The 143,869-nt window shown below is 48.2% G+C and overlaps 3 protein-coding genes across 4 annotated transcripts; 2 read left to right on the top strand and 1 right to left on the bottom strand.

The window, feature by feature from the left end:
- The first annotated feature begins 8,944 nt into the window (after positions 1–8,944).
- LOC147115897 (putative E3 ubiquitin-protein ligase RNF144A-A) lies at positions 8,945–18,289 on the top strand. The gene is made up of 4 exons (XM_085990546.1): positions 8,945–9,243; positions 9,782–9,879; positions 10,005–10,178; positions 16,870–18,289. Exons 1-4 carry the CDS (start codon positions 9,162–9,164, stop codon positions 17,497–17,499), a joined length of 984 nt encoding a protein of 327 aa, XP_085846672.1. The 5' UTR covers positions 8,945–9,161; the 3' UTR covers positions 17,500–18,289.
- Positions 18,290–58,026: 39,737 nt separating this feature from the next.
- Positions 58,027–110,032, bottom strand: LOC147115896 (uncharacterized). Its single transcript, XM_085990545.1, is given in 20 exon segments — positions 58,027–59,756; positions 59,759–60,382; positions 62,029–62,295; positions 63,942–64,208; positions 65,855–66,121; positions 67,768–68,034; positions 71,263–71,318; positions 76,174–76,238; positions 76,565–76,696; positions 78,759–78,854; positions 89,998–90,129; positions 90,939–90,980; positions 93,356–93,490; positions 95,991–96,086; positions 97,681–97,812; positions 101,555–101,643; positions 106,776–106,918; positions 107,097–107,193; positions 109,690–109,790; positions 109,870–110,032. Coding segments are annotated over 19 exon segments (3,450 nt in total). The 5' UTR covers positions 109,733–109,790; positions 109,870–110,032; the 3' UTR covers positions 58,027–59,256.
- Positions 110,033–119,998: 9,966 nt separating this feature from the next.
- On the top strand, positions 119,999–132,356 carry LOC147115895 (E3 ubiquitin-protein ligase ari-1.1-like). Of its 2 annotated transcripts, XM_085990544.1 has the most exons (5): positions 119,999–120,139; positions 122,346–122,443; positions 122,662–122,835; positions 124,770–124,976; positions 130,688–132,356. In XM_085990544.1, the coding sequence occupies exons 1-5, from the start codon at positions 120,067–120,069 to the stop codon at positions 130,757–130,759; spliced, it is 624 nt and encodes a 207-aa protein (XP_085846670.1). In that variant the 5' UTR covers positions 119,999–120,066; the 3' UTR covers positions 130,760–132,356. The 2 variants fall into 2 exon arrangements, with proteins under 2 accessions (XP_085846670.1, XP_085846669.1); XM_085990543.1 differs by lacking the exon at positions 130,688–132,356 and having other exon boundaries at positions 120,000–120,139; positions 124,770–125,529.
- The last annotated feature ends 11,513 nt before the right edge of the window (positions 132,357–143,869 follow it).

Genomic DNA, 143,869 nt, shown 5'->3' with positions numbered 1-143,869 from the left:
CTGGTCATGTCCGGGCAGGGGATGGCGAACGGGAAACGGGAGTACTCATCAATAATATTGAGGAAATACACATTGCGGTCGGAGGAGGGGAGAGGCCCTTTAAAATCAACGCTCAGGCGCTCGAAGGGGCGAGTGGCTTTTATCAGGTGGGCCCTGTCTGGTCTATAAAAGTGCGGTTTGCACTCAGCGCAGACTTGGCAGTTCCTGGTCATGGTTCTGACCTCCTCAATAGAGTAAGGCAGGTTGCGGGCCTTGATGAAGTGGAAGAACCTGGTGACCCCCGGGTGGCAGAGGTCATTGTGGAGGGCCCGCAGTCTATCGATCTGCGCGCTGGCGCAGGTGCCACGCGATAGCGCATCCGGGGGTTCATTGAGCTTCCCGGGCCGGTACAAGATCTCGTAATTGTAGGTGGAAAGTTCGATTCTCCACCTCAAGATCTTGTCATTTTTGATTTTGCCCCTCTGCTTGTTGTTAAACATGAAAGCAACTGAACGTTGGTCAGTGAGCAGGGTAAATCGTTTTCCGGCCAGGTAGTGCCTCCAATGACACACAGCCTCCACAATCGCCTGGGCCTCCTTCTCAACAGCGGAGTGTCTGGTCTCTGGGCCTTGGAGGGTTCGTGAAAAGAAGGCCACGGGTCTCCCCGCCTGATTGAGGGTAGCGGCCAGGGCAAAGTCGGACGCGTCGCTTTCCACCTGGAAGGGGATGGATTCGTCCACTGCGTGCATGGTGGCTTTGGCGATGTCTTCCTTGATACGGTGGAAGGCTAAGCGGGCCTCTGCCGTCAAGGGAAAAGAGGTGGACTTGATCAGCGGATGGGCCTTGTCCGCATAGTAGGGGACCCACTGGGCATAATAGGAGAAAAACCCTAGGCACCTCTTCAGGGCCTTGAGGCAGTGGGGGGAGTGGGAGTTCCATAAGGGGACGCATCCGGTCGGGGTCGGGGCCGATGACCCCGTGTTCCACAACACAGCCAAGGATGGCGAGGCGGTTTGTGCGGAATATGCACTTCTCCTTGTTATATGTCAGGTTCAGGAGTTGGGCGGTGCGGAGGAATTTTTCGAGGTTTGCATCATGGTCCTGCAAGTCACGGCCGCAGATGGTCACATTGTCCAGATATGGGAAAGTGGCCTGCAACGCATTTTGATCTACCATCCGGTCCATCTCCCTTTGGAAGACGGAGACCCCGTTGGTGACGCCAAAGGGAACCCTAAGGAAGTGGTAGAGGCGGCCGTTTGCCTCAAAGGCAGTATACTGGCGGTCCTCAGGGCGGATAGGGAGCTGGTGGTACGCTGATTTCAGGTCAATGGTCGAGAAGACGCGGTACTGCGCGATCTGGTTGACCATATCAGCTATGCGGGGGAGTGGGTAGGCGTCCAGCAGGGTGTAGCGATTTATTGTCTGGCTGTAGTCGATGACCAGGCACTGCTTCTCGCCGGTCTTAACGACCACAACCTGGGCTCGCCAGGGGCTGGTGCTGCCCTCAATAATCCCTTCCTTCAGGAGCCGCTCCACTTCGGTTTTAATGAAAACCCTGTCCCCGGCACTGTATCGCCTGCTCTTTGTGGCGATGGGCTTACAGTTGGGGGTGAGGTTAGCAAACAGTGGGCGGGGGGGTGACTCTGAGTGTGGAGAGGTTGCATCTGGTGCGCGGCGGGCAATTTGGAAGCTGCTGGCTGCGGACTGTGAGTGGGGGTAGGGGTCCACCGTACGCCATCGTAACGCTTTTAAAGTGGCACTGAAAATCTAACCCCAGCAGGACGGCAGCACAGAGGTCGGGCAGGACCAGAAGTTTAAAATGATCGTACACGGTCCCGTCTACTACGAGTGTCACTACGCAGTAGCCGCCGATGTCCGCCGACTGGGACTCGGAGGCCATAGAAATCCGTTGGTGCGCAGGCAGGACTGGGAGAGAGCAACACCGCACCGTGTCAGGGTGGATGAAGCTCTCCGTGCTCCCAGAGTCAAAAAGGCAGATTGTATCGTGGCCATTTACCTTAATGTCCATTGTGGAACTGGCCAGCTGGTGCGGTCTCGCTTGGTCCAGTGTAACGGATGCCAGCGTAGGGTTCGGTGTGTCGCTGCGGGTATCAGATGAGGCGGTGTTGGGGGCCTGCTGCGTTCCGGCTGTCGTCCAAGATGGCGGCGTCCATGATCCCCATGTGGCTGGAGGCGTCCAAAATGGCTGCTGTACCGGTGGTTCGCACATGGCCGGGGAGGCCCAAGATGGCGGCCCGCATGGCCCACACGCGGCGCTGCTGGGATTCGGGGTGGCTTTGGCCCTGCAGACGTTAGCGTAGTGTCCCTTCTTCCCGCAGCCCGAGCAGATCGCGTTTTTCGCCGGGCAGCGTGCTCTGGGGTGTTTTGCCTGGCCACAGAAGTAGCATTTCTGGCCTTGGGGCACTGCTGTCTGGCCTTGGGACACTGCTGCGGTAGTTGGGCCGTTGCTGGGGTGTGGCTGGGGTGGCACAGCGCTATGAGGCGGTCCTACCGTGTCCCAGGCTGTCGTTCCCCGCCGCGTCCACGGTGCAGAGGAGTAGGCATCCATGCCCCGGTAGGCTGCATCCAATGATAGTGCGAGTTCAGAGGCCTTGTTGAGGTCGAGGTCACTCTGCTCCAACAGTCGCTGTCGGGTGTAATTGGATCTGTGGCCTGCTACAAAAGCGTCCCGGATCAGTTCCTCTGTGTACACGGCGGCCTTTACATCCTTACAACCACAGGCCCGGCCAAGCACAGACAGTGCCTGAAGGTATTCCACGGTCGATTCCCCAGGTTGTTGTTTACGACTCCCCAGAAGGTGCCTGGCGTACACTTCGTTCACTGGGCGCGTGTACTGGTCCTTGAGGAGCTTGATAGCGTCCGCGTACGAGGTCGCGTCTTGGATGACCGAGTACACTCGGTGGTTCACTTTGGAGGTCAGGACATCCAGTTTGTCCTCGTCCGATTTGATTGCTGCGGAGGCGGTCAGGAATTTTTCGAAACACTTAAGCCAGTGAGTAAACTTGGTGGCTGAGTCCGCCTCCCGATGATCTAAGTCCAGGCATGCTGGTGTGAGGATCTTCTCCATTATAAAAATTTTGTTAATAAAATTGATGCGCTATCAATTACTCATAAAAGACTGAGAGTTAAGAGAGTAACTAAAGGCTTTTATTAACAAAAGAATGAAGGTCTGCCTCGAGTGGTCGACCGGTCCAGAAATACAAAGGGGCTGGGGAGCAGTCACCTTTATACTAGGACTTGTGGGAGGAGTCAGCCGAGGCATGTCCAGGCACGTACACAGTGGGATACCTCTACTTATGCATTCCACCCCATGGAAAGTCTCTTCCACTTGGTCTTTCATTTATGCTCACAACTTGGAGAAACTGCACATATGGAGGTATTTAGTTGAAAGCAGCCCAAAGCATATGAAGGGAAATTCAGCACCAAGGGAATCAAGTACTGAAACACTTCTAGTTGGTTCAGTAATACAGAAGGGACAATAAATGATCTAGTTTCTCCCGTCATCTTTTGAAGAGGTTGATTCATGCATGGGAGTGCTGTTTCAATGTGCAGCATCATTATAGTACCTCATCCAAGTGGCTATGCTTAATGTGCAAAGTCTAGGCAAAGAGTGCCAGCAGATTGTTCAAATATGTGGAACATCACAGCTGAGACCAATTCTGTCATCACCAAAAATCCATGGGCCTAGAAATTCAGTATAGCCACTTTTGGGGCGATAAAGTCGGGCGGCCGCTAAAGTTTGCGCCCGGCGCAAAGTTGCGCCACCTTTGCCGATATTCAGTTGCATCGCCCCAAGAGGTTGCTGCTGCGCTAAAGCAGGCGATGCACGACTATCATTAGGCGCTAAGCCGGCGATCCGGGGCGCTAACACCGAGGACGGGCGCAGCGCAGGTGCGGCGAGTTGCTCAATGAAGGCAGTCACGCTGGCGCCGGTCAGCTCTTAAAGGGGAAGGGTCGACTTGTTTGGCTGCCATGCCCTGCACACTGCAGCCCTGAAGCAAGGCCTGACCATTGCTGGTTCATCAGTTCTACGCCCTCAACCATGGGGAAGCCCGCTATTCTTCCAAATCCCATTGCACGCTCTTGCTGCTTGTCCAGGGTCATGGGGATGGAGATGTACTGACGTCTCCTTCTGAAAAGGGCATTGTTCACCTGGCGGATGCAGCAATGTACCGCGAACTGGGAGATGTTGGCAATGTCCCCCGTAGCGGATTGGAAGGAGCCAGTGGCATCGAAGTTGAGAGCCACCGTCACCTTCACTGCCACTGACAGAGACGTCCTGCTCCTCAGCTGTGGCTGCAGATCTCTGTGAAGCAGGTGGCAGATCTGAGCGATCACCTCCCTTCTGAATCGCAGCCTCTGAACACACTGCTTCTCAGACATGTTCAGATATGAGAACTGCTGGCGGTATACCCTGGGTGGGTAAGGCCTCCTGTGCCAACGCCTGTTGGCCCTTCTCCGTCTGGCCATGACTGGCACTCTCTCATGGCATCTCTGATCCCTTTGAATGCAATGCAGAAAGCCAACGTTTCCGCCCATTGCAGCCCCCATTATAAGTGGTGACTCAAGGCTATGGCACTGAAAGTGAAGTCCAAGTGCAAAGTTCTGGCCTGAAGCCACAAGTACCGGTGCAAGCGCTGAGTCAAAGCAGAAAGGTCTCTGCCTTTGTCTCTCTCCAAATATCCGTCTCTCACACAGAAGGATTGGCACAAAATGGCTGCCACTTATACTGCAGGAGGAGTCCCCTTTAAATAGCGCTACCCGCACCCCGCAGCGACTGGGAACCGTTCCCCTCTACCAGTCGCTGGGGGCGCCAGGCGCAAAGAAGGGCGTCGCGACTGAATTTCCGGTTTGGGGCGCACAAAGGGCGTTGCACGAGGAAATGACGTCAGGATCTGCGCGCGCAGCTGAGCGCGCGCAAAGACTTTGCGCCGCCGCTAAATCGTGAGTGAAGTTGGGGAGAGGCGCAGACCGTGCTGCGCCCGGCCGCTAGCCGCCTAGCGCCCGACATCTACTCCTCCTAAGGCGCTACCGGCTGGCGCAACCAACTGAATTTCTAGGCCATACAGTTTTACTTTCCAGCAAGGTTTACTGGAAATTGAACAGAAAGGATAACTACCGCCCCACCTGCGTCTTTTAGCGCTCCAGGAAGGCTCCACTTCTTTCCTGGAGCGCTAAACCCAATTTTGTGAAAGCTGGGACTCATTAGTGCCTGGTGCTGAGTTTCCCAGCTTTCAAAAGTTACCGCCCCCAAATGGGGCGATAAAGAATTTCTCCCCCATAGTATTCGGCCCTTCTGGCATACTTCTACTGAAGTTATTCAATGGAAATTGGATGAGTTCTATAGCAGACAGGTGGTCCACTCTGGTGATTTACCGCACAAGTGGTGAAGATGAAAATTTTCCCTATTGCATGGGGTGAAGAAGTGAAGACATTGACAGAAATTCTCTGGCCGTGTTGGAACAGGTAGGAGCAGAACGATGCAAATACAGTCCTACAGAGCTGGACAACAGAGGAGAGACATTAGAGGATGGGCATAGCTGATTGTATGGAATGCCACAGAGCAGTCAAGGAGAACAAGGATGCATAATAGAGTCATAGAGTCATAGAGTTATACAGCACAGAAAGAGGCCCTTCGGCCCATCGTGTCTGCGCCGACCATCAATCCCTGTCCAGTCTAATCCCATTTTCCAGCATTTGGTCCATAGCCTTGTATGCAAAGGCATTTCAAGTGACAGTCTCTGTCACAGGTGGGGCAGACGGTGGTTGAAGGGGCGGATGGGTGGGGTGCTTGGGTTGACGTGCGCTCCTTGCGCTGCCTGCGCTTGGCTTCCGCTTGCTCCCGGCGAAGAGAGTCAAGGTGTTCGGTGCCTTCCCGGATGCTTCTCCTCCACTTTGTGCGGTCTTGGGCCAGGGATTCCCAGGTGTCGGTGGGGATGTTACACTTTTTCAAGGAGGCTTTGAGGGTGTCCTTGAAGCGTTTCCTCTGCCCACCTGGGGCTCTCTTGCCGTGCCGGAGCTCCGAGTAGAGCGCTTGTTTTGGGAGTCTCGTATCGGGCATGCGGACAATGTGACCCGTCCATCGGAGCTGATTGAGCGTGGTCAGAGCTTCGATGCTGGGGATGTTGGCCTGAGCAAAAACACTGACGTTGGTGCGCCTATCCTGCCAAAGGATTTGCAGGATCTTGTGGAGGCAGCATTGGTGGTACCTCTCCAGTGCTTTGAGGTGCCTGCTGTACATGGTCCATGTCTCTGAGGCATACAGCAGGGCAGGTATCACTGCTGCCCTGTAGACCATGAGCTTAGTGCCGGGTTTGTGGTCCTGGTCTTCAAACACTCTCTTCCTCAGGCGACCAAAGGCTGCACTGGCACACTGAAGGCGGTGTTGGACTTTGTCGTCGACGTCTGCCCTTGTTGACAGTAGGGTCCCGAGGTATGGAAAGTGGTCCACGTTGTCCAAGGCCTTGTCGTGGATTTTGATAATCGGGGGGCAGCACTGTGTGGCGGGGGCAGGTTGGTAGAGGACTTTTGTCTTACGCATGTTTAGTGTAAGGCCCATGCTCTCGTATGCTTCGGTGAAGGTGTTTACGATGGTTTGATTTCTTGATTTGATTTCAATTTTATTTGCCATATGTAACTAGTACAATGGAATGCCTACTCCCCGATCGCTCCCACAATAAGCTGTGTGAGCTCACAGAGACACGTCGCTATTCTCCAGTGCCATGTTTGGAGTTTGACCTCCGAGTGAGCGCAGACGCAAGCATCGTCTGCATACTGTAATCCAACAAAAAACTCGCGACCTAAAGAACAGATGGTGGGTGGAGAAAGCGCAGGAGATCCAGCAGCTAGCTGACAACCACGATGTGCGTGGATTCTTTAGCGCAGGCAAGACCATCTACGGCCCAAGCACCCAAGGCCCTTCCCCACTGCGGGCCAAGAACGGAGAGGTACTCATCAAGGACAGGGAAGCAGTCAGTGCCCGCTAGAAGGAGCACTTCGAAGATCTCCTTAACCACGACTCTATCTTCGACACAAGTGTCCTCAACTCCATCCCACAGCATGCTACCCGCCACCATCTCAGCACAACCCCAGCCCGGCATGAGGTTGAAAAGACCATCCAACAACTGAAGAACAACAAGGCCTCAGGAGCAGATGGAATCCCCGCCGAGGCACTAAAGCATGACGGAGAAGCACTACTGGCGCGAATTCATGAACTCATTTCTCTTATCTGGAAGGAGGAGAGCATGCCAGGGGATCTCAGAGACGCCGTAATTGTGACCATCTTCAAGAAAGGTGACAAGTCCGATTGCGGTAATTACAGAGGAGTTTCCCTGCTATCTGCCACAGGGAAAGTCATCGCAAGAATCCTCCTCAATCGCCTTCTCCCAGTGGCCGAAGAGCTCCTCCCAGAGTCGCAATGCGGATTCCGCCCACTAAGGGGCATAATGGACATGATCTTCACCGCACGTCAATTACAAGAGAAATGCAGGGAACAGCACCAACCACTGTACATGGCCTTCTTTGATCTCACAAAGGCTTTCGACACTGTCAACCGTGAGGGATTATGGAGTGTCCTCCTCAAATTCGGCTGCCCTCAAAAGTTTGTCACTATCCTCCGCCTGCTTCACGACGACATGCAAGCCGTGATCCTGACCAACGGTTCCACCACAGACCCAATTCACGTACGAACCGGGGTCAAGCAAGGCTGTGTCATCGCACCAACGCTCTTCTCAATCTTCCTTGCTGCAATGCTCCATCTCACCCTCAGTAAGCTCCCCGCTGGAGTGGAGCTAATTTACAGAACAAACGGGAAACTGTTCAACCTCCGTCACCTTCAGTCCAGATCCAAGGTCGTCAAAAAGGATATAGAGGCACTGGTGAGGGTGCAGAGAAAAATGACAAGTATGATACTAGAAATGCGAGGGTATACATGTCAGGAAAGGATGAACAGGCTGGGTCTCTTTTCTCTTAAAAAAAGAAGGCAGCGTGGTGACCTAATAGAGATCTTTAAAATTATGAAAGGTTTTGATAGAGTAGATACAGAGAGAATGTTTCCACTTGTGGGGACGAGCAAAACCAGAGGTCATCAATATAAGATATTCACCAAGAAATCCAATAGGGAATTCAGAAGAAACTTCTTTACCCAAAGAGTGGTGAGAATGTGGAACTCGCTACCTCAGGGAGTGGTTGAAGCGAATAGTATAGACATATTTAAGGGGATGCTGGATAAGCATATGAAGGAAAAGGCAATAGAGGGTTATGCTGATAGATTTAGATGAGGAAAGACGGGAGGAGGCTCGTGTGGAGCATAAATGCCGGCACGGACTGGTTGGGCCAAATGGCCTGTTTCTATGCCGTATATCCTATGTAATCCTATGGTTGCAGTCACCGATTGTGTCATTTGTGACTTTGACTAGGGTGGTTTTGGTACTGTGGAAGCCAGATTGAATTCACTCTGGGAATTTTTTGTAGAGGTGGGTATAGAGTTGGGAAGTCACTGGGAGAGGTGGGCAGAGTTGGGAAGCCACTGGGAGAGGTGGGCACAGAGTTGGGAAGCCACTGGGAGAGGTGGGCACAGAGTTGGGAAGCCACTGGGAGAGGTGGGCACAGAGTTGGGAAGCCACTGGGAGAGGTGGGCACAGAGTTGGGAAGCCACTGGGAGAGGTGGGCACAGAGTTGGGAAGCCACTGGGAAAGGTGGGTATAGAGTTGGGAAGCCACTGGGAGAGGTGGGCACAGAGCTGGGAAGCCACTGGGAGAGGTGGGCACAGAGTTGGGAAGCCACTGGGAGAGGTGGGCACAGAGTTGGGAAGCCACAACACCTTCAGTGGCAAAAAATTTCCTCCGTTGGATATTTGTAAATTTGAGTATAAATAACACACTTGAAACGCAAATAGGGGAGGGATTTCCCGGAACAGCCAACAGTTTCTGGAATCATTGTGGCCAGAAGGAAATGAAAATGAAACGCTGCTAGCTCTTCACAGCTATATCTGATGTAGCAAACATCCACTGGCTTGATGCGATTGGTCGGTGGGAGGGCCTTTATTTCTATTGGTTTTGCTCAATCTAAATTCGGATGTTTTGGTTTGCAGAAACCCCCTGTTCCGAACAGTCGGCGGAGTTCTTTGGGCACATTTGTAGGGACTGAGGCAGTGGAGGAGGATGACGGAACGTATTCCGGTAAAGCGCTACGATCCCAAAGACAGCACTTTGAAATTTGTAAAGAGAAAGGACGAGATCACAGGTAAAATACCAATCACTTCACACGGCAACTTGAAAATAAAGACAGGGACGTTTACTTGTAGCGCTCTGTTTCTCCAGTCAAGTTTTGGATGGCGAATTCTAATAATCATTCGCACGCCGTTTAGATGCGATAGTTACCTTTTCCATAACAAAGTGACGAATTTGCAACTTTCTCACTGAAGGATTAACAATTAAATTTTAGGGGTACTGATACATTTTAAAGGAACATTTCCTTCATATAAAATGCTCGGATACTTTATTTTGGAAAGATAAAGAGAGACGGAGCACTTTCAAAATGGCGATAACACTTGCAAGTTACAACAGTCGAGTCAGTAATTCTGTTATGTGTAAACAATGGAAGAAAATTGAATTGTCAAGCACTTTTTCATTGGAAGTACTGCTCCTTTAATCGTCATCATTTGCAACTTCCCCATTTAGGCCAAGTTTCTCTGAACCATTCCAGCATGTTTTTTATCAGATCGTTTTAAAACCGTAGACATTTTTTTTGTCATAATTCAAATGAAAAATGTCCATTTCAGGAGATGATGACCCAGATGTTCTGAGAGTGGAAATGTCCTGTGGACATGCTGTGGACCCCAATTCACTCACTGGATGGTGTCGGAGCCTAATCGACCAGGTCAGTGTCTCTGGCAATCTATTTGTACACCTTTCTGTTTTAATTTATTTGTCGCTTGATCAGTTTTTTAAAAGTGATTGCTAAAAGTGATATTTTTACAATATAATTTTCAAATCCTATTCTAGGGTCATTTCACATTCCACTGCCCTGCTGTAAAGGAAGGCACTGAGGAGAGGTGTAACAAGCAGTGGTCCTACGTGGAGGTTCGCAGACATGCGCTGCTGTCTAATGAGGAGCAGCAGTATTTTGAAGAGAAGGTTGCCACACTCGCTGCTGCAAAGTACTGTGAATACAAATGGGTAATCCAGCCATTTATAGTTAGTAATTAATAGGGGTCATTACAGGAATTGAGAAAGCTCTGAAGGTTGGAATGGAGTGAGGGTATAGAAGAGTAAGGCGATCAGCACTGTTCATTCAGGCAGGATAGCAGGAGTGTTTGCCTTTAAGAATCACTTTTTAAAAGAGGAAATTAAAACATAAACTGGGCGTCTGTCATGACATTTTCCATAGTGAGAAAGAGTGAACAGGCTGGGGCTCTTTTCTCTAGAAAAGAGAAGACTGAGTGGTGACCTGATCGAAGTTTTTAAAATTATGAAGGAGTTTGATAGGGTAGATGTAGAGAAGATGTTTACGCTGCCATCTACAAATGCAATATCCTTAGTGTTGTTGCCACAAAACTTTGGCTACTAATTTGATTCTTATTATGGACAGTGGCTTTCTGGTACAATCTCTGCATTTATGCTTACTGGGGGGTAGGGGGGGTCTATGTTCTATTGTCCATGGGGAAGGTGTGTGTGCGGGGGGTGGGGGATGCAATTTGTATTTGTGCTCTCAGCGTTGATACACCTGCTCAGTGGGGAGATTTGCTTAAGGTTTCAATCATGCTTTCAAATATTCCTCTAGGCTGGGCGGAAGGAATCAGCTGTACTTCAGGTACAGCACATAAGCACATTGGCCGTTGAATCAAGGAGACTGAGAGGAATTATCAGTCTTTCCTCACAACCCAGACCTTTGACACCGGGGGTCAGCCTCCTGGTTTTACTTTGCTTTGGCTTCAACAGTTGAATGGTTTTCATGTATCTCGGTGACCAGAACTGGATGCAGTACTCAAGGTGTGGTCTGATCAGAGCACTATACAATTTGATCAGGACTTCCTCTGACTTATAGGCCAGAATTTTCCCAGTCCCGAGCGTGCAGGTTTGGGGGCATGTCCGCAGTAAAAATCACCCAAACCACCGTCATCCCGCTGAATTCCGCAGTTAACTGGGGCGCGTTTCCCAGCGTGCCGTGGACCTGCTCTGTAGAGGCGGGTGACCTCATTGAAGTACTTAAATGCTGGTGAGAGATCCTTTAGAGGCTTTGTAACAGCAGCTTTTGGCTTTAACTTGTTGCTCACGGGATTCACGCATCTCGGGAACCTTGCCATTGAAAGGGAAGCAGAAGCTCAGTGGCCATTGTGCGAGTCCATTAATTGAGAGCTGGGAAAAACACATAACTAGTCCCACATTACACCTGATTACTTGGCTAATGGAAAGGCTCTTGCTGACTCCATTTTGTGCAGAGATTTAGCAGTCAGCAGTTTGCAGGTCAGTTCTGCAACCTCGGAAGTCACTCTCACCACATTGCTAGTCACTATCACAACATTGAGGGATTGGACCTCTGATCTCCATTTTACCTGCCATCTATTACATCAGCATGGGTGCCGCTTATGCTGTCTCACCTTGGACCTCAGAATCGGACCAAGATGAGCCCCAGCACCAACAACACCAGCCACAGCAGCAACCACAACAGCAGCCTTCTCCTCAATTACCTCATAGAATCATAGAAAGTTACAGCACGGAAGGAGGCCATTTCAGCCCATCATGTCCGCGCCGGCCAACAAAGAGCTATCCAGCCTAATCCCACTTCTCAGCTCTTGGTCCGTAGCCCTGCAGGTTAGAGCATCCCAAGTGCACATCCAAGTACTTTTTAAATGTGGTTAGGATTCCTGCCTCTACCACCCTTTCAGGCAGTGCGTTCCAGACCCCCACAACCCTCTGGGTGAAGACATTTCCCCTCAAATCCCCTCTAAACCTTCCCCCAATTACTTTAAATCTGTGCCCCTGGTTTTTGACCCCTTTGCTAAGGGAAATAGGTCCTTTCCATCCACTTTATCTATGCTCCTCATAATTTTATGCACCTCAATAAGGTCTCCCCTCAGCCTCCTCTGTTCCAAGGAAAACTGACCCAGCCTATCCAGTCTTTCCTCATAGCTAAGATTCTCTACTCCTGGCAACATCCTTGTAAATCTCCTCTGTACCCTCTCTAGTGTAATCACATTTTTCCTGTAATGTGGTGACGCAGTACTCTAGCTGAGGCCTAACTAGTGTTTTACACAGTTGAAGCATAACCCCCCCTGCTCTTGTATTCTATGCCACGGCTAATAAAGGCAAGCACAGGAGAGAGGGGGTCAGCACAGGGGTGCACCATGCCGGAGGCAATACCACCAACACAGTATACAGGCAGAGGATGAGCTTCTGGACATGGCTGAACAGCAGTGGCTCAGGCTATCGTGCCAGGTCGTCATAGACATTTGTAGCTTCCTGTAACAAGACCTACTGCCCAGAGGACCTGGTGGACATGCCTTACCACTGGCTGTCAAAGTCACCACCACCCTCAACTTCCATGCCTCAGGCTCTTTCCAGGGATCTGCAGTAGACATTTGTAGGATCTCGTTGTCGGCCTCTCACAGATGTATCACCCAGGTGACCGATGCCATGTTTCACAAGTCAGACAGTTATGTCAGATTTTCCACTGATGAAGCCAGTGTTACTGAGATTTGTCACTCTGGGTGGCTTCCCACAGGTGCAGGGCATCATCCACCTCACACATATGGCCATCAGGCACACCCACATTACCCAGGAGTGTTTGTGAACTGCAAGGGCTTCCGCTCCTTCAGTGTGCAGCTCATCTGCAACCATAAAAAGATCATCGTGCATGTGTGCGCCTGATTCCCTGGTAGCTAACATGACTCTCTTCAGCTCTTCACACCTCCATACAGACTTACCGGCTGGCTGCTTGGAGACAAGAGGCATTCACTGAAGACGTGGCTGATGACACATTTGAGGAGGCCAAGTACTGAGACCCAGGAGTATTATAATGAGACCCATCAGATGTGTCATAGAGCAAGCAATAGGCATGCTGAAGATGCGCTTCAGATGCCTTGACAGATCTGGAGGAGCCCTTCAGTACGCACCAGCCAAGGTCTCCAGAATCATCGTTGTTTGTTGCGCACTGCACAACATAGTGCAGCAGCGAGGATTGGAGCTGCAGGAGGAGCATGGCGCAGAGCGCACAGCCTCTTCAGAGGAAGAGGAGGAGGAACCTGAAGTGCAGATGGCACCAGCAGCAGCACATATTGCTGCCCAGGAGGCCTACTCTTGCACATCTAGGATTGTGTCTTTTTTCTTTTCTGAGTGCTTCTACAAGGTGTACTCCCTGTGGCTTCAGCACAGGTAGAGGCAGGCTGCTCACTTCCCTGCCGCAACTGCTTAGACACTTTTGGTGGGCGTCCTCTGGATTTTGGAGCCTGTGACGGCCTCGCCAAAGACTCCTCCTCCTGTGACTGTGCCGGGGCAAACTCAGCCATTGGGATGTGAGGAAGTCTGTGGGGCTCTGACTGAGTGGGAGGCAATGGGGAAAAGTGTGAGTGCTTTGAGAAGAGGCACAACTTCCATGTCCCCTCTCACCATCATCCCTCTCATTGGCCACCCACACATCCCTGCTAGCTGGAGAGCACCTTGCTGCACATCAGTGGGGCAATGAACACCTAAGTCTACGTTTATATCCCTCCTCGAGATGAAGTGATTGAGTGTCTGCAATCTGTTGTTCACAGCAAGCATGTTCTCGTGTGACTGGTGCATTTGATGCTCCATGCAGGTGCCATCCTTTCCATGGAACAGCACATCATCCCCATCGCCTGCGAGATGGTGGTGCACATATTGGAGATGAACTCCTTCATTCTCTGCACACTTGCAGACATCATGGCTGAAAAAGCTGCCAGAGCCTTCTGCAATTGTTGCTTCACCTCCAAGTTTACCTTCTTTCTCGATGGCCCCCAAGGCTCAGCATCTGCATGCAGCTCAGCAGAGCTTGGAGCGTCCTGCGTCCTCCGGCGAGGAGTCTCCACTGCTGTCTCTGTCAACACCATCTGCTCTTGCTCACTTGTGATGTGAGAGACACCAGGTGACAAAACTACACTATCTCTGACAGGACCCACCGAGGTGTGCGTATCTGCACTGGTGCTGGGTGAGCTTGCGTCTGCTGACGGTCCAACCAAGGCTGGAACTTCCTCTGAGGAGTTGTCTTCCTCCTCCGGCAAATACAGTAGCAGGGGTGGGGGGCGGGGTGGGGGCACTTGATGGACCTGTGGGAGAGTAAAGAGATGAATTAGAAGTGTTATATTAAGAATGGCTAACGTTACCATTTTGCACATGATGGCTCTTCACCGACTGCTGACATCAGTCATCATATGAGTGACTGCTGTATGCTATGTGGCTGTATGAGATGTAATTCTGTCACCAGGTTGCTGGGGTGTCCCCCTCTCTCCGTCTCCCACCGCCAGCAGCCATCCAGAGATCTCCAAGACCACCTCCTCTGCTGGAGTCAATTGAGTGAAGACTGGAGGGCCACCTCCGCTTCTCTCCCTCTCCCTATTGTTGTGGGATTTCATCTGCAAGGAGGGAAAGCAGAGAACTTTGAGTGAGAGTGATGGAATAAGTGTAAGGAATGGATGGGCTACATCTGTAGAGGTTGACTATGAGGGAGTGGCGTGACATTGCCAAATGGCCTCCTTCTGTGTTGTTACTTGCTATGATTGCATTAGGATGAGGGGAGGGTCAGTGGTGGTTAGTCAGATGGGGATGTGAGTAGGTACATAGACAGAGAGGGATGGGTGGATCTGCAAGGTAGGTTGGTGTGAGGAGTGATGTGCAGGAGTAGGCTTGAGAAGGCAGAGTGATGGGGTTGTGGTGACAGGCACATCAGGATGTAGGTGAGTGTGGCATTGTACTCACCTTTCCTGACCTCATGAGATCATTGAATCTTTTCTGGCACTGGATCCACGTCCTCCTGACCACATCCCTGCTACTGGCCACCTCTGTGATCTCCAGCCATGCCATTTTTGTGTCTTTGGGTGGTCTTTTGCATCTAACACCAGGGAAGAGGACCTCCCTGCATGCTCTTACTGCCTGCATCAGAATGTTGAGGGAGGCATCGCTGAATCTCTGCCTTGTCTCCATGACACACAGTTTTATCAGTTTTATCACGCTACTCAGACCTCTGGATACCAACTTATTCACTCCTACATCAACCTTCAAATGAGATGTGTGCAAGGCTGCTTTAATTATCCGCACTGGAAACGATTCAACAGTGACATCATCCGACCCACTCCATTTAATTGGGCTGGGAAATGCGCATGACTGGTTGAATTGGGGCCATTAAGTAAAAGTCGCACTGCAGAACACTCTGTTCACATCTTCGGGTTCCTAACCCGCTAAGTGGCCCGCACACACACGACCTGACTCCAGGGTAAAGATGCTGGCCGTACTCTTCTGTTTCATTATGTAGTTTAACATTCTATTTTCATTGTTGACTGCTGCCTGGCATTGATTGGACATGTTGAGCTCCCATGCTAGTCTACTAAGACTCCTAGCAAATATGTTCCTGCCCCCACCGCCCAAGTTCCTGACCTACTCCCCTCCCCCCCACCGCCCAAGTACCTGACCTTCTCACCCACGCCCCCCCGCCCAAGTTCCTGACCTCCCCCTAAGTTTCTGACTGGGAAGTGAGTGGAGTCAAAGGAGAAGTTGTTCAACGTGAGAACACGTTCAGCCAGGTGGAGGAGGGTGGTGGTGCATGGGGACTGGTTGGGCCTCTGTTCAAGGAAGAAGCGGAGTGCCTTCAGGCCGTCCTGGTGGGGGTAGAGGTGTAGAGGGATTGGACGTCCATAGTCAAAAGGAGACGTTGGGGCGAGGAAACTGGAAACTGCTAAAGTGGCGGAGGGTGTCGGAAGAATTGCGGATATCGATGGGAAGAGACTGGACAAGAGGAGAAAACATACCCGCCACACCCCTTCCCTTTCCCACGGCACCTTCCCGTGCAAGTGCAGGAGATGCAACACCAGCCCTTTTACCTTCTCCCTTCCCACTGTCCAGGGCCCCAAACACTTCTTCCAGGTGAAACAGTGATTGACTTGTACTTCTTGCAATTTAGTATACTGTATTTGCTGCTCGCGATGCGGCCTCTTGTGGAACACCTCCGTTCAGTCCGTAAGCATGACCCCGAGCTTTCGGTTGCCTGTCACTTTAATTCTCCACTCCACTCCCACTCTGATCTCTCTGTCCTTGGTCTCTTACACTGTTCCAACGAAGCTCAACGTAAGCTCGAGGAACATCACCTCATCTTTCGATTAGGCACTTTACAGCCTTCTGGACTCAACATTGAGTTCAACAATTTCAGATCATAACCTCTGCCCCTATTTTTTTCTCACATGGCAGCTGTTGATGATTCTGCCATTCCCATTTACACCTCATCAAGAGTCACCTTTTGTTTCTTAACTTGCCCCATTACCATCTCCTATTGCCTTGCACCATTATCCCTTTTGTGTTTTAATCTCTCCTGCCTTCCATCCTATCACAGACCTTTCCTTTTGTTCTTTCCTCCCCTCCCCCTTTCCCTGCCCCTGCACTTACTTAAAAACCTGTTACATCTCTACATTTTTCCAGTTCTGACGAAGGACCATTGACCTGAAACGTTAACTCTGTTTCTGTCTCCGCAGATGCTACCTGACCTCATGAGTATTTCCAGCATTTCTTGTTTTTATTTCAGATTACCAGCATCCGCAGTATTTTGCTTTTGTATACGATTGCAAACGTGTATTCAATACTAAAAAGGTTAGCACCAGCATATCTTTTTAAAGTTTTCATTTCATTATTCTGTTTTTTATTTAAGTGTCCTGGATGTAAAAGTTGTGTAGAGCGAAAAGACCTGACAGACCTGTCGGTGAGATGTTCAATCTGTACGGCCGAGAAAGGAAAGTGTTATAACTTCTGCTGGCAATGTCTGAAGGAGTGGAAGGGCCGAGTACCACGCTCTGATCGATGTGACAATGAAGGTTGCACCAACCTCCAGCTGGAAACCCTGAAAAACTGTGGCACAAAAGTTATATCCTACAGCAACATTCCGGACTGTCCCAAAATCCGTGCTTGTCCTACATGTGGGGTGCTCATAGAGCATAAAGATATGTGCAAATATGTCATATGCTCCAGATGCCATGTAGAATTTTGCTTTGTTTGCCTTCAAACTGAAGACATTTGCAGCAAATCATCTAACTACAACGCTGCCTGTGCTAAACCTATGGCTCCAAGGCAAACAAGTATTCCAGTGTGGAATCGCACTCCAAATTCCACTCCAAATCCTACTCCAAATTCCACTCCAAATCCTACTCCAAATTCCACTTCAAATCCTACTCCAAATTCCACTCCAAATCCTACTCCAAATTCCACTCCAAATCATAATTTAAATTCCACTTCAAATCCTATTCCAGATTCTGCTGGACCTTCTGGGTGTACAATTATTTAAACAAATAATCAGAGTCTAAGATTGCATGAAAAAATGAAGAGGCTAATCACATAAGTCAAACAATTTCACAATGCATGACATTTGTTTTTGCTGATCAATCTTACCCTAGTTTGCTAAGTGTTATAAGGAGCTACATTTTGATAAACTGATCATGTGATGGTTTGTTTTGTTCTGATAGTAAGAGATGTTACCAAGCAAACAAACAATTATTATAATTGGCATTTCATATTGCTAAGAAAATTATTTTATAATACTTTCATCTCTGAATTAATGTGGACTGTAGCATTTGCTCTATATAATGTCAGCATAAGTGTGTGACAAACATCGCAGTCTCACCTTTTCTTTTTTAATACTTTATTCTATATATGGATGTGGGTGAAACTTTATAGGTGTTGATTGGCACCATTACAAATGCAAGTGGGGTATATTTTCAACTGTTGCGTTGCTCTCACACAAATGCTTAATGCACTTATGCTAAATCCCTCTCCATGCTTTCTTAATGTTAAACCATTTAAAATAAGCATTTCATTTTAAAAGTGTTACGGTGTACATTATAAAAATTGAAAAAAAAATTCTGTACAAATATGCATAAATAGACTTGTCAATGCACTGTCCTATAAATAAGTGTCGAGAATATATATCATTACTATCTATTAAGCAGTGTGCAATTTTTATCTTCCTAAATTTCAAGTTATACCTGAGCTGTTAAATGTTTGTCAGTTTATTGTTTCAACTTGTATTCTATTTCTTTGTAATGTTTGGTTTCTTGAAATAAAATGTATAAAGGGAAGGAATTTGGCACATGTATGTTAAATGTTTTATATGGGAACAGCACACAGTTGACAAAAATGCCTCCTGTGATATGAAAACAGATAGACAGGAGTTACAAGCTAATTAACTAAGAATTATTTCAGGCATGTAAAACTAATCTGGAAAAAAATGAGTACACTGAAGAAATTATTGCAATTGGAATTCTATAGCTAATAGTAATTATCTTTGTAGTCTTGTAAGGAAAATTCAAATATGTAAAAGGTTTGGTTCAGTAATGTATAAACTTTGCAAACCTTGGGGGTTAAATTGGATAACCCCCAAAAACAGGTGTGGGGGGTCACGGTATGCGATTAACCTGCATCCATACCTTGCGCTGCAGGCAACACTTTAAATTTGTACTGCCTGCCCTTTTACATGATTACTGCATGCAGCCAGTGGTACCCACACTGTTAATTGGCTGCACGCATCAGCAGGGGGCTCAATATCGCGAGTGGCTAGCGCTACTTAAAGGCAGCCTGCACCTCTTAAAGGGGAGGTGCATTGTGGCTACAAGAAGCGGTGGGAGTTTTTTCAAATGTCAATCTGGGCTGTGATACTTTGAGCAATGGCTGAACATGTGAGAGTGAGCACCAAGGTTTTTTGACAATGCACTGGAGGCCTTGGTGGAAGAGGTGGAGAGAAGGAGAGACGTCCTGTATCCGCGGGGGGGGGGGGGGGGGGTGGCGGGAGTGCAGGCAGGAGGCCCTCCAGACATATGCTTAGGAGGCAGTGGGAACAAGTAGTGGTGGTGGTCAATGTCAGGAGAGTAGCAGTGTAGCTCCAAGAACATGGATGCAGTGCAGGAAGAACATTTAACAATCTGACATGAGTTGTCAAGGTGAGTGAATTAATCTTCAAACGGCACATCCTACCAACTGCACCACTAACCTCATCCACGGCTCAAGTCATTACACACCCATCCACCAACAATATCAATCTGTACTCAACCCTAAAATTCATATACATTACCTCACCCTCACACACTTAGTACAGTTGCAAGCCTCGCATCCACAGTTTACAGCTCATACACACTGGCAGCTATTCAAACATGACAGCCACATCACCCAAACATATCACAGGACACTCAATGACACATTTCCCACTTTCGTAAAGAAGAAGGTGGCACATCACAGCAGGCAGCAGAAAAGAACTGGAGGAGGACATGAGCACCTGCATGTTTTAACCCCCATAGAGGAGACATGCTGGTCATCGTGGGAAGGTGCACCACTGAGGCCGTGGCTATTGGCGGGGCTGGAGGGAGCGATGATGAGGGTATCTGCATACCAAATCCTCCTTCCCTCATCCCACTTCTCCGTCATCCCACATTCCTTTCACAAGCTGCAGGTGGTGTAAGCACACACTTATTACTTTCTTCTCTCCCCTCACCACAACTCAATCCTTGTCTCTTTTTCATTTCATTTCAAGAACTGCTAGTCAGCGGAGGAAGAGGAAGAAGACAGTGAAGATGATGAGACACCGTCACTCGATCTTACACTCATAGCCACCAGCTCAGACACTGACACTGTGCGTATTCCAGAGGCTAGGATAGAGGAGCGATCTGCATGTGGTGAGATACTGGGCACAAATGCACAGGGGTCAAGGCGGGGAAAGGATAGCGCAGGTGCCAGCTCACCGGAGGGCAAGGTTGCACACTATTTCTGCTGCAGAGGAGTCGGATGAGGACTTCGATGGACCAGGCTACAGAAGAAGGCTGATGGGTATACATAACCAAATGCTTGGTGCACTGGAAAGCCTGCGCTCAATGTCAAAGAGCATGGAGGAGTCCAGCACAAACTTGGCACAGGGCTTTGCTGTAGAAAGTATATACAGACCCTTAATTTTTAATATTTCTTGACATGCTTTGCCAGGCAAAAGGATTTTTCAAAGTGAAATAAAGTTGGTAAATGTAACAAGCAGTCTTTCACAGATAAGGCAGGAAACATGGTTGTGATTGCAGGGGGTAATGATAGACAACAGAGATAAACAAACCCTCTTAGATTATAGACATGGTGACTTTTCTGAGGTTAAAGGGGAGAAGTCAAACCTTTGAAGTTTTGAAATGCAGAAGACAATATAACTCATGAACCGAACCAAGTGGTTTTCTGCCACTTTTGTAAACTTAAGGAGAGAATGAACAATTTTGGGCTGTGATAAGGATAAGCCACACAGGATGAGTTAATGTAAACGTTTGACAGCTCAAACAGCTCAGACCAACATTAAAGGAATATTTAACTATCTCTGAAAGATTGATTTATGACAAAGGCAAGGAAAGCTGTATAAAGCACAGTGGCTAAAGAATATCAGCACTGCAGTCAGAAGGTGGCTTGACCAGTCATCTCACCTACGAGGATCAAGCTGCAGTCAGAGGGTAATTCCACATGTCTTACATTGCGCAGAGCTTGGAGCCCAACCTTTGCAACATGGAATGGGTGGTCACCACCATCAGCACACCTGTGGAACCCACCATAATCCGTCTGATGGGCAACGTCACAGCTTCCATTGCAGCACAAACAGCTTCCATCAAAGGTCTGAGTGCAGCAGTGAAAGCTCAGATTGCTGCCATCGTGGGTATGAATACCACTGTTCAAAGGGGCTTCCAGGGCATCACAGCAGTTCAACAAAATGTTCTCCAACAGATCAGTAGGATTGTTGAGGCACTGCCCTAGGAGGGTGGCCATGGCTCCATGGAGCATGAACCTGCTGTCCTCTCTCAAGCTGATAGCATTTCTGCTCCCACCACTGCCACTCCGCCAGTGCCCTTGCTATTGCCTATCATCCAGCCAGCCAAGATTGCTGCAGCCTAGGCCAAGATGATGCAGTCTAGGCCCAGAGCTGCTCGAGGTTGTCCTTGTTGCTCAGATTTCGCTAGATGTTCGAAAGATCGAACAAATAGGTTCGCAATTTTCCTTTTAGGGTTCAAATGTAAGTTTGGTCTGAACAAACACACAGGCAACAGATTTCGCGTACAAAGATTTATCTTTAATAAATGCTTAACAAACACTGTTCGCAGTTTAAAGTACAATTCCAAAATATAAGACTCACAACTTATATAGCTATTACCCTGATTTGGTCTGAGGTGATCAATCTCTGCCCAAACCTTTACGTAAGGTTTTGTCCCCAGGTTCCTGTTGTCGAGTGTTGCTCCTAAGTTTCTTGCTGCCAGATTCTCGCTCCCAGGTTGTCACTCTCTATCTGGGGTTTTCCCTCCTGGTTTACACTATCCTATAATCTGTCCCATCTCTTTGGTTACACATTTGTTCCTTTATTCCTGCGCCCTGATGATTAGTTTACCCTATTCCACATCCTGTCTCATCTCCTTGATTAGTTTACGTCTTACTTCATCCATTTTCTCTAATTGGCCCATTGTTTGTTAATTGGCGTCTGTAGTGACCTCACTCGTGTCTGACGAGGTTACCTATGGGCCCTCTGTTTCAGAACATCCCTGAACCTCTGCATTATTTACCCATTATCCCTTACACATGGTGACTCCTTCATTTTATTTCAGTTTTCTTACTTAGCTTCCATTTCCACATTCCTCCCTTTGATCATTATCATTTGACCAAATGATTTGATCACCATAAAGTTGTTTACCATCGCTGGGTTGTGTCCTTTGTCCTTTGTAAAGCCTGATACACTTCCATTGATTCCACTCGAACCTTCAGCCTTTTCTCTAGTCTTTTCATGGTTACCCAGGTGAAGCATAGGCATATGTACACCAGCGTGATCATAATTACAGTCAGGTGGGACAAGAGTCTAACCCAGGGGTGTATGTTCACATTTTCGCCCCAATTCCAAAGGTCATCCCACCAAGTATTGATTTTGATTTGTTTAATCTTTTGGTCAATGTCCTAGTTATTCATTTCCACCCTTTCATAGATTTTGTGAACAAGATCAAGCTTATGTCTAATTTCCATTATATGTTCTTCCTCTAGCTGGATGTTGATATCGATTTTTGTGAAATATTTTGTCAAGTGATTCTTCAGGTCTATTGACACATTAAGATTAACAGTTGCATGCCTCTGGATGTTGATCATTTCCTCATTTCCTATTCTCATCGGTATCAGGGGGTGCATGCAGAAGGTTGGGTTTTGGATAGGGCAGTCCTTATTCCCATAATGGTAACTAGCTTCAGTGGTGGTGAAACAATATGCTCCATCACCCATATAAGCGCTTCGAGTGATAGGTTTGTGAATCGTGTTCTCCATGATCAAGGAGCAATTTATGGCCGTATTTCCTTTAAATCCGTATTGCGCGGTGCGGGTTGGGTAAATTTTGTATGGGTATATTACTGTTCTTTCCGTAGTGGCACATTGTCCCAATGCAGTTCCCACTAGAGTGCCGTTCTGCTTCACAGCATATGGCCTCATTCCTGCCACAGCCACCCATACTCCTTTTTGTATAGTGCCTATGGTTTGGACCTCAAACAATGGGATTCCTTCCTGGTGTCCTATCATGGGGACTCCTATCACCACTCCTACAGCAGTACTTCCACGGGGGCCCGTACATTCCTCGTTGAACCATACCCTGCTGAGTTTCCGTAGTTCACAGTCACTGATAGTAGCAGGAACATTCTGCTTTATCAGACCCCGGATTTGAGTATTATTGATCCAAGTGGGTACTTCTTCACGTTTTGCCAGCATTAAGTTTTCTCTCAGCTGGTCCAGCATCCAATTGCCATATGTCATGCACAGTGTTTGTTGTTGGGTTCCGTTCGCCGCCTTTTTGGCTGTGTTAATAAGTTGATTAGTAGTCCGTGCATGTCCTTCTAAGACCTTCACCTGTTGTGTTTGGATCCCTATACTTTCCTGTCCTGCCTGTGACGCTTGTCTTTGATTATTATTCAGTTCCTCCAATAACGTTTTGACTTGCTGGGTTAAGGTTTTAACCTTGGTGTTCAAATTAGTTATATCTAGAGTATTTACAGTGGCCATTCCTGCTCCATAGACTGTCCCTGCATCATTCAGTAATCCTCTCTTCCTCCTTTTCCTAGCTGTCTTTGTTTCATTTCCCTGCTTCCCTCCTATCTCTCCCTTGAGCAACATCGAAGTCAAGTCCTGATACAATCTTTTGGTTCCCTCCGGGCATCAATCGGGCAATTGTACATCGATTATATTAGGCACTATGGCCTAGAAATTCATTGTAGCCACTTTTGGGGCGTTAAAGTCAGGCGGCCGCTAAAGTTTGCGCCCGCCGCCAAATCGAGGCCACTTCTGCGATATTCATTAGCTTCGCCCTAAGAGTTTGCTCAAGCGCTAAAACTGGTGCTGGACGCCTCTCTTTAGGTGCTAAGCCGGAGGTGCTGAGCGAGAGCGCCCAGGCCGGGCGCAGCGCAGGTGCGGCCATCTCGTGATTGACAGCAGACACCCTGGCGCCGGCCAGCTCTTAAGGGGGAAGGGTCGACTTTGTCTGCTGCCACGCCCTGGATAGTGGAGCCCTCCAGCTAGGCCTGAACACTGCTGCTGGACCCAAATAGCGTCTGAAGCCATGCAGAGGGCCCGTGAACGAGCGCAGCGCTTCTCAGAGCGTGATCTGAGTGTGCTGGTTGGTGGTGTGGAGAAGAGGCGCCATATTTTGTACCCGGACAATGGCAGGAAGGCGCCGCTCCGCGCCTACCGGAGAGCCTGGAGGCATGTCGCCAGCAAGGTGTCAGCCAACAGCGAGGTCCCCAGGACCGGTGTCCAATGCCGCAAAAAGTTTAATGACCTCACGCGGATTGTCAGGGTGAGTACCCTTTCCAGTGACCTCCTCATCCTTGCATGTACACCTCACATTATGGGCAAAGGGACCTGAAAGCCCGAATGGCCAGCCCTCATCCAGCAGCTATGGAACAGGCATGAACATCAATTGCACATTCTGCACTTAACACACTGGCCAAGCTATTCCACCATGGGAGGCAGTGCACACAAGATCAGGGTGACACACTGGCCAGGCTCTTCCACCATGGGAGGCAGTGCACACAAGATCAGGGCGACACACTGGCCAGGCTCTTCCACCATGGGAGGCAGTGTACACAAGATCAGGGCGACACACTGGCCAGGCTCTTCCACCATGGGAGGCAGTGCACACAAGATCAGGGCGACACACTGTACTTAGAGGCCGTCCTTTCTCTTGCAGGCCAAGCTGGCTAATAATCGGAAGAGCCGGACTGCGACCGGGGGAGGCCGACCCCAGATCCAGCCGCTCACCGAGCTTCAACATCGCGTGGAGCGCATCATGGGTGCCCGGGTGATTGGCCCCGTTGCATGTGGAGATGCTGACCCTGTTCTGGGCACCAATGGTAAGGACATCCACGTTTGGACCTCTCTCGTCCCACTTGTGCATCAGATCTACATCCTTTGCCACTGTCCGACCAATGCGCTGAATGCCACCACTCATGCATCCCTCGCTGACGCCCTCTCCTCACTCTAAAGCTACTCTTGTGCCTTCCTGCTTTCAGATGGTGAGGAGGAGGTCCCTGAACTTGCCAGTGACAGCCCCTCAGAGGAGGAGGAGGAGGAGGAGCAAGAGGAAGGCGGCCCATCAGGGGAACCCTCAGCCGTGGCAACCCATGCCAATGTAGGGGACACGTCTTCCCTGGAGGGGAGCGTCGCGGAAGTGTCAGAGGGGAGGGGAGCTCATGGGACCTGCGGCCTGCAGAAACGCGGGAGGGGGGTGCCAGCTCGGCGGCCTTCTCCCCAGAGGGGGGAAGGGTCGGAGGGGAGTCTAACTGCTGGGCCCAGCGGCCTCCAGCAACGCAGGAAGGGTCGGCCAGCTCGGTGGCCTTCTCCCCAGAGGGAGAGTCCGGCCTCCAGTCCGGAGATGGTCTTCGCCGAGGAGATGGAACGCCTCGAGGACTTGTCCGCGGACTCGGAGCGCCGGCACACGGAGCTCATGGGGGTAGTGGCACGGTTGCCTGAGGCCATCGAGTCCCTCTCTCGGAGTGTCACCGACGTCGGGGCCTCACAGGCCATCAGTTTGGCGGCATTCGGGGCAGAGCAGGCAGCGAGTCGTGCGGCATTCGGGGCAGCTCAGGCAGCGAGTGGGCAGCTGATCAGTGGTGCCGTGCAGTCACTGGGTGCTCTGATGAGGTCACTGAACAGGTCAACACGGGCACTCACTGCTGCCACACTCGCTGTGTCAGCCAGGCATCGCCAGGGCACCCGGCGCGCTGCAGCAGCACAGCGGTCTGTCCCTCGGCAGATTGGTGCGCATGCTGCAGTGCTGGCCCGGGCGAGTGCCAGTGTCTCAGGCGACCAGTGAGCGCCTGCCATCCGCCAGCTTGCCCCCATTCCTCCAGCCGCCACTGCCACTCCCCCAGTGGAGCTGACAGGAGCTGCTGCAGCAACTGATGCTGGCCAGCCACAGCTGCAGCATTCAACAGCCGCCCGCTCGACGGCCAGACCTCGACTAGGCCGACCCCCAAGGGCATCTGCCGTCACGACATGTGCCCCTCTGGAGCCTGCCCCCAGCCTTGCAGCAGCCAATGGCCTTACTTTGAGGAGGAGCAGCAGGGCGGGCAGGGGCCACACAAAGATGGCCAAGGCATCGACCTAGCGGGCCAAAAAGTCGAATGTGTGGCCAGTTGTGTTTGTTTTTTGAGGCCGAGATTTGGATGTTTGTTTTTTGAGGCCGAGATTTGGATGTTTCTTTTTTGAGGCCGAGAATTGGATGTTTGTTTTTTGAAGGCCGAGGATGTGATGTTTGTTTTTTACGAAGGCCGAGGATGACGGCCATTTTAGTTGCACTGTTTTGTTAATCCTCTCCAGGTTGTGGGAGCGAGTAATGTGTTTGAGTGTTTTTTGGGGGTTCCGTCTGTTTTTGGTTTTCATGTGGGAAGGGCCCTGAGTTTGTACAATAAAGCATTTTATTTATTAACATTGTCCATGTTTGATCTTTGAAGTGTTTGTTGCCTTAACCGCCTGAGGGCTTGCGGAGCGGCTGCAATCATGTTCTTTCATTGGCACAAGCCATTCCCTGACAGGGGGCCTAGAAGTGACGTTCAATAAGCCGCCGACGGGCGGCCCTTGGACCTTGTGCCTCCCTCCTGGGCTGGTACTCCTCGTCCTCCTCCTCCTCATGCTCCTCCTGCTCCTCCTCCTGAGGTGGGGGTCCAACGTGAGGTGGCAGTGCCTGAGTCCTGCGGATAGCCAGGTTGTGCAGCATGCAGCAAACGACAACGAATTGGGAGACTCGGTCCTGCGAATACTGGAGGGCTCCCCCGGAGCGATCGAGACAGCGGAACCGTTGCTTGAGGACGCCGATTGTTTGTTCTATGATGTTCCTAGTCGCTTGATGGCTCTCGTTGTATGCCTCTTCAGCAGGGGTCATGGGCGCGCGGAGCGGGGTCATGAGCCAGGTACACAAAGGATAGCCTTTGTCCCCGATAAGCCATCCTCTTGGGGGAGGCTGTGCCTGGAACATGTCAGCCACAGTTGTCTGTCGCAGGATAAAGGCATCGTGGCTGCTGCCTGGAAAGCAGGCATTGACAGCTAGGATGCGCAGCCTGTGGTCACACACCAGCTGTACGTTGAGGGAATGGTAGCCCTTCCGGTTGCGGTAATCCTCGGCATGCTCCAGAGGTGCCCGCAAAGCCACATGCGTGCAGTCAATGGCACCCTGCACCATGGGGAAGCCCGCTATTCTTGCAAATCCCACTGCACACTGCTGCTGCTTGTCCAGGGTCATGGGGAAGGAGATGAATTGATGTCTCCTTGTGAAAAGGGCTTCGGTCACCTGGCGGATGCAGCAATGCACGGCGAACTGGGAGATGTTAGCGATGTCCCCAGCAGCGGATTGGAAGGAGCCGGTGGCATAGAAGTTGAGAGCCACCGTCACCTTCACTGCCACCGACAGAGACGTCCTGCGCATCAGCTGTGGCTGCAGATCTCTCTGAAGCAGCTGGCAGGTGTCTGCAACCACCTCCCTTCTGAATCGCAGCCTCCTTACACACATCGCGGCAGACATGGTCAGATAGGAGGACTGCTGGCGGTATACCCTGGGTGGGTAAGGCCTCAGTTGGCGACGCCTGTTGCCCCCTCTGCGTCTAGCCAGGGCTGCCACTCTCTCACGGTGTCTGTAAGCCCTTCTGGCATAAGGCTGAAAGTCAGCGTTGGCACCCAATGCAGCCCCCATTATATGCTGGGAAACAATGAGCTCTCAATGAAGGCAAAGATAATTGCTAAGCTCTGGCCTGAGCCAAAAATACCTGTCCTAGTGTTGGTCCAAACCAGTAAGCTCTCCTCCTTGGTCTCTCTCCAAAAAACCGTTGCACAAGAGTGAATGCTGCAAAATGGCTGGCCTTTATAGTGCAGGGTAAGTGCCCTTTAATTAGCGCTCCCCGCGGCCCGCCTCGGCTGTGTACCGTTCCACTTCACAGTCGTTCGGGCCGCCCGGCGCACAATGGGGCGGCACGAGTGAAGTTCCGGTTCGGGGCGCACAAAGGGCGTTGCACTAGTAAATGACGTCATGATCTGCGCGCGCAGCAGGGCGCGCGCTAAGACTTTGTGCCGGCGCTAAATGTGTACTGAAGTTGGGGCGAGGCGCAGATCGCGCTGCGCCCGGGCGCTAAGCGCCTAGTGCTCGAGATCTACTCCTCCTAAGGCGCTAACGGCTGGCGCGCCCAACTGAATTTCTAGGCCTATAGGTATTAAACAATTTTGGTCATGTTTCTTAATATTACTCTTCCCTTGGGTCCCGGCTCATGTTTGGGGCAGTCCCAAACTGGAACTGGGGTACTGATTAGGTTTCTTACAGTTGAATTGATGCTACATCCCACCATAACCTGTAAGGAGGTGCTTGTCTTGCTTATGTTGCAACACAGTTGTTTATCTATCTTAGCACAATTCATCTCATACTCTGAACCAACAGGACTTGCCCCCGATAGAACCCTATGGGTACCCCCTGTGTTCTGCATAGCCATCCCTACTATAGCCTTAACATCTTTTCCCGTACAAGCAATACACACAAAGTTCAGTTGAGTTTCAGTTGCCGTCTCATAGCAGGATTTTCCTTGGCTGCTACAACTGCACTCGTTGTTGCCATTGGTAGGTGCCAGTGCTGGACCCCGCTTCCCCCTCTGACTCTTCTGGGTCTGAGGCAGGCCTATTCATGTTTGCCGGTTCAAGAGCCCCTGGCGCAGGGAGGCCGGCGGTGGCTGGGCCTTCAGTATCGTCCTCCCCCGCGATCAACATGACATGGTGCATGTGGAAGGAGCCCATTTTCCCAAAGGGTTTTAACTGATTAATATGATGCCATCGGTATTTCCCTTGTCCATCCATAATCTTATACACTGAGGCACTAGCTTTTTCCATGACACTAAAGAGTCCAGTGTATTTAGGGCTCAAAAAGGTTCCTTCCCTTTGGACCTTGGCCATCACTTGATCCCCTATCTTTAATTACCAAGGATGGGCCTTCCCATCAAAGTAGGCCTTGCTCTTTTGATGCCTATTTCCCATGTTTACTGCAGCTGTCATTTTGGCGACCTCCAAGTGTTTTACCAAATTGGACATGTATTTCTCGGAGGACAAGGAGGTTTTCTGGATTTCATTTAGGTCTAATCCCATGAAGGCTTCAACACCACTTCTCCCAGTCATTAATTCATGTGGTGAATAACCGGTAGATGCGGCTACCGTATTACGTATGGCCATTAATACATCGGGGAGTGCCCGATTCCAGGAGATGTGATTTTGTTGGACCATTTTCCTTATCATGGTTTTTAGGGTTCTGTTTATTCTCTCCACTATTCCACTGGACTCTGGATGGTATGCGACGTGGAATTTCTGTTTTACCCCAGCTAACTGCATGACCATTTGCACAACCTTTCCCATAAAGTGGGTCCCCTGATCTGAATCGATACCTTCCGGTAATCCCCATCGGGAGAACACTTCCTCCATTAGGATTTTTGCAGTGGTGGCAGCCGAATTGTTATTAGTTGGAAAGGCCTCAATCCATTTTGAGAACATGTGTACAATTACCAGGATGTATTTCTTTCCTCCCGAGCAAATGGGCAATGGACCTATGTAATCTATCTGGAGTTGAGTCCAAGGGCCCTTTCCTTGTTGAGTGTGTCCCAACTTGGCCTGGTTTTTGTACTTCCCCGGATTATTTTGCGCACAGATTAAACAATTCTTGACATACTTCTCTACATCTGGTTGTATCCCTGGCCACCAAAACACGTCCCTTATTTTGGCCACAGTCCTGTCTGTTCCCTGGTGCCCTCCCACATCATGGAATTGGTAAATCATTTCAGCCCTTTCCATCTTTGGGACGACATATTTTCCCTCTTTCAGCACCACACCTTGATGCAAAGTTAGACCTGTTCTATGGTGACTGTAGGGGGCAGGATAGGGTTTTCCCAACTGAATAGCCTTTAAGTCTGGATCTGTACCTTGACTTTCCTTTAGATCTATTACTGGTTTGGTGGATACCTTGACAGCCGAGAGAATTTCTGTTGGTATATTTGTGCTCCCTGGTAGGGGGTCCCATGGGTAGCCGTCAATGGCTCCTTGCTTTGCCGTCTCGTCAGCTAACTAGTTCCCTAGCGGAGTAGTTTTTACATGAGCTTTCACCTTTTTGATTATATACTGCCCTTGGTTCTTGGTGGCTGCGTCAAAGATAACCTTGAGGAGTGGGCCAGTTGTTAGTAGTTTTCCATCTGCCAAAGTAAAACCTCTAGCTTGCCAAATGGGCAAAAAGTCTGTCAAACTGTTGCAGGTATAACTACTGTCCAAATGGATTACCACCGGTGGAGGAAATGATTTGGGGTGCATTACTAAGTAGGCAATGGCACTTAATTCGGCTATTTGTGCTCCTTTGTGTCCTTCCAATTTTATAGGGGTCTGTTCTAGAACTCTTTTCCCATCTTCAGTCATAGTTACCACCCCAAATCCGGTACATTGTTGTCCATTAACCACAGTTGATGAACCATCCGCATAGACGTGGGTTTTGATTTTCTGGTCACCGTCCCGCTCCCTAAATTTTGTCTGAAAGGGGCCATCCAGGTCACTTGATGACAACATTTTACATTCGTGCGGGTCTCCTGGGTACACCATGTTCTGCGCTAAGTTCGTCAATTTAGGCTGATATTTAACATTGATATCCCTCCCTTGTAGGAGTAGTGTCCATCTGGCTATTCGTTGTGAACTGACCGAGCCATCTTTAAGGCTACCATTCAAAAGCATTTTAATAGGCGTGTGTGTGGTTAGGATAATCAAAGGGTTAAGTCCGATGATTGGAGAGAATTTGTGCACAGCCCAAAACACACTGAGTAAATTTTTCTACAGGGTGAGAACGCTAACTCAACAGGGGTCAGAACTCTAGAGGCGTAACCAACAGGCTGGAGCTTCCCAGAGTGTTCCTGTAATAATATCGCTGATAGGCCGGCCTCACAAGTGGCAGTCTCCAGATAAAAACTCAGAGACATGTCGGGGCTGCGTAGTGAAGGGGCTTGGGTCAAGGCTAATTTTAGCTGGTTAAAGGAATCCGTATGTTGTTGGGACTATTCCCATGCCACTCCCTTCTTTAGTAAGTTATATAAGGGTTTTGCCAGTAAAGAGTAGTCCTGAATGTAGTCCCGACAATACCCGGTGATCCCTAAAAGGGACCGGAGGGATTTTACATCTGTGGGGATAGGCAACTTGGAGGTGGACATTTTTCGCTCTTCCGTTATCACCCTTAGTCCCTCTGTGATTTGCATTCCCAGGTAATGCACTGACCGTTTCACAATCTGCGCCTTTTTAGGGTTTACCTTTACCCCAATCTTGTGGAGGGTTTTAAATAGTTCCTGTAACAGGACCTTATGTTCCTCCATGGTGTCAGTTTGGAGGAGGATATCATCTATATACTGAATGAGTGCTGAGGGCTGGGAAAATCCCTTCAGACTATTTGCCAGTATGTTTGAGAATATTGAGGGGCTGTTGTGGAAACCTTGAGGCAACCGGGTCCAAGTGTACTGCTGTCCCTTGTGAGTAAAAGCAAATTTGTACTGGTACGATAGCAAAATACTGCAGATGCTGGAAATCCGAAATAACAACAGAAAATGCTGGAAAAACTCAGCAGGCCAGGCAACATCCGTGGAGAGAAATTAGAGTCGACGTTTCGGGTGAACCCTTTTTCAAAACTGGAAAGGAAATGAAATAGATTGAAGGCAGGGCTGCGATAGAACAAAAGAAGTAAAAGAGACATTAAGAGGTATTCAAAACCAGATGAGATGGCAATAGGACAAGTGGAGACAAAAGACGGCTCAGATTAGGTGTGAAGTGTACTGGCAGGATGAGAGACAGCTGCCATGTGGGAGAGAGAAAAAAAAAGGAAAGGGGGGGAAGGTAAAACCCAAAAAAAAGGGGTGGAAAAGAAATATAAGTAAAAATGTAATAGGGGCCGAGGTTATGATCTGAAATTGTTGAACTCGATATTGAGTCCGGAAGGCTACAAAGTGCCTAATCGGAAGATGAGGTGCTGTTCCTCGAGTTTACATTGAGCTTCCGTGGAACAATGCAAGAGGCCAAGGCTGCTGAGGTCCGAGTGGGAATGGAGCGGTGAATTAAAATGACAGGCGACCGGAAGCTCGGGATCACCCTTACAGACTGAACAGAGGTGTTCCGCAAAGCGGTCACCCAATCTGCGTTTGGTCTCCCCAATGTAGAGGAGACCGCATCGTGAGCAGCGAATACAGTATACTAGATTGCAAGAAGTACAAGTAAATCGCTGTTTCACCTGGAAGGGGTGTTTGGGGCCCTGGACAGTGGGAAGGGGGGAGGTATAGGGGCAGGTGTTACATCTCCTGCGCTTGCACGGGAAGGTGCCAGGCGAAGGGGAAGGGCTGTTGGGGGTGATAGAGGAGTGGACTAGGGTGTCTCGGAGGGAGCGGTCCCTACAGAATGCTGAAAGGGGAGGGGAGGGGAAGGTGTGTTTGGTGGCGGGATCACTTTGGAGGTAGCGGAAATGGCGGAGGATGATCCGTTGAATGTGGAGGCTGGTGGGGTGAAAGGTGAGGACAAGGGGAACCCTATCGTGGTTCTGGGAGGGAGGGGCAGGGGTGAGGGCAGAAGTGCGGGAGATAGAACAGACACGGTCGAGGGCCGTGTCAACCACGGTAGAGGGGAATCCTCGGTTGAGGAAAAAGGAAGACATGTCGGAAGCACTGGTGTGGATGGTGGCATCGGTGGAGCAGATACAGCGGAGATGGAGAAACTTGGAGAATGGAATAGAGTCCTTACAGGAGGCAGGGTGGGAGGAAGTGTAGTCCAGGTAGCTGTGGGAGTCAGTGTGCTTGTAGTGAATATTGGTCGATAACCTATCCCCAGAGATGGAGATGGAGAAGTCGAGGAAGGGAAGGGAAGAGTCAGAGATGGACCATGTGAAGGTGAGGGAAGGGTGGAAATTGGAGGCAAAGTGAATGAAATTGTCTAGTTCGGGGCGAGAGCAGGAAACGGCACCGATACAGTCATCAATGTATCGGAAAAAGAGGTGAGGGAGGGGACCTGAGTAGGACTGGAACAAAGAGCGTTCCACGTATCCCACGAAAAGGCAGGCATAGCTAGGACCCATGCGGGTACCCATAGCAACACCTTTGATTTGGAGGAAATGAGTGGAGTTAAAGGAGAAGTTGTTCAATGTGAGAACAAGTTCAGCCAGGCAGAGGAGGGTGATGGTGGATGGGGACTGGTCAGGCCTCTGTTCAAGGAAGAAGCGGGGCGCCCTCAGGCCATCCTGGTGGGGGATGGAGGTGTAGAGGGATTGTACGTCCATGGTGAAAAGGAAGCGGTTGGGGCCAGGAAACTGGAAACTGTTAAAGTGGCGGAGGGCGTCTGAAGAGTCGCGGATATAGGTGGGAAGAGACTGGACAAGGGGAGAAAAAATAGAGTCGAGATAGGAAGAGATAAGTTCCGTGGGGCAAGAACAGGCTGAAACGATGGGTCTACCAGGGCAGTCCTGTTTGTGGATCTTGGGAAGGAGGTAGAAGCGGGCTGTGCGGGGTTGGGGAACTATGAGGTTGGTGGCCGCGGGGGGGAGATCTCCAGAGGAGATGAGGTCAGTGACAGTCTTGGAAACGGTGGTTTGATGTTCGGTAGTGGGGTCATGGTCCAGGTGGAGGTAGGAGGAGGTGTCGGAGAGTTGGCGTTCAGCTTCCGCTAGGTAGAGGTCAGTTCGCCAAACAACAACAGCACCACCCTTGTCAGCGGGTTTAATGACAATGTCAGGGTTGGATCTAAGAGAATGGAGTGCTGCAGGTTCAGAGGGAGGTAGGTTGGAGTGAGTGAGGGGAGCAGAGAAATGGAGACGGCCGATGTCACAGCGGCAGTTAGCGATGAAAAGATCTAGAGAGGGTAAGAGGCCAGGGGGAGGGGTCCAGGTAGAATGAGAATTCTGCAAGCGGGAGAAAGGGTCAGTTGTGCGGGGGGAAGACTCCTGGCCAGAGAAGTGGGCACGGAGACAAAGGCGGCGGAAAAAGAGCTCGACATCGTGCCGAGCTCGAAATTCATTGAGGTGGGGGCGTAAGGGGATGAAGCTCAGGCCTTTGCTGAGGACTGATCATTCGGGGTCAGAGAGTGGAAGGTCAGAGGGGATAGTGAAAACGTGGCAGGGGGTGAGATTGGGAGAAGGGGGGTCAGAGGAAAGTGAAGGGGAAGAAGGTTCCGGAGGGGCGTTGGTGTCCAAGAGTTGATGAAGCTTGCAATCCTTGACATTGGAAAGGAAGAAAAAAAGTTTTTTGTTGAAGCGTCGGATGAGTCGAAGGAAGAAATGGAACTGTGGACCCGGACAGCTTTGAGATAGAGTGCGCCGGTGTTGCTGAAGAGAGAGTCGAGAGTGTTCACGTGGCACCGCATGGCATTGATCGTGGATCTCAGGATGCGGCGAGAGCAATAGTTCGAGGAATGATGAATATCTTGGAGATATTTGTAATCCTGGGTGGATCCGAAACATGAAGGGTGGAAGTTTAGTTGGAATCCACGTGGAATAAGTCGGAACCGGAGACAGTTGCTGAGGAAAATGATGTGGCTGTGAAACCGAGTCTTGGCAGATACCTGATCAAACACGAGAAGGGAAACTGAAAGTAACTAAGATGAACAAGGTTGAAGAGCCAAACGGAGATCCCATCGAAGAGAAGAGCAGAACTTCTTCAAGGTAGGCATTCCTAGAAGAGGTGTGGCAGTGAACCAGACACTAGTACGATAGCAAAATACTGCAGATGCTGGAAATCCGAAATAACAACAGAAAATGCTGGAAAAACTCAGCAGGCCAGGCAACATCTGTGGAGAGAAATTATAATCGACGTTTCGGGTGAACCCTTTTGTTAAGGGTATGGACCAAAATCCATTACTGATGTCCAGGACAGTAAAGATTTTCGCAGTTTGGGAAAGTTTTGAAGCGGTCTCTGGGGCAGTGGCAACGGAAGGTGTAACCTTATTCAAGGCTCGGTAATCTATAGTCATTCTCCAGGATTTATCGGGTTTTTGAATGGGCCAAATGGGTGAGTTATTGGTTGAAGCAATGGGTCGGAGCATGCCTTGATTCAAGAGACTGGGAATAATACTGTCTAAGTCCTTTTCTGCCTCTACGGGAATTTTATACTGCTTCTGGAGCGGGGGATCGGGTCCCATGATTGACCAGTCCTGCCATCCGGCCACACTCGTGTTTGTGGGTGGCGAAAACATTTGAGTTTTGGGTTAAAGTATCCTGTATTTCCTGGTCGTCTGTTATGGTAGAAGGAACAAAAGTAAAAGTTTTCATGCAGCATACGTGCGCGTCATACATCCCCGTGGGTATTAACCCATCAACACAAGTTTCGCACATTCTCCAAATATATCGGTTTGCTGGGTCATAAGCCAAATTATATATTCTCATGAAGTCAATACCAATTATTGCCGATTCCCCATTGATGTGCCTTCAATAACCACAAAACTAGAAGTTATAGACTTTAACAAGTTGGCTTTTAATCACTAAGATCAGAGCTAACATCTCAACACACTGACTGGCTCGCAGGAATGAGTCAGAGAAGTCAGGGAAGAGGAAGTGAAACTATACACTGTGTGGGGGAGGGTAATATACATGAGTGCAAAACAAATACAGGGAAGACAAGCAGATTTCATTACATTCACCCCTTCTTTAGATTTAGTCCATCGGGGTGATGTTTCTTAAAAGTTGGTATAAGTGAGTCTGTCAGGAGGTTTTGCGGTTCTCAGTGATCGGCGCAAAGCCGGTTGGGGTGCCTCGAGGGGAGTGGGTTCTGGTTCCTCCGCTGTCCGGGCCTCCGCAGTGTCTTCCAGGTTATCTGCAGTGTCCTCCAGGTTAAAGTTGGGTATTGATACCTCTGGGCGTCCTGTCTCTTTTTGGTGTAGGTCTTCCTCGGGTAGTCTCTCATCGTTCTCTCCGCTCCCCGAGGGAGCGAGGTCTTTTATGGAAACAGTGTCCTCTCGCCCGTCAGAGTATTCGATATAGGCGTACTGAGGGTTTGCATGGAGGAGCTGTACCTTTTCCACAAGGGGGTCCGTTTTATGGCCTCTCACTTGCTTCCGCAATAGTACTGTCCCCGGAGACGTCAGCCACGCGGGTAGAGATATGCCCGAGGTGGATTTCCGGGGGAAAACGAACATCTTTTCGTGAGGGGTAGCGTTAGTGGCTGTACATAACAGAGACCTTATGGAGTGGAGCACATCTGGGAGGACTTCCTGCCAGCGGGAGGTCGGAAGGCCTTTTGACTTTAAGGCTAACGTGACAACCTTCCAAACAGTAGCATTCTCCCTTTCCACTTGCCCATTACCCCGGGGGTTGTAGCTAGTGGTTCTGCTAGTGGCTATCCCCTTTGAGAGCAAGAACTGGCGCAGTTCGTCACTCGTAAATGACATCCCCCTATCGCTGTGTATGTAGTTCGGCATGCCAAACATGCAGAATAGATTACAGAGACACTTGATGACCATGGCACTGGTCATGTCTGGGCAGGGAATGACGAAGGGGAAGCGGGAATATTCATCGATGATATTGAGGAAGTATACGTTACGGTCGGCAGAGGGAAGGGGTCCCTTGAAGTCCAGACTTAGGCGCTCGAATGGCCGTGTGGCTTTGATAAGGTGTGCACGGTCAGGCCTGTAGAAACGAGGCTTGCATTCCGCACAGGTGCGGCAGGCTCTGGTCATTGCCCTGACCTCCTCGATGGAGTGGGGCAGATTGCGGGACTTTATAAAATGGCATAGTTGGGTGACCCCTGGGTGACAGAGGTCGTTGTGGAGACCCTGTAATTTGTCCGTATGAATGCTGGCACACATTCCCCGCGATAGGGCGTCTGGGGGTTCATTAAGGGCTCCCGGCCTGTACATAATATCATAGTCGAACGTGGATAGTTCGATCCTCCACCTGAGTATTTTGTCATTCTTGATTTTCCCCCTTTGTTTGTTATTAAACATGAAAGCCACCGACCGCTGGTCGGTGAGCAGGGTGAAACGTTTGCCAGCTAGGTAGTGTCTCCAGTGCCGCACTGCCTCCACTATAGCCTGTGCCTCCTTCGCGACAGAAGAGTGCCTGATTTCAGGTCCTTGAAGGGTTCGGGAGAAGAAGGCCACAGGTCTCCCAGCCTGATTGAGGGTCGCAGCTAAGGCAAAGTCTGACGCATCGCTTTCGACTTGAAAGGGAATGCTTTCGTTCACTGCACACAGTGCAGCCCTTTCAATGTCCTGTTTGATACTGGTGAAAGCCTCCCCAGCTTCAGCTGATAGTGGGAAGGACGTCGATTTAATGAGGGGTTGGGCCTTATCAGAGTAATTGGGCACCCATTGGGCATAATACGAAAAAAATCCCAGGCACCTTTTTAAAGCTTTGGGATTGTGTGGCAGGGGCAGTTCCTTTAGGGGGCGTAATCGGTCAGGGTCCGGTCCAATTACCCCATCTTCCACCACACAGCCGAGGATACAGAGACGGGTTGTGTTGAAGACACATTTGTCTTCGTTGTAGGTTAGATTCAGCTTTAGGGCAGTTTTTAAAAAATCTCGCAAGATTTAGATCGTGGTCTTGCTGGTTGTGCCCGCAGATAGTGACATTGTCCAGATAGGGATAGGTAGCTTGTAGTTTATTCTCGTCAACCATGCGGTCCATCTCACGTTGGAAGACCGAGACCCCATTTGTTACCCCGAAGGGCACTCTGAGAAAATGGTAGAGGCGTCCGTTCGCCTCAAAGGCGGTGTATGGGCGGTCCTCCGTCCTAATGGGGAGCTGGTGATACGCGGATTTGAGGTCGATAGTCGAGAAGACTCAGTATTGCGCAATCTGGTTGACCATTTCTGATATGCGGGGTAAAGGGTAGGCGTCCAGCTGGGTATAAATATTAACAGTCTGGTTGTAGTCAATTACCATCCGTTTCTTTTCGCTATTTTTAACTATGACTACTTGGGCACGCCACGGACTGGTACTGCATTCAATAACGCCTTCCCGCAGGAGTCTGTCCACTTCCGCCTTGATAAAGTGTCTGTCTTCCAGACTGTACCGTCTACTTTTGGTCGCTATGGGCCTACAGTTCGGAGCGAGATTAGCGAATAAAGAGGGCGGGCTGATTTTTAAGGTTGATAGGCCACAGACTGTGAGTGGCGGCTGGGACCCGCCATATGCTAGCGTGACACTTTCGTGGTGGCACTGGAAGTCCAGGCCCAAGATTACATTAACACAGAGCTCTGGCATCACGAGGAGTTTAAAATCCTTGTAGTCCGTGCCTTTTACAGTCAGTGTTACCACACAGTAGCCCAAAATGTCCGAAGTGTGGGGCTTAGCAGCCATAGCAATTCTGCTCCGTGTAGGGGTTACCATTAATGAGTGCCACCGTACCAGGCTAGGGTGGATAAAACTCTCGGTACTCCCACAGTCAATTAAACATTTCGTTAAATTCCCGTTTACCTGTATGTCCATCATAGATTTTGTCAACGGGTGTGGCCTGGATTGATCCACCGTGATCGAAGCCACTGTTGGGCCCTGGGCGGCCGTTGAGTAGGGAAAAGATGGCGGATCCCAAGATGGCGGCCCGCACGGCACGCACGAGGCGGTGACGGAGTTGGAAATCGGATTCCCCCTGCAGACTTTGCTAAAATGACCCTTTTTCTTACATTTGAAGCATGTAGCGTCCTTCGCTGGGCATCATTGTCTGGGGTGCTTGGCCTGGCCGCAGAAGTAGCATTTCGGGCCTCGAGACATTGCCGCTGTAGTAGGACTCCTGGGTGAACTTCTGTGTGGGGACTCCGGCGGTGTAGAGCTGGTCTGAGACCTGGATGGGGAAGATGGCTGATTCCAAGATGGCGGCCCGCTCGGCGCACACGAGGCGGTGAGGGCCGCATGGCCGGAAGAATAAGAGTCAGAGTAAGAGTCAGAGTTTTTCTGGGCCACGTCCAGCGATCGCGCAGTGGCCACTGCCTTTTTTAAGTCCAGGACCTCCTTCTCCAGCAGTCTCTGCCGGATATAATTCAATTTGAGGCCCGTGATGAAGGAATCGCGGACCAATTCGTCAGAGTACACGTTGGCCGTCACGGCCTTGCAGTTACAGTCCCGGACCAAGTCCTTTAGGCCCTGTAAGAAATCGTCCATTGATTCCTCAGGTCGCTGCCTGCGTGTAGCCAGCAGATGTCTGGCGTACACTTCGTTTACTGGCCTCTGGTATTGGGCCTTCAGGATAGTGATGGACTCCGTGTAAGAGGTGGCGTCCCGGATGAACGAATAAATCCGATGATTAACGTGAGTAGTCAGTAGACTCAGTTTATCTACCTCGCTAGCGGATGAGGCCCTCACGAAGAGTTCGAAGCATTTGAGCCAGTGTCCAAATTGATTTGATGCTTCAGCAGAATGTGGATCCAAGTCCAGACGCTCTGGTTTTAGGAGTCGATCCATCCTAGTATTCTTTAGTGATTAAAATTGATGTGCCTTCAATAACCACAATACTAGAAGTTATAGACTTTAACAAGTTGGCTTTTAATCACTAAGATCAGAGCTAACATCTCAACACACTGACTGGCTCACAGGAATGAGTCAGAGAAGTCAGGGAAGAGGAAGTGAAACTATACACCGTGTGGGGGAGGGTAATATACATGAGTGCAAAACGAATACAGGGAAGACAAGCAGATTTCATACACCCTGCATCTGTGGCACCGACAGGCAGGCATGCTTAAATTTGAAACTTCCCAATTGAATCTCCAATGTAAAGCCGCTAAGGAGAATTTCTTGATTAGTTAAGTCGTTGTGCGAGAGAGGGTGCTGGTTTCCCAGTCACGTTCTGGATCTGCCTGTGCCCCATAAAAATGTGGTATCACGACCTCCTACGACACCTGAGACTATAGGCCGTCCATGATTGTCATATCCTGCCTTGCACATGACCTCCGAGGTCGGAACCAGTCATTGTTGGCCCCCGGGCTCGAGTGTCGGCTGCTCATGGAAGGGCGCCATTCGCCCGGAGCATCCCACAGCGCCGGACCGGTTACTTCTTTTTGGCGCTTGACACTCCCTTTGCCAATGTTCCATCTTTCTGCAGTTATATCAGGGTCCCCTTAGTGGTCCATATCCCCTATCTCCCTGGTTTGCTACCAGATACCTTGGAGATCCCTCAGTCCTCCATGCTGGCGGGTCATTTCTATCTGGGCCTGAGCGGAAAGCGTGGATTTTATCTTTTGGTTGGGGAGAGGATTGATTTTGATCATCCTGCAAAGCCCTGGTCATCCAGGCCTCATTATGAGTGTCGTCGGTAGGGTCGAAGAGCTTACATGCCCTTTTACCGGAATCGGAGGCATGGGAAATGAGGGACTTAAACCAGGTGGCACGAGGACCATCATCAAGATTGCTGTGGTTCAATGTTCCCATCAGGTTACAAAAAACCACCCACAAGCGTTCCGCACAAGTGCGGGGGTGTTCTTCGTCACCCTGTTTAAAGTTAGCTAGTTCCATAACGGGATCCTTGTTAACTCCTGCCACCTCCTTAATGACGATCCACATTTCGACTATGGTGCCCTGCCCTGTTTTCTGGGTTTGGGGCATGGCCCCGAATATAACGGGTGCCAAACACAAAGTCACTAGTTTCCTCAGCTCTCCCTCATTTAGTCCCTGAGTCTCAAAGGCCTGGAGAACCGCGGCCTTCCATAATTCAAAATGAATCTTGCCATCGAACTTGGGTACGCTTTTGGCAATATCATTCAATTGGGAGAGAGTAAAAGGGGGTGGCATAATTGATGGGTCCGTTGGGCACATTGACCGTCGGTCCTTCCCTGTGTCCGAACAGTGACCATAGGGTTCATGGGTAGTGGGGGTGGCGGCTCCTCTGGGGCAGCAAGCCCATCCTCTGGGGCAGTAGGACCTTTATTATTTCTATAGGGTGGCGGGGGATTGTACCATGATGGGTCAGGGGGGCCGTAGTCCCTTTCTCCTGATCGGTCCTTCTTAGTTCTGGGCCGCCTCGGCCAGACTTGAGTAGTCGATACCCTCTATCAGAGAAAGCGCATATTATGCCTCTGTGTGAGGATAATTGTGACTTTAATACTTCTATTTCTTGACGACAGTGGGTATGATCCGTTTTATCATATTTTTCCCGCTGGTGTGACTGTTGTATGACCTTGAGGGCAGATTTTAAATCCTGACACTTATCCTCTAGGGCACAGCGGCGGTCCCTTGTGGACTTGTCTAGTTGTTCCTGCATTCGGTGTAATTTTTGATTACTTGCTTTGACTGCAGTCATACTAGAGGCCATATGGAGAGTGTGCAATCTTTTATCATTACATAATTCCTCATTTTCCTTTTGCAAATTTTTAACCTGATTCCGGAGCTGGTCTCAATCAGACTGCAATTGGTTTTGGGTCTGACCCTGACTGTGTGTTAATGCTCACTCGCTCATTAGTTCAGAGTAACAGGCTGCCATCAGAAAATATTTAAATTTTTTTGTTTCATTTTTCCCTTTTTATTATTTTGCTCAAAGATGGTCTGGCCTCCTTTGAAACTTGGACCGGCGATCATCACTGCCCAGTCCTTATATTTTTCTACCATTAACTGGTTAAACTGTTCTTCCCAATCCTGGGAGGTCTCCCCTTTAGACGCGTCATGTTCCACCATAGTTACTGCTTTAAAACCTTATCTGACTCTAACAGATATTTTTTTTTATCCGACTCCAACAGATATTTCTTATCCGACTCTAACAGATATTTCTTATCCGACGCTAACAGATATTTCTTATCCGACTCTAACAGATATTGTCTGTCGCTTGTTCAGCCCCTTACTGTGGTATGTTTTGTCCAAAACAAAGTTCTAAAGTCCCATCTGGGTTCGCCAATTGTTGCTCAGATTTCGCTAGATGTTCGAAAGAATGAACAAATAGGTTCGCAATTTTCCTTTTAGGGTTCAAATGTAAGTTTGGTCTGAACAAACACACAGGCAACAGATTTCACATACAAAGATTTATCTTTAATAAATGCTTAACAAACACCGTTCGCAGTTTAAAGTACAATTCCAAAATATAAGACTCACAACTTATATTGATATTACCCTGATTTGGTCCGAGATGATCAATCTCTGCCCAAACCTCTACGTAGGGTCTTGTCCCCAGGTCCCTGTTGTCGAGTGTTGCTCCTAGGTTTCTTGCTGCCAGATTCTCGCTCCCAATTTGTCGCTCTCTATCTGGGGTTTTCCCTCCTGGTTTATACTATCCTATAATCTGCCCCATCTCTTTGGTTACACATTTGTTCCTTTTTTTTCCTGCGCCCTGATGATTAGTTTATCCTATTCCACATCCTGTCTCATCTCCTTGATTAGTTTACGTCTTACTTCATCCATTTTCTCTAATTGGCCCATTGTTTTTTAACTGGCATCTGTAGTGGCCTCACTCGTGTCTGACGAGGTTACCTATGAGCCCTCTGTTTCAGAACATCCCTGAACCTCTGCATTATTTATCCATTATCCCTTACACATGGTGATTCCTTCATTTTATTTCAGTTTTCTTACTTAGCTTCCATTTCCACAGTCCTCCAAGGCCATCTACAGTCTCCTCAATTGAAAGTCAGCAGCCTTCCCCCACCCATGCTGCTGCCACTGGGGAAGCACCTCGTAGGAGCACTAGGAGAGGCAAAGGCACATGGAAGACAGGGACTGAGGGAATGCACAAGGGTGATTAGTTTATTTTTGTATGCATTATGTCATGATTGAATTTATAAAATTAGATTAGAATGTGCCTTTTCTGGTGGTTTTTATTTTTGTGATGTCGGAAAGAGGACGATGTGATGGTCAGTAATAAAAGAAAGGTAAGAAGCGAGGTGGTGAATGGGGAGGTGTGGTTGAGGTTTCTGATATCGCTCATTATTTGATCACGTACAGCCCGGGCAGAAAGGGGCTGTATACATTGTAGCCTCCCTTTCTCTTAGTGTTCCTCCACTTCCTGTTGCACTTCCTCCTCCTCCATTTCCTCCTCGTGCTCCTGCTTCTCAGCTTCTCACCTGATAGGCGGTGACAAGGGCTGTTCCCTTGTAATGGTCAGGTTGTGCAGCATGTACAACAAATTTTGATACCCATTCAGCTGAGTACTGCAGGGCTCCTCCAGAGTGGACCTTGAGGACACTGATGGTGTGCTCTATAATGTTCCTTGTGACAGCATGGCTCTCAGTGTAGGCCTGCTGTGCACGTGTGCGTGGGTTGCAGACCGGAGTCATGAGCCATGTCATGAGTGGATAACCCTTGTCACCCAGTAGACAGCCTTTGACTTGCCGTGGTGGGTCAAATACAGGTGGCACAGAGGACTGCCACAGAATGAAGGGATCATGACTACTGCCAGGATAACAGCCATTCACTGCATGATGAGCTGCCTGTGGTCACACACCAGCTGCACATTGAGGGAGTGGAATCCCTTTTGGTTCATGAAGTGCATGCGAGGCAATGTGAGTGCAGTCAATGGTGCCCTGCACCATGGGGAAGACAGCAATCCATGCAAACCCTCATGCTCACTTCGCCTGCTTGTCTCAGGAAAGAGGGAATGAGATGAAGCTGTCTCTCTGTATATAGAGAGCATCAGTGACCTCCCTTCTGCAGCAGTGTACTGCAAACTATGAGATGTTGCTTGTATGTCCAGCAGCAGCCTGGAAAGAGCCAGACGTAAAAAAGTTAAGTCACCTTCACAGCCACAGGCAATGCAGTCCTTGCTCTACTTTGAGGTTGAAGTTGTGGCTCCAACAATTGGTAGATTTCAGTCACAACCTCTTTTTTGAAGCGAAGACGTCTCAAGCATTGGTCCTTGCTGAAGTCGAGGTAAGATATTTGCTCCCTAAAGACCCTCGGCAGATATGGCCTCCTTCTGAGTGCCCTTCTCCTCCCTTCCTCCTCCCTCTTCTAGCGGCTTGTCCTGCTCTGCATGGCCTCTCTTCATTCTCCCAGTCATGTTCAATTCCCATAGGAAGCCCTACCAGGCCACCCATGTCTGGAAGCAAGTTGTTTGAGCACAAGCTTTTAAATCAACACAAAGTATTTCAGTACCAGTCAGACCACTCCCTGTAGACTATTGAAACATTAGCCAAGTATAGGAAAGCTCCAAAAACATGTACAATTGCACCAGCAGCCAGAAGAAATAATCCAGCAACTAACCTGTAAGTAGTTCATGATCCCTTTAAATAGCACTGGTGGGGGTGTCCTTTATTTCATTTAATGCGTGTTCAGCTGTGTGAGGTTAAGACTGGTAGGCTGGAACATGGAGTCCGAAAATGGCACACTGATTGACGCCAAAATCTGCATGCTGCTGGTGGTCATTAGGTGCATGTGCAAACACCTTTACCACATTGGTGTCCGGCGCACTTCCTGTCAGAAGTGTGCAAGCGCCGCTCAGACCCCATTTCCGAGTGTTAGGATGCCGCGCAGCACCTAAAATAGTGCCGAACTTTGGCCCCAATATGTTGTGAATTTGTTACTGAGAATGTAGGATTATTATTATTAATTTGTCCCTATGTTTAGGGAAATAACCCTATTACTAGTTCTCCCCTTGCATGGATGGAACAATCACAGAAACTGGTACTAAGATTACTAAACACTTTATTCAATTACTGAGCAACAATAAGCAACAGCTCTAAATAATTTTACTTCTTCTTAAGCAGTCCCTCGGAACCGAGGATGACTTGCTTCCACATTAAAAATGAGTTCTCAGGTGACTGATGAGTCCAATGCGGGACCTACAGTCCCTGTCACAGGTGGGGCAGACGCTGGTTGAAGGGGCGGGTGGGTGGGGTGCTTGGGTTGACGTGCGCTCCTTGTGCTGCCTGCGCTTGGCTTCCACTTGCTCCCGGCGAAGAGAGTCAAGGTGTTCGGTGCCTTCCTGGATGCTTCTCCTCCATTTTGTGCGGTCTTGGGCCAGGGATTCCCAGGTGTTGGTAGGGATGTTGCACTTTTTCAAGGAGGCTTTGAGGGTGTCCTTGAAGCGTTTCCTCTGCCCACCTGGGGTTCTCTTGCCGTGCCAGAGCGCCGAGTAGAGTGCTTGTTTTGGGAGCCTCGTATCGGACATGCGGACAATGTGACCCACCCATCGGAGCTGATCGAGCGTGGTCAAAGCTTCGATGCTGGGGATGTTGGCCTGAGCAAGAACACCGACGTTGGTGCGCCTATCCTGCCAATGGATTTGCAGGATCTTGCGGAGGCAGCGTTGGTGGTACCTCTCCAGTGCTTTGAGGTCCATGTCTCTGAGGCATACAGCAGGGCAGGTATCACTGCTGCTCTGTAGATCATGAGCTTAGTGCCGGGTTTGAGGTCCTGGTCTTCAAACACTCTCTTCCTCAGGCAACCAAAGACTGTACTGGCACACTGAAGGCGGTGTTGGACTTCGTCATCGACGTCTGCCCTTGTTGACAGTAGGCTCCCAAGGTATGGAAAGTGGTCCACGTTGTCCAAGGCCTTGTCATGGATTTTGATAATCGGGGGGCAGTACTGTGTGGCGGGGGCAGGTTGGTAGAGGACCTTTGCCTTACGGATGTTTAGTGTAAGGCCCATGCTCTTGTACGCTTTGGTGAAGGTGTTGACGATGGTTTGGAGTTCGACCTCTGAGTGAGCACAGACGCAAGCGTCGTCTGCATACTATAATTCAATGTCAGAGGATGGAACAACCTTGGATCTGGACTGGAGGTGATGGAGGTTGAACAGTTTCCCATTTGTTCTAAATAATACTCACAACTGGGACCAAGGTTCAGAATGTGTATTAACCTGCTCAGTGTGATTTCCCATCATTCTCCGAGCTATGCCCAAATCCCAGAGGAAGCCCTACCAGGCCACCCATGTCTAGAAGCAACTTGTTTGAGCACAAGCTTTTAAATCAACAAAAAAGTACTTCAGCGCCAGTCAGACCACTCGCTGCAGACTATTGAAATTTTAGCTGTCTGGGTCGGACCAGGCGTGTCCAGTGAAGCGATTCTTCCTTTTCTTCTTCATGTTGCCTCTCCTCTTGATTGCTGTTTGTTCTCTTTTTGTACAGTTTTGAGGTTTTGTTTCCTGGTTTCTGACACCCATAAAAGGTGTCATTGATACTTTTTGTTGCAGTGTCCAAAGCCGCGATCTTCCCTGTTCTATGTCTGATTTCTGTTGTTTTCCTAGCAGTAGACAAAAGTTTGGTTTGTTGCTGTTACAGTGCACCGTTTTCTATTTTCTGTCTTTCAAAGCAGCAGGCAAAAGTCTGGTGTTTGTGGTTAACTTGCAGGCTGGATTTTCCATTAGCCAAACAGTCAAAAGTTCATGACACTTAAATGATCCAAAAGAATCCAGTACCCTACAAGAAGTTAATCGGAAAATTATTGTAGAAAGATTTTAAATTACACACAAGATGGAGGACAACTGTGAAGTGTGTGTGCTACAAAAAACATTTCAATGTCTTTACTGAGTACAATTAACCTAATATTTTAAATTTTAACAATTACTCATTTAGTTTTTACATGACTCATATTTAATATCTTTTATGTCATCTGATCTGTAGTATGTATTTGTTTTTGCTACAAATGCTATTTCAATTTTTGTTTTGTTAAACTATGTGTTTGACATACACAGAATCACATCACTACAATTGAGTCTCCAAATTAAACTACTGAAAAATGCAGTCGAGTTTCTGTCTGTCCAAATGGAGTGAACACTCTCTTCCCATTGGGGTCCCATCCCACTTATCTAAGTCCATAGAGCTTATGTGCAGTTGGCAAGAGCCAACTTTGATCTGTATCTGTGTTACCAATTGAGTTTTGGTATCTACATCAACTCATTAATTAATTGACAAGTAGATTTTCTCCACAACTACCAAGGTTCCCATTTGACAAACATTCCTTAACCAAAGAGTTTGTAAATGTGGGAGATCGCTCCCCTGAAGAACCAGTAACCTCTGACATTGCAGTGATCCAAATTGCTTAAAATATAAATGGCTGCCATGCCCCTTTAAGTTACTGCAGCCAGGTTAAAACTGCAGCAACACCAATTTCTCCGACTCCAGGGGCAAATTAACAAGAGGGCACAAATAATGCTAGAGCTCCAGCAACAATATTGAAGTCAGTGGAAAGTAAAATCGGGCGGGGAATAAAACAGACAATCCGATCCTGTCAGTTTCCCTCGGGATGGGTTGGGTTAAAGGGACGGCTTTGTTAAGTCTTTGTGCTTGCAGCAAGCCTGTCAGTGCAGATATTGACAGCTAACTCACTCATTATTGAAACATATGTGCATCTACAATGAAAGACTCTAACATTGAGCACGCTTTACTTCCAGCAGGGTCAGGTTAAATATTTTGATGAGAATTTCAACTGCAGTCTGCTCTGTCTGTACAAGAGCCGCCTGCAGGGGACATAATAAAACAAACTGACGCTGTATTTGTGTTCGATTTTGGTTTTAAATCTAAGTTTGATACAAATCTCAACTGGGAATTTAAATAAGTGTTAATCAGATGTAAAATATTCTAAACGTGTTCACTGTCACCAACAGAAATGGAGAATTGAAACCCTATTAGAATTGATGGAACTTAAAATCAAACAAACAACCCAAAATATGTATTAAATGAAACTTCAACAAAATAAACTGTTTCAATATTCACTTCATATGATTCAAATGAATGACAAATTTGAATAGAATATACCCGTTTTCTGTAAATTGAGGAATGCAGGCTTCATTAGATCCATCTACTCTATTCTCCTGATATCCTAGGAGTGGTATCAAATAATAATAATGTTTTCCTTCAGTTATTTGTTCAACTTTGCCATGAAGATAACTAAACTACTTGCTTCTGGAACCTTCTTTGGAAAGCTGTTCTAGTATTCACCCACTCTGTTAGCATTGTTTACTTACATGTCATCTGAATCAATCTCTTCTCATCTTGATAGGTTTCATGGTGCAATGGGATTTCATACCAGTTAACATATTTGTATGCTACAATTGCCCAGTGCAATTTCTCCCACATTACTATTGTGAGGGGTTAATGTTACAAGACAAGAATGTAAGAATTTTTAAAACCACACAAGCACCATTATCTCCAACAAGGCCTGCTCTTGTGCAGAAATCAACTCCGCCTATGCATCTTCTCACCATGTCTCTCAATCCATTCTGTCTCTAGAAATGGATTGAATTATCTCTCAAATAGACCAGTGGACAATACAGCCCCTCACATAGACCATAGCTTTTTGAGCTCTGAATCCAGCAAGGTAGCTTCATCTATTCAACAATAACACTACATACATGAACTTCAAGCTGTCTTAATCTGGTTTCATCCAGCATAGTATTTTATTAACTAATGTGCATTTTTTTTCTTTCAACAATCAGCAACTGTAATGCATATTCTGATATTACATGATATATATATATATATAAATAAATAAGTATAAAACAAACTACTGATGTATTCATTTATTTGTAGACAAGCATTTAGGCAACAAAATAAAGTTTGTACATGCATCTCAGCAGTGTCACACATACTGTCACAACTGGTACAGTCTAGAGTAAGATTATAAAAAAGGCACAGATCTACAGATTTTTTTCATCACCACATATCTAAACTTGAGTGAACTGATATGATGGTAGTTTTTCTAACATCCCCACCCTCAACTCACAGATGCCACAGTGCTCAGGAATTGTGTTTTGGTAACAGAATCCTTGGGCTAGATTTTCAGTGTAGACAGTTTTGGGGCGCTAACCTTAGCGCCCGCCCGAAGTTAGCGCCCGCCCCAAAGTAGCGCCCCGTTGCCGGAAATTCAGTGGCTTCGCCCTAAGAGAGTGTTGGAGCGCTAAAAGAGGCGTTCCACTCCTACCTTTAGGCGCTAAGCCGGCGGTCCAGAGGGATAGCGCCCAGGCGGGGCGCAGCGCGGGTGCGGTCATTTTTGCACTGACAGCAGACCCCGTGGTGCCGACCAGCTGTTAAAGGGGGAAGGGACGAATTGGTCTGCTGCCACGCCCTGCACACTGCAGCCTTGCAAAGAGGCCTCAACACTGCTGCTCAGCCCCAGGGAGTCATGGCAACACCAGAGAAGGCCCGTCAGCGTGCCCTGCGCTTCTCAGAGGGTGATCTGGACATAATGGTCACAGCTCTGGAGGTGAGGCGCAAGATCTTGTTTCCAGAGAGTGGGAGGAATCCAACCCACCATGACTACACCAAAGCCTGGAAGCAGATCGCCCAGAGGGTGACGTTCACCGGCGAGGCCCCCAGGACCCACAAACAATGTCGTAAAAAATACAACGATCTGACCAGGATTGTGAAGGTGAGTAGCCTTTCCAGTCTCCTCCTCATTCTTGCATGTACACCTGACATGATGGGCAAAGGGAGCTGAAAGTCCTATTGGCCAGCCCTCAGCCAGCAGCATTGGGACAGTCATGAGCATCAAATGGCCATTCGGCACTCTACACTTTGGCCAAGCTATTCCACCATGGGAGGCAGTGCACAGTACATCAGGGCTTCACTTTGGCCAAGCTATTCCACCATGGGAGGCAGTGCACAGTACATCAGGGCTTCACTCTGTCCAAGCTATTCCACCATGGGAGGCAGTGCACACTACATCAGGGCTTCACTCTGTCCAAGCTATTCCACCATGGGAGGCAGTGCACACTACATCAGGGCCTCACTCTGTCCAAGCTATTCCACCATGGGAGGCAGTGCACACTACATCAGGGCTTCACTGCGCACTTACAGCCCGTCCTTTCTCTTGCAGGCTAAAGTAGCGTTTAACCGCCAGGCCCGTGCCAGGGGTGGCCGCGCCAAGCTGCAGAAGCTCACTCGGCTGGAGGAGCGCGTGTGTGTGCTCATGGGAGCCCTTGTGATTGTCCCCACAGCGTGCGGTGTATCCGACCCTCCACTGCCCGGCAATGGTAAGGACCTCGCCTTTTGGCCCTCTCGCGTCGCACTGGCCCATCCGAGCTATCTCCTTTGCCACTGTCCCATCAATGCGCTGAATCCCACCTATCCTAACTCCCTCGCTGACGCCGTCTCCTCACTCTGAAGCTACTCTTGTGCATTCCTGCTTTCAGCTGGTGACGACCAGGACCCTGAAGCTGCCAGTGACAGCACCTCCGACCAGGAGGAGGAGGAGGAGCAAGCCGGACCTTCGGGGGAACAGTCACGTCCCGCAGGAGAGGAGGAAATGCTTGACACCTCCTCACTGGACGAGTGCCTGGAGGAACTGTCGCAGGGCAATGCAGCTTCTGGGACCAGTGGCGTCCAGCCACCCAGCAGCCGTGCGCGTGGCCCACGGCCTTGCCCCCAAAGGGGGGAAGGATCAGAGGGGAGTGCTGCTGCTCGGCAGACTCGCCGTCACCAACGTGGCAAGGGTCCCCTAGTTCGGCCCCCTCCTCCCCAGCGGGAGAGTCGCGACTCCAGTCCGGACACCTTCACTTCGGAGGAGGTGCGGAAGCTGGATAAGATGGCCGACGACTCGGACCGGCGACACACGGAGCTCATGAGCGCGGTGGGGCGCATGCCTGAGGCCATCGAGTCGCTGGCGACCAGTGTGCGCGAGTTCGGGGCAGCAACTGCCACGAGTGGCCGCATGCTGACTGATGCCGTCAAGACCCTGGCGGATGTGATGCGCGCGCACACCAGGACCACAGGGGCACTCACTGCTGTCACACGCGCTGTCTCAGGCAGGCATCGCCAGGGCAGCCGCCGCGCTGGACCATCCCAGCAAGCCGCCCGTCGGCTGATTGCTGCGGATCCTGCAGTGCGGGCCCGGCCGAGTGCCACCGCGCCACAGCACCAGCCAGCGCATCCCAGACGCCAGCTGGCCCACATTGCGCCATCCGTCGCCGCCATTCCCCCTCTGGGGCGTCAAGGGCAAGCGGCTGCAGCTGATGGTGGCCAGGCTCAGGTGCGCCACTCAGCAGACGGCCCCTCGAGGCCCAAACGCCGTGTAGGCCGCCCCCCAGCGGCATCTGGCGGAAGGGCATCTGAGCCTCAGGCGCCTTCCCCCAGCCTCGCAGCAGCCACTGGGCAGAGCTTGCGAAGGAGCAGCAGGCCGGGCAGGGGAGGCAAAAGGCTGGCCAAGGTCTCGCCCTCGCGGGCCACTCAGTAGAGGATGTGGGCAGCTTTCCTTTAATATGGCGGTGGCCATCTTTATTTTGCCCATGGTTGTGCTTTTGGAGGGCTTATTTTTTGCGTTAGGCCGACGTTGAGGCCCGTTTTGAAGAAAGGTGGAGTGACTCCTCCCCAGTTTGTGGGAGTGAGTCGTTTGTTGGGCTTTTTGTAGGGCCCGTTTATTGTTTTTGGGGATTCATGTGGGAAGGGCTTTTCATTTTTGTGCAATAAAAAATTATCTTTATTCATGCAGTCTCCATGGTTGTTCTTCTTAGTGTTTGTTGGCTTCGCCGGCTGAGGGCTTGCGGAGCGGCTGCATTCATCTTCCCTCATGGCCCCTGGCCATTCCCTGACAGGGGGCTTAGAAGTACCGTGTAATAAGGTGGCGTCGTGCGGCCCTTGGCCCTGGTCGCTCCCTCCTGGGAATGTACTCCTGCTCCTCCTCCTCCTCCTCATGCTCCTCCGGCTCCTCCTCCTGAGGTGCTGGTCCAACGTCAGGTGGCAGTGCCTGAGTCCTGCGGATAGCCAGGTTGTGTAGCATGCAGCAAACCACCACAAATTGGGAGACCCGGTCCGGCGAATACTGGAGAGCTCCTCCGGAGCGATCAAGGCAGCGGAACCGCTGCTTGAGGACCCCAATAGTTAGCTCGATGATGTTGCGGGTGGTTTGATGGCTCTCGTTGTAGGCCTCTTCAGCAGCGGTCCTGGGCGCGCGGAGCGGGGTCATGAGCCAGGTGCACAAAGGATAGCCTTTGTCCCCGATGAGCCATCCTCTTGGGGGAGGCTGTGCCTGGAACATGTCATGCACAGTACTCTGCCGCAGGATAAAGGCATCGTGGCTGCTGCCTGGGAAGCTGGCATTGACTGCCATGATGCGCTGCTTGTGGTCACATACCAGCTGCACATTCAGAGAATGGTAGCCCTTCCTGTTGCGATACTGCTCGCCATGCTCCAGAGGGGCCCGCAAAGCCACATGCGTACAGTCAATGGCGCCCTGCACCAAGGGGAATTCCCCGAGTCTGGCAAATCCCAATGCGCGCTGATGCTGGCTCTCGAGGGCCATGGGGAAGGAGATGAATTGGCTTCTCCTTCTGAACAGTGCTTCGGTCACGTGGCGGATGCAGCGATGCGCGCCATACTGGGAGATGTTTGCTATGTCCCCAGCAGCGTATTGGAAGGAGCCGGTGGCATAGAAGTTCAATGCCACCGTCACCTTCACTTCCACCGACAGAGACGTCCTGCACCTGAGCTTTGGCCGCAGATCTCTGCGAAGCAGGTGGCAGATCTCTGCAATCACCTCCTTTCGGAATCGGAGCCTTCTAACACATCGCGCGGCACTCATGTTTAGGTAGGAGCGCTGCTGGCGGTATAGCCTGACTGGGTAAGGCCTACGTGGCCGACGCCTGTAGCCCCCTCTGCCTCTAGCCAGGGCTGCCCCTCTCACAATGCGTCTGCGAGCCCTACGGACATGGCGCTGCAGCTGCGCGTTGGCACCCCATGCAGCCCCCATCAAATCCTGGCAAACAGTCTAATTTCCAAATGGCCACTTGCAGCGCTATGGCCTGAGTCCAAAAATACCTGGCTCTTGCTGCTTGAAACCAGTTAGCTATCCTCCTTGTTGTGTCTCCAGAAATGCGTTGCACAAGACTGTTTTCTGAAAAAAGGCTGGCCTTCATACTGGAGAGGACGTTCCCTTTAATTAGCGCCCCCCGGGGCCCGCGCTGGTTGTGTTGCGTTCCTTTTTCCAAACGCTCCGGCCGCCCGCCGCACAATGGGGCGGTCCGACTGAAGTTTGCAATCGGGGCGGCCAAAGGGCGTTGCACGAGGATGTGACGTCATTTTCTGCGCGCGCATCCGGGCGGGCGCTAAACTTTGCGCCGGCGCTAACGGGCAACTTAATTTGGGGCAGGGCGCAAACTGCGCTGCGCCCGGGCGCTACACGCATAGCGCCCGGAAATCACTTCTCTTAAGGCGCTAACTGCTGGCGCAAGCGACTGAAAATCTAGCCCCTTATGTTTTATGTCAGTGAATCTGAAAATGTTTTTTTTTTAAGATGGCTAATTTATAAATTAGTTTGAGCATACTTTTTGAGATTTTATTTAATAAAAAGAAAAAACAAATTTTGAGTTCTTGCTGGACCTTGTCACGCAGAAAGTATTTATGAAACGTTTATCTGTAGGTGAAACCAGGAAGGAATGTTCCCTTTGAAATATTTGCTCCTAGGTACAGTTGTGTATAAACATATAAAAGGGCAGCTGCTCAGGGCAGTCTGGGACCCGGAGTGTGGTTTCTGAGTTTACCATAGTCTCACTGCAGCATAATGTGGCAGTGGGATTGTCCATTGTTATAATACAACAAATTTACTGAAGTAATAGATCACATGACAGACAAAGTAAACACGCTTTACTGACAATGAGAGAAACATAATACTTAGCTACCATTTTAGAAACATTGCTTAGCATGCAAATAATATTGTTCTTCCCTCCCCAAAACCTTTTACTCAGTTGTTTACATTCTAAATTTTTATTTTTCCACCAGTTCACCCCAAATTAAATTTTTTTATCCAATAGCTGAAACTGTATAAAATGTTGAAAAACTAATGTTTTTATCCCTCCCACCCATTGCCTGGTTGTCATGTCATGTGGGTTATCATGGTACTCTAGGGAGTGTAACTTCACATCAGAAGGGTGGAAATTACAACCATATAAAATATCTTTCACACACGAAGATGAATGAAAGAAAGACTTGCATTTATATAGCACCTTTTGTGGTAAACCACTTTTATCGTTCACTATCGTTACACTATGGTTATCACTGTTATATCGTTACACTATGGTTATCACTGTTTACACTGTTGTATCACTACACGAGGTCGCCTCTTGTCACGCTGTTATACCTGGGCTGACCACTGCTGACTCCGCCCATGGCTCCACCTACTTGCCCAGGTATAAAGGTGGTCGACTGGCTGGTATTCCTCCTTGTTGGATCCGATCACCCACGAGGGTGGGCTCTGTTATTTAGCCAATAAAAACCTATAGTTACTGTCTTAACTCGTCGCTTTTCATTGGATGAATGGATAGGTATATCAATTTTATTGGCTAAATTTTGAAATGTCTTTAACGGAGCAGCCAAACGACCAGTCAGACGCCCAGCTACAACAGCCACAGCAGCCGGCCTGGCTGCGAGCCCTGCGACCGCCGTACCTGGATCTAAACCCACAGGCAGCAAACTCAGCCCTCGACTTCAAACACTGGCTGAGCTGTTTCGAATCCTACCTGGGAGAATCCGGCGTGCCTCAGAGATCCAAACTAAGAGTTCTGACCGCCCAAGTGAGCCCTAAAGTATTTGCACTCATCCAGGACCTTACTACATATGAGGCCGCCCTCAACCTGCTGAAAGAGCAGTACCGGAGCCCGGTAAATTCTATGTATGCCAGACATCTCCTAAGATGCCGCCCGCAACAGCCAGGAGAGTCTGTAGATGAATTTTTACGGGCGCTACACTCGGCAGGGACTGTGACTTTAAAGCTGTAACGGCTGTAGAAAATACTGAAGAGAATATCCGCGATGCCTTCGTGAAAGGCCTTCGGTCCGACTACTCACGGCAAAGACTGCTCGAATCAAAGGACCTCGACCTGAACACAGCTGCAGCCCTCACTCGCTCTCTGGAAGTGGCCCATCGGGACCTCGAGGCGTATTCCAGGTACTGTGCTGCGCAACCCTGGGACTCGGGCCCGACCCCGACCGCAATACCCCTCGCACCGCCGCCTCTGGGACCTACCTCAGCGTCGGCGTCCCGGACCCGATCGGGACCGCCACCCCTGGTACCGGCTGCGACATCGGAGCCCCGCGATCGGGCCGCCGGCTGCTTTTTCTGTGGCCAGGCGAAACACCCGAGGGCACGCTGCCCTGCAAGAAACGCGACCTGCTCCGACTGCCACAAGAAAGGCCACTTCGCGAAGGCCTGCAGGGGGAAAGCCACAGACGCCAGCAGTGCCTCATGCGAGTTGTGGGGGCGGCCATCTTTCATCAAGGCCACAGATGCCAGTATCCCCTCGTGTGAGTCATGGGGGCAGCCATCTTTGATCAAGGCCACCGACACCGGCAGTGTCTCATGTGAGTTGTGGGGGCGGCCATCTTCTCCGCCATTTTATGCAACGTCGTGGGCACCGCCATTTTGTTCACCACACTCGACCGCCACCTTGTCTCCAGACCCGACCGCAGCCTCACCCGCAGACTACAGCAGCTCGCTCAGCCATACACTAGCCTCCGTCACACTGGACCAAGCTCGCCCGCATCACCTGTCCAAGTCCATGATGGACATCAAAGTAAACGGCCATGCCATGACCTGCCTGTTCGACAGCGGAAGCACGGAGAGTTTCATCCATCCAGACACGGTGAGCCACTACTCCCTCACTGTCCAGCCAACGCGCAACCGGATCTCGATGGCGTCGAGGTCCCATTCAACAGACATCAGCGGATACTGTGTTGTGACCCTGTCGGTTAGGGGCACGGAGTATAAAAATTTTAAACTTCTCGTCCTGCCCCAACTCTGCGCTGCCGTCCTACTAGGGCTGGATTTCCAATCCCACCTTCAAAGTGTTACTTTGGCATACGGTGGACCCCTCCCCCCACTCACAGTCGACAACCAACAGCCTTTAAACTGCCCACCGCGTACCACCTGCGGCCTATCCACCCTCAGGGTTCCGCCTCCCTCCCTGTTCGCCAACCTCACCCGCGACTGTAAACCCGTCGCTACCAAGAGCAGGCGGTACAGCGCCGGGGACAGAGCTTTCATTAGCTCTGAGGTGCAGCGTCTCCTGAAAGAGGGCATCATCAAGAGGAGCAACAGCCCCTGGCGTGCCCAGGTCGTAGTCGTTAAGACCGGCGATAAAAACCGCCTAGTCATCGACTACAGCCAAACCATAAACCGGTACACCCAGCTGGACGCATACCCCCTTCCCCGCATATCTGATATGGTCAATCAGATTGCACAGTACCGAATATTCTCTACCATCGACCTTAAGTCGGCCTACCACCAACTCCCTATCCGCTCTGAGGACCGCCAGTATACCGCCTTCGAGGCGAATGGCCGCCTCTACCACTTCCTTAGGGTTCCCTTCGGCGTCACCAACAGGGTTTCGGTCTTCCAAAGGGAGATGGACCGGATGGTTGACCAGAACGGGCTGCAAGCCACGTTCCCCTATCTAGATAACATCACCATCTGCGGCCGCGACCGGCAGGACCATGATGTTAATCTGGAGAGATTCCTCTGTACGGCCCAACGGCTGAACCTCACCTACAATAAGGAGAAATGTGTGTTTAACACCTCGCGCCTTGCCAGCCTCGGCTGCGTAGTAGAGAACGGAGTCATCGGCCCCGACCCCGAAAGAATGCGCCCCCTCATGGAGCTTCCCCTCCCCCACTGTCCAAAGGCGCTGAAGAGGACCCTGGGGCTCTTCGCCTACTATGCCCAATGGGTGCCGAATTATGCGGACAAAGCCAGACCCCTCATGAAGTCCGCCTCCTTCCCCCTGACGGCAGAAGCGTGCGCAGCCTTCTCCCTCATTAAGGGAGACATTGCTAAGGCCGCAATGCACGCGGTGGATGAGTCTATCCCTTTCCAAGTGGAGAGCGATGCATCCGACTTCGCCCTAGCCGCAACCCTTAACCAGGAGGGGAGACCGGTGGCCTTCTTCTCAAGGACCCTCCAGGGCCCTGAGATCCGACACTCCTCGGTCGAGAAGGAGGCCCAGGCGATCGTGGAGGCTGTACGACGCTGGAGGCATTACCTGGCAGGCAAACGATTTACCCTCCTCACCGACCAGCGTTCGGTCGCTTTTATGTTTAATAACAAGCTGAGGGGCAAAATCAAGAACGACAAGATCTTGAGGTGGAGAATCGAGCTCTCCACCTATGATTATGAGATCTTGTACTGAACGAACCCCCAGATGCTCTATCACGAAGTACATGCGCCAACGTGCAAATTGATAGACTGCAGACCCTCCACAACGACCTCTGCCACCCCGGAGTCACCAGACTTTACCACTTCATTAAGGCCCGCAACCTGCCCTACTCCATCGAGGAGGTCAGGACCATGACCAGGAACTGCCAAACCTGTGCCGAATGCAAACCGCATTTCTTTAGGCCGGACAGAGCAAGCCTGATCAAGGCCACCCGCCCCTTCGAGCGCTTGAGCATCGATTTTAAGGGGCCCCTCCCGTCCTCTGACCGTAATGTGTACTTCCTCAACATCATTGACGAGTACTCCCGTTTCCCCTTTGCCTTCCCCTGCCCAGACATGACCAGTACCACAGTCATCAAATGCCTGAACGACCTCTTCGCCGTGTTCGGGTTCCCGAACTATATACATAGCGACCGGGGCTCCTCCTTCATGAGCGAGGAACTTTGCCAGTTCCTACTAGCGAGAGGTATTGCTGCAAGCAGGACCACCAGCTACAACCCCCGAGGGAACGGCCAGGTGGAAAGAAAGAACGCGACTGTCTGGAAGGCCGTTCTCTTAGCCTTAAAGTCCAAGGGCCTCCCAACCTCTCGCTGGCAGGAAGTCCTCCCGGCAGCGCTGCATTCCATCCGGTCACTGCTTTGCACTGCCATTAACGCCACCCCCCATGAACGAATGTTTGTTTTCCCCAGGAAGTCGACTACGGGAACCACGCTACCAACTTGGCTGACCTCTCCGGGGCCCGTCTTGCTGCAAAAGCACGCGAGGGCCCATAAAACGGACCCCCTGGTCGAGAGGGTGGACCTCCTGCACGCCAACCCCCAGTACGCCTATGTGGCATACCCAGACGGGCGGGAGGACACAGTCTCCTTACGAGACCTCGCACCCTCGGGCATCCCTGAGACACCACCGTTACCCCCCACCACCCCCCCAAATCCAGCCCAGGTAGACGGCATGCCGGAACCCCACGAGCCTTCGCCAACCACACAGACACCAGCATTAACATCGGATACTGCATCACCGCCGCCGCTGCTGCGACGATCGGAAAGGCTTACGAGACCTCCGGACAGACTGACATACCCGAACTGGTAGTACACTTCACCCCGCCGGACTCAAATCTAAACAAGGGGTGAATGTGGTAAACCACTTTTATCGTTCACTATCGTTACACTATGGTTATCACTGTTATATCGTTACACTATGGTTATCACTGTTTACACTGTTGTATCACTACACGAGGTCGCCTCTTGTCACGCTGTTATACCTGGGCTGACCACTGCTGACTCCGCCCATGGCTCCACCTACTTGCCCAGGTATAAAGGTGGTCGACTGGCTGGTATTCCTCCTTGTTGGATCCGATCACCCACGAGGGTGGTCTCTGTTATTTAGCCAATAAAAACCTATAGTTACTGTCTTAACTTGTCGCTTTTCATTGGATGAATTGATAGGTATATCACCTTTCACAACCACCGGACATCCCAAAGCACTAGTCAATGAAGTACTTTTGAAGCATAGTACAGTAATGTGGAAAATGCAGCAGCCAATTTGCACACAGCAATGACCAGATAATCTGTTTTTTGTTATGTTGGTTGAGGGATAAATATTGGCCAAGACACTGGGGTTAACACCCCTAATCTTCTTTGAAATAGTGCCCTGGGATCTTTCACATCCACCTGAGAGAGTAGACAGGACCTCGGTTTAACATCTCATCTGAAAGACAGCACCTCCGACAGTGCAGCACTCCCTCAGCACTACACTGGAGTGTCAACGTAGACTTTAAAGTGCTCAAGTTCCATAGAGTGGGACTTGAACCCTCAGCCTTTTGGCTCAGAGGCGAGTGTGCTACCAACTGAGCCACAGCTGATACTGATAGGTCATCACTGAAATGATGGAATGTAGGAGTCTGTCTTCCACATGGATCGCCTTGCATGCCAGTGCATACTACTTTTATTAAAAGAGCGTGGAGGATATCTTTGCTCACAAATGATCATTTCGAATCTATTCCTGTTGAATAACTGTGCTGTCATATTGTTGTATAATTCTAGTTACAGATGACATTGGTAATTTATATTAAAACAATAATCACATTTTTCTGTAAGATCTACACTGTGATGTTAAATATTCTCTGTAGCAGCATGTTTTAAATCCACCAGGGGTTGACAAGCATCAACATTCGGAATAAAAGCAAACACTTTCTAAAGATTTTTTAGAAAATCACATTGGCAAGTCTTATTGCATTGGACTAAACAGATGATACATTGGGCCAGATCAGCCAATTGTACATTAGAGATAAGGAGCAGAAGGGATGAACTGTGAATGACTCAAGAAAATTATTGGTCCTGGTCTGACTTAGAAATTCACTCAGATCAGTTGCAAATGACGTGCTTCTGAATTCCTGTATAAATCCACATAAAATAAATTTAACAGTGATTTGATACCAAATAATTAATTTTAAGAAGTAGGCTGAAAATACAAATTTTATATTTTTTTCAATACTTTGATTTTTCAGTCTGATTCCTCCTTTAATTTTCATCCATCCCACTCAAACAAGATAACCTTGCTTTTGACTTTCTTTCAGAATTTACCCTTTTCCCGAAAAGCTTTTGAAGACAACCTGGTGTCTTGGTTCTGATTGTTGCCTTTGGCAACTTTTCAATTCTATTTTCTTGTAAATCTTCTGATTTATTCTTCTTTTGCATCCAAAATACATTTTTCTTAGCTGTTTGTTCTCTCCTTCCTTTCTCTTTCGTTGTTGCTACTAATAAAGATTTGTTCTCTTTCGCTTGGTTTTCTTTTTCACCTTTAAACTCCTTCTCTTCCTTTATTGAATATTCATTTTGTTCCGTACCCATTTGCTCCTTACATCCCTTGGGTGGTTTGATTTCAGTTTTTTCCACCCTTTGGACATGTTGTAATCCCTCGCTTTGGCTGGTTTGTTCCATTCTGTTCTGTTCCTCTTCTAACACTGGTTCTTTTTCTATTGTGCGTTTTCTTTCCTGTACTCTCTTTTTATCTTCCATCTTTTCTGTTTAACATATAGGTTTTTCTCTTCTGCTTCTTCTTCCTCTTTAAAATTCTTATCATCTGCATTGTTTTCCATGAGCTCTTCCTTTAATTTGTCATTACTTCCTGGCGCTGATTCATCCAGATTTGGTGTATTTTTGTCCGTTACACTTTTATTTGAGTGGCATTCCTGTTTTCCTTCTCCGAAACCTGTTACATTCTCTACTGTTTTTCCCTCGCTGTCTTTTAGGTGTCCCACATTCTCCTTTTCTCTCATTACATTTTCTTTGCTACCTATCTGACACTGCTCTCGCTGTGCTTTCTCAATTGTAACCATTTCATCTGTTTCAGTGCTCTTATCTTTCATAACCATCCCACCTTCTTTCGCAACATCCGTGTTTTGTGTCTGCCTTTCCTTGTCCTTCATTCCACACTTTCTGTTTTCTATTCTTCCCGTTGTCTCATTTCCCTCTTTTGCTTCTGTTGCATTCTTTTCTGAAGGATCTTCTAAATTTTGGTCGGGTGGTTGACTGCTTTGATAATGATTGTCTTCGCCATCTCCCATTCCTCCCAATTCATGACTTCCATTTTCATCTCTCATTGTCATTGGTTGGTTTGCTTCTTTTTCTTCATCTGCATTATCTCCTTTGACACATTTTGGAAAAATGACAATGATAAACAATGTAAATAATCCTGTTTATAACAGCTACAATTACAATGCAAAGAATGGTGTTATTTTAAGATGGTCATCAAAATAGGAAATACTGTTTATCATGAACCATCTCAGCTTGCAAAATAGAGGTCAATTTTAACCCTACCCTCCTGGCAGAAACGGAGCAGGTGGGCAGGTAAAACTGAGCAGGTTAGTTACCCGCTCGGAACTCGCCCCTTTCCTTCCGTCTGCGATCTCTGCGAGGCTTTGCAGGCAGCAGAGGTGCCTACCTAAAGCAGGTGGGGCTCATGAATTTATGCAACTAGGAGTCCAATTACCTCAAAAGGACCCCGACAGCATTTCAACGCAAGCGAGGAAGCCGCGGCGGCTCTCCCAACAGATGAAAGCAGGTTTGGTTTCTGTCCGGAAGAGTGAAGAGGTAAGTAAAAAAAATTCTTTTGAGGGACCAAGAGGAGCTGAAGACCCTCCTGTGAGACCCTCCCAAATCCCCCTCCCCATGACATACCTGCTTGCTGGTGAGCCTTCCTTTGCTGCCAGCTAGCTGCTTCTGGACACCCGAAGGTCCTCTCCAACCCACAGGCCAGTAGTCACTTTTCACCCATTATGAGTGGGTAGCTGACCAGTTGCATGTAGGCAAGGCCCGTGAGTTAAAATACCCCGAACCTCAAACTTAGGCCAATGAGTACATTTTGCACTTGCCCCCTACCCACCTGCCCAAACCCCGCTGTGGGTTCAAATTAACCCCAAGGACTGAATCATGAGACTTTGAGCAAAATTTCTGAGCAAGCACTAATCCTCACCGTACCAGTGTACATATTGTCATCATTCATTGGCTCTTTACAAACCATGATGCAAATGTGTGCAAATATTTACCTCACTGAAAAGTAGTTGGACCTGTTCTGCTCCTGCTAATTCAAAGTGGGATGCTGAGCAACTGACACAATCAATTAGAGATACCTCAGTGCTTACACATTCCTCTCAAACCCAAAGTAACCCATTGTTAGGAATAAAGCCAAAACTATTCAAGTAACTTGCATCAGGCAACATCGGCTGTGGGCTGTAATGGTGTCATTCTTCAGGCATGATCTTCTTTCTCAGAGTAGGGAGATTATTTACTGTCCAGAATCTAATAATTTAACAAGTTACTAAAGATATATTTGATTTAAGGAATATACCCTGTTCTATGGGACCTGCATTATCAAATCCTTAAAAATCAACACTTGGAGGAAAAAAAAGTTTATGTGCAAAATATGTAAATGGCACTAACTGACACTGCAGCCTAATTTGGAATTCAGTTCCTGTAGAATTTGTGTTCTTTTCATTTGCTTTGTTTTCCATGAGCTCTTCCTTTAATTTGTCATTATTTTCTGGCACTGATTCATCCAGATTTGGTGTGTATTTGCCCGTTACACTTTTTATTTGAGTGACATTCCTGTTTTCCTTTTCCGTACCTGTTACATTCTCTACTGTTTTTCCTCACTGTCTTTTAGGTGTCCCGCATTCTCCTTTTCTCTCATTACATTTTCATTGCTACCTATCTGACACTGCTCTCCCTGTGCTTTCTCTGTTGTAACCATTTCATCTGTTTCAGTGCTCTTTTCTTTCATAACCATCCCACCTTCTTTCGCAACATCCGTTTCTTGTGTCTGCCTTTCCTTTTCCTTCATTCCACACTTTCTGTTTTCTATTGTTTCCGTTGTCTCATTTCCCTCTTTTGCTTCTGTTGCATTCTTTTCTGGAGGAGCCTCTAAATTTTGGTCGGGTGGTTGAATGCTTTGATAATGATTGTCTTCGCCATCTCCCATTCCTCCCAATTCATGACTTCCATTTTCATCTCTCATTGTCATTGTTTGGTTTGATTCTTTTTCTTCATCTGCATTATCTCCTTTGACACGTTTTGGAAAAATGACAATGATAAACAATGTAAATAATCCAGTTTATAACAGCTACAATTACAATGTAAAGAATGGTGTTATTTTAAGATGGTCCTTTAAATAGGAAATACTGTTTATCATGAACCATCTCAGCTTGCAAAATAGAGGTCAATTTTAACCCTACCCTCCTGGCAGAAACGGAGCAGGTGGGCAGGTAAATCTGAGCAGGTTAGTTACCCGCTCGGAACTCGCCCCTTTCCTTCCGTCTGCGATCTCTGCGAGGCTTTGCAGGCAGCAGAGGTGCCTACCTAAAGCAGGTGGGGCTCATGAATTTATGCAACTAGGAGTCCAATTACCTCAAAAGGACCCCGACAGCATTTCAACGCAAGCGAGGAAGCCGCGGCGGCTCTCCCAACAGATGAAAGCAGGTTTGGTTTCTGTCCGGAAGAGTGAAGAGGTAAGTAAAAAAAATTCTTTTGAGGGACCAAGAGGAGCTGAAGACCCTCCTGTGAGACCCTCCCAAATCCCCCTCCCCATGACATACCTGCTTGCTGGTGAGCCTTCCTTTGCTGCCAGCTAGCTGCTTCTGGACACCCGAAGGTCCTCTCCAACCCACAGGCCAGTAGTCACTTTTCACCCATTATGAGTGGGTAGCTGACCAGTTGCATGTAGGCAAGGCCCGTGAGTTAAAATACCCCGAACCTCAAACTTAGGCCAATGAGTACATTTTGCACTTGCCCCCTACCCACCTGCCCAAACCCCGCTGTGGGTTCAAATTAACCCCAAGGACTGAATCATGAGACTTTGAGCAAAATTTCTGAGCAAGCACTAATCCTCACCGTACCAGTGTACATATTGTCATCATTCATTGGCTCTTTACAAACCATGATGCAAATGTGTGCAAATATTTACCTCACTGAAAAGTAGTTGGACCTGTTCTGCTCCTGCTAATTCAAAGTGGGATGCTGAGCAACTGACACAATCAATTAGAGATACCTCAGTGCTTACACATTCCTCTCAAACCCAAAGTAACCCATTGTTAGGAATAAAGCCAAAACTATTCAAGTAACTTGCATCAGGCAACATCGGCTGTGGGCTGTAATGGTGTCATTCTTCAGGCATGATCTTCTTTCTCAGAGTAGGGAGATTATTTACTGTCCAGAATCTAATAATTTAACAAGTTACTAAAGATATATTCGATTTAAGGAATATACCCTGTTCTATGGGACCTGCATTATCAAATCCTTAAAAATCAACACTTGGAGGAAAAAAAAGTTTATGTGCAAAATATGTAAATGGCACTAACTGACACTGCAGCCTAATTTGGAATTCAGTTCCTGTAGAATTTGTGTTCTTTTCATTTGCTTTGTTTTCCATGAGCTCTTCCTTTAATTTGTCATTATTTTCTGGCACTGATTCATCCAGATTTGGTGTGTATTTGCCCGTTACACTTTTTATTTGAGTGACATTCCTGTTTTCCTTTTCCGTACCTGTTACATTCTCTACTGTTTTTCCTCACTGTCTTTTAGGTGTCCCGCATTCTCCTTTTCTCTCATTACATTTTCATTGCTACCTATCTGACACTGCTCTCCCTGTGCTTTCTCTGTTGTAACCATTTCATCTGTTTCAGTGCTCTTTTCTTTCATAACCATCCCACCTTCTTTCGCAACATCCGTTTCTTGTGTCTGCCTTTCCTTTTCCTTCATTCCACACTTTCTGTTTTCTATTGTTTCCGTTGTCTCATTTCCCTCTTTTGCTTCTGTTGCATTCTTTTCTGGAGGAGCCTCTAAATTTTGGTCGGGTGGTTGAATGCTTTGATAATGATTGTCTTCGCCATCTCCCATTCCTCCCAATTCATGACTTCCATTTTCATCTCTCATTGTCATTGTTTGGTTTGATTCTTTTTCTTCATCTGCATTATCTCCTTTGACACGTTTTGGAAAAATGACAATGATAAACAATGTAAATAATCCTGTTTATAACAGCTACAATTACAATGTAAAGAATGGTGTTATTTTAAGATGGTCATCAAAATAGGAAATACTGTTTATCATGAACCATCTCAGCTTGCAAAATAGAGGTCAATTTTAACCCTACCCTCCTGGCAGAAACGGAGCAGGTGGGCAGGTAAAACTGAGCAGGTTAGTTACCCGCTCGGAACTCGCCCCTTTCCTTCCGTCTGCGATCTCTGCGAGGCTTTGCAGGCAGCAGAGGTGCCTACCTAAAGCAGGTGGGGCTCATGAATTTATGCAACTAGGAGTCCAATTACCTCAAAAGGACCCCGACAGCATTTCAATGCAAGCGAGGAAGCCGCGGCGGCTCTCCCAACAGATGAAAGCAGGTTTGGTTTCTGTCCGGAAGAGTGAAGAGGTAAGTAAAAAAAATTCTTTTGAGGGACCAAGAGGAGCTGAAGACCCTCCTGTGAGACCCTCCCAAATCCCCCTCCCCATGACATACCTGCTTGCTGGTGAGCCTTCCTTTGCTGCCAGCTAGCTGCTTCTGGACACCCGAAGGTCCTCTCCAACCCACAGGCCAGTAGTCACTTTTCACCCATTATGAGTGGGTAGCTGACCAGTTGCATGTAGGCAAGGCCCGTGAGTTAAAATACCCCGAACCTCAAACTTAGGCCAATGAGTACATTTTGCACTTGCCCCCTACCCACCTGCCCAAACCCCGCTGTGGGTTCAAATTAACCCCAAGGACTGAATCATGAGACTTTGAGCAAAATTTCTGAGCAAGCACTAATCCTCACCGTACCAGTGTACATATTGTCATCATTCATTGGCTCTTTACAAACCATGATGCAAATGTGTGCAAATATTTACCTCACTGAAAAGTAGTTGGACCTGTTCTGCTCCTGCTAATTCAAAGTGGGATGCTGAGCAACTGACACAATCAATTAGAGATACCTCAGTGCTTACACATTCCTCTCAAACCCAAAGTAACCCATTGTTAGGAATAAAGCCAAAACTATTCAAGTAACTTGCATCAGGCAACATCGGCTGTGGGCTGTAATGGTGTCATTCTTCAGGCATGATCTTCTTTCTCAGAGTAGGGAGATTATTTACTGTCCAGAATCTAATAATTTAACAAGTTACTAAAGATATATTTGATTTAAGGAATATACCCTGTTCTATGGGACCTGCATTATCAAATCCTTAAAAATCAACACTTGGAGGAAAAAAAAGTTTATGTGCAAAATATGTAAATGGCACTAACTGACACTGCAGCCTAATTTGGAATTCAGTTCCTGTAGAATTTGTGTTCTTTTCATTTGCTTTGTTTTCCATGAGCTCTTCCTTTAATTTGTCATTATTTTCTGGCACTGATTCATCCAGATTTGGTGTGTATTTGTCCGTTACACTTTTTATTTGAGTGACATTCCTGTTTTCCTTTTCCGTACCTGTTACATTCTCTACTGTTTTTCCTCACTGTCTTTTAGGTGTCCCGCATTCTCCTTTTCTCTCATTACATTTTCATTGCTACCTATCTGACACTGCTCTCCCTGTGCTTTCTCTGTTGTAACCATTTCATCTGTTTCAGTGCTCTTTTCTTTCATAACCATCCCACCTTCTTTCGCAACATCCGTTTCTTGTGTCTGCCTTTCCTTTTCCTTCATTCCACACTTTCTGTTTTCTATTGTTTCCGTTGTCTCATTTCCCTCTTTTGCTTCTGTTGCATTCTTTTCTGGAGGAGCCTCTAAATTTTGGTCGGGTGGTTGAATGCTTTGATAATGATTGTCTTCGCCATCTCCCATTCCTCCCAATTCATGACTTCCATTTTCATCTCTCATTGTCATTGTTTGGTTTGATTCTTTTTCTTCATCTGCATTATCTCCTTTGACACGTTTTGGAAAAATGACAATGATAAACAATGTAAATAATCCAGTTTATAACAGCTACAATTACAATGTAAAGAATGGTGTTATTTTAAGATGGTCCTTTAAATAGGAAATACTGTTTATCATGAACCATCTCAGCTTGCAAAATAGAGGTCAATTTTAACCCTACCCTCCTGGCAGAAACGGAGCAGGTGGGCAGGTAAATCTGAGCAGGTTAGTTACCCGCTCGGAACTCGCCCCTTTCCTTCCGTCTGCGATCTCTGCGAGGCTTTGCAGGCAGCAGAGGTGCCTACCTAAAGCAGGTGGGGCTCATGAATTTATGCAACTAGGAGTCCAATTACCTCAAAAGGACCCCGACAGCATTTCAACGCAAGCGAGGAAGCCGCGGCGGCTCTCCCAACAGATGAAAGCAGGTTTGGTTTCTGTCCGGAAGAGTGAAGAGGTAAGTAAAAAAAATTCTTTTGAGGGACCAAGAGGAGCTGAAGACCCTCCTGTGAGACCCTCCCAAATCCCCCTCCCCATGACATACCTGCTTGCTGGTGAGCCTTCCTTTGCTGCCAGCTAGCTGCTTCTGGACACCCGAAGGTCCTCTCCAACCCACAGGCCAGTAGTCACTTTTCACCCATTATGAGTGGGTAGCTGACCAGTTGCATGTAGGCAAGGCCCGTGAGTTAAAATACCCCGAACCTCAAACTTAGGCCAATGAGTACATTTTGCACTTGCCCCCTACCCACCTGCCCAAACCCCGCTGTGGGTTCAAATTAACCCCAAGGACTGAATCATGAGACTTTGAGCAAAATTTCTGAGCAAGCACTAATCCTCACCGTACCAGTGTACATATTGTCATCATTCATTGGCTCTTTACAAACCATGATGCAAATGTGTGCAAATATTTACCTCACTGAAAAGTAGTTGGACCTGTTCTGCTCCTGCTAATTCAAAGTGGGATGCTGAGCAACTGACACAATCAATTAGAGATACCTCAGTGCTTACACATTCCTCTCAAACCCAAAGTAACCCATTGTTAGGAATAAAGCCAAAACTATTCAAGTAACTTGCATCAGGCAACATCGGCTGTGGGCTGTAATGGTGTCATTCTTCAGGCATGATCTTCTTTCTCAGAGTAGGGAGATTATTTACTGTCCAGAATCTAATAATTTAACAAGTTACTAAAGATATATTTGATTTAAGGAATATACCCTGTTCTATGGGACCTGCATTATCAAATCCTTAAAAATCAACACTTGGAGGAAAAAAAAGTTTATGTGCAAAATATGTAAATGGCACTAACTGACACTGCAGCCTAATTTGGAATTCAGTTCCTGTAGAATTTGTGTTCTTTTCATTTGCTTTGTTTTCCATGAGCTCTTCCTTTAATTTGTCATTATTTTCTGGCACTGATTCATCCAGATTTGGTGTGTATTTGTCCGTTACACTTTTTATTTGAGTGACATTCCTGTTTTCCTTTTCCGTACCTGTTACATTCTCTACTGTTTTTCCTCACTGTCTTTTAGGTGTCCCGCATTCTCCTTTTCTCTCATTACATTTTCATTGCTACCTATCTGACACTGCTCTCCCTGTGCTTTCTCTGTTGTAACCATTTCATCTGTTTCAGTGCTCTTTTCTTTCATAACCATCCCACCTTCTTTCGCAACATCCGTTTCTTGTGTCTGCCTTTCCTTTTCCTTCATTCCACACTTTCTGTTTTCTATTGTTTCCGTTGTCTCATTTCCCTCTTTTGCTTCTGTTGCATTCTTTTCTGGAGGAGCCTCTAAATTTTGGTCGGGTGGTTGAATGCTTTGATAATGATTGTCTTCGCCATCTCCCATTCCTCCCAATTCATGACTTCCATTTTCATCTCTCATTGTCATTGTTTGGTTTGATTCTTTTTCTTCATCTGCATTATCTCCTTTGACACGTTTTGGAAAAATGACAATGATAAACAATGTAAATAATCCAGTTTATAACAGCTACAATTACAATGTAAAGAATGGTGTTATTTTAAGATGGTCCTTTAAATAGGAAATACTGTTTATCATGAACCATCTCAGCTTGCAAAATAGAGGTCAATTTTAACCCTACCCTCCTGGCAGAAACGGAGCAGGTGGGCAGGTAAATCTGAGCAGGTTAGTTACCCGCTCGGAACTCGCCCCTTTCCTTCCGTCTGCGATCTCTGTGAGGCTTTGCAGGCAGCAGAGGTGCCTACCTAAAGCAGGTGGGGCTCATGAATTTATGCAACTAGGAGTCCAATTACCTCAAAAGGACCCCGACAGCATTTCAACGCAAGCGAGGAAGCCGCGGCGGCTCTCCCAACAGATGAAAGCAGGTTTGGTTTCTGTCCGGAAGAGTGAAGAGGTAAGTAAAAAAAATTCTTTTGAGGGACCAAGAGGAGCTGAAGACCCTCCTGTGAGACCCTCCCAAATCCCCCTCCCCATGACATACCTGCTTGCTGGTGAGCCTTCCTTTGCTGCCAGCTAGCTGCTTCTGGACACCCGAAGGTCCTCTCCAACCCACAGGCCAGTAGTCACTTTTCACCCATTATGAGTGGGTAGCTGACCAGTTGCATGTAGGCAAGGCCCGTGAGTTAAAATACCCCGAACCTCAAACTTAGGCCAATGAGTACATTTTGCACTTGCCCCCTACCCACCTGCCCAAACCCCGCTGTGGGTTCAAATTAACCCCAAGGACTGAATCATGAGACTTTGAGCAAAATTTCTGAGCAAGCACTAATCCTCACCGTACCAGTGTACATATTGTCATCATTCATTGGCTCTTTACAAACCATGATGCAAATGTGTGCAAATATTTACCTCACTGAAAAGTAGTTGGACCTGTTCTGCTCCTGCTAATTCAAAGTGGGATGCTGAGCAACTGACACAATCAATTAGAGATACCTCAGTGCTTACACATTCCTCTCAAACCCAAAGTAACCCATTGTTAGGAATAAAGCCAAAACTATTCAAGTAACTTGCATCAGGCAACATCGGCTGTGGGCTGTAATGGTGTCATTCTTCAGGCATGATCTTCTTTCTCAGAGTAGGGAGATTATTTACTGTCCAGAATCTAATAATTTAACAAGTTACTAAAGATATATTTGATTTAAGGAATATACCCTGTTCTATGGGACCTGCATTATCAAATCCTTTAAAATCAACATGTGGAGGAAAAAAAGTTTAAGTGCAAAATATGTAAATGAGTCTAACTGACACTGCAGCCTAATTTGCAATTCAGTTTCTGTACAATTTGTACCATGCATGCAATAAAATATTAATTGACTGCTGCAAAATCTAAACAAATAAGTTGATGAGGGTATTACCAATTAAATATACCTGAGCACTATTTAATGTTGACATAAAATTAAGAGTATAAATTACTCCTAACCAGTCCAAAGATGTGCGGGTTAGGTTGATTGGCCATGATAAAAATTGGCCCTTAGTGTTAGGGGGGATTAAATACGTGGGGTTACGGGGATAGGGCTTGGGTGGGATGGCTGTCGGTGTAGGGATCGGGTGCTAGGGTTTGGATGATCAGCCATGATCTCGTTGAATGGCGGAGCAGGCTCGAAGGGCCGAATGGCCTACTCCTGCTCCTAGTTTCTATGTTTCTATGTTACACTTGTGCGTAGATCATTTCCCCATTTTAATTTATTATTTTAGTAACTCAAGCCAAGAGCTGTACTGGTATATGAATTTAAGAACATATGAACATAAGAAATAGGAGCAGGAGTAGGCCATTTGTCCCTTTGAGCCTGCTCCGCCATTGAATAAGATCATGGCTGATCTTCTACCTCATCTCCACTTTCCTGCACTATCCCCATATCCCTTGATTCCCTTAATATTCAAAAATCTATCGATCTCTGTCTAGAATATACTCAACGACTGAGCCTCCACAGCCCTCTGGGGTAGAGAATTCCAAAGATTCACCACCCTCTGAGTGAAGAAATTTCTGCTCATCTCAGTCCTAAATGTCCGACCCCTTATTCTCAGACTGTGACCCACAGTTCTAGACTCCCCAGCCAGGGGAAACATCCTCCCCGCATCTACCCCGTCAAGCCCTGTAAGAATTTTGTATGTTTCAATGAGATCACCTCTCATTCTTCTAAATTCTAGAGAATATAGGCCTAGTCTACTCAATCTGTCCTCATAGGACAATCCCCCCATCCCAGGAATCAATCTGGTGAACCTTTGTTGCGCTCTCTCTATAGCAAGTATAACCTTCCTTAGGCAAGGAGACCAAAACTGTACACAGTACTCCAGGTGTGGTCTCACCAGGGCCCTATATAATTTAAGTAAGATGTCTTTACTCTTATAATCAAATCCTCTTGTAATAAAGGCCAACATACCATTTGTTTTCCTAATGTTTGCTGTACCTCCATGTTAACTTCCAGTGATTCATGTACAAGGGCACCCAGGTCCCTCTGAACACCAACATTTCCCAATCTCTCACCATTTAGAAAATACTCTGCTTTTCTATTTTTCCTACCAAAGTGGATAACTTCACATTTCTCCACATTTTATTCCATTTGTCATGTTCTTGCCCACTCACTTAGCCTGTCTATAGCCCCTTGAAGCCTCCATGCATCCTCCTCACAACTTACATTTCCACCCAGCTGGAATATATCCATCCGCAGACTTGGATATATTACATCCTTTCTCTCTACTGTCTTTATCCCATCCTTTATTATCAGGGCTACCCCTCCTCCTTTTCAATTTTGCCTATCCCTTCTAAAAGTTATGTATCCTGGAATATTTAGTTCCCAACCTTGGCCACTTTGCAGCCATGTCTCCATTATGGCTATTAGATCAAACCTGTTAATTTCTATCTGCGCTATTAATTCATCTATTTTGTTGCAAATGCTTCGCGCATTCAGATATAGTGCCTTTAGCTTTGACTTATTTCTCTTTTTCCCCTGATGTCACCTTAGTCACTGATGCCTTATTGCCTTTGTTACTCTCTCTGTCCCTTCCTGACCCTCTCTGCTTATTTTTACCCAAAACTCTACCCTGCTCTAGAGCCTTGACAATTTGAATGAAGCGCTTCTTTATATTTGAAAAATTATGTACGAGGACTTGATGCATACATTAATTTGCTGAATACATTTGATCAATACCATATCAGAATGGAGGACTCTAGTTACCTTGATTGCTGTTTACTTCCTCCTTCCTGTACATTAGCATGTATGCTGTAGATGATCTGTGGTAAAAATGCATAAATTGTTAAAAGTTAGTTCTTATCTTACATTTTATGTTCTAAAAATCTTCTGGGGTTAATATACTGTAGCAGGCAAACTAAGGGATAATCAAGAAGATTTAAGCAGAAACTCAGTGATATACCTATCAATTCCTCCAATAAAAGGCGAAGAGTTACGAAGGTGACTAAAGGTTTTTATTGACTAAATAACAGAGCCCACTCTCGTGGGTGATCCGATCCAAGCAGGAGGAATACCAGTCAGTCGCTCACCTTTATACCTGGCCTGGTGGGTGGAGCCAAGGCGGAGTCGGCGGTGGTCATCCCAGGTATAGCAGTGTGGCAAGAGGCGACCTCGTACCGTGATACAATAGTGGTCAGTGATACAGTTATAACGAACAGTGGTGAACAGTGCTAACTACTAACAGTGATACGATAGTGAACGTGGTTTACCACATTCACCCCTTGTTTAGAATTAAGTCCGGCGGGGTGAAGTGTACTACCAATTCTGGTAGGTCAGTCTGTCCGGAGGCTTCGTAAGCCTCTCCGATCGCCGCAGCGGTGGTGTTGCCTTATCCGGTGCTGGTGCCTTATCCGGTGTTGATGCTGGTGTTTGCGTGGTCGGCGAGGGCTCGTGGGGTTCCGGCATGCCGTCTACCTGGGCTGGGGTTGGGGGGGGTGGTGGCGGTGTTTCCGGATCGGCTGAGGGTGCGAGGTCTCGTAGGGAGACAGTGTCCTCCCGCCCGTCTGGGTACGCCACGTAGGCGTACTGGGGGTTGGCGTGCAGGAGGTTCACCCTCTCGACCAGGGGGTCCGTTTTATGGGCCCTCACGTGTTTCCGCAGCCAGACCGGCCCCGGGGCGGTCAGCCAGGTTGGTAGAGTGGTTCCCGTAGTCGACTTCCTGGGGAAAACGAACATTCGTTCATGGGGGGTGGTGTTAGTGGCCGTGCAAAGTAATGACCGGATGGAGTGCAGCGCTGTCGGGAGGACTTCTTGCCAGCGGGAGGTTGGGAGGCCCTTAGACTTTAAGGCTAAGAGGACGGCCTTCCATACCGTCGCGTTCTCTCTTTCCACCTGACCGTTACCTCTGGGGTTGTAGCTGGTGGTCCTGCTTGCTGCAATACCTCTCTCTAGGAGGAATTGCCGGAGTTCCTCGCTCATGAAGGAGGAGCCCCGGTCGCTGTGTATATAGTTCGGGAACCCGAACAAGGCGAAGAGGGCATTCAGGCACTTGATGACCGTGCTACTGGTCATGTCGGGGCAGGGGAAGGCAAAGGGGAAACGGGAGTACTCATCAACGATGTTGAGGAAGTACACATTACGGTCAGAGGACGGGAGGGGCCCCTTAAAGTCGATGCTCAGGCGCTCGAAGGGGCGGGTGGCCTTGATCAGGCTTGCTCGGTCCGGCCTATAGAAGTGCGGTTTGCACTCCGCACAGGTCTGGCAGTTCCTGGTCATGGTCCTGACCTCCTCGATGGAGTAGGTCAGGTTGCGGGCCTTAATGAAATGGTAGAGTCTGGTGACTCCGGGGTGGCAGAGCTGGTCGTGGAGGGTCTGAAGCCTATCGATATGCGCGCTGGCGCATGTCATTCGTGAAAGGGCATCAGGGGATTCGTTCAGCTTGCCTGGCCGGTACAAGATCTCATAATCGTAGGTGGAGAGCTCGATTCTCCATCTCAAAATCTTGTCATTCTTGATTTTGCCCTTCAGCTTGTTATTAAACATGAAAGCCACCGAACGCTGGTCGGTGAGGAGGGTAAATCGTTTGCCTGCCAGGTAGTGCCTCCAGCGCCGTACTGCCTCCACGATCGCCTGGGCCTCTTTCTCGACCGACGAATGTCGGATCTCGGGGCCCTGTAGGGTCCTTGAGAAGAAGGCCACTGGCCTCCCCTCCTGGTTTAGGGTGGCGGCTAAGGCGAAGTCGGATGCGTCGCTCTCCACCTGGAAGGGGATGGACTCGTCCACTGCGTGCATCGTGGCCTTGGCTATGTCTCCCTTAATGAGGGAGAAGGCCGCGCACGCCTCCTCCGTGAGGGGGAAGGAAGTGGCTTTCAGGAGGGGTCTGGCTTTGTCCGCGTAATTGGGTACCCATTGGGCATAGTAGGCGAAAAGCCCCAGGGTTCTCCTAAGTGCTTTAGGGCAGTGGGGGAGGGGTAGCTCCATGAGGGGGCGCATTCTTTCTGGGTCGGGGCCGATGATTCCGTTCTCCACTACGCAGCCGAGGATGGCAAGGCGTGTGGTGTTAAACACGCATTTCTCCTTATTGTAGGTGAGGTTCAGCCGTTGGGCCGTACGGAGGAATTTCTCCAGATTCGCGTCATGTTCCTGCCGGTCGCGGCCGCAGATAGTGACGTTATCTAGGTAGGGGAATGTAGCCTGCAGTTCGTTCTGGTCAACCATCTGGTCCATCTCCCTTTGGAAGACCGAGACCCCATTAGTGACACCGAAGGGGACCCTAAGGAAGTGGTATAGGCGCCCATTCGCCTCGAAGGCGGTATACTGGCGGTCCTCAGGGTGGATAGGGAGTTGGTGGTAGGCCGACTTCAGGTCGATGGTCGAGAATACTTTATACTGTGCAATCTGATTGACCATGTCAGATATGCGGGGGAGGGGGTATGCGTCCAGCTGGGTATATCTGTTTATGGTCTGGCTGTAGTCGATGACCAGGCGGTTTTTATCGCCGGTCTTTACGACTACGACCTGGGCACGCCAGGGGCTGCTGCTCCCCTCGATAATGCCCTCTTTCAGGAGGCGCCGCACCTCAGAGCTAATGAAGGCTCTGTCCCCGGCGCTATACCGCCTGCTCTTGGTAGCGACGGGTTTGCAGTCAGGGGTAAGGTTAGCAAACAGAGAGGGTGGCGGGACCTTGAGGGTGGAGAGGCTGCAGGTGTTACGCGGTGGGCGGTTTAACGTTTGCTGGTTGTTGACTGTGAGTGGGGGGAGGGGTCCACCGTATGCTAGGGTTACGCTTTGGAGGTGGGATTGGAAGTCCAGCCCTAGTAGGACGGCAGCGCAGAGATGGGGGAGGACGAGGAGTTTAAAGTTTTTATACTCCGTGCCCTTAACCGACAGGGTCACGACACAGTAGCCGCTGATGTCCGTGGCGTGGGACCTCGATGCCATCGAGATTCGGCTGCGCGTTGGTAGGACAGAGAGGGAGTAGTGGCTCACCGTGTCTGGGTGGATGAAGCTCTCCGTGCTTCCGCTGTCGAACAGGCAGGTCGTGGCGTGGCCGTTCACTTTGATGTCCATCATTGACTTGGACAGATGGTGCGGGCGGGCTTGGTCCAGGGTGACGGAAGCTAGTGTGTAGCTGAGCGAGTCGTTGTCATCTGCGGGCGAGGCGGTCGGGCGTGGTGAGTAAAATGGCGTCTCCCACGAGGTAGGGCAAAATGACGGAGAAGATGGCTGCCCCCGTAGCTCACATGAGGCACTATTGGGGTCGGTTGCCTTAATCAAAGATGGCCGCCCCCATGACTCATGTGTGGGGATGCTGGCCTCAGTTGCCCTAAACAAAGATGGCCACCCCCATGACTCATGTGTGGGGATGCTGGCCTCAGTTGCCCTAAACGAAGATGGCCGCCCCCATAGTTCGCATGCGGCACTGCTGGCCTCTGAGGATCCGCTCCTGCAGGCCTTGGAGAAGTGGCCTTTCTTCAGGCAGGTTCTGCATGTGGAGTTCTTGGCTGGGCAGCGCGACCTCGGGTGCTTCTCCTGGCCACAAAAAAAACAGCCGGCGGCCCGATCGCGGATGCCCGATGTCGGGGCCGGTGCCGGGGGTGGCGGGGCCGGTCGGGTCCGGGACGCCGACGCAGAGGTAGGTCCCGGGGGCGGCGCTGGGAAGGGTGCTGTGGTAGGGGTCGGGCCCGAGTCCCAGGGTCGCGAGCAGTACCTGGTGAATGCTTCCTGATCTTGGTGGGCCACTTCCAGGGAGATAGCGAGGGCTTCAGCTTTTTCCATGCTGAGGTCTTTAGCTTCCAGCAGTCTTTGCCGTGAGTACTCGGACCGTAGGCCTTTCAGGAATGCGTCGCGGATATTATCTTCAGTATTTTCGGCTGCCGACACCGATTTAAAGTCACAGTTCCTGGCGAGTGCATATAGCGCCTGTGAGAATTCGGCTACTGATTCTCCTGGCTGTTGCGGCCGTGATCTTAGGAGGTGCCTAGCGTACATGTAGTTTACCGGGGTCCGGTACTTCTGTTTCAGCAGGTTGATGGCGGTCTCGTAGGTAGTCATGTCCTCGATGAGAGTGTATACTCTCGGGCTCAGTTGCGCCTGCAGGACACTTAGTTTGGATGCCTGAGGGACGCTGGATTCTCTCAGGTATGATTCGAAGCAGACCAGCCAGTGTTTAAAGTCTGCGGCTGAGTTTGCTGCTCGTGGGTTCAGGTCCAGGTACGGCGGTCTGAGGGCTCGCAGCCAAGCTGGCTGGTGTGGCTGTGCTCCTGGGAGCTGCGCTGGTGGCTCCTCCGCCGGTTGTGACTCGTTGTCGGACATCATTAAATTTAGTCAATAAAATTGATATACCTATCAATTCCTCCAATAAAAGGCGAAGAGTTACGAAGGTGACTAAAGGTTTTTATTGACTAAATAACAGAGCCCACTCTCGTGGGTGATCCGATCCAAGCAGGAGGAATACCAGTCAGTCGCTCACCTTTATACCTGGCCTGGTGGGTGGAGCCAAGGCGGAGTCGGCGGTGGTCATCCCAGGTATAGCAGTGTGGCAAGAGGCGACCTCGTACCGTGATACAATAGTGGTCAGTGATACAGTTATAACGAACAGTGGTGAACAGTGCTAACTACTAACAGTGATACGATAGTGAACGTGGTTTACCACACTCAGTTACACAACACCACTACCTTTTACAAGGCATGCCTGATGTGCTGACTGTACTGCCATGATGTGCTCCAACAAAGTCTTCCATCTGTAAAAGTAATAATTTTATTAATTTCTGGTTTAATGTAGGATAAATTAGCGGGCAGACATCTGCTACACTTACAGCAGTGTGAAAGCGGTGGTGAATTTTTACCTTAAAATTTGCAGTGATGCGTTCTAGAAATATTGTCTAAGTAAATTCAAAATTAATTTTATCTTTTAGTAAAATATCTAAAAATCTATATAATGTAACGAGTTATAAATTTCCAAAATATATTTGGATTACCTAAATTGATCAAAAAATTATCTTGGAATTTTTTAAAAAAATGTTCTGAAAGTCAGAATATTGTTCTCAGTAAAGGAAATAATATTTACCTCGGTGACATATGTATCATTAAAACAGTACCATTTACTGGAAGAAACTGGTTTAATGCAAGCAACATAATGGCCACTGCCATATCCTCCAGAATGATTGCAGATTGCAAACAGCCCATACGTAGTGTAAGTCTGAAGGGAGATTGAAACACAATTTAAGAAATTCAACTGCATCACACTTTAAACTTTAAGGGCTTTGGAACCAATGCAATTAAAGTAATGCTCCAGCATAAGGCTTTATTAAACCTAATATTAATGTTGGTCATGTTAAAATCTTTGTTTTCATGAGTCTTTGTAAAATTAATACATTTTTATTGTTCCCCTATTGTAAACTGGTTACCCAATTGGAGACAGCTCCATATTCTGTGAAATCTTGAGAACATAATCCAGGAAATTGGGAAAAGGAAAATGACCATTTCTCCCACTATAATGTACTGTACTGAGCAATTTCTGCAGGGACAGTAGACCAACAGTCACAGAGTAGCCATCTACTTCCACTTAACGAGAGAGGGAATAGTACTTTTTTATTTGTTCTTGGTATGGAGCAATGCTGGCAATTCTGACTTTTCCTCAATACACAACTGCTGAGTTCTGCACCAGTTTCTCAGCCTAATCTTGTGAAAAACATCCACAGAGAAGCTGCCCGGATTGAAACTAAAAGCTTTATTGCAGGAGCTAGCTGCAAGCACCGGCACGAAGCTTTAACAATGATCACATCCATACACGCTAATCTAGAAATCTAAACAAGCTAACTAACAGTTTCAAGAGGAAATCTGATATGTGGAAACAAGTAGTACATAGGCTTTGCACATTAAGAGGCAGGTACATAAAACATTCCTTGGAGGAAAATATAAAGTAAATACATGAAAGCCTGAAGGGGAAATTCATATATTAAAGACACAAAATTGAAAAAAAATGGATTTTTTACATTATAAATTATGCATTCTGGTTCATTTGAAGGACATTTATACTTCTCAATTAATAGATTTCTAATCTTAAAAAAGAGACAAAGTAACATTTGGATTTTCAGTCGACCAACCAAAGCATCCTTTTCTCAAATGTTACCCCGATAGATACTCTCCCACGTTAACACCTCCCCACCTCCAGCCACCCCAGTTGACAATGACGCTGTACCTCTCTTAGACCCTGTTCACAGAAACAATGCATCCATTCAACTCCCTACCCTGGCACTCTTCTCTGTCCTTCAACCCACTCAAGCTTCTTTCACTGCCCCCAGAGTTCACTCAATCTCACAACAGCCAACATTTTTAAGCCTTTATGTTTCTTATACATTCTGTGGCAGAGTTTGCCACATTCATGGCACTGGTACAAAATATGTAATGCAATATATTATCCTTGGCGGGGTCACAGCGCAGATTCACCAGAATGATTCTGGGGCTAAAAGGGTTAAGTTATGAGGACAGGTTATAGACTAGTTTGTATTCCTTTGAATATAGAAGATTAAGGGGTGATCTAATTGAGGTGCTTAAGATTATCAAAGCAGTTGATAGGGTAGATAGAAACTAATTCCTCTGGTGGGAGAGTCCAGAATAAGGGGGACACAACCTTAAAAATAGAGCTAGGGCATTCAGGGGTGGTGTCAGAAAGCACTTCTTCACACAAAGGCTAGCGGAAATCTGGAACTCGTTCCCCCCAAAAAAGCTGTTAAGGCTGGGGGTCAATTGAAAATTTGAAAACTGAGATTGATAGATTTTTGTTAGGCAAGGGTATTAAGGGTTAAGGAACCAAGGCGGGTAGATGGAGTTAAAATCCAGATCAGCCATGATCTAATTGAATGGCAGAACAGGCTCGAGGGGCTGAATGGCCTATTCCTGTTCCTATGATCCTAATCCTGAGTCACTGAAGTAGTATTCCCTCTCCCAACACAAACTCTGCCAATCATAAGGTTTCTTTCTATCTTTCTCTATTCCTAAAAATCATGGGCATTAAAACAATCATGCAAAATCAAATAAGTTGTTAAGCTATAAATAAAGGTTACAAATTTGCATGCTTGGTCTGAAGCTTTACATACTGGGAGTGCATATTGAGAATTTAAGCATGAAGATCAGCACAACTCATGGGATTATCCATCTATTCCTGTAGAATTTGTTCATCCTTGTGCCTGGATTCCTGATATGCTGGGAGTGCAAATTTCTAAAATCTACCCTTGTATTCCAGTCGAACCACTCCTTACCTGTTGGCTGTCATCTTTTCTTAGTTCATGGTTTACATAACAGTCATTTTTTGTGTGCTTGTTTGATTGCAGTGGCCCTTCTTGTTCTTGGACTTCCTAAAGGAAAAATTGGACACAAATCTGCTGGGTTGGATAGTGAATCGTGTTGTGTAACTTGTAAATCCCAAGGTACTTCTTCTTAAAAATCCTAGCAGGTTTTAAGATTGAAAGCTGCAGTTGACATACAAAGCAAGGAAAAGCTGATTCTGACGTGCACACCACACATCATATACAGCATTATAAAGGTAACCCATGCTATACTATGTGTACCAGAGATGTTTACAGTTTAAATGGTTGTTGCATCAATCGGAGAGATCCAACAACTGAGTGCCGCTCTTCCATTCCATCACAGTTTTATGTTTCAAACTTTTACATTGGGTATGACTTACCCAACTTGCAGCATACATGTGAAAGTGTTAACACTGAGGAATTTACAAGCTACATCAAGTTGGGAACAAAAGAAATAACAGGACAGATTTTCCAGTTCCTGCATCTGTGTGCATTGGATCACGTGGGCACAGCTCGACCTGTTTGCAGCCTTTGACACGGTTGACCACACCATCATCCGCCAACGCTTCTCCTCCATCGTCCAGCTGGGTGGGACTGCGCCTGCCTGGCTCTATTCTTATCTATCCAGTCATGGCCAGAGAATCATCTGCAATGGCTTCTCTTCCCATTCCCGGCCCGTTACCTCTGGAGTCTCCCAAGGATCTATTTTTGGCCCCCTCCTATTTCTCATCTACACGCTGCTCCTCGGTGATATCATCTGAAAACACAACGTCAGGTTCCACCTGTACGCTGAAGACACCCAGCTCTACCTCACCACCGCCTCTCTCAACACCACCCCTGCCCCCACACTGTCTTTGATTTCTCACACTGCTTGTCTGACATCCAGTACTGGATGAGCAGAGGTTTCCTCCAATTAAATATTGGGAAGACTGAAGCCATTGTTTTGGTCCTTGCCGCAAACTCCATTCCCTAGCCATCAACTCCTTCTCTCTCCATGGCAACGGTCTGAGCCTGAACCAGACCGTTCGCAACCTTGGTGTTGTATTTGACCCAAAAATGAGCTTACGACCCCATATCTGCTCCATCACCAAGACCACCTACTCCCACCTCCATAACAACGCCCGACTCCACCTCTGCCTCATCTCATTCGCTGCTAAAACCCTCATCCATGACTTTGTTACCTTTAAACTTGACTATTCCAATGCTCTCCTGGCCGGCCTCCAGAGCAGCGGAGCGGACCTGGGTGTGGAGTGTGGAGCAAGCAGTGAGGCATAAAAGGAGCAGCGAGCAGCAAGGCCTGACCAGAGCAGTGGAGCGGACCTGGGTGTGGAGTGCGGAGCGAGCAGCGAGGCATAAAAGGAGCAGCGAGCAGCGAGGCCCGACCAGAGCAGCGGAGCGGACCTGGGTGTGGAGTGTGGAGCGAGCAGCAAGGCATAAAAGGAGCAGCGAGCAGCGAGGCCCGACCATAGCAGCGGAGCGGACCTGGGTGTGGAGTGCGGAGCGAGCAGCGAGGCATAAAAGGAGCAGCGAGCAGCGAGGCCCGGCCAGAGCAGCGGAGTGGACCTGGGTGTGGAGTGCGGAGCGAGCAGCGAGGCATAAAAGGAGCAGCGAGCAGCGAGGCCCGACCAGAGCAGCGGAGCGGACCTGGGTGTAGAGTGCGGAGCGAGCAGCGAGGCATAAAAGGAGCAGCGAGCAGCAAGGCCTGACCAGAGCAGCGGCGCGGACCTGGATGTGGAGTGCGGAGTGAGCAGCGAGGCATAAAAGGAGCAGCGAGCAGCGAGGCCCGACCAGAGCAGCGGAGCGGACCTGGGTGTGGAGTGTGGAGCGAGCAGCAAGGCATAAAAGGAGCAGTGAGCAGCGAGGCCCGACCAGAGCAGCGGAGCGGACCTGGGTGTGGAGTGCGGAGCGAGCAGCGAGGCATAAAAGGAGCAGCGAGCAGTGAGGCCCGACCAGAGCAGCGGAGCAGACCTGGGTGTGGAGTGCGGAGCGAGAAGCAAGGCATACCAATTCAGCAGCGGGAGAGAGAGGTAAAAAGTAATCAAAGTGTGACGTCACCAGGGAGCAGGTAAATGATTGGTTGGTGAGTATTTCTCTCTTTTTAAACTTAAACTCTGGTTTATAGTTACTAAGGTCTCTCTGGTGTAGCGGGGACTGTTGGTAAACCATTTAACTGTAGTGTAATTAGTGGGATTCATTGATTTAATTTAATTTCAATTAATTAAAGGGTAATTCATGGCAAGAGAGCCTGGCCATGTGGTATGCTCCTCCTGCGCTAAGTGGGAAATCAGGGACACTTCCTGTGTCCCTGACAACTACGTGTGCAGGAAGTGCATCCAGCTGCAGCTACTGACAGACCGCATTGCGGCACTGGAGCTGCGATTGGATGCATACTGGAGCGTTCACGATGCTCGGGACATCGTGAATAACACGTTTATGGAGTTGAACATACCGCAGGTAGAGGTTGGACAGGCAGAAAGGGAATGGGTGACCAACAGACAGAGTACTAGGCACAGGCAGGTAGTGCAGGGGTCCCCTGTGGACATCCCTCTCTCAAACAGATACACCACCTTGAGTGCTGTTGGGGGGGATGGCTTATCAGAGGAAGGCAGCAGCAGCCAACTTCCTGGCACCAGGGGTGGCTCTGCTGCACAGGACAGGAGGAAAAAGAGGGGTAGAGCTATAGTAATAGGGGATTCGATTGTAAGGGGAATAGACGTTTCTGCGACCACAAACGAGACTCCAGGATGGTGTGTTGCCTCCCTGGTGCAAGGGTCAAGGATGTCTCAGAGTGGCTGCAGAACATCTTGGAAGGGGAGGGTGAACAGCCAGTTGTTGTGGTGCATATAGGCACCAACGATATAGGTAAAAACTTGGATGAGGTCCTAAAAGCTGAATATAGGGAGTTAGGAGGTAAATTAAAGAATAGGACCTCAAAGGTAGTAATCTCAGGATTGCTACCAGTGCCATGTGCTAGTCAGAGTAGAAATAGAAGGATATTTCAGATGAATACGCGGCTAGAGGAATGGTGCAAGGGGGAGGGATTCAAGTTCCTGGGACATTGGAACCGGTTCTGGGGAGGTGGGACCAGTTCAAACCGGACGGTTTGCACCTGGGCAGGGCTGGAACCGATGTCCTAGGGGGAGTGTTTGCCAGTGTTCTGGGGGTGGGTTTAAACTAAATGGCAGGGGGTTGGGAACCTGAGCAGGGAGACAGAGGAAAGGGAAACAAGGATAAAAGCAAAAGATAGGAAGGAGAAAAACAAAAGTGGCAGTCAGAGAAATCAACAGTTTAAATCAAACGTGGCCACAGTAAATAATAATTCTAATAGGTCTAAGAGCGTTAAAAAAAGAAGCCTGAAGGCTTTGTGTCTTAATGTGAGGAGCATTCGTAATAAGGTGGATGAATTGGCTGCGCAAATAGAGGTAAACGAATATGATTTGGTTGGGATTACGGAAACGTGGCTCAAGGATGGCCAAGGCTGGGAACTCAACATCCAGGTGTATTCGATATTCAGGAAAGATAAGCAAAAAGGAAAGGGAGGCGGGGTAGCATTATTGGTTACAGAAGGGATTAACACAATTATAAGGAAGGATATTAGCTCTGATGATGTGGAATCTGTATGGGTAGAATTGAGAAATACCAAGGGGCAGAAAACGTTAGTGGGAGTGATATATAGACCTCCAAACAGTGAGGCGGAGGTTGGGGATGGCATTAAAAGGGAAATTAAAGAAGCGCGCTATAAGAGTGCAGCAGGCTTCATGGGCGACTTTAATCTACATATAGATTGGGCTAACCAAATTAGTAACAATACTGTGGAGGAAAAATTCCTGGAGTGTTTAAGGGATGGTTTCCTGGACCAATATGTCGAGGAACCAACCAGAGATCAGGCCATCTTAGACTGGGTATTATGTAACGAGAAAGGATTAATTAGCAATCTTGTTGTACGAGGCCCCTTGGGTCGGAGCGATCATAATATGATCGAATTCTTCATTAAGATGGAGAATGAAGTAGTTGACTCAGAGACTAGGGTCCTAAATTTAAATAAAGGAAACTACGATGGTCTGAGGCGCGAGTTGGGTAGGATTGATTGGGGAATGTCACTCAACTGGTTGACGGTGGATAGGCAATGGCAAACATTCAAAGACCGCATAGATGAACTACAGAATTTGTTCATCCCAGTTTGGCATAAAAATAAAAAAAAGGTGACTCAACCGTGGCTAACAAGGGAAATTAGGGATAGCATAAGATCCAAGGAGAGGACATATAGGCCTAGAAATTCAGTTGGTTGCGCCAGCCGTTAGCGCCTTAGGAGGAGTAGATGTTGGGCGCTAGGCGGCTAGCGCCCGGGCGCAGCACGATCTGCGCCTCGCCCCAACTTCACTAGAGATTTAGCGTCGGCGCAAAGTCTTTGCGCGCGCTCAGCTGCGCGCGCAGATCATGACGTCATTTCCTCGTGCAACGCCCTTTGTGCGCCCCTAACCGGAACTTCAGTGGTGACGCCCCATTGTGCGCCTGGCGCCCCTAGCGACTGTTAGAGTGGAACGGTGCTCAGCCGATGCGGGGCGCGGGGGGCGCAAATTAAAGGGCACTCCTCCTGCACTATAAAAGGCTGCCATTTCGCAGCACTCCTTCTTGAGAAACGGATCTTTGGAGAGAGACCAAGGTAGATAGCTTTCTGCTTTGGCCCAACACTCGGACAGGTACTTCTGGCTTCAGGCCACAGCTTACCACTAGTCTTTGCCTTCATTGACATCTCATTGTTTGCCAGCACATTATGGGGGCTGCAATGGGTGTCAACGCTGGCTTTCTCAATTACATCCAAAGGGCTCACAGACGCCGTGAGAGAGTGGCAGCCCTGGCTAGACGGAGAGGGGGCAACAGGCATCAGGAAAGGAGGCCTTACCCACCCAGGGTATACCGCCAGCAGTTCTCCTATCTCAACATGTCTGACGAGCAGTGTGTTCGGAGGCTGCGATTCAGAAGGGACGTGGTCACAGAGATCTGCCACCTGCTTGGCGGTGATCTGCAGCCACAGCTGAGGAGCAGGACGTCTCTGTCGGTGGAAGTGAAGGTGACGGTGGCTCTCAACTTCTATGCCACCGGCTCCTTCCAATCCGCTACTGGGGACATTGCCAACATCTCCCAGTTCGCCGTGCATTGCTGCATCCTCCAGGTGACCAATGCCCTTTTCAAAAGGAGACGTCAGTTCATCTCCTTCTCCATGGCCCTTGCCAAGCAGCAACAGCGTGCAATGGGCTTTGCAGCATTCGCGGGCTTCCCCATGGTGCAGGGCGCCATTGACTGCACGCATGTGGCTTTGCGGGCACCTCTGGACCATCCCGAGGATTACCGCAACCGGAAGGGCTACCATTCGCTGAACGTCCAGCTGGTGTGTGACCACAGGCAGCTCATCCTAGCTGTCAATGCCCGCTTTCCAGGCAGCAGCCACGATGCCTTCATCCTGCGACAGACTTCTGTGGCAGACATGTTCCAGGCACAGCCTCACCCACGAGGATGGCTTATCGGGGACAAAGGCTATCCTTTGTGTACCTGGCTGATGACCCCGCTCCGTGCGCCCAGCACCCCTGCTGAAGAGGGATAAAACGAGAGCCATCAAGCGACCAGGAACATCATCGAACAAACAATCGACGTCCTGAAGCAACAGTTCCGCTGTCTGGATCGTTCCGGTGGAGCCCTACAGTATTCGCCGGAGCGAGTCTCCCATTTCGTGGTCGTTTGCTGCATGCTGCACAACCTGGTTATCCGCAGGACTCAGGCACTGCCACCAGAGATTGGAGGACCACCTCAGGAGGAGGAGGAGGAGGACCAGCACAGGAGGGAGGCACAAAGTGCAAGGGCCGCCCGTCGCCGGCTTATTGAACGTCGGTTCTAGGCCCCCTCTCAGGGAATGGCTTGTGCCAATGTCAGCAGATGAATGTAGCCGCTCCACAAGCCCTCAGCCGAGCAGGGCAACCAGGACTTAACAAAAAAACCATGCACACTGCAATTTAACAACAATAATTTATTGCTAACCTCTGCCCTTCCCACATTACATCCTCATGTGGAGAAGCCCCCTCCAAAAACACAAAACTACCAGTCTCGGCCTTACAAAAAGAAAGAAAGACACCAGTCTCGGCCTTACAAAAAGAAAGAAAGACACCAGTCTCGGCCTTACAAAAAGAAAGAAAGACACCAGTCTCGGCCTTACACAAACACAACTGCACCAGTCTCGGCCTTACAACAAGCACCAGGCATTTGTGCATACCTCTACTTTTTGCCCTGCGAGGGCGATGCCTTGCGCATCCTTGCCTGGCCCCTGCCCGCCCTGCAGCTCCTCCTCAATGGGAGCCCAGTGGCTGCAGCAAGGCTGGGGGAAGGCTGCTGAGGGGCAGATGGCAAGACGGCAGATGCCCTTGGGGGTCGGCCTGCACCAGCTCTGGCCTTGGAGTGGCCGGCTGCTGACTGCTCCAACTCTGGCTGGGCGGCAGCAGTCTGTCCAGCGGCTCGTGGCAGCTGCAATGGCGGAGTGGCAGTGTCGGCTGCAGGAATGGTGGCAACCTGGCAGATCGCAGGTGCTCGCTGGTCGCCTGAGACATTGGCACTCGCACGGGCCAGCACTGCAGCATGCGCAGCAAACAGCTGAAGAACAGACTGCTGGGCTGCTGCTGCGCGGCGAGTGCCCTGGTGATGCCTGGCTGATCCAGTGAGGGTGGCAGCAGTTAGTGCCCGTGTGGCCCTGGTCTGTGTCCGCATGACACCAGCCAGTGAATGGACGGCACGACTGAGCACTTGGCTAGAAGCCGACTGTGCTGCCGCGAAGTCCTGCAGACTCCTGGCCTGTGCGGCACTGAATTGTTCCAGACTCCTGGCCTGTGCTGCACTGAATTGTTGCAGACTCCTGGCCTGTGCTGCTCCGAATTGCTGCACACTCCTTGACAGAGACTCTATGGAGTCAGGCATCCTTGCCACTGCAGCCATGAGCTCAGTGTGCCTGCACTCAGCCTGGACGGCCATTTCCCCTAGGAGGTGCACCACCTCTGCGCTCACCGTCGCAGGACTGGAGGCCGCACTCACCCTCTGGGGAGAAGTCCGCCGAGCTTCCCCACCCCTCCCGCGTTGCTGCAGGCCGCTGGGCCCCGGAGCTTCACTCTCCTCCGACCCATCCCCCCGGCTCCCCTCCAGGGAAGACGTGTCCCCTACATCGCCATGGGCTGGCGCGGCTGAGGGTGGCACTGATGGGCCGGCTTCCTCTTCCTCCTCCTCATATTCCGAAGCGCTGACAGTGGCAGCTTGAGGGCCCGCCTCCTCACCTGGCGATTCACCATCTGAAAGCAGGAAGGCACAAGAGTAGCTTTAGAGTGAGGACAGGGCGGCAGCGAGGGAGGCATGAGTGCTGCCATTCACCGCATTGGTCGGACAGTGGCAAAGGATGCTGATCTCATGCGCAAGTGGAACGAGAGAGGTCCAAAAGGTGATGCCCTTACCATTGGTGCCCAGAACAGGGTCGGCATCTCCACTGGCGACGGGGCCAATCAGCCGGCCTGCCATAATGCGCTCCACATGCTGGTCGAGGTCGGAGAGCTCTTTGAGGTCAGGACGGCCTCCCCCGGTCTCAGTTCGGTTGCGCCGGTTGTGCGCCATCTTGGCCTGCAAGAGAAAGGATGGCCTCTAAGTACAGTGTGAAGCCCTGATCTTGTCTGCAATGCCTCCCATGGTCGAAGAGCTTGTACAGTGTGTAAAGTGCTGAATGTGCAAGTGATTTTCATGCCAGTCCCATAGCTGCTGGATGAGGGCTGGCCATTAGGGCTTTCAGGTCCCTTTGCCCATAAAGTGAGGTGCACATGCAAGGATGAGGAGGACACTGGAAAAGGTACTCACCCTGACAACCCGAGTGAGGTCGTTGAACTTCTTCCAGCATTGCACAGGAGTCCTGGCAACCACGCTGTTGGAAGACACCCTGTTGGAGACCTCGCTCCAGGCTTTCCGGTAGGCGCTGGGCAGCGGCCTCGTGCCACCTTCTGGGAACAGAACATGGCGCCTGCGCTCCACTCCGCCAACCAGCAGCCTCAGGTCACCGTCGCTGAAGCGCTGCGCTCTCTCCCTGGCCTTCTCCATAGCCCTGGGCGTTGTGCAGGTGAAGCTGAAGTGGTCAGGCCTAGGTTGAGGGCTGCAGTGTGCAGGGCATGGCAGGCAAACAAATCGACCCTCCCCCTTTAAGAGCTGACCGGCGCCAGAGTGTCTGCCGTCAATCAAGAACTCACCGCACCGGCGATGCGCCCGGCCTCGGGGGTATCGCTCAGCACCGCCGGCTTAGCGCCTAAAGATAGTCGTGCATCGCCTGTTTTAGCGCAGCAGCAACCTCTTGGGGCGATGCGACTGAATATCGGCGAAGGGGGCGCGACTTTGCGCCGGGCGCAAACTTTAGCGGCCACCCGACTTTAGCGCCCCAAAAGTGGCTATACTGAATTTCTAGGCCATAAATTGGCCAGAAAAAGCAATAATCCTGAGGATTGGGAGCAGTTTCGGATTCAACAAAGGAGGACAAAGGGATTAATTAAGAAGGGGAAAATAGAATATGAGAGTAAGCTTTCAGGGAACATAAAAATTGACTGTAAAAGCTTTTATAGATATGTGAAGAGAAAAAGATTGGTGAAGTCAAGCGTAGGTCCCTTGCAGTCAGAATCAGGGGAATTTATAATGGGGAACAAAGAAATGGCAGACCAACTGAATACATATTTTGGTTCTGTCTTCACAAAGGAGGACAGAAATAACCTCCCAGAGATGCCGGGGAACATAGGGTCTGATGAAAGGGTGGAACTGAAAGAAATCAGTATTTGTAGGGAAATGGTGTTAGGGAAATTGACGGGATTGAAGGCCGATAAATCCCCAGGGCCTGATAATCTACATCCCAGGGTACTTAAGGAAGTGGCCCTAGAAATAGTAGATGCATTGCTGATCATCTTCCAACATTCGATGGAATCTGGAACAATACACATGGATTGGAGGGTAGCTAATGTTACCCCACTATTCAAAAAAGGTGGTAGAGAGAAAACGGTAGTGGGGAAAATGCTAGAGTCCATTATAAAAGATGTAATAGCAGAGCACTTGGAAAACAGTGACAGGATCGGACAAAGTCAACATGGATTCACAAAAGGTAAATCGTGCTTGATTAATCTGCTGGAATTTTTTGAGGATGTAACTGGTAAACGAGATAAGGGAGAACCAGTGGATGTGGTGTATCTGGACTTCCAGAAGGCTTTCGATAAGGTCCCGCATAAGAGATTAATGTGTAAAGTTAAGGCACATGGAATTGGGGGCAAGGTATTGACCTGGATAGAGAACTGGTTGGCAGACAGAAAGCAAAAGGTTGGAATAAACGGGTCTTTTTCTGAGTGGCGGGCAGTGACTAGTGGGGTACCGCAGGGATCGGTCCTTGGACCCCAGCTATTCACAATATATATAAATGATCTGGACAAGGGAACTAGATGTAATATCTCCAAATTTGCAGACGACACAAAGCTGGGTGGGCGTGTGTGCTGTGAGGAGGATGTCGAGAAACTCCAGGATGATTTGGACATGTTGGGTGATTGGGCAGAAACATGGCAGATGCAATATAACGTGGATAAATGTGAGGTTATCCACTTTGGTGGCAAAAACAGGAAGGCAGATTATTATCTAAATGGCAATAGATTGGGAGAAGGGGAAGTGCAACGAGACCTGGGTGTCCTTGTGCATCAGTCGCTGAAGGTAAGCATGCAGGTGCAGCAGGCGGTTAAGAAGGCAAATGGTATGTTGGCCTTCGTAGCGAGAGGGTTTGAGTACAGGAACAAGGATGTCTTGCTGCAGTTGTACAGGGCCTTGGTGAGACCACATCTTGAGTACTGTGTGCAGTTTTGGTCGCCTTATCTGAGGAAGGATGTTCTTGCCATGGAAGGAGTTCAGTGAAGATTCACCAGGCTGATACCTGGGATGGCAGGAATGACGTATGTGGAGAGATTGGGTCGATTGGACTTGTACTCGCTGGAGTTTAGAAGAATGAGAGGTGATCTCATTGAAACTTATAAAATTCTGACAGGAATGGACAAACTAGATGCAGGAAGGATGTTCCCGATGGTTGGGGAGTCCAGAACCAGGGGACACAGCCTAAGGATAAAGGGTAGGCCATTTAGGACAGAAATGAGGAGGAATTTCTTCACCCAGAGAGTGGTGAACCTGTGGAACTCTCTACCACAGAAGGCGGTGGAGGCCAGTTCATTAAATATATTCAAGAAGGAGCTGGATATATTTCTTAAGGCTAAAGGGATCAAGGGGTATGTGGAGAAAGCAGGAACAGGGTACTGAATTTGGATGATCAGCCATGATCGCATTGAATGGTGGAGCAGGCTCGAGGGGCCGAATGGCCTACTCCTGCTCCTATATTCTATGTTTCTATGTCTCCCATCTTCCACCCTACATAAAGTTGAGCTCATCTGAAATTCTGCTGCCCGTATCCTAACTCGCACCAAGTCCTGTTCACCCATCACCCCTGTGCTCGCTCACCTACATTGGCTTCTGGTCTGGCCACACCTCAATTTCAAAATTCTCATCCTTGTTTTCAAATCCCTCCATGGCCTCGGCCCTCCCTATCTCTGTAAACTCCTCCAGTCCTACAAGCCTTTGAGATCTCTGCGCTCCTCCAGTTCTGGCTTCTTGCACATCCCCGCTTTTAATCACTCCACCATTGGCGGCTGTGCCTTCAGATGTCTAGGCCCTAAGCTCTGGAATTCCCTCCCTAAACCTCTGCGCCTCTCTACCTCTTCCTCCTCCTTTAAGAAACATCTTAATACCTACCTCACCTGTCCTACGATCCCCTTATGTAGCTTGGTGTCAAATTTTGTTTGCTAACACTCCTGGGAAGCACCTGGGGACGTTTTACTACATTAAAGGCGCTATAGAAATGCAAGTTGTTGTTGTTTTTGATAAGAGGAAAATCAAGAGGGGAGAAATGCATACCTATAAGAGAGCCTGGCTGATTTTCTGCCTATTTGAGACATGATTCATTTCAATGCTACACAATCCCCACACCAACCAGGAAAGATCGTCCAATGATGCACTGTCAAGATGCAGGAATATTATTATATGCCTCATCTACTAATATGCCTCAGAGAGAGCTGCATGCCTTGTTTTATGTGCCGTGCTCAGCACTCCTTACCTGCTGGCTCTCATCTTTCAGTAGTTTCTGGCTTCCTTCAGACTCATCATTTCTGGACCTTTTCGATGGCTGTTGTCCCAGCGAAGAAGACGGTCGCTTTTTTAATTCTGTCTTTTTGGCTTCTTTGGATTCCTAATGAAAAATTTAATCCAAATGTGTTCAGTTGATCATAATATCATTGTACATTCTATTCATGTTAGAAAACGTTTCTATTGAAATATTCATGATTGGAATGCAACATTAGAAAATGCTATATACTGAATGTTCTGGAAAATACATGTGATTATATAGTACTTAAGCAAGTTTCCTGCAATCTGATTGCTGTGTTGTGTTGATATAGACCCAGAATTTGCTGAAATAATGGCATGTGAACGATGCACGCCGTTATTAATGTGCAAATCGGCCAGCAACCTGTGGTAAGGAAGAGATACCCCATGATTTGCGAATTGCTACAAGTTGCTGGCCGATTTGCGTCACTTCGCCATTAGCTTTACGAAACGGCAACTCGTCCTTAACCTCTCTGTGAGTTTCATGAAGTTGCTGAATTTGCACATTAATTGCCCATTAAATTCACAACAGAAAGTTAAATCTAGTAATTAATAACGTACCCTTTTAACTATGTGATAATTGTTAATGACTGCCAATCAACCTCTCTGACCCAGAAAGTGAACAATTAAAAGTGTTTAATTAAAAGTGTTACAAATAAAAGTGTTACACGGACAGAATCAAGTCTGCATTCCTCCACTGCATAGCACCATATATTAATACTCTGGTATACTGTACCATCACAGCTGCTTAGAAACTCTCCTTAATATTGGTGCAATCTGTCTAGAATTGTGAGTTCTCTCTGTAAACACCAAACCAATGCCCAAATGTCAAAGCAATAGAAATTTAACACCAACTGAACACAAATATAATTAGAAAAGGTGAAGATATCTTACCATGGAGATCAGACACCACTCTGTTTTATCAATGTCCTTATTCTGTCAAAAAGAAATGCAAGCTTTTTAATAACACAACTGCAACATAAGAAAGCTATATTTTAAAGCGTATTTGTTTTTACTCATTAAATCACTTCACATGCCTCATTTGAGACACAATGGCCTCAACCTTGCTGGAGCGGGGCATCTTGTGGTGTATGCCATTGGGTAGACTTTTTCCTGCACCCTTCAGCTTGAAAGCTTTTTGCACCGTATCTTGCTGGAAGTGCAAGCTGATAATGGTGCGGCAATGGGACATCTAGGATCTTAGTGAACAGTGGGACCAACAGTGTATCTCCTTAACTAATGAGATTTAAGGATTCAGAAAAAAAGACTGACGGAGAAGGAGGGTGAATTAGAGTCAAATCAGGTACAGAAAGAGAAATAAAGAGAGGGAAAGAAAGATTGGATCAAGAGAGCGAGAGGAAAAAAAGAGACAGAAAGGAAAAGTAAGAAAAACATTTAAAATGTGACATTCTTAAAATCTCTAACAACAATTCACTACTTGAAAGAATGAAACTCCACAATATCAATTGTTCACTTTCTGGGCCAGAGAGGTTGATGGCACCGCATTAACAATTATCACATCGTTAAAAGGGTACTTACACTCTTAATTACCAGACATAACTTTCTGTGGCAAGTTTAATGGGCAATTTATGTGCAAATCCAGCAAGTTCTTAAAAATAATAGGGAGGCTAAGGGCAAGATGCCATTTGGATAAAGCAAATGGCAGAGCAGCATAAATCAACCTGCAAGTTCTGGAGATTCGCAACTTATGACGTATTTATGATCCCTGAACTTTCTGGCCAATATGCATATTAATAATAAAAACAGAAAATGCTGGAGATACTCAGGCAGCATCTGTGAAGAGAGAAACAGAGTTAACGTTTCAGGTCAATGACCTTTCCTCAGAACTGGAAAAAAGCAGGAAATGAAACAGATTTTTAAGCAAGTGTGGGAGCTGGGAAAGGGAGGAGGGGATGAAAGAACAAAAAGGAAGGTCTGTGATAGGATAGAAGGCAGGAGAGGTTAAGAGATATTCAAGGCAAAAGGAGATGGTAGTGGGACAGGTTAAGAAACAAAAGATGGCTCTAGATGAAGTGTGAATTGCGCTGGCAGAATGAAAGACAGCTGCCATGAGGGAGGGAAGAGAAAAAAAAAGTGTGGAAAAAAAAATGATAGGGGCCGAGGTTATGATCTGAAATTGTTGAACTCTATTTTGAGTCCAGAAGGCTGTAAAGATGAGGTGCTGTTCCTCGAGCTCACACTGAGCTTCAGTGGAACAATATAAGAGGCCGAGGATAGTGAGGTCTGAGTGGGAGTGGAGCAGAGAATTAAAGTGACAGGCGACCGGAAGCTCGGGGTTCCCCTTACGGACTGAACAGAGGTGTTCCGCAAAGCAGTCACCCAATCTGCATTTGGTCTCCCCAATGTAGAGGAGACTGCATCGTGAGCAGTGAATACAGTATACTAAATTGCAAGAAGTACAAGTAAATCGCTGTTTTACCTGGAAGGAGTGTTTGGGGCCCTGGACAGTGGGAAGATGCTGCCTGACCTGCCGAGTATCTCCAGCATTTTCTGTTTTTATTTCAGATTTCCAGCATCTGTTGTATTTTCTTTTTGCATATTTAACAATGTGTGCATCGTTAACACGCTGTTATTTTTCCAGCAAGACCCCGCTCAATGGCATATGGGGTGAAATATTTGTCTTCGGTAGCTTTGGCAAAAATGTCCACAGGAGTGTATTCTTTATAGCATGATGTTGTTGCCAAAATTAACAAAGACAGAAAGGCTGAAAGGCTCTTTGGTTACGCCAGCAAATCTAATCATTCACGATGGTACAGCAGAGACATGTGGGTAGCGCTGCTACTTTGGATGCTGAGGAATTGGAATTCTTGCTGCAGAAGGTGCACTAAAGCAAGGTGGCCCTATTTGGGGCCTAGTTTTAACATTGAAATGTCGGTAGCACTGCATCATTTTTGGCACCAAGTTACCTATTGGAAAATCTGGCATGCTGTGAATCACTTGCATGAGGTCAGGTGCCTAATTTTCCAATGAGCGCCTTCAGCCAGCAAGGCTCCATGCTGTGGACAGAGTGCTAGCAAAAGCCCTTTCCCTGGGGTTGGCAGTAGCAGCAGCAAAAGGGAAAAACATATGGTGGGTTCTTGGGCCCCACCTCCCCACTGCCAGTTCTATGCCTGGGAATGGGATGGATTGCTCCCCTGCAGAGGGCAAGGAAGGAAAATCAAATTCTGGGAGTAGAGCGGAGGAAAATCCAGTCCATTTTGTCATTGCCCCAACTGAAAGAAGCAAGTAATCCATAAAAAGGGACAGAAATGTGAATAAAAAACTAGAAAAGTAATATAAACATATACCACCTTCTTCTGAAATGTTAATGTCGGTGGAATCTCGATAACGTCCTGCAGCTTTGTGAAAGACATCTTGAAATAATCAAACTCAAATCTTTTCAGCTGCAGAGCCAGTATCTGTGGCAGGCTTTCAAAATAGTATCTCTGAAAATAAAAAGGGAACGAGCTATCACCTATGTAGATATTAATATAGGGGTACAGTAGCACAGTGGCAATATTACTGGGCTAGTAATCCAGAGGCCTGGGGAATTTAAATTCAATTAAATAAATCTGGAATTAAAAAGCTAGTATCCATAATGGTGACCACAAAACTACTAGATTGTCATAAAAACCCATCTGGTTCACTAATGTCCTTTAGGGAAGGAAATCTGCTGTCCTTGCCTGGTCTGGCCTATATGTGACTCCAGACCCACAGCAGTGCGGTTAACTCTTAACTGCCCTCTGAAATGGCCTAGCAAGCCACTCAGTTGTATTCAAGAAGGCGGCTCACCACCACCTTCTCGAGGGCAATTAGGGATGGGCAATAAATGCTGGCCTTGCCAGCGATGCCCACATCCCGTGAATGAATTTTAAAAAATCATATTGGGACAGTCCCATACAGGGATGATTTCTGTGTCTGTAATGTCCCGTGCAAACAGGATATTGTGGAGCAGGAATAGGGCAGAGATCTCTTACACTTGGTCTCTGCTCCTTTTATGTATGACACGCATTTGCAGCGGGCAAAGGAACCACCCATTTGAGAAAAGGTTGGATTCTTACTATATTATTCAAATGACTCAGAAATGACATAATAGTGTCCAAGTCCTTTTTGCTGGGTTCAAATCATGTCCATATAAACAGACATCCAAGCATGGCACTGAGATGTATATGAAAGAGGGTTTAAAGGACCTAATAAGATTTATTCAACAGTTTTCAGGTCCTATCTTGACTGTTTTTCTTTTTTTTTCTGCTGGCACTTGGGTGCTCATGAGACTTAGTGCCAAGTTAACAAGTTGTGTTTTCCCCCAGGTACCAACGAGTTTCCAAATGGAATCAGATGTTTGGGGGAAAAAATTGAACACCACAGAGGGATGCCAAGCAGATCAGACTGCACGACAGCTGTTCTGTGCCCATTTGTCAGTAAAGGGACACCTGTATCTGTAGACACACGTGCGCATACCTCACTTTGGTAGGTGATTAGTGAATGTAGAGGCACCGGCTCTTAACGTAGGTTATAACAAGAGGCCCAATGGCACAGGTGGGTGCGAAGGTCTGACTAACCATTATGCTGGATGCTTCTTCTCAAGACTCCCAGTCACAGCATATTGTGCTTTGTTGGTATTTCAGGAAAGAATGTATGTCAGTGACCATCAGTCAACAAAGCCTGACTGACCTCACCACCCAAGGTGCCACCATCCATGTTGGCAAGCATTGTCACTGGCACTAATTGTGGCGAACTGTCTTTACAGTGTCTGGGTCAGAAGAAAGTCAGATGTAGAACTTTGCCACATGCTGTTAACTTGCAGCTTAGAGCTGCCACAGCCACTGACAGTACCCATTAGCTGTGGCCTCCAACCTGTCTTCACCTCCTTTCAGGTGTGCTGCAAGACAGGCTTAAAGGGATGGTGCCAAGGAATGGCAGCTGGGTGGCCCTCTTCACAGCCACCTCTACTTCAAATAGGGGTCAGGTGCCGGAGCTACTCTCACTTGCTTGCATACTCATTTTGGGTTTCCTTTCCATTTATTTTTGTCTCCCATTTTTTAATTCTCTCCACCTTCACAAAGGCTGAGCTGCCTTTTGAGCCTTTCTAAAAGCTTTCAGAATTTCTGCCACTCTATTGTAATAATCCATTCAATCATTCCCTTCCCTTTAAATTTCACTTACATGCAAATTTCCATCCTGAGCACTGCTGTTCTTCCTACACTCCCTACACCCAAATCTGCACTTGGATTTGTGAATAATTATGCAAATGTACTGATGTCCAAAATTTGAGTGCTATTAGCAATGTACCATTCTGTCAGGATTAGTACTTGTCCTTGATCACTTATAACATATTTACACCAGTATACGGAAATCAGCCCCATATTCTACATATATTCTGACCATATAATATTGCGCATCCCAACCAATTGTAAATTAATGCCATTTCCAAACGGTCAAGGACGACATGAACCTCATGAAGCTGGTTGGAATACCTGCGGATAGATGCACTCCTGCTCAAGGCTAGGTCCATGATATGCAGAATCATACGGCCTCTGATTATTTGCTCACACCTTGCTCTCTGATATGTGCCTGAGTGACCTTTTAGTACTAGTTTGCTGTGTCTACTGCATCATTGCTAATTGTCTTCTATGGGGAGTCCATATAACAGGACCCAGAATCTGATGAATAATACCTTGAAAAGCTACTCAAAGACAGGAAATCATTAAAGCAAAGAGTTCTATAGGCAGTGATATGTGCCGCTGTTTATCAGGTTTCCAACACACTTGGCAGAACACCTGTTGTTGGTAATACACAATGTCACCAAGTCACAGTTGTGTTCTTTACAAACACCCAGTACACTAGATCAGTCCTCTTGTATGGCACAATTTGTCTGTCCTAAATAATGCCACAACAAAGCTACACTGTAGCAGTTTGAGTTAGAGGAATAGAAAATGAACTCACTGTCTCAGTCTCTGTTTTCTTCTGACAGGTTTCACAGTAGCACATATTGTCTCCACTCAAAGTATCAACTTTCAAAAATTCTTGAAAGGATTCATTCTTTAAAAAAAAGGACAATTAGAAAATATATTTTAAAATTGATGTCTTTTTTCAGCAGATTTTCATGAAAAATGGATAATAACTGCGAGTTAATCGATTTTTTTCTCTGTCGCATTTTCACCTATTTAATCATTTTCATTGTAGCATTGTAACTATATTAACACTTTCATTTCAGCAACCAGCAAAGAAACTGTTTCATTACAATGAAATATCAGTGGCAGAGTTCAAATGTAAATCAATATTTAGGAGTGAGCGACAGAACTCTAATCTAACTTAGGTCTGCAGATAATATCAAAGAGTAAATTTATGATGGAAAATTACAGGATGCACATTTGCAGTTTCCCCGATATGTGATCCCACTGGAAGCGACTGCAATTTGGGCCACACAATCTGAAAACCTACCCTTCTAAATATTGGGAGATTTGAAAGAGTTATGGTAGAGTGCACCTCAACCAAGGCTGATGCAGACAGCATGAACATGGTTATTCTCTTAGCTTTAGAACTCATGTTTGGGTAACAGTAACCATTAAATATTGTCTATCAAATCTGTACAGAAAGAACACAGATGATAGTTTGACTAAGATCTCAATTTATATCTTTCACTTGTGGCATAAACAATTTTCCAGCACAGTTCTGATTTACAAAGCTGTGATAAACAAATCACATACCATGGGAATATCTTTCAACCCATTGGGAAAAGAACAGTAGTTTAAACAGAAAGCACAGTAGCCAGCTCTGATATTCAATTTTTAAATCACTTGTAAATTTGACCAGCATAAGCAACTTTATGGGTCATTATTAAATTCATCTTGTGTTACAGATTTTAACTCAACTTGGCCTGAAATTCCTTGGTGAAATCAGGGTGAAAATGCTGCACTCTAGGTGAGTGAGACAAATTTGGGGTGGGACCTAATTATGCCAGGATGTACGCCTTTTTCTATCCATCAAAATTCCGCTGGAAGTGGAAATGGAGCTGGAAATCTGTATAATTTCCGCCCAAAAATTCATAGGCATATTATGACAACGTGTCACCGAGGGAGATCTATCTTATGATGTTATTTCCCATCATTTGCGCCCTCGCAACACAGAACACAATGGATGTGTCCCGGGTATCCACTATTGCTAAGGACTTTGGGGGTAGTGGGGATTTCATGTTTAATAGGCCAGTTTCCCGAAAACAATCAATCACAGAGAAATGAACATGCTTCAGGAAACTGGCATATGGAGCCATAAGTGGCTTTAAAAATTTATTACACTTGTTGGGTTGCATCCACTTATACTGTGGCAAGGTGCCGCAGTAAATTCCCTCCCCGCAATCTGGAGTAAGCGCCCCATGGGTGCTGTAATTGGCATGGGTACATGCCCTGCATGTTTAAATACCAGGATATGGGCTGGGGTCAAGAGCAAAGGCAAGGGGCAGTCAACAGATCTGGCCCCTCCTCAGAACTACCACCAAGAGATCAGCACAGGTATTTCTAGCCTATTAAGGTACAGTATTCACTATTTGCAGGTTCATGCTTAGACCCTAGTTGCGGCCCTATTTTTAAGCAGGCTTTGCCAGGACTGTAAATAAGAACACTGATGTGCTACTTACCACACTCTGAAAACCGATAGGACAACCAAATGAGTGAATGGGCAAAGGAATATCCAAAAGAATGCATTCGTCTGGGGCTTCAATATTGCATTCCAAACACTTCAGAGAGTTAATAACTTTACTCTGGTAGATCTGGAAAAAAATATTATGAAAGAATCTTCTCTTTTTCCATATTTTTCAGTGACTAAGGAACACACAAACCATTTTTTAATTTTTCCAATTTGCTCCCTTTTCCCTTACATCTTATAGATGACGATTCATGCTCGGGTATGGTTCCATGGCAACCAACATCCCTGTGGTATATTGACTAAGCACCATTCTTCATGCGTGAGCCCAGACAGCTATTTTACCATCAAGGAAGCATCAGAGTCCAGTCTGGTTCTGTCTTCAACCAAAATCCACTCAATGCTCTTTCCAGCAATCAATGCTGGGACCCTTGGTTGATTTTATTTTCCCCATGCTTAGCCGAGGGACACTAAGGCCAAATTAATTGCCTACCACTGTATGCATGTTAGGTGCTGTCTGGATGTTCTTGCAAAAGGAGTGGTACAGCTCTGTCACAGTGTCAGGTGGGAGCTGTGCTCAAAGGGAATGTGAGTTAGAGATAGGGCTACAAGGCTGCAGCACTAACTCTCCAACCCATCCTCCCTTCAAATACAGCTCACCACAGGGCATGTGGGATTGTTGAATTTGTCCAATGGTACTGCAGACACTTTATAAGTTACTAGCTGAAGTGCCCGGCGGTGCCGAGGGTTTTTTGAGGGCATGTTGTTGTTGGAAGAGAGAGAGAGGGTGACTGGGGGGAAGAGAGAGAGCGACTGGGGGGAAGAGAGAGAGCGACTGGGGGGAAGAGAGAGAGCGACTGGGAGGAAGAGAGAGCGCAACTGGGGGGAAGAGATAGAGTGACTGGGGGGGAGAGAGAGAGCGACTGGGGGGAAGAGAGAGAGCGACTGGGGGGAAGAGAGAGAGCGACTGGGGGAAGAGAGAGAGCGACTGGGGGGAAGAGAGAGAGCGACTGGGGGGAAGAGAGAGAGCGACTGGGGGGAAGAGAGAGAGCGACTGGGGGGAAGAGAGAGAGCCACTGGGGGGAAGAGAGAGAGCGACTGGGGGGAAGAGAGAGAGCCACTGGGGGGATGAGAGAGAGCGACTGGGGGGAAAAGAGAGAGCGACTGGGGGGAAGAGTAGAGTGACTGGGGGGAAGAGAGAGAGCGACTGGGGGGAAGGGGGGTAGGGGAGGGGGGAGGGGAAAGGGGGGAGGGGGAGGGGAAGTGGGGGAGGGGGAGGGGAGGGGGAGGGGGAGGGGAAGGGGGAGGGGGAGGGGAAGAGGGGGGAGGGAGGGGGAGGGGAAGGGGGGAGGGAGGGGAGGGGGAGGGGAAAGGGGGAGGGAGGGGAGGGGGGAGGTGAGGGGGGGAGGGGGGGATGGGGTTGGAGGGGGGAAGGGGGGGAGAGGGGGTGTGTGGGGAGGGGAAAGGGGGGGTGGGAAGGGTGTGGGGGGGAGGGTGGGGGAAGGAGGGGGGAGGGGGGAAGGGAGAAAGGGAGGGTGGGGAGAAAGGGAGGGTGGGGGCCAGCAGACCCTCTCCCCTCTGCCGGCGATGGCTCCGCGGAGCTCAGTGCCGCCCCACGCACTGACATGGCCCAGCCAAGCGCAGCGCCCCGGTCAGCCCGAGCCCCGCCCCCCACCCTCCCGAGCCCCGGCTTCAAGACCGCCGATTGCGGCTGGGCCTGCGCTGGAGCCAAGCCCTGGCAACGGGCGTGAGCCGGCTTGAGGCTGAGAGAGGGCCGGGCCCGGCTGCCGGGGTAACCCTTCCCCCCCCTTCCCGCTCTCCCGAGCACCGACCTCCCGAGCCCCGCCCTCCCGAGCCCCGGCCCTCCACCCGAGCCGCGGGGGGGGGGAAGGAGAGAGCCGCCACTCCTCCGGTCGATGTGTTGTGGGCCGACCCCTGATGAGCGCCCGATCAACTGAGCCCGAGCCCTGCGGTGACCGCAACTCACCTCCCGCTAGGCTCCCTCCCGCCCCGCCAGCCTTTACCAAAATGGCGGGGATGGCTACGCTCGTCCCAGTCCCGCGCCGCCAGCCTTTACCAAGATGGCGGCGATCGCAAGGTGGGCCCAGCGGGAGGGGCGGTGCCTAGCTCGGGCGTGGCTGGGCAACAGAGGCCCAGGCTTCCAGGCCTGCAAAAACGGTGAAAGGTAGGAAAATTATAGAGGTTAGAGAAAAGATTTATAAATTAATTAACTTTTTTAAAAACAATTTGGGCTAGATTTTCAATTGCTTGCGCCAGCAGTTAGCGCCTTAAGAGAAGTGAATTTCGGGCGCTATGCGTGTAGCGCCCGGGCGCAGCGCAGTTTGCGCCTCGCCCCAAATTAAGTTGGCTGTTAGCGCTGGCGCAAAGTTTAGTGCCCGCCCGGATGCGCGTGCAGAAAATGACGTCACATCCTCATGCAACGCCCTTTGGCCGCCCCGATTCCAAACTTCAGTCGGACCGCCCCATTGTGCGGCTGGCGTCCAGAGCGTTTGTAAAATGGAACGCAACACACCCCGGGGAGCGCAAATTAAAGGGCACTCCTCCTGCACTATAAAAGGCACTCTGCATGTGTTGTGTGGAAGGGTCCAGTGTGTTGTTGTGAACGGTGTATTTCTGTTTCCGGCCTCCTCCTCCTCCTCCTCCTCCTCCTGTTTTTCCCCCCCAGACTCGGCCTTTGAAAAAAAACACATGCACCCTTCCCCTTTAAGAGCTCTCTGGCACCAGAGTGTCTGCCGTGCGCTGCGCCCGAGCTCGGGTGTTGCGCTCTGCACCGCCGGCTTAGCGCCTAAAGATAGTAGTGGAACGCCTCTTTTAGCGCTCCAGCAACCTCTTAGGGCGAAGCCACTGAATTTCCGGCAAGGGGGCGCAACTTTGGGGCGGGCGCTAACTTCGGGCGGGCGCTAACGTTAGCGCCCCAAAACTGGCTATACTGAAATTCTAGGCCTTTATGTTTTAAAAGCAACTTTTTTTTTTGCTGGAAATCTAGATTTGAAAAGAAACACGCAGAAAGTGGGGAAAAAAAATAAACTTACAAATCAAGATGGCTGACACTCACCTCAGTTCAGAATGATAAGGCCCGCCCACACATGCACCGATTGGTCAACCGTCAGGTCACTGAACTGTAGGATTGGTCAATCATCACGTCACTCAACTCTAGGATGGCCCGACGCACACACAATGAACCCGCCCCCACTCGATGCTAATGAGCGGATAATAAGCGGAATTTTGAACGTTTTTTGGATACCGTCGGCACAATTTTTGTCCAACCAAAAAGTAAATACACCTACAAGAGTCCCCTAATGATGAGCTTTCTTTTGATATAACATATGTGTAGGTACGCTCTATAACTTTTGATTGTATAGCCGGACAGAGAGACAGAGAGACAGAAAGACAGAGAGACAGACAGACAGAGAGACATACTCTTTTATATATATAGATTATGCCAGCAATGACAGTTAATGGCCCTAATGCACTTCACTGCTGTCAAGCTCAGAACCAGCATTCAGTCGACAGCATCTTTACAGCCTTTAGAGAATGGATGGTAAGAGAGAGCTAAATGGCATTAAATTGGTGATCAGTGCCACTTCAATACCTCAGATGTTACACTTAATGACAACAACAATCTCCAAGCTGTAGTTTATTGAAGCAGTATAAAAGGTAACAGTTGAAAAGGTCAGACATGATCACTTTCATGTGATATGTGAGCTTTTCACAATTAATCCAGACCACATACACGCATACAAGATAGACAAACCCAAGGAAGGACTTTAGGATCAAATCCCACTTAGATCAACTTGATTGACATGTAAGAATTGATTTTTAAGATCCCTCCTCCATTATAAGCTCACCTGCAATATATTGCAAAATCCATCACTTTCTGTGGCAACTTTGTTCAGTAACAGTCGGAAATATTCCTCTATATCCTGTTGTTTGAATACTTAAAAATAAACCAAAAATAGTCTTTATCGGCTTGTTCTTCAATTATTTTGAACTTGGAGTAAAAGCTATATTCATTGCTAAAAATTCAGGAAGTAACAGTAGTGCTGGAAAGTAGAGTGGCAGCATAGAGAACAACATCGGAGCATTAGAATAACAACACTGGAAGCCTCTCAGAGGTCAACAGTTGCATCCGCGTAGGAACTATCAGTGTGTGGATGAAAGAATTGATGAAAATCACATTATGACAATAAAAAATCCTACCTATCCATTCTGAGGAACAGGTTAATATAATTTCTGACAAACACTCTCATCAATCTTAAACAGCCGGAAAACCAGGAGCACTGCAAATCACGTGCACTGACCTCAATGCTTAATTTTCCAATCTATGTTACTGGAAAATTTATTCTCGAGTAAATGAGCTGCATAGTTATACGATTTGGTTACAGTGACCTGTATTATAGCTTACTGTGACCTTGAAATTATGCTATGGGATACCAGCTTTATGCATTGGTCTGAAATGCATCTCTTTGGTGTTTTACCCATTTAAAATAAATGTTCTGCTAAAATAGCAGAAAAAGGAATTTCAGATGTGTGGTAAACCACTGTTTGTATTCCACGGTGTACATGCCTGGACATGCCTCGGCTGACTCCTCCCACAAGTCCTAGTATAAAGGTGACTGCTCCCCAGCCCTTTGTATTTCTGGACCAGTCGACCACTCGAGGCAGACCTTCGTTCTTTTGTTAATAAAAGCCTTTAGTTACTCTCTTAACTCTCTGTCTTTTATGAGTAATTGATAGCACATCAATTTTATTAACAAAATTTTTATAATGGAGAAGATCCTCACACCAGCATGCCTGGACTTAGATCATCGGGAGGCGGACTCGTCCACCAAGTTTACTCACTGGCTTAAGTGTTTCGAAAAATTCCTGACCGCCTCCGCAGCAATCAAATCGGACGAGGACAAACTGGATGTCCTGACCTCCAAAGTGAACCACCGAGTGTACTCGGTCATCCAAGACGCGACCTCGTACGCGGACGCTATCAAGCTCCTCAAGGACAAGTACACGCGCCCAGTGAACGAAGTGTACGCCAGGCACCTTCTGGGGAGTCGTAAACAACAACCTGGGGAATCGACCGTGGAATACCTTCAGGCACTGTCTGTGCTTGGCCGGGCCTGTGGTTGTAAGGATGTAAAGGTTGCCGTGTACACAGAGGAACTTATCCGGGACGCTTTTGTAGCGGGCCACAGATCCAATTACACCCGACAGCGACTGTTGGAGCAGAGTGACCTCGACCTCAACAAGGCCTCGGAACTCGCACTATCATTGGATGCAGCCTACCGGGGCATGGATGCCTACTCCTCTGCACCGTGGACGCCGCGGGGAATTACAGCCTGGGACACGGTAGGACCGCCTCATAGCACCGTGCCACCCCAGCCACACCCCAGCAATGGCCCAACTACCGCAGCAGTGTCCCAAGGCCAGACAGCAGTGCCCCAAGGCCAGAAATGCTACTTCTGTGGCCAGGCAAAACACCCCAGAGCGCGCTGCCCGGCGAAAAACGCGATCTGCTCGGGCTGCGGGAAGAAGGGACACTACGCTAGCGTCTGCAGGGCCAAAGCCACCCCGAACACCAGCAGCGCCGCGTGTGGGCCATGCGGGCCGCCATCTTGGGCCTCCCCGGCCATGTGCGAACCACCGGTACAGCAGCCATTTTGGACGCCTCCAGCCACATGGGGATCATGGACGCCGCCATCTTGGACGACGGCCGGAACGCAGCAGGCCCCCAACACCGCCTCATCTGATACCCGCAGTGACACACCGACCCCTACGCTGGCATCCGTTACACTGGACCAAGCGAGACCGCACCAGCTGGCCAGTTCCACAATGGACATTAAGGTAAATGGTCACGATACAATCTGCCTTTTTGACTCTGGGAGCACGGAGAGCTTCATCCACCACGACACGGTGCGGCGTTGCTCTCTCCCAGTCCTGCCTGCGCACCAGCGGATTTCTATGGCCTCCGAGTCCCAGTCGGCGGACATCGGCGGCTACTGCGTGGTGACACTCGTAGTAGACGGGACTGTGTACGATCATTTTAAACTTCTGGTCCTGCCCGACCTCTGCGCTGCCGTCCTGCTGGGGTTAGATTTTCAGTGCCACCTTAAAAGTGTTACGATGGCGTATGGTGGACCCCTACCCCCACTCACAGTCCGCAGCCAGCAGCTTCCAAATTGCCCGCCGCGCACCAGGTGCAACCTCTCCACACTCAGAGTCACCCCCCCCCCACTGTTTGCTAACCTCACCCCCGACTGTAAGCCCATCGCCACAAAGAGCAGGCGATACAGTGCCGGGGACAGGGTTTTCATTAAAACCGAAGTGGAGCGGCTCCTGAAGGAAGGGATTATTGAGGGCAGCACCAGCCCCTGGCGAGCCCAGGTTGTGGTCGTTAAGACCGGCGAGAAGCAGCACCTGGTCATCGACTACAGCCAGACAATAAATCGCTACACCCTGCTGGACGCCTACCCACTCCCCCGCATAGCTGATATGGTCAACCAGATCGCGCAGTACCGCGTCTTCTCGACCATTGACCTGAAATCAGCGTACCACCAGCTCCCTATCCGCCCTGAGGACCGCCAGTATACTGCCTTTGAGGCAAACGGCTGCCTCTATCACTTCCTTAGGGTTCCCTTTGGCGTCACCAACGGGGTCTCCGTCTTCCAAAGGGAGATGGACCGGATGGTAGATCAAAATGCGTTGCAGGCCACTTTCCCATATCTGGACAATGTGACCATCTGCGGCCGTGACTTGCAGGACCATGACGCAAACCTCGAAAAATTCCTCCGCACCGCCCAACTCCTGAACCTGACATATAACAAGGAGAAGTGCATATTCCGCACAAACCGCCTCGCCATCCTTGGCTGTGTTGTGGAACACGGAGTCATCGGCCCCAACCCCGACTGGATGCGTCCCCTTATGGAACTCCCACTGCCCCACTGCCTCAAGGCCCTGAAGAGGTGCCTAGGGTTTTTCTCCTATTACGCCCAGTGGGTCCCCTACTATGCGGACAAGGCCCGTCCGCTGATCAAGTCCACCTCTTTTCCCTTGACGGCAGAGGCCCGCTTAGCCTTCCACTGTATCAAGGAGGACATTGCCAAAGCCACCATGCACGCAGTGGACGAATCCATCCCCTTCCAGGTGGAAAGCGACGCGTCCGACTTTGCCCTGGCCGCTACCCTCAACCAGGCGGGGAGACCCGTGGCCTTCTTTTCACGAACCCTCCAAGGCCCGGAGACCAGACACTCCGCTGTTGAGAAGGAGGCCCAGGCGATTGTGGAGGCTGTGCGTCATTGGAGGCACTACCTGGCCGGAAAACGATTTACCCTGCTCACTGACCAGCGTTCAGTTGCTTTCATGTTTAACAACAAGCAGAGGGGCAAAATCAAAAACGACAAGATCTTGAGGTGGAGAATCGAACTTTCCACCTACAATTACGAGATCAATTACCGGCCCGGGAAGCTCAATGAACCCCCGGATGCGCTATCGCGTGGCACCTGCGCCAGCGCGCAGATCGATAGACTGCGGGCCCTCCACAATGACCTCTGCCACCCGGGGGTCACCAGGTTCTTCCACTTCATCAAGGCCCGCAACCTGCCTTACTCTATTGAGGAGGTCAGGACCATGACCAGGAACTGCCAAGTCTGCGCTGAGTGCAAACCGCACTTTTATAGACCAGACAGGGCCCACCTGATAAAAGCCACTCGCCCCTTCGAGCGCCTGAGCGTTGATTTTAAAGGGCCTCTCCCCTCCTCCGACCGCAATGTGTACTTCCTCAATATTATTGATGAGTACTCCCGTTTCCCGTTCGCCATCCCCTGCCCGGACATGACCAGTGCCACGGTCATTAAATGTCTGAACGACCTCTTCACCCTGTTCGGTTTCCCCAGCTATATCCATAGCGACCGGGGCTCATCGTTTATGAGCGACGAACTCCGTCAGTACCTGCTAACTAGGGGTATTGCCACAAGCAGGACCACCAGTTACAACCCCCGGGGGAACGGACAGGTGGAAAGAGAAAATGCGACAGTTTGGAAGGCCGCCCTGCTAGCCTTAAAGTCTAGGGGCCTTCCAACCTCCCGCTGGCAGGATGTGCTCCCCGATGCACTCCACTCTATTCGGTCACTACTCTGCACTGCCACTAACGCCACCCCTCATGAGAAAATGTTTGTCTTCCCAAGGAAGTCCACATCGGGGACATCGCTACCGCCATGGCTGACGTCCCCAGGGCCGGTCCTACTGAGAAGACACGTGAGGACCCATAAAACGGACCCCCTGGTCGAGAGGGTCGACCTCCTCCACGCCAACCCCCAGTATGCTTACATTGCATACCCGGACGGGCGGGAGGACACAGTCTCCATAAGAGACCTTGCACCCTCGGGGGCCGCAGTAACCCACTACTCACTACCACCCCCCCCCACGACCCGATATCCAGCCCCAGCAGACGGCAGGCCTGGGCCCCGCGACCCGCTCGACATCTACGAGGACGACACGCCTGTGCCACAGCCTACGCAGGACTCGACGCCGGAAGCTCCACTACCCCTGCCGTCGCCATGCCGATCACAGCGGCAGACAAGACCTCCGGAGAGACTCCAATACACTAACTTTTAATACACTTCACCCCGTCGGACTCAATTTTAAACAAGGGGTGAATGTGGTAAACCACTGTTTGTATTCCACTGTGTACATGCCTGGACATGCCTCGGCTGACTCCTCCCACAAGTCCTAGTATAAAGGTGACTGCTCCCCAGCCCTTTGTATTTCTGGACCGGTCGACCACTCGAGGCAGACCTTCATTCTTTTGTTAATAAAAGCCTTTAGTTACTCTCTTAACTCTCTGTCTTTTATGAGTAATTGATAGCGCATCAAGATGAACATATAAAAACCTTCATGTGCTAATTTGCCATATCACACAATTTCAAAGCCAGTGACTTGCACCATAGTGCCAACTTAGATGTAGAACACTGAGAAAGTTTTTCATGTATTTACTGGAAATTCTATGCCATGTTACATGATTTCTACAATATATGCCAGTCTGAAACATCTTGACATTTCCTACATATTGTTACTTACTCTCTTGTTGGCTCATGCCTAAGTTCCTTGTAATCCCACGTGTATTTGCTGTTTGTTTTGCATCTAACTGTGCAAACAATTCTTTAAGCTGGTAGCAAATGCTGGTGTCCTGATTGATCTTTTCATTTGTCTTTTCAATGAAGCTAAGGGGAGGGACATTTGTTTAACAATTTCAGGCATTTGCAGTATAGAGTACAACTTATACATGCCTTTCATATGTAAATATTCAAATCTAAAACATATTACACTTCAAACCAATTTGATAATGCATGGTTGAAATATATTTAGAAGCTCATTATTACTTGTATTAATTGTACAAACCTGATGATAGTTTCCTTCACTTCAGGAGTCATGTAGAGGGTCTGGAGCAATGTGTTCAGGTAGCAAGTGGCTCCTTGGTTATATAATCCGACAAACTCTAATAAAATAAGACAAAAGGTCATTGACCTGAAACATTAACTCTGTTTCTCTCTCCACAGATGCTGCCTGACCTGCTGAGTATTTCCAGCATTTACTGTTTTTATTTCTAACAAAATAAGAGCTTTGTTAACACTGATCATGTATGTAGAATACAGCAGATTTGCTTAACAGACAATAAACAAAAGAGTGCTGGTTTCCACATGCATACGAGTAACCCACAAGATTCCTTGTGACTGTATAAATTCTGTATAAAATATGGCTGTATATATTCCCAGTGTCAGCTGTGGCTCAGTTGGTAGCACACTTGCCTCTGAGTCAGAAGGTTGTGGGTTTAAGTTCACACTCCAGACAGGAAACCCGCTGTCAACCCGCCTCCAATCAATCTTCCCGGGAGTCGGGTCCCCGATTTTCACAGGGACCCAACTCCTAGCGGTGGGAAGAGGATCATAGCCACTTAACTGCCTGTTAAAGGTTGTTAACAGGTGGCTCTTTTTCAATTTTGACACTTCTACTTCGGGCTTTCCGATGTCCGGACACCACGCCAGGTAAGTGTGGCATGTTGTGAGTCTGCTGTAATATTTCTGCATTGATGACAGCTGCAGAAGTGGTGTGAGTGTTTGCAGCACCTCAATACTGTCAAACACTGAGAAATCAGCAGTCAAAAAAAAATTGTGCATGGTCCCTTTAAGAAAACCAGCAGATGCCACATCATCAAATGACGCCATCTGATCGGCTTCCTCTTAATTGGCCGGCAAGCCCGCAGGGCGGGCTTAACAATACCAATTGACGTAAAATCACATCTGTAGGCCGGATGTAGTTGGGGGCGGGACTGGAACCCGGAAACCACCTAACCCGTTCCCAATCCGCATTGATCGAGAAAAATCGCAGTCTGAGTCTTTCCCCTCAGTGAGTCTTTAAATAAAATACTGTGGAACCTACATTAATTGGTGGAGAATGGAAACTGGTGGATAATCAACAGCCTCCAAATTTTCTGGGGACCTAAGGAGGGCATAATGGGAAGAGCGTGCTTCAGAAACTAATGGATGTGCTTTATAACTTTGTGAGATATATATTAAAACCAGTCTAACCACTTAGCAGTGCCAATCCCTCTCTTACCGCACCCACTGGTAGATATGTGTGGCTGGGAGACACTGGGCGTTCCTCCAAAATCACCATTGTAATGTTATTTTGTTGTGCTGGTTTCAGGCCTCTGGCTCCACTCTCCCTTATTAACATTTCCATGCTGTGCCATTCACCTTCAGACAGCACCAGAAGTGGAGCTGGTGAAATTAGCAGCAGTTCACAGACCCAGGACAAAGTGGATCCCCATTACAGCCAGAACAAGATAACTTGGCCAAAGTTCCTCAATCCTCTTCTGCTGCTGCAATTGTGGAGGAGAGGGCATCCTGATATGCCCATGGCCTCCGCGCCTGACCCCGCAGAATTTCATTGGTGCTCCAGGGCCAGACCCGGGCCTGAACATTCCTGTGGGCTCCACTTGCCCCCCCTCCGGTGACCTGGATGCTGGTAGTTTGTGGGTGCCGAGTCACTGCGCACTCAGCGGGTAAGAGCCATGGGAAATCTAGTGGGTGGTGCCAACCCACCAACTCTGCTTCCTTACCGACATCAAACTATTGCTGTCCCCAGCCCCCAGTGGGAACTCCTTCATGCATGTCTTTGGGGTGGAGACACTATTTCCACACCCCTCCCCCGGTTATGTCCCACATACTATACCCAAGAATTGCACCTGAGGTCTTGAGAAAATTCAGGGTCTGTTGGGAGGAAACCGAGGCATCGCTGCTGAAGGTTGTTTTGTGCACACCAGTCTTGGTGCCTGTAGTAGTAACAGCTTTTGTAACTGGCTATAAATCTTCCGCTCTCCATAAACTTCAGCTCATCCAAAACTCTGCTGCCCATATCCCAGCTTGCACCAAGTTCCATTCACCTATCACTTCTGTGCTCGCTGGCCTACATTAGTTCCCAGTCCACCAATGCCTCAAATTTAAAATTGTCCTCATGTTCCAAACGCTCCATGGCCTCGTCCCTCCCTATCTCTGTAACCTCCTCCAGCCCTAAAACCATCTGTAGGCTCCTTGTTCCTCCAACTCTTGGGCAACCCCCACTTCCTTCACCCCACCATTGGCAGCCGTGCCTTCAGCTGTCTCGGCCCTCAGCTCTGGAATCCCCATCCCAAATCTTTTCACCTCTCTACCTCTCTCTTCTCCATTAAGACAAAACACCAGCAGGGACTGGTTGGGCTGAATGGCCTGTTTCTGCACTGTATATCCTATGCAATCCTATGTAAAGTTGTTAGTTTTTACAAGAGGCTGTTGATTAAATTCCCCCTTTAAATAATTCGCTATTTTATCACAGCATGTGCATATGGAGATACATCAAGATAAAAGGCTATCTTCACCACAGATTAATAGTTTCTGAGTACGGAGCAGGTTAATAACACACAATGAATTCATTGAATAACATTTCTATCCCTTACCTTCATGATTGTCCCTAGTTCTACTTCTTGGCTTTTTCCCCATTTCTTTTCACTTTTGCTGATTATTTTCTCTTTAATTCAACTCTTCCTCTCTTGTTAATCTGAAATTAAACGAAAGGCGACACTCAACAAAACGTGTCTATTGTTAAATTCATGTATTCCTTATTTACCGTGAGTTACCGGCGCAGACACGATGGGCCAAATGGCCTCCTTCTGTGCGTCTTCCTGAGAAACAATAAACGGGGTGCCGCGGTGCTTCAGAGCCTGAGGATGACCCCAGCACTTGGCTGACTATGTAAGGTCTCGATGCACTAAGCTTCAAGGCGCTACTTATTCTGCCCTCACTCGGGAGGAACCCAATCAACAGCGAAAATCAGACAGGAACTAGTTTCAGTTTCATTAAAAATATGTCGACTGGTTGCGTGATTACTGAAATTTGGACCGGGACCACATCACTTATTGAAGTTGAATAATCAGACCTAGGAGTGTAGGCAGCAGTATTAAAACTGTATAGGATTCCTTTCAAATGCTGTCACATCTGCCTTCCCTCTAATTATGGAACACATTTTGTTTACGTCGCAATTTAATGAGTTTTAAAGAAAAACATTTTTGTAGTCAATTTATGTGAGATTTGTTAGTCCAGAAGCTTGAATCAATTAATTGGCCCGGATTTTGCGCTCAGTGGCAAACGAACGGCACTCGCCATTCATTACGCTTACAGCTTCGCACAGACTTTTCCTGTGATTTTATACGGCATCTGCTATAATTAGAAATTCATTGGCGCCCTCTATAGGGGATCTGGGACTTGTGTGTCCCCCTCAACCAATCTGATTGAACAATCCTTACTGAGACACGCAGGGGGTAATTTTAATCGTAAAAAACGGGTGGGTTGTGGTTGGGTTAATGTTAAAAAAATTTAAATATCAAACCCGACCCCAACCCACCCACTTCCAGGTTTAACAGAGGCCAGACGGGGGCAGGCAGTCAACCCACTCCCAGGAGGCGGGTTGGCCATTTAAATATTATAATGAGGCTGGGAGCCTCATATTTAACCTGTCTTCCAGGTTTAACCCTTGATGTCATATTTGACCCTGAAATGAGCGTCCGACCACATATCCGCAGCATAACTAAGATCGCCTATTTCCATCTCCGTAACATCGCCCGTCTCTGCCCTTGCCTCAGCTCATCCGCTGCTGAAACCTTCATCCATGTCTTTGTTACCTCTAGACTTGACTATTCCAACACACTCCTGGCTGGCCTCCTACATTCTACCCTACGTAAACGTGAGGTGATCCAACACTCAGCTGCTCGTGTCCTAACTCGCACCAAGTCCCGTTCACCCATCACCCCTGTGCTCGCTGACATACATTGGCTCCCGGTTAAACAACGCCTCGATTTCAAAATTCTCATCCATGTTTTTAAATCTCTCCATGGCCTCGCCCCTCCCTATCTCTGTAATCTCCTTCAGCCCCGCAACCCCCGAGATATCTGCACTCCTCTAATTCTGCCCTCTTGAGCATCCCTGATTATAATCGCTCAACCATTAGTGCCCGTGCCTTCTGTTGCCTAGGCCCTAAGCTCTGGAATTCCCTGCCTAAACCTCTCCACCTCTCTTTCCTCCTTTAAGACGCTCCTTAAAACCTACCTCTTTGACCAAGCTTTTGGTCACCTGCCCTAATTTCTCCTTATATGGCTCGGTGTCAAATTTTTTTGTCTTAAAATACTCCAGTGAAGCACCTTGGGATGTTTTAGTACGTTAAAGGCGCTATTTAAATACAAGTTGTTGCTGTTGTTATTAGAAAGGGGCTAGGGTTAAAGCCAGCAAATTTTTCTGAGGGGTCCTTAAACAGGCATTAGACCCCTCATTAGTACATACAAGGGTCCTAACACCTGTTTAAGGCCGCTGCCCTGAAGCCTGAAAACTGTCCAAGGTCAATATGGCATAGCCCTGTGAAATTGGTAATTTTTGCTTCCATTTTCTATGCGTAAAATCAACGCAACAAGGTCCAATTTCTATCCCATTGTTTCAGAACAAAATAGTCTGAATAAATAATAGAATTTCAATTGGAAACTCTGAAGTGGTTAAATTATTTACCCTATGCAGACTCAGCATATAATTCCAGCCATCTTAGAGCACTGTCATCACTAACATGCAAAGCGAACAGGACACCAGATAATTTGGTTAGTGGGCACGATTCAACGACGTGGGACATGGTTTGTATTGGTCCGCAAGGACATTTGTCATCATTACAAAAGACCCATAGATGAAGATTTGAGACGCAGTGTCCCCATCCAGTTTGAAAGTGGTTGAGAAGTGGCCAACTAAGCTGTGACCAGTTGAATGACAGTCTGTAGGGTCAGAGATGTTATGGTGATTTATAGGAGCATCTGATGTCCACTTTTCACACCAGTGAGTGTCTAAGGAAAAGTCAAAAGAATTAGGAAAGGTTGACCATATTGGGTGCACGAAGAAAGTCGCACTGTTGGTGACAGGACAAGTCATTGGCAACATGATTTTGTGTTTAAACAACAGTGCTCACTAATTAAGCTTGGTTAATAAACAGAGACTGCAATTCCTATTTTGCACTGCCTTTTCAAAGAAATTGAAAATGAAACCTAATTCAGGTTTTCTTCTTTCGTAATGAGCAAAGATTTCCACTCTTGGATTCCTCTGTTTTCACTGTGCTTTGAACTGAAACAACAAATTTTGACAAATTGATACATATACTCTTGACCCCTATATTCGTAGAGCTGCTCCCTTATCTCCAATCTACCCTTTGTCATTTTGCCACCTGACTTATACACTCACCTATTACATTATGCAGTGAAGTCTATTAATTGCCATGAAAGTAATTTTTTATTTATTTGTTCCTGGGATGTGGGCATCGCTGGCAAGGCCAGCATTTATTGCCCATCCCTAATTGCCCTTCAGAAGGTGGTGGTGAGCCGCCTTCTCTAAATGCTGCAGTCCGTGTGGTGAAAGTACTCGCATAGTGCTGTCAGGGAGGGAGTTCCAGGATTTTGACCCAGTGACGATGAAGGAACGGCGATATATTTCCAAGTCAAGATGGTGTGTAACTTGGAGGGGAACTTGGAGGTGGTGGTGTTCCCATACACCTGCTGCCCTTGTCCTTCTAGGTGGTAGATGTTACGGGTTTGGGAGGTGCTGCTGAAGCAGCCTTGGTGTGTTGCTGCAGTGCATCTTGTAGATGGTACACACTGCAGCCACGGTACGCTGGTGGTGGAGGGAGTGAATGTTGAAGGTGGTGGATGGGGTGCCAATCAAGTGGGCTGCTATGTCCTGGATGGTGTCTCTTGGGTGTCTTTGGAGCTGCACTCAGCCAGGCAAGTGGAGAGTATTCTACCACACTCCTGACTTGTGCCTTGTAGATGGTGGAAAGCTTTTGGGGAGTCAGGAGGTGAGACACTCACCACAGAATACCCAGCCACTGACCAGCTCTTGTTGCCATAGTATATATGTGGCTGGTCCAGTTAAGTTTCTGGTCAATGGTGACCCCCAGGATGTTGATGGTGGGGGATTCGGCGATGGTAATGCCATTGAATGTCGAGGGGAGGTGGTTAGACTCTCGCTTGTTGGAGATAGTCATTGCCTAGCACTTGTGTGGCATGAATGTTACTTGCCACTTATCAGCCAAAGCCTGAATGTCAGCCAGGTCTTGCTGCATGCGGGCATGGACTGCCTCATTACCTGAGGAGTTGCGAATGGAACTGAACACTGTGCAATCATCAGCTTTTGACCTTATGATGGAGGAAAGTCATTGATGAAGCAGCTAAAGATGGTTGGGCCTAGGACACTGCCCTGAGGAATTCCTGCAGCGATGTCATGGGGCTGAGATGAATGACCTCCAACAACCACAAGCACCTTCCTATGTGCTAGGCATGACTCTAGGCAGTGTAGAATTTTCCCCCTGATTCCCATTGATTTCAATTTTACTAAGGCTCCTTGCTGTAGAGAGGGCTTTAAACTAATTAGTTGGGGGGAGGTTCCGAGAGAACAAATAATAAAAATGACAACAGAGAAGGTCATAGACTTAGGTAGCAGTGGGGAAATGAAAAACCAGAGCGTGTCAGGAAGGGGCAGAAGGTATGGAGTAAAAGGTAAAGTAATAAAAAGGGCAAAAGCAGGAACTAAGTGTCAAAAAACACATTTGAAAGTTCTCTATCTGAATGCACGTAGCATTCGTAACAAAATAGATGAGTTAATGGCACAAATAGCTACATATGGGTATGATCTTGTGGCCATTACAGAAACATGGCTGCAGGGTGACAATGCCTGGGAATTAAACATACCAGGTTATTTAACGATCAGGAAGGACAGGCAGGAAGGAAGGGGAGGTGGGGTGGCTATGTTAATAAAGGAAGGAATCACTGTAATACAAAGAAATGATATTGGGTCAAAAGATCAGGATAATGAAACAGTTTGGGTGGAGATAAGGAATAATAAGGGGAAAAAAACACTAGTGGGCGTAGTCTATAGGCCTCCAAACAGTTGCAACTCTGTTGGACGGAGTATCAATCAGGAAATAGTTGAGGCTTGTAATAAGGGAACATCTATAATTATGGGGGATTTTAACTATCATATTAACTGGACAAATCAAATTGGGCAGGGCTGCCTTGAGGATGAGTTCATTGAGTGTATTAGGGATGGGTTTCTTGAGCAGTATGTAACTGAACCGACCAGGGGGCAAGCAACCTTAGATCTGGTCCTGTGTAACGAGACAGGATTAATTAAAAATGTCCTAGTAAAGGATCCCCTTGGAATGAGTGACCATAACATGGTTGAATTCCATGTTCAATTAGAGGGTGAGGAGGTTGTATCTCAAACAAGCGTGCTAAGCTTGAATAAAGGAGACTATGAAGGTATGAGAGCAGAATTGAGCAAAGTGGATTGGGAAAATAGATTAAAGGGTAAGACGATACATGATCAGTGGTGTACATTTAAGGAGTTATTTTACAACTTCCAAAAAAAGTATATTCCACTGAGAAGAAAAGGGTGTAAAAGAAAAGACAGCCATCCGTGGCTAAGTAAAGAAATTAAGGATAGTATTCGACTAAAAACAAGGGCATATAAGGTAGCCAAATCTAGTGGGAGGATAGAGGATTGGGAAAACTTTAAAAGACAGCAAAAAATAACAAAAAGATTGATTAGGAAAAGGAAGATAGATTATGAAAGTAAATTAGCAAAAAATATAAAAACAGATAGTAAGAGTTTTTATAGTTATATAAAAAGAAAAAGGGTGGCTAAAGTAAATGTTGGTCCCTTAGAGGATGAGACCGGGAAATTAATGGTGGGAAATATGGAGATGGCAAAAACACTGAATGAATATTTTGTATCAGTCTTTACAGTAGAGGACACTAAGAATATCCCAACACTGGACAAGCAGGGGGCTATAGGGGGGGAGGAGATAAACACGATCAAAATCACTAAGGAAGTGGTACTCGGTAAAATAATGGGACTCAAGGCGGATAAATCGCCTGGACCTGATGGCTTACATCCAAGGGTCTTGAGGGAAGTGGCGGTAGGGATTGTGGATGCATTGGTAATAATCTTCCAAAACTCCCTGGACTCAGCAAAGGTCCCAGCAGACTGAAAAACTGCTAATGTAACACCCTTATTTAAAAAGGGCAGTAGACAGAAGGCTGGAAACTATAGACCGGTTAGCCTAACATCTGTGGTAGGTAAAATTTTGGAGTCCATTATTAAGGAGACAGTAACAGGACATTTGGATAATCATAGTTTAATAAGACAAAGTCAGCATGGTTTTATGAAGGGGAAGTCATGTTTGACAAATTTGCTGGAGTTCTTTGAGGAAGTAACATACAGGGTGGATAAAGGTGAACCAGTGGACGTAATGTATTTAGACTTCCAAAAGGCATTTGACAAGGTGCCACATAAAAGATTATTGCTTAAGATAAAAAATCACGGGATTGGGGGTAATATTCTGGCATGGATAGAGGATTGGCTATCTAACAGAAGGCAGAGAGTTGGGATAAATGGTTCATTCTCAGACTGGCAATCAGTAACCAGTGGTGTTCCGCAGGGGTCAGTGCTGGGTCCCCAACTCTTTACAATCTATATTAACGATTTGGAGGAGGGGACCGAGTGTAACATATCAAAGTTTGCAGATGATACTAAGATGGGAGGGAAAGTAGTGAGAGAGGAGGACATAAAAAACCTGCAAGGGGACATAGACAGGCTAAGTAAGTGGGCAGAGACTTGGCAGATGGAATACAATACTGGAAAGTGTGAGGTTATGCACTTTGGCAGGAAAAATCGTAGAGCAAGTTATTATCTTAATGGCAAGAAACTGGAAAGTACTGAAGTACAAAGGGATCTGGGGGTCCTGGTGCACGAAACTCAAAAGGTTAGTATGCAGGTGCAGCAAGTGATTAAGAAGGCCAATGGAATGTTGGCTTTCATTGCTAGGGGGATAGAATATAAAAATAGGGAGGTATTGCTTCAGTTGTACAAGGTATTGGTGAGACCGCACCTGGAATACTGCATACAGTTTTGGTGTCCATACTTAAGAAAAGACATACTTGCTCTCGAGTCAGTACAAAGAAGGTTCACTCGGTTAATCCCGGGGATGAGGGGATGGACATATGAGGAGAGGTTGAGTAGATTGGGACTCTACTCATTGGAGTTCAGAAGAATGAGAGGCGATCTTATTGAAACATATAAGATTGTGAAGGGGTTGGATCGGGTGGATGCGGGGAGGATGTTCCAGATGATGGGTGAAACTAGAACTAGGGGGCATAGTCTTAGAATAAGGGGCTGCTCTTTCAAAACTGAGATGAGGAGGAACTACTTCACTCAGAGGGTGGTAGGTCCATGGAATATGCTGCCCCAAAAAGCTGTCGAAGCTACATCATTACATAAATTTAAAACAGAAATAGACAGTTTCCTAGAAGAAAAGGGAATTAAGGGTTACAGGGAGCGGGCAGGAATTTGGACATGAGTTTAGGTGCGGATCGGTCATGGCCCTGTGGGTAGCGGAGCGGGCCCAGGGGCCGTGTAGCCTGATCCTGCTCCTGTTTCGTGTGTCTAATTCTGTTAGATTCAGGAGATAGTCCTGTCATAGTGGATTGGCGGTTAGGATCAGATCAGCCATGATCTTATTGAATGGCGGAGCAGGCTCGAGGGGCCAATTGGCCTACTCCTGCTCCTATTTCTTATGTTCTTATGTTCTTATGCCACACCTGGTCAAATGCTGCCTTGATGTCAAGGGCAGTCACTCTCACCTCACCTCTGGAATTTAGCTCTTTTTTCCATGTTTGGACCAAGGCTGTAATCAGGTTTGGAGCTGAGTGCTCCTGACGGAAACCAAACTGAGCATCGGTGAGCAGGTTATTGGTGAGTAAATGACACTTGATAGCACTGTTGATGATACCTTCCATCACTTTGCTGATGATTGAGAGTAGACTGATGGGGCGGTAATTGGCCAGATTGGATTTGTCCTCCTTTTTGTGGATAGGACATACCTGGGCAGTTTTCCACATTATCGGGTAGATGCCAGTGTTGTAGCTGTACTGGAACAGCTTGGCTAGAGGCACGGCTAGTTCTGGAGTACAAGTCTTCAGCACGGCAGCCGGGATGTTGTCGGGGCCAATAGCCTTTGCTGTATCCAGTGTGCTCAGCCGTTTCTTGATATCAGGTGGAGTGAATCGATTTGGCTGAAGACTGGCTTCTGTGATGGTGGGGACCTTAGGAGTGGGCTGAGATGGATCATCCAATCGGCACTTTTGGCTGAAGATGGTTGCAAACGCTTCAGCCTTGTCTTTTGCACTCACGTGCTGGGCTTTGCCATTGATAATGGGAATATTCATGGAGCCTCCTCCTCCTGTTAGTTGTTTAATTCTCCACCACCATTCACAACTGGATGTGACAGGACTGCAGGTGGTAATAGTAGAGTGAGGGATATGCTGGGCCATGAGGTTACAGATTGTGGTGGAATAAAATTCTGCTGCTGCTGATGGCCCACAGCACCTCATGGATGCCCAGTTTTGAGCTGCTAGATCTGTTCTGAATCTATCCAATTTAGTATGGTGGTAGTGCCACGCAACATGAAGGAAGGTGTCCTCGGTGTGAAGACAGGCCTTTGTCTCCACAAGCACCGTGCGGTGGTCACTGCTACCATTGCTGTCATGGACAGATGCATCTGCGACAGGTAGATTGATGAGGACGAGGTGAAGTAGGTTTTCCCTCATGTTGGTTCTCTCACCACCTGCCGCAGGCCCAGACTGGCAGCTATGTCCTTCAGAACTCAGCCAGCTCTGTCAGTAGTGGTGCTACCGAGCCACTCTTGGTGATGGATATTGAAGTCACCCACCCAGAGTACATTCTGTGCCTTGCCTCAGTGCTTCTTCCAAGTGGTGTTTATAATGGAGGAGTACTAATTCATCAGCTGAGGGTGGGCGGAAGGTGGTAATCAGCAGGAGGTTTCCTTGCCCATGCTTGACCTGAAGCCATGAGAATTCATGGGGTCTGGAGTCAATTTTGAGGACTCCGAGGGCCACTCCCTCCCAACTGTATACCACAGTGCCGCCACCTCTGGTAAGTCTGTCCTGCCAGTGGGACAGGACATAAGTGATGTTGGAATCTGGGACATTGGCTGAAAGGTATGATTCTGTGAGTATGACTATGTCAGGCTGCTGCTTGTCAGCTCTCCCAATTTTGGCACAAGTCCTCAGATTTTACTGAGGAGGACCTTGCAGGTTTGACTGGGTGTGTCGTTGTTGTGTCCAAAGCTGGTGCCGAGGTTGATCTGTCTAGTTTTTTTCTTATTATTGTTTCTTGTAGCGGTTAGTTACAACTGAATGGCTTGCTGGGCAATCATATTGCTGTGGATCTGGAGTCATATATAGGCCAGACTAGGTAAGGATGGTAGATTTCCTTCCCTAAAGGACATTAGTGAACCAGATAGGTTTTTAACGACAATCCGATTGTTTCATGGTCACCATTACTGATACTAGCTTTTTATTCCAGATTTAAAAAAAACTGAATTTAAATTCCCCAGCTGTCGTGGTGGGATTTGAACTCACGTATTGGGATTATCAGTCCAATAACATAACCACTATCCCACTGTTCCCTATCAATCACGGTATTCTGTTCAGTCAGCAAAGGAATCAAATTCCCAAATTTTCTCTGAGGAAGTACTAATAATGCTGACAAGAAGTGCATTTAACGATTCCATGCACAATTATTAATTGACTTGCATTTCAAAGTACTAGGATAAATTCTATATGATGCTGCTTTCTGATAGAATTCACGTAGGAACTGCCGCTGAATTTTTAAGTATAATGAAACTGCAGGAATAAACCAATTCATCCTAAACTGAGTGAACTGTGGCGCCTTGACGTGTTCCATGTCCAGTCCAACCCACTAATTTGCCCCTTTATCCCAGTGATCATATCTACCTTCATTTGCCTAAGTGCTTCAAACCTGCCTCAGAAGACCTGCTGGATTGTTCCAGCTTTGATTTTTCTCCCTTGCGTGTTGCACACTGAAATATATTGGCCCATATTTTCCGATCGGAGTCTTCCTGCCGGAGGCCTCCGATCTGGAAAAAATCTACGCCCTTACCTGAGGGCTCCAGAGGTAGACCTGTCAAAAGTATGAATGGAGATCACTCCAAAAACACATCAAAACATTAAATACATTGTTTAATCACATTTTTAAAATTAGTTAAAATTACATTAAATTAAATATTTTAACAAAAGTTTAATTTAATTTAATTTAATTGGACAGCCTTTTGAGCCACGGTGCCTTGGTCTGCATTGTGGCTGTCCTCCCCGCAGTCTTTCTCCTTGTCCTCATAGGTAACTGTTGATGTTTCGGAAGGAAAAGAGCCCAGACAAGCCAGTCGCATGCTGTCATATACTGACAAAATGCAGTTTTTGAGATATTCTGCGATGAGAATCAATCATTACAATTTGAATTAGGTTGTCCCCTTGCAAGCTCACACTGTTGGACACTTATGTCAATAACTTTACAATGGTGACAATCTCCCTTTAAGATGAGCAACCACTGCGTTGCCAATATCTCTGTCCAAAATGATAAATTTTACGTTTCAAGGAATAAGTTGTGGTTTATATTGCAGTAGAGCTTGTAGGTATTTTAGAAACAAGTCAGGCATCTACATCCGGTCACTAATTAAATAATATTGACCGGACATTTTTGCTTTAAATGTTTGAATAGTGTTTGGAACTGGTTCGACGCGCGAAATAATTATGCAAATTATGTATCTTTGATTGGTAGATAATCGTAGAGGTCGCCCAATAAGATTTGGATGTTACAGTTTCCTTTGAACTCAATGAAAGAGCTGCTGCAATCGCGCTTAATGCACAGAAGCCAGGATGACAACCGAAAAGCAATACGACCCAAAAGATTTCACACTGAAATTTGTAAAACGGATGGATGATATCACGGGTAAATACACAAACATTTTTAGCGATTGCAGTGAAAGTGCGGATTAGCAATGTTTTTGATCATGTGTGGTTTAAGTGGGTGTCACCAGTTACTGTTCCGAGGTACTATTTATAGAACACAAGAGCGCTTCATATTAGAGGAGGGGGTATAAAGCTCAAGTAAAGTGTGATTCAATAGCTGAGAACTTTAATCTATTCAAAGTCTGTTATACAGGGGGAAGCCTGCTCCGTAGGGTGATGTACAGTAATCTTTGTCGATGATTTGGTGGAATTATTTGACTGTTTATTTCCTGTTAACCATTTTTGTTTTGCACATTTCCATTGAGATACTAAATCTGTCCAGTTTCTATGCTGCTTATTTTTTTCTGTCAATATCTCCCCCTCCAAAAGGTTCCTATTCCTTGTTGCTTTATGCTACCGTGGGTATTTAGGTGCCCTCTTGCACCTTGCCATGGCGACCATTCATCATAGGTGTAGACGGAGTGTCGGCACACTATTTGACAGTGGTAGGCATCACAGCTGAGCTGCTCCTGTTCTCACCTGACATTCACAGAGCTACATTTCCAGCAAGTGTCAGTGGACAGAGAGTTAACCCTGGCATATCTTCTCCTCCCTACCCCAAGGGTGCTGAGCCCAATTGTAGTGCCTCTTCTGCTGTTCCAGCTGATTAAATGCAACTGGAGGTTTGAAACTAGGACCATCAAATTCACCAGCTGGTCTATCAAAGAGAGCCGCACCGTTGTTGAATTGTTATTGATTTCCCCTTCATTTTCTAATTTTTAAGAATTTCAAGGGCCAACATTCCCTTGCTGAGAAAAAATTTATATACTAATATTTTTAATACTTCCAAGGCGGACCTTGACAGAGCGCAAGTTCCGGATTTCGCGTATAGATATCCGGAAGTTGCGGGGCCTTGCAAATGGATTATGATGCAGTACTCTGAGAGTACGACCCGCCACAGAGACCGCAACTTCAGGGTCATAAAGTTTAAGTTGCTCTCAATTTTCATATATCACGTTGCTGAAGCTAACAGTTTCTCGGCTTCAAGGGCCAGTCTGACAGACAACTGCACCTGGGTGGCAATGTAAACAACGGAAAGCAGTGGCATGTTTAAACTGAAATGTAGCAAAGTATCTATGACTTGGCTCTAGTCCAATAATAACATAGTAAAATGTCAGGCTTTGTGTGAAATTATCCTGCACAGACACAGGTCTCACTCAGACTTGTATCTCTGCGTAGTCTTTAGCTGAGAGGCCAAGCTGATCACAATGACACACTGAGTTGAATTAATGCCCTGGGGGGAAATTATTAATCCACAGCACAGACATAATTTTCCTAACATGTATAATTATATAAAAAGTAACTTGTTTATGAGTAGGGAGATTTACTGAACTGCAAATTAAGGTTCAGTTGAGATTTGTCCGTTCTGTGGAACCAAACCAAATCCAGAATTGTTCAAGAACCTTATCCTGAATTTCTCATATTTCATGACAGGCTTTTGTAAGTTTCACAGTGCAGAACTTGATTCAAATCTTGTGTCTGAGTAAATTTCCATTATTTCAGTTTGAGGGCTGTACCAGCTTTTTCCACACATATCAAATGTGTAATATCCCGCCCCCTTCCATATCTGGGTTTTTGTTATCAGCAAAACACTAATGCTGGCAAACAGTTTTGATTGTTCCCCTCCCCCATTTCATGTCAGGACTAATCTGCTAACCAGGCAGTGGAGGAGGAAGAGTAGCTCTCTACAGTATTAAACCTGTACCTTAACAGCAGCAATTATCCATATGCAATATTATTTTGTAAGTGTTAATTGGACTTGCATCAGGAGGGAAATGCAAAAAAGTTGCCTTTTCTTTTCAAATTGATTTGAACATTTTGGAAATGGTCAGAAACAGGATGAATGGTACTCTGATCATTCGGTGGGCAGTCTACATCTGTTTATTCCATATTTAAGTTTGGAAATTGGTTTCATAATTCTCTCTCAATTTTAAATGTTATTCGCATAATGGTTTTTCTCCCCCCCCTCCCTTTGCGCCCTGCCCTCCCCCACCACCGCCCCCCCCATGCCTAGGTGGAAAATATGTCAGTTTTGCACATGTGACAAGCTAACTCTGAATATTTGTGTTTGCCAAAAATAGAGAACAGTACAAATAACATATGAAGTTTGGAAGTATTAAAAACATTCGTATAAATTTTTACTTCAGAAGATGATGATCCTGATGTTTTAAGAGCCGAGATGTCCTGCGGGCATGTAGTGGATCCAAATACACTGACTGCTTGGTGTCGTCACTTGTTATCACAGGTTAGTTATAGCACTACCATACTTCACCATATATCTAACTGAGTTTGCAATATGTCATTCTTGCTGATGGTGGACTTTCCCTGTATTAACAGAGTTGATGGTAGTTCAGCAGCTTCATTGCGTTTTGCTTCCTAGGAAGCTCGGCTGTTCATTCTGACAGTGTGATCTGATCATGGTTATTCATGATCTGTCTATCCTTGTGCACTTTGTACTTTCAGGGGAACTATAGATTCACTTGTCCGGCAACAAAGGCGGGCACCAGTGGGAAGTGTGGAAAGGAATGGTCCTACCCAGAAGTCCGTAGAATGGCTTTGCTGACTGATGATGAACGGAAATATTTTGAGGAAATGTCAGCTGTTCTTGCTTCTGCAGAGTACTGTATTTTCAAATCGGTAATCACATGCAAATGAGCTAAGGACTTCATTCTTCTCCTGTTGTAGTTGTCTGTAAATGCTATTTCTTGCTGTTAGGGTATGTGCAAAGCTGCATTTGTCCCTTCTTCCCTCCTCCCACCCCCTGACCATGGCCACTTTGATCTCCAGATTAGCACCTGCCAGGACACCAGTGCATAGGTTCGTAGGAAGCACACCAGAATGAAACATGGCTCACAGATACTGGGAGTTCCTGGAAAAATAATTTTCTCTTTCATGCAATCTGAAAACTGAGTGGTCGATCTGTGTACCCAAAGAGGGGGAAAAATAATAAAAAGGAAATAAAAATATAACAATGAAAAATGTTGCTTAAAAATAATGAGTGCTTACAGCCAATAAATAATTCAAGTGTTAAAAATTTCTGTGAATATTTCAATGATGTATCAAAAGTGCCAGATTATGTTAATATAAAATGTGGTGCAAAATGAGAAAGTGGTAAAAGGATTGATTCCTTACAGACTTAAGATTGTTTCACATCTTTCACAGACCTGGATTTATTTATAAAGTCATATGTATAATCAGATTGTGAAATGACTGTTGGTTATACCTATCATAGAATGATACAGCACAGAAGGAGGCCACTCAGCCCATCGTGCCAGATGTTTTTTAGAGCTATCCAATTAGTCCCACTCACCTGCTCTTTCCCCATTGCCCTGCAATTTTATTCCCTTCAAGTATTTTCCAATTCCCTTTTGAAAGTTACTGTTGAATCTGCTTCCACTACCCTTTCAGGCAGTGCATTCCAGATCATAACAACTCGCTGCATAATTTTTTCCCCCCTTATGTGGCCTCTGGTTCTTTTGCCAATCACCTTAAATCTGTGTCCTCTGGTTACCGACCCATCTGCTGCAGGAAACAGTGTTCATGATTTTGAACACATCTATCAAATCTCCTCTTAACCTTCTCTGCTCCCAGGAGAACAACCCCAGTTTCTCCAGTCTCTCCACATAACCAAAGTCCCTTATCCCTGGTGCCATTCTAGTAAATCGCTACTAGACCCTCTCCAAGGCTTTGACATCCTCCCTAATGTGTGGTGCCCAGAACTGAACACAATACTCCAGATGAGGCCTAACCAGTGTTTTCTAAAGGTTTAGCATAACTCCCTTGCTTTTGTACGCTATGCCTCTATTAATAAAGCCAATGATCCCATATGCTTTTTTAACAGCCTTCTCAACTTGTCCTGCCACCTTCAAAGATTTGTGTGCATACACCCCCAGGTCTCTGTTCCTGCACCCCCTTTAAAATTGTACCATTTAGTTTATATTACCTCTCCTCATTCTTCCTACCAAAATGCATCACTTCACACTTCTCTGCGGTAAATTTCATCTGCCATGTGTCTGCCATTTCTCCAGTCTGTCTATGTCCTCCTGAAGTTTATTACTATCCTTCTCATTGTTTACTACATTTCTGAGTTTCATGCCATCTGCAAACTTTAAAATTATGCTCCTACTACTGAAGTCCAGCTCATTAATATATATCAAGAAGTGCAGTGGTCCTAATAGCAACCCTTGGGAACACCACTGTATACTTTCCTCCAGTCTGAAAAACAACTGTTCACCAATATTCTATGCTTTTTGTCCCTTAGCTAATTTTGTATCCACGCTGCCACTGTCCTTTGAATCCCATGGGCTTTAATTTTGCTTACAAGTCTATTATGTGGTACTTCATTATCAAAGGCTTTTTGAAAGTCCCTATACAGACCGCACTACCCTCATCAACCCTCTCCGTTACTTCGTCAAAGAATTCAATCAAGTTGGGCTGGATTTCGACTAGGCAGCTGCATCACTGTGGGAGCCTGATTTTTTCAGATGTCTGTTTGCCACTGCTCACTTTTATCTGTGAGTTAACAGCAGAAAAAAAATCATATCATTTAATTTTGTTTCTGTCTTTTAAAGTGTCCCGGTTGTGGCTCCTTTATTGAACGAGAAGACATGGAAAAGAACAATGTTAACTGCTCAATCTGCACAGCTAACACAGGGAGAAATTACAGATTCTGCTGGCAGTGTCTTGGACCATGGAAAAGCACTGGGAATGGCCCGGATACCTGTGGGAATTCTAACTGCTTCAATGTTGAGCAAGAACAATTAAAACGGTGCCCAATGGTTAGTTTTCCGAATAGTGAGATTAAAAGTTGTCCTTTAGTCAGAGCCTGTCCAACCTGTGGAATACTCATTGAGCACACATTGCAAGGGTGCAAGTATGTGGTGTGCATAAGATGTAAAGTTCAGTTTTGCTTTGCTTGTCTTGAAATTGGACAAGAATGCATGAAGAGCAAACCGGGATCATATTTCAAAATTTGTGCCAAAGATATTGCACCAAGGCAAAGTTCAATACCTTTGTGGACTCAACTAGTTTAAAAATGTAAACTTTAAAGCAAAGAAATGCAAATTGTTTGAAGCATGGAAGTGAAGTTATTACCTTTATTAAGTTGATAGTTGGTAGAAATCAAGCAGAGCCAAGACTTTCCAATAATTGTTTTAGATTTAAATTTGGTGAGCGTGCAAACATGAATTTTGAAATAATGTTTGCATTAGATTATAACAATTTCAACCTTGATGTCATAAATCTTTTTGAAATAATAATAGCTTGTGTAAACAACATGTATATTCATGAAACAAAGCATTTAAAATACAGGTTTTATATACTGCTTGTAAATTCCGTGTTTTGTCTTCATTTCTCTTTAGCATGTGTTACGAGAGAGGACTTTCAACTTACTTTCAACAAAACTCTGTAAAATCAGGTTCAAAGTTTCAGGAGAACTGTGACAAATCCCATGGTATTGGCTCTGTAAATGTGTACCTAGACACATAATTAGCTCTGTGTCTAAACATAGTCAGTGCCTTGTCCTCTGTATAAATGCAAAGCTAAGGCTCAGGAAGGTCAAAGATGGCCATTCCTCTTATAGTGTGTCTGGATTCTAGAAGGTGGTTTTGTCTTCAGCATCCAGACAGCATTAATGTGTTAAAGATGCCAGGAAGGCCTTGCTTGGATGAATCTGAACAATACCCATCTGTTATCCAACCTGAAAATGGGACAGTCAAGTGGAAATATTGGGCCGGATTTTGCATTGATAATGATGGTGAGGCTAACAGTGCTCACCGGTATTTCAGGGTAAATAGAATAGAATCATAGAATGGTTACAGCACAGAAGGAGGCCATTTGGCCCATCAAGCCTGTGCCAACTCTCTGCCAGAGCACTTCAGCTAGTCCCACTGTCCCGTACTTTCCCTGTAGCCCTGCAAATTTTTTTCCTTCGGGTACTTATCCAATTCCCTTTTGAGAGCCACAATTGCATCTGCCTCCACCACCCTTTCAGGCAGTGCATTCCAGATCCTAACCACTCGCTGCGTAAAAAAGTTTTTCCTCATGTCGCCTTTGGTTCTTCTGCCAATCATTTTAAATCTGTGTCCTCTGGTTCTCAACCCTTCCGTCAATGGGAACAGTTTCTCTCTGTCTACTCTGTCTAGATCCCTCATGATTTTGAACACCTCTATCAAATCTCCTCTCAACCTTCTCTGCTCTAAGGAGAACAACCCCTTGGACAGCAACTGGCTGTTCACGTCATTTCTCCAAGGATACCACTGGAGCTATGGCAGATGATCAGAAGAACCCCTGTGGAAAATACTGGCGGAGACCTTTCACTGCTTAGCGCTGATTTGTAGATGTCCTAATTGTTTAATTCAATAAATAAATCTAGTTTGTTAGTTCAGAATCTGAACCCAGCTCATGTGGGGTGTGTTGATAATATAGTTTCCTGAGTAGCTTGGGAAGAAATGAAGTGGGCACTAGCATTCTAAGAATGTATGAGACATAAAGGTCTTTACAGGGGTAGAAAACTGCAGGGCTGTAGCTTCTAGTTTGCAGGGGAAATGAGGCCTGCTTAAGAGAAGTCTGGAAAGGCTGTTGGAAGAGGGAATGGCTCTTTAAAATCATAGGGGGAGAAATTCGGTTGATAGCGCCACCGATTAACACCTAAAGAGGCCGAGAAGTGGGGCGCTAGCCAATTTCCGGGCGGGCGCAAGGCGCCTAGTGCCTCGCCCCATATTGAGCATGCATTTAGCGCCGGCGCTAAATCTTAGCGCCCGCTCATGGGCGCAGGCTGATTATGACGTCATTTGAGTGTGCAACGCCTTTTGGGCGCCCCGGACCGGAAATTCAGTGGCGCCCCCCTCCATAGCGCCTGGCGCTAATAGTGACAGCTTACCTGGACCTTACCAAGTCGCTCTCGGGCTGGAGGAGCGTTATTTAAAGGCGACTGGTGTGGTTTAAAAGCGGCAGCCATTTTTGGAGCACAACTTCCTCGAGAGCTACAAAGAGTTGCTGAGCTGCACACTGAGAGCCATTTGACCACAGAGCCAGCGCAGGCAGACGATCTTCAGCCTTCTGACCATCACCTTGCTGTTGGTGAGCCTTGACAATGGGGAACCTTCCTGTGGGCACTTATTATGGGGGCTGCATTGGAGGGGAACGTCCTGCTGCTGAATCATCTGGAAAGAGCACTGAGACGCTGGGAGAGGGTGCGGGCATGGCCAGACGGAGGAGGGCCAACAGACGTCGCCACAGCAGACCTTACGCTGGCAGGGTTTTCCGACAGCAGTTTTCCTACATGAACATGCCGGAGGAGCAGTGTGTCAGAAGGCTGCGATTTAGAAAGGAGGTGGTGACTGAGCTGTGCCAGCTGCTTCAGCCAGATCTGCAGCCTCAGATAAGGTGCAGGACATCTCTGCCGGTGGCTGAGAAGATGCCTGCTGGCCTGAACTTCTACGCGAGCAGCTCTTCTCAGGATGCGCGTCAGAGGCTGATCAGAAGTAGCTTCTAGGCCCCTCTCACGGAATGCTTGCTGCCATTCCAAGAACAGGAATGGAACTGGTCTGATACCCCCAAGCCTGTGAGGGTGTGAGGGGCAAGATGCATGTAAACAGCAGGCATGGCCATTGTAAATGAAGAAAGTGTTTCATTAAACAAAATGTGGTTCCTTCAAACATGAGAAAGCTATGGCAACAGAAAGCAAAACTAATACACTGACACATAACTGGCTCTCACACCCGGGAGACTGTCCAAAACATAAACCACATTCCGACCATCTTCCTTGGCCTGGATTCCACTGCGCCAACCAAAGCATCCAATGCCCCATCAGTGAGTTGTTCTGCCCTCTGCCTCACCCTTTCCATGTCTTGCTAGGCTGGTGCGCCACAGGTAGGCTCCCACCGCTTTGAAGGCCTACAAGGCAGTGAGTCTGTCTGGTGATGCCAATTGACCTGCCCCTTTAAGAGCTGGCAGGCGCCACTGTGTCTCAGGGAAAGTGATTATTGACAGCACCCTCGCTGCGCCCCGCCGCCGCGAAATTGGGTTGCGCCGCCGGATTAGCGCCTTAAGAGTAGCGTGCAGCGCCTGATTTAGCGCCGCAATCACCTTTAGGGGCACTGCAACCCAATATCGCGCCAGGTGGCGCTAAATCGCAACTGGCGCTAGGTTTTGCGCTTCGCCAGAACTAGCGCCCCAAATGGGGCTATACCCAATTTCTCCCCCATAGAATCATACAGCACAGAAGGAGGCCATTCAGCCCATTGTGCCTGTGCCTCATTGAAAGAGCTATCCAATTAGTCCCTTTCCCTTGCTCTTTCCTCACAGTCCTACAATTTCTTCCTATTCAAGTTTATATCCAATTCCCTTTAGAAAGTTGAAATCTAGCCATTCACAATTGACTATCAAATACTCTCAAACTATGTCAAAGTCAAAATAATGTTTTTATTTAAATCTTGTCTTTGGTTTTCAGTCACTGAGTAGACTGCACATGGCTTTCCTCTGAATATCACCATATTACTTTGTAGAATTCAAGCTGGTTAGAGGAGTGATGGTTTATTTCTCATTGTCTTATTGCAAGGACCTCAGTGCTTTAATGCAGAAACTGTCATCACTCCCCAGACCCATATGAGCCTGCCTTCTCCTTTACATTCCATGCTCTCCTCATTTTCCATCTTCCACACTGTATACCCTCCTACCCATCCATCCATCTACTGACACACTTTGGAAGCAGGTAAAATGACTCTGTCCTTGGAATGATAAGTCTTGAACGAAAAGAAGAAAGTACCAATACAAGTCTGTCAACAAATTCATGTTTATTCTCTTACATTATATACAGATTCATTATATGCAGAATGTATCCAAACCCATAAAAAACAAGCAAGTTGCGTCAATTCAATTCAATTCAATTCAATTCTAGGAATATTTACTGTGCAGATTGATGTTTGCACAATCCTAAAAATATAATCAATTATTCTCACCCAATGAAAGGACTTTGGTGCCCCTAAAACAAGGGTAGTTGAACAACATCTAAGAGGCAATATCACTATTATAAAACATCTGTGGAGAGAAAATAGAGTTGACGTTTCGGGTCTAACCCTTTTTCAAAAGACCCGAAACGTCGACTCTATTTTCTCTCCACGGATGTTGCCTGGCCTGCTGAGTTTTTCCAGCATTTTCTGTTGTTATTTCGGATTTCCAGCATCTGCAGTATTTTGCTATCGCCACTATTATGAAGTTTGGTTGCCAATGTTATCATCATATTTTAGGACCACAGAGATGATTAAGCATCCATAGAGCGTATTAGTTTGCTTACATTGTTTACTCAATCAGTGACTGGGCTGCACTATAACAGGGCTACATTTCATTAATAAAAAACATTTAACGTACATTTGCAGCTTCTATAGAAATTATAACTCACTATTTCTGATGAAATTTGGTGATCTATTATTTGAAACTTTTATAAATAGCATTTACTTCCCTCTACTGAATATTGCTCAATTGCAAATGAATGAGGAAACTAATTGGATCACAAGCATGGACTGGTTGAGCCAAATGGCCTGTTTCTGTGCTGTATATTCTATGTAATTCTATGTAACCTCCTTAAAACAAGGCAACAAATTCAGCCATAAAACACATAGGCCTAGAAATTCGGTTGAGGCGCCAAAGTGGCGCCAAGTTCGCCTGGGCGCTGATTTTTGCGCAGCGTTCGGAGTAATACCGATCGCCAGAAATTCAGTTTCAGCGCCCCTAGAGGGAGACGGGGCGAGGCTCGAGGCGCTCCGCGTCCCTCTTAGGGCGCTGAAACTGAATATCGAAGCGCAACGTGCTGCAGCGCCACACGCTGCGGCACGGCACGCTGCGGTACTGCAGGCCTTCCTCCCATTGTTAAGGGGGAGGGGCCTGCAACAGCGCGATGACCGATCGCGAGTGCCAGCAAAAGAGCCCGGCACCGAGGAGAAGTGCTGGGCTCTCAGGAAACAGCCGGCAATGCCACGGCGGGGGGGGGGGGAGGTGGTCAGGAGGCCGGGGACGGAGGTGCTGGCAGGCGGCCGCCGGAAAAAGCGGCCGCCCCGCACCTCCACCTTAACTTGCGCCACTGCCGGCACAGCAAGGCCCCGTGAACCGGGCGCGGGTAGCGAACGGCGCTACAGCGGCGTTTGCTACCAAATATCGCGATCGGGGCGCTAATGGGGCGCTGCGCACACCAATGACGTCATCGGTGGCGGCGCAGCGCAACAGGCTAATGCCACCATTAGCGCCCCCGCTGAATATCGCAGGAGGCGCGGCCAGTGGCGCTACAGCCACTGACTGCCCTCTTTAGGCGCTAACAGGTGGCGCTACATACCCAATTTCTCCCCCACAAAGTCTTAAGGTTGTCTGTTGAGTGAATTTTGTCAGTCCCTGGCTGGGCAGCATGGTTGCTCACCACATGAAAGTGATTCATTCCAATGATGAGTTTCAACCTGAGTGGATTTAATGTCCTTTTTGCTGTCTTTCCTTCTACTAGCTGAACATGGAGTGGGATCGGCAGTCGCGATGGACAGGGTTCCAACCCAGAGTGCTGCACCTTCGTGGCTGAAGAAAGGTTGCTAATGACTCGAGGTATTTGAAGCGAGAGCAAATAGGGATGAAAAGGACATGAAAACAAACTAATATGAAAGATAGCTATAAAGCTGCAACAGGGTATCCCTCTTTTGGAACATGCTTCATACTTTAATGTAACAAATCATTGGCAACATCATTTTGTGGTTAAACAGCAGTGCTCTCTCATTAATAAACCTAGACTGCAATTCCTGTTTTACCAAGCGTTTTCAAAGAAATTGAAAATGAAACCTAATTCAGGGTTTGTCCTAAAGATTTCCACTCTTGGAATCTCCCTGTTTTCACTGTGCTTTGAACTGAAACAACAAATTTAGACAAATTGCTACATTGGCTCTTGACCCCTGTATTCCTATAATAACTGCTCCCTTATCTCCAATCAACCCTTTGAGGTCATTGAGCTCATTATTGCCATCTGACTTACACACTCACCCATCTCAACACTCCAGAGTAGAAATTGGAGCTCGTTGCAGCCGTTTAGGTTCATAAAATGGGAGCAACGAGGCCCATATTTCGGCACCAATGCCTATGCCCTAAGAACGCCTAAAATACTTCCAACTCAAAATTAGTTAGGCCATTTTTTGGATATCCCTGGAGGCCACCTAAAGCAGGCATTAGATCCTTTACATGCTAACCGTGGGCCTTCTGTGTGAAATTGGGCAGCAATGAGTAGCGCAGGGGTCGGGCCTGCCCCGCCCAGGATTCTTCAGTTGCCGCTACAGCTGCTAACTAAAAGTTTTGTTAATGCCAATTTTTACAATAACCTTCCTGTGGAACCAGGAGGACAGGAGTGCTGCCCCGACTCCACAGGCATCATGATCGCCTTCCCCCCATTGCCCACTCCAAGCCCTATCCCGGAACTTACCTTCGGGCCTCTGCTGGCGAGGCAAATGGCCCAACATTTTATTGTTCAAATGTACGAGTTGCCTCTGGAGGTGGCAGCAGCTCACGCATAAAATGTTAATGAGACCCAAGGCCCAATTTTTTGCCTCTTGGCTGCCTGCACTGTACTGAGTCTGCGCTGAAAAGTGGCCCAAACTAATTTCTGCCCCCTCATGTTCACATCCCTCCAGTTTCATTTTCAAATGGTTTCTCTTCCCATGTCTCTGTTGTGCACCAGGGCTTCATCCATGGTCCCCTTCTATCCATAATTCACATATTGCTTCTCAGCAACATCAACGCATGGCTAGAATTCCACACATATGGTGATGACACCTAACTCTATCTTCCTGCCACCATCTGAATCAGTCTAAGTTTCCATCAGCTCCCTCCCTAACTGCACTGTGGAAGTACTTGTGATGAAATATTCCATTCATCACTGCCTGTGACTGTGGTTGGTTTCAGGTTCCCCCTTACCATTGTATTGCCTGTGACTGTGGTTGGTTTCAGGTTTCTCCTATTGTATATTGGAATGTATGGAATGTGTTGTGTGTAGGGCTCCGCCCATACCTGGCCTCTATGTAAGCCAGCTCAGTCTGGCCTCATATATCCAGTACTGCAGAGCTCCAGATGGAAGATACCTCTCTCCACTGCGTGTTATCTTCTAAGTTAATAAAAGCCTTGTTTTGTTTCGTTAACATCGAGTCTCGGAATTATTGAGGCACATCAATTTTATTAACTTATTTTTCAACACAATGGATCAACTCCTGAAACCCGAACGTTTGGATTTGGATCAGCATGCTCCGGACGCATCAGCACGCTTCGGACACTGGTTTATGTGTATGGAATTCTTCCTGGACAATTCCGCAGCCGTCAAAGACGCTACGGACGCTGCGAGTATGAAACTCGGAATTCTGCGGAATTGGGTAAGCCCCTCATCCAAGACGCCGACACGTACCTGGCCGCCTGCGACATCTTAAAGGCGCATTACCAGCAGCCTACGAATGAGGTGTATGCTAGGCATCTGCTCGCCACTCGCGCACAGCGACCTGGGGAATCGGTGGAGGAGTTCCTAGGCACCCTGAAAATGCTTGGCAAAGACTGCAAGTGCCGAGATGTAAAAGCCGCAGTGTACACCGACGAGCTTGTTCGCGATGCCTTTATCACAGGCCTCAGCTCCACTTACATCTGGCAAAGACTGCTGGAAAAAACGGGATTGGACCTGAAACAGGCTGCGGACACCGCGCGATCCCTGGATGTGGCCCAGAGAAACTCGGACGCCTACTCTTCAGCCCGCGCCGTCCACGCCGTCACGTGTGCACCAAGGGCGCCGCCATCTTGGAAGGCATCTTCCCCGCCCGGCAGCCCGACACCGTCGGGGCCCCGCTCTCCCCCCAGAAGCCCTACGACAGCCACGACGCGTCGGGGACCCAACTGCTACTTCTGCGGGCAGCCAAAGCACACCAGAAACCCATGCCCGGCGAAAGGCACCACCTGCTTTAAGTGCGGTAAGAAGGGGCACTTCGGGAAGGTGTGCAGAGGGAACCCCGCCGGAAAACCAAAACCCGCCACCGCCGCGTGTGCGCCGTGGGAGCGGCCACCTTGGACGCCATCTTGCCCGACCTCGTGGGGTCCGCCATCTTGTGAGCAGACAGCGTGGACGCCATCTTGTCTCGATCAGGGCCCTACAGTGGCATCGGTCACAGTGGACCAGACCAGGCCCCACCCGCTATCCAAATCAATGGTGGACATCGAGGTAAACGGGTGCGGGGTTAAATGTTTAATTGACAGTGGAAGCACGGAGAGTTTTATCCACCCTGAACTGGCACGACAACTCTCCCTAAAGGTGGTCCCTACTCGGGGTACCATCTCTATGGCTGATAAAACCCAGACATCGGCCATTCTGGGTTACTGCACGGTACAATTGTCCGTTAACGGGACTGTATACGATAATTTTAAAGTATTAATCATGAAGAATCTATGCGCGAGCGTGATCTTGGGCCTGGATTTCCAGTGCAACCACCAAAGCATCACGCTCAAGTACGGTGGGTCCCAGCCGCCCCTCACAGTGTGCGGCCTGGCTACCCTGAAGGTAAAGCCGCCTTCGCTATTCGCGAACCTTACCCCTAACTGCCAGCCAATAGCGACCAAAAGCAGGAGGTACAGCTGGGAGGACAGGCGGTTTATCGCGACCGAGGTAGACAGGCTCCTGAAAGAGCGCATTATTGAATGCAGCAATAGCCCGTGGCGCGCCCAAGTGGTGGTGGTAAGGGGTAGCGAGAAGAAACGGATGGTGATCGACTATAGCCAAACGATCAACAGGTACACCCAACTAGACGCCTACCCGCTACCCCGCATATCAGAAATGGTGAACCAAATCGCCCAATACCGGGTGTTCTCCACCATCGACCTCAAGTCAGCGTACCACCAGCTCCCTATCAGACCAGAGGACCGCCCGTACACCGCCTTCGAGGTGAACGGACGCCTCTACCAATTCCTCAGAGTCCCCTTTGGGGTGACGAATGGGGTCTCGGCCTTCCAGAGGGAGATGGATCGCATGGTCGATGACCACCACTTGCAGGCAACCTTCCCCTACCTCGACAACGTCACCATCTGCGGTCACAACCAGCAGGATCACGACTCGAACCTCGAGAGGTTCCTGAAAACCGCACAAAAACTCAACCTCACCTACAACGAGGACAAGTGCGTTTTCAACACCACGCGCCTCTGCATACTAGGCAGCGTGGTGGAGAATGGAGAAATTGGACCAGACCCCGACCGATTGCGCCCCCTACGGGAGCTGCCCCTGCCCAACACTCCCAAAGCCCTGAAAAGGTGCCTGGGGTTATTTTCTTATTATTCCCAATGGGTCCCCAACTACTCCGACAAAGCCCGCCCCCTCTTGAAAGCATCCTCTTTTCCGCTCTCTGCTGAGGCCCACGCCGCCTTCAAAAGCATTAAGCAGGATATTGAGCGGGCCACGCTACAGGCAGTGGATGAGAACACTCCATTTCAAGTGGAAAGTGATGCGTCTGACTTTGCCTTGGCGGCCACCCTCAACCAGGCGGGGCGGCCCGTAGCTTTCTTCTCGAGGACCCTCCAAGGGCCCGAGATCAGACACTCCTCCGTGGAAAAGGAGGCCCAAGCCATCGTGGAGGCAGTGCGCCACTGGCGCCACTACCTAGCCGGCAAACGCTTCACCCTACTTACCGACCAGCGGTCGGTAGCGTTTATGTTCAATAATAAACAGAGGGGGAAGATCAAAAATGATAAGATTCTTAGGTGGCGGATCGAGCTCTCCACCTTCGAGTATGACATCATTTACCGGCCAGGGGCCCTTAACGAATCCCCAGATGCCCTCTCACGAGGGACGTGTGCCAGCACCACCGGGGATCGGCTACAGACCCTCCACAACGACCTCTGCCACCCAGGGGTCACGCGGCTGTTCCACTTCATAAAGTCCCGCAACTTACCCTACTCGATTGAGGAAGTTCGGTCTCTGACCAGGAACTGCCGCACTTGCGCTGAGTGCAAGCCTCGGTTCTACCACCCTGATAGAGCCCACTTAATCAAAGCTACACGGCCCTTTGAGCGGCTCAGCTTAGATTTCAAGGGCCCCCTCCCGTCCGTCGACCGCAATGTTTACTTCCTGAACATTGTGGACGAATACTCCCGGTTCCCATTCGCCTTCCCCTGCCCAGACATGACCAGCGCCACGGTCATTAAATGCCTCAACAGCCTGTTCTGCCTGTTCGGTATGCCGAGCTACATCCACACGGATAGGGGGGCGTCCTTCATGAGTGAAGAGCTACGCCAGTACATGCTGTCCAGGGGTATCGCCACGAGCCGTACCACCAGCTACAACCCCCGGGGTAACGGCCAAGTGGAGCGAGAGAACGGGACAGTATGGAAAGCAGTCACTCTAGCTCTAAGGACCAAGGGCCTCCCTATCTCCCGCTGGCAGGAAGTCCTCTCAGATGTGCTCCATTCGATACGGTCGCTATTGTGTACTGCCACTAATGCCACGCCTCATGAACGAATGTTTAGCTTTCCCCGGAAATCCACCTCAGGCGTATCCATGCCGTCATGGCTCTCCACCCCAGGTCCGGTATTCGTGCGAAGGCATGTGAGGGGCCATAAGACGGACCCTCTCGTGGAGCCAGTGCACCTACTCCACGCCAACCCCCAATATGCGTATGTCCGGCACGCCGACGGAAGGGAGGACACCGTGTCAATAAAAGACGTCGCCCCAGCCGGTAACGACAACAACCACGGCAATAGCAGCAACAACGACCACTGCAACTCTTACGCACCCACTACTCTTTCATCACCCCCGGAAGAACATCGACCAACGGCACCCCCACCAACTACCCCTTCAACAACCCTGGCGGCACCCCCGGCAGAGACCCAGGAGGCCACCGGGGACACCCAGCCGACACCCGCGACACCACAACAGCCACGTCGGTCGCAGAGGACTACCAAACCCCCGAACAGACTAAATCTATAGAAGGGGTGAATGTGATGAAATATTCCATTCATCACTGCCTGTGACTGTGGTTGGTTTCAGGTTCCCCCTTACCATTGTATTGCCTGTGACTGTGGTTGGTTTCAGGTTTCTCCTATTGTATATTGGAATGTATGGAATGTGTTGTGTGTAGGGCTCCGCCCATACCTGGCCTCTCTGTAAGCCAGCTCAGTCTGGCCTCATATATCCAGTACTGCAGAGCTCCAGATGGAAGATACCTCTCTCCACTGCGTGTTATCTTCTAAGTTAACAAAAGCCTTGTTTTGTTTCGTTAACATCGAGTCTCGGAATTATTGAGGCACATCAGTACTTTCACCACACGGACTGCAGCGGTTCAAGAAGGCGGCTCACCACCACCTTCTCAAGGGCAACTAGGGATGGGCAATAAATGCGGGCCTTGCCAGGATGCCCACATCCCATGAACGAATTAATAAAAAGCTGATTGGCAGCAATATCAAAGCTGTCATTATTGGCTCTAGCAAGGTTTTCCACCCTTCCCTCACCTTCACCTGGTCCATCTCCGACTCTTCCCTTCCCTTCCACGACTTCTCTGTCTCCATTTCTGGGGATAGGCTATCAACCACCATCCACTTTAAGCCCACTGACTCCGCCAGCTAACTGGACTACACTTCCTCCCACCCCGCTTCCTCTAAGGACTCTATTCCATTCTCCCAGTTTCTCCGTCTCCGCCGTATCTGACGATGCCACCTTCCATACTAGTGCTTCCGTAAGGTCTTCCTTTATCCTCAACCGAGGATTCCCCTCTACCGTGGTTGACATGGCCCTCAACCGTGTCCGTTCCATTTCCCGCACTTCTGCTCTCACCCCTTCCCCTCCCTCCCAGAACCATGATAGGGTTCCCCTTGTCCTCACCTTCCACCCCATCAGCCTCCACATTCAACAGATCATCCTCCACCATTTACACCACCTCCAGCGTGATCTCACCACCAAACGCATCTTCCCCTCACCTCCCCTTTCAGCATTCTGAAGGGACCGCTCACTCCACGACCCCCTGGTCCTCTCCTCTATCACCCCCAACACCCCTTCCCGTTCCCACGGCACCTTCCCGTGCAAGTGCAGAAGATACAACACCTGCCCTTTTACCTCCTCCCTTCCCGCTCTCCAGGGCCTCAAACACTCCTTCCAGGTGCAACAGCGATTTACTTATACTTCTTACAATTTAGTATACTGTATTCACTGCTCACAATTGGGGAGGCCAAATGCAGATTGGGTGACTGATTTGCAGAACACCTCCGTTCAGTCCGTAAGCGTGACCACGAGCCTGTCACTTTAATTCTCCGCTCCACTCCCACTCTGATCTCTCCGTCCTCGGCCTCTTACACTGTTCCAACGAAGCTCAGCGTAAGCTCGAGGAACAGCTCCTCATCTTTCTATTAGGCACTTTACCGCCTTCTGGACTCAACATCGAGTTCAACGATTTCAGGCTATAACCCTATATTTTTTTCCCCTTATTTTCTCACATGGATGATTCTGCCATCGCCATTTACATCTCATCTAGATTCATCTTTTGTTTCTTAACTTGTCCCATTGCCATCTCCTTTTGCCTTGCACCATCATCCCTTTTGGCTTTTAATCTCTCCTGCCTTCCAGCCCATCACAGGCCTTCCCTTTATTCTTTCCTCCCCTCCTCCCTGTCCCTGCCCCACACTTGCTTAAAAATCTGTTACTTCTCTAACCTTTTCCAGTTCTGACAAAGGTTCATCAACCCAAAACCGTAACTGCCTGACCTGCTGAGGGTTTTCAGCATTTTCTGTTGTTGTTTGAGGAAGTGTCAGCTGTTCTTGCTTCTGCAGAGTACTGTATTTTCAAACTGGGAATCTCATGAAAATCAGCTAAGGACTTCATTCTTCTCCTGTTGTAGTTGTCTGTAAATGCTATTTCTTGATGTTAGGGTATGTGCAAAGCTGCATTTGTCCCTTCTTCCCTCCTCCTACCCCCCCGACCATGGCCACATTGATCTCCAGATTAGCACCTGCCAGGACACTAGTGCATAGGTTCATAGGAAGCACACCAGAATGAAACATGGCTCGCAGATACTGGGAGTTCCTGGAAAAAATAATTTTCTCTTTCATGCAATTTGAAAACTGAGTGGTCAATCTTGTAGTGTATGTGCCTTTAAGAGCCCCATGTGTGCTGTAATGCCGGTAATGGCCACTCGGGCTATATAAGCCTGTATATTGTGTTATATCCGTTAGTTCCCCTCCAGACTTTGCTTAGTAAACACCTATGAACCAACTCCTGTCTTCAGTGTCTCTATCAACACACAGACACAACAAATCTGTGTACCCGAAGAGGGGAATAATAATAAAAAGGAAATAAAAATATAACAATTAAAAATGTTGCTTAAAAATAATGAGTGCTTACAGCCAACAAATAATTTAAGAGTTCAAAATCTCCAGAGCTTTTGATTTTTACTGGATGACCACAGGAATCACGCAGCTCGGGAACCTCGTCTGCCAACATGAGGCAGAAGCTCAGAGGTCATTGTGTGAGGTCATTAATGGAGAGCATGGAAATCCAAATAAATACTCTTACATTACAGCTCATTACTTGCCCAAGCGAAAGGCTCTTGCTAACTCCATTTTGAGTACAGATTTAGGTGTCTAGTGTTTGCAAGTCTTTTCTGCAACCTCGGAAGCCACTCTTACCACATTTTTTGTTTATTCGTTCAAGGGATGTGGGCGTCGCTGTGTAAGAATAAGCCATTTGCTGTAAATATTGCTGTAACTTGACCAAAACTGAAAACAAACTTGACCATATTTTGGTATACCAGCATGCTTCGGGAAGTTGAGGGGCTCCTGTGAGAACATTTGCCGAAAAACTGTGTGCAGATAAAGACTACCTTGGACAAGAACAGAACTTTGGTAATTGAATTGTTACAGCTGTAAACTGATAAGGAAAGCATGCTTTGAGAGTCCTGTGGAACTGACTATTGAACTGTGGAAACATCTTTAGACTTTGGAATGCAATCTTGAAGGCCCATATGCCGTACAGTTAGGGACACGTACGCAGTGGAAGGGTTGCCAAATTTTGGGGTATAACAGATGCTGTTTCAAGGCACTCGGGGCTGCAATCGGGAGGGGCGACCTGGTCAGTTGCCAGAAATCATACGTCTAGTCACTACCAGATTGACCACTCACTGGTGTTAGTACGTATGTGGTTTTGTTTTGCTTGAGCTTAAAGTAAAGGGATAGCTCTGTGTATGTTTAAGTATAATTGGGATTATTATATGTTACAAGACTGTCGGATTACTTGCAATCTCTTGCTGATGTTTAAGTAAAAGAAGTTTTCACAGACTCATTGGGTTTTGTGTTGTCTGTTCGACGGGTCTGAACTTTGGAAACTGTTTGATGGTGCGAGGGGCGATTTCCGCATGTCTTACAGCTGGTAAGGCCAGCATTTATTGCCCATCCCTAATTGCCCTTCAGAAGGTGGTGAGCCGCTTTCTTGAACTGCTGCAGTCCGTGTGGTGAAGGTACTCCCACAGGGCTGTTAGGGAGTGACTTCCAGGATTTTGACCCAGTGACAATGAAGGAACGGCGATATATTTCCAAGTCAGGATGGTGTGTAACTTGGAGGGGAACTTGGAGGTGGTGGTGCTCCCATGCGCCTGCTGCCCTTGTCCTTCTAGGTGGAAGAGGTCGCGGGTTTGGGAGGTGCTGCTGAAGAAGCCTTGGTGAGTTGCTACAGTGCAGCTTGTAGATGGTATACACTGCAGCCACAGTGTGCCAGTGGTGGAGGGAGTGAATGTTTAATGTGGTGGATGGAGTGCTATCTGGCGGGCTGCTTTGTCCTGGATGAAGTCGAGCTTCTTGAGTGTTGTTGGAGCTGCACTCATCGAGGCAAGTGGAGAGTATTCCATCACACTCCTGACTGTGTCTTGCAGATGGTGGAAAGGCTTTGTGGAGTCAGGAGGTGAGACACTCGCCACAGAATAACCAGCCTCGGACCTGCTTTTGTAGCCCCTGTATTTATGTGGCTGGTCCAGTTAAGTTTCTGGTCAATGGTGGCTCTGAGGATGTTGATGGTAGGGGATTCGGTGATGGTAATGCCATTGAATGTCAACGGGCGGTGGTTTGACTCTCGCTTGTTGCAGACAGTCAGTGCCTGGCACTTGTGTGGTACAAATGTTCCCTGCCACTTACCAGCCCAAGCCTGAATGTCGTCCACGTCTTGTTGCATACGGGCATGGACTGCTTCATTATCTGAGGAGTTGCGAATGGAACTGAACACTGTGCAATCATTAGCAAACATCCCCACTTCTGACCTTATGTGTCCGGGAAGGTCATTGATGAAGCAGCTGAAGATGGTTGGGCCTAAGACACTGCCCTGAGGAACTCCAGCAGTGATGTCCTGGGGCTGAGATGATTGACTTCCAACAACCACAACCATCTTCAATTGTGCTGTTTATGACTTCAGCCAGTGGAGAGTTTTCCTCCTGATTCCCATTGACTTTTTACTAGGGCTCCTTGATGCCACACTCGGTCAAATGCTGCCTTAATGTCAAGGGCAGTCACTTTCCCCTCACCTCTGGAATTCAGCTCTTTTGTCCATGTTTGGACCAAGGCTGTAATGAGGTCTGGAGCCGAGTGGTCCTGGTGGAACCCAAACTGAGCATTAGTGAGCAGGTTATTGGTGAGTAAATACTGCTTGATAGCACTGTTGATGACACCTTCCATCACTTTGCTTATGATTGAGATGAGGCGGTAATTGGCCAGATTCGATTTGTCCTGCTTTTTTTGGACATAACATACCTGGGCAGTTTTCCACATTGTCGGGTAGATGCCAGTGTTGTAGCTGTACTGGAACAGCTTGGCTAGAGGCACGGCTAGTTCTGGAGCACAAGTCTTTAGCAGGATAGCCAGGATGCTGTCGGGGCCCACAGCCTTTGCTGTATCCTGTGCGCTCAAGGGTTCTTGATATCACGTGGAGTGAATCGATTTGGCTGAAGAATGGCTTCTGTGATGGCGGGGACCTCAGGAGGAGGCCAAGATAACGGCACTTCTGGCTGAAAATGGTTGCAAACGCTTCAGCCTTGTCTTTTCCACTCGCCATCATTGAGGATGGGGATGTTAATGGAGCTTCCTCCTCCCGCTAGTTGTTTAATTGTCCACCAATATTCACGAGTGGATGTGGCAGGACTGCAGAGCTTTGATCTGATCTGTTGATTGTGGGATTTCTTAGCTCTGTCTATAGCATGCTGCAACTGCTTTTTAGCATGCATGTAGTCCTGTGTTGCAGCTTCCCCAGGTTGGCACCTCATTTTTAGGTACGCTTGGTGCTGCTCCTGGTATGCTCTTCTACACTCCTCATTGAACCAGGGTTGGTCCCCTGGCTTGATGGTAATGGTAGAGTGAGGGATATGCCGGCCATGAGGTTACAGATTGTGGAGGAATACAATTCTGCTGCCGCTGATGGCCCACAGTGCCTCATGGATGCCCAGTTTTGAGCTGCTAGATCTGTTCTGAATTTATCCCATTTAGCATGATGGTAGTGCCACACAACACAATGGAGGGTGTCCTCAGTGTGAAGATGGGACTTTGTCTCCACAATGACTGTGCAGTGGTCACTGCTACCAATACTGTCATGGACAGATGCATCTGCAACAGGTAGATTGGTGAGGACGAGGTCAAGTAGTTTTTTCCCTCGTGTTGGTTCTCACACCACCTGTTGCAGGCCCAGACTGGCAGCTATGTCCTTCAGGACTCGGCCAGCTCGGTCAGTAGTGGTGCTACTGAGCCACTCTTGGTGATGGACATTAAAGACCCCCACCCAGAGTACCTTGCTACTCTCAGTGCTTCTTCCAAGTGGTGTTCAACATGGCGGAGTACTGATTCATCAACTGAAGGAGGGCGGTAGGTGGTAATCAGCAGGAGGTTTCCTTGCCCATGCTTGACCTGAAGTCATGAGGCTTCATGGGGTCTGGAGTCAAGGACTCCCAGGGCCACTCCCTCCTGCCTGTATACCACTGTGCCGCCACCCCTAGTGGGTCTGTCCTGCCGGTGGGACAGGACTTACCCAGGGATGGTGATGGAGGAGTCTGGGACATTGGCTGAAAGGTATGATTCTGCGAGTATGACTATGTCAGGCTGTTGCTTGACTAGTCTGTGGGACAGCTCTCCCAGCTTTGGCACAAGTCCCCAGATGTTAGTGTGGAGGACTTTGCAGGGTTGACTAGGCTGGGTGTGCCGTTGTCATATCCGAAACCGGTGCCGAGGTCAATGTCGGTTAGTCTGTCAGGTTTTATTCTTATTATTTGTTACAAGTGAGTGGCTTGCTTTGCCATTTCAGAGGGCAGTTAAGAGTCAACCACATTGCTGTGTGTCTGGAGTCACATATAGACCAGGTAAGGACGGCAGATTTCTTTCCCTAAAGGACATTAGTGAACCAGATGGGTTTTTACAACAATCCGATAGTTTCATGGTCACAATTACTGATACTAGCTTTTTATTCCAGATTTATTTTAATTCACTGAATTTAAATTCCCCAGCTGCCATGGTGGGATTTGAACTCACGTATCTGAGATCATTAGTCCAGGCTTCTGGATTGCTAGTCCAGTAAAATAACCACAATGCTACCTATCCCATAACTAGTAACTGTCACAACATTGACAGATTGGTCCTCTGATCTCTACTTGACCTGCCATTTATTACATCAACATGGGTGCCGCTTATACTGTCTCACCTTGGTCCTCAGAATCGAACCAAGATGAGCCCCACCACCAGCAGCAGCAGGCACACCAGGTCATCGAGCCTCCTTTGGCACTGCTGCACAGTTATGTTGAGGAAGCTCATCCTCTGCCTGTAAACCTTGTGTTGGGAGTATCGTCTCCGGCGCAGTGCAGCCATGCACTGATGCCCTCTGTCTTGTGGAGCATCAGGTTGCTGAGGAGAATGTTGGTGGTGTTGTTGCTGCTGCTGCTGGTGTGTCTGCTGCTGTAACTTCCAGCAATGGGGGTCAGTGTGAAAGGAATGGCTTGGTCATTGTAGGGATGCATCATAGTGTTGTTGGGGGGGGCGGGGGGGACTTGGCAGCATGTGGCAGCCATATGGGTGCAATGCAGGAAGTTAAGTAAACCTGGCCATGATGAGGCCAACCCTGGCCACCCGGGCAGCAATGTACTCCGCTGCCGGTAACATCTGGACCTCAGGTTCCTCCTGCTCCTCCGCCTCCTCATCTTCCAGCTGATGCTCCTTCGCCTTCTCCTCTTCCTCTGAAGAGGCTCTGGGATATGCGCCTTGCTCCTCGTGCAGCTCTAATCCTCACTGTTGCGCTATGTTGTGCAGGGCGCAGCAGACAACGATGATTCTGGAGATCCTAGCCAGTACATACTGAAGGATTCCTCCAGATCTGTCAAGGCATCTGAAGCTCATCTTCAGCAGGCCTGTTACTTGCTCTATGACTAATCTGGTGGACATGTGGCTTTCATTATAACTCTCCTTGGCCTCATTGCTTGGCCTCCTCAAGGGTGTCATGAGCCACATCTTTAGTGGATAGCCCTTGTCTCCAAGCAGCCAGCCGGTAAGTGTGTTTGGCAGAGTGAAGAGCTGAGGGAGGTGTATTGATTTCTTTGTGGGTTCAATGACGAGACATTTATGAAAGAAGATGACTTTTAATCTAAAGTCTGTTCAACTCTTTTATACAGCTTTTACAGGAGATACCATC

Source organism: Somniosus microcephalus, chromosome 6 (assembly GCF_052327205.1).
Source record: "Somniosus microcephalus isolate GS21.2 chromosome 6, FLI_Smic_1.0, whole genome shotgun sequence".
NCBI lineage: Eukaryota > Metazoa > Chordata > Chondrichthyes > Squaliformes > Somniosidae > Somniosus > Somniosus microcephalus.
Note: the sequence above shows the minus strand (reverse complement) of the source record. Positions and strands in the feature narration are given on the sequence as shown.

Coding starts and splice junctions, on each gene's coding strand:
- LOC147115895 (XM_085990543.1), top strand. CDS start 120,067: ATGACAACCGAAAAGCAATACGACCCAAAAGATTTCACACTGAAATTT. Junction 120,140..122,345: donor ACGGATGGATGATATCACGG/GTAAATACACAA, acceptor TTTTTACTTCAG/AAGATGATGATCCTGATGTT. Junction 122,444..122,661: donor GTCGTCACTTGTTATCACAG/GTTAGTTATAGC, acceptor TTGTACTTTCAG/GGGAACTATAGATTCACTTG.
- LOC147115897 (XM_085990546.1), top strand. CDS start 9,162: ATGACGGAACGTATTCCGGTAAAGCGCTACGATCCCAAAGACAGCACT. Junction 9,244..9,781: donor GAGAAAGGACGAGATCACAG/GTAAAATACCAA, acceptor TGTCCATTTCAG/GAGATGATGACCCAGATGTT. Junction 10,179..16,869: donor AGTACTGTGAATACAAATGG/GTAATCCAGCCA, acceptor TTTTTATTTAAG/TGTCCTGGATGTAAAAGTTG.